Genomic DNA, 121,896 nt, shown 5'->3' with positions numbered 1-121,896 from the left:
GCAGTTGTGGCCATTTGGAGAGTAAACCGGCAGATAGAAGATCTGTCTCTCTCTCTCTCTCTCTCTCTCTCTCTCTCTCTCTCTCTCTCTCTCTCATTCTCCCTCTCTCTGTGTAACTTCCTTTTAAGTAAATAAATATTTATTTACTTGAAAGAGTTTCAGAGACAGGAGGAGAGACAGAGAGATCTTCCATCCACTGGTTCACTCCCCAAATGACCGCAACAGCCAGGCTGGGCCAGACTGAAGCCAGGAACCAGGAGTTTCTTCTGGATGGGTGCAGGGGCCCAAACATTTGGGCCATCCTCCACTGCCTTCCCAGGAGCATCAGCAGGAAGCTCAACTGGAAGTGGAGCTTGAACAGGCGCCCATATGTGATGCTATTATTTCAGGCTATGGCTTTATTCACTGCACAACACTGGCTCAATGAATCTTTTTTTTTTTTTTTTAAGGTTTGCTGATTAAATTGATTCTTGAAAAAAATGAGAAGCAAAAAATAAAAATATGTAACAGGAATAGAGAGATCTGTCTTCTTTGGTAAAAGGGAGCAAAAGAATTAGATTTCTGACTACCACAAGGTCTGCAGAGAGAAAGCCTGGATCAGCCGTCCCAGGAATTCAACCGATTCAGTAATATCTCTGGGTCAGCAGTTCCTCTCTTGCCATTTACTCTCCTAGTATGATTGAATTAATAAGATTTAGTGCCATGTCTGGTTCAAAAGAAACTGAGAAAATTGTATTTTTAAAGCCCATTTGGTTGTGATATAATAAATATTACCTTTTCTATGTATCTCTGGGTTTGTTATTTTTGGTAGTTTTTCCTGTAAAGGATTTTGGTATCTATGTTCATGAAAAACATTGTTCTCTAGTTTTCTATTCTTGGAATATCCTTGACTTCATCAGATTAATAATATCTCAAAATTAACTGGGAAGTAGTTGCACCTTTATTTTCTGAAAGAGTTTGTGTGGGGTTGAAATCATTTTAGACCTGAACATTGTTAACATTCGCCAATGAAACCATTGAGGCCTTGAGGTTTCTTTGTAGAACGATTCTTCATTGTAACTTTAATTTTGTGAATAAATACAAAGCTATTTAGGCTTTTTATTTTGGAAATTTTTCTTTTAGGAAAATTGACCATTTCACCTAAGTTGTAAGTTGACATATATTGATGATTTTTGTTTATTTCTTTTCATTTTATTTGGAAGGGAGAGAGAAAGAGAAACACAGGCAGAGAAAGAGATCTTCCATTTGGTTGTTCAATTGCCAAATGTCCACAACAGCTGGAGCTGGGCCAGGCCAAATCCAGGAGACCAGAATTCAGTCCAGGTCTTCTATGTGGTTGGAAGGGACCCAAGTACTTGAGCCACCACCTGCTACATCCTGGGGTGCACATTAGTAGGGAGCTGGAATCGGGAGCATTCCAAAACAGCATTTTTAAAAAATATTTACTTTTTATTTATTTGAAAGCAGAGCTATAGAGAGGAAGGGGGGGTGGAGAAAGACAGAGAAGAGAGAGTGTGTATGAGAGGCAGAGAGAGAGATCTTCAGCCAGGGTTGGGCCAGGCTGAAGCCAGAAGCCATAAACTCCACCTAGGTCTGCTATGTGGATGTGAGGAACACAGATACTTGAAGCATCACCTGCTGTCTCCCAGAGGGTGCATGAGGAGGAAGCTACACAGGAAGTGGATGTGGGACTAAATCCCAGGCACTCTGATCCGGGATGTGGTGTCCCACGTGGAAGCTTAACCCACTGCATCATGTCCCCTGCCCTGGGTACCTGTTTTCTATTGGATTTATTTCCATTTCTTTACTGACTTCTCCTTCTATACGTATTCAATTTGCTTCACTTTTCCAAGATGCTTAATTTTCATCCCATTTAAAATATTTTCTTTTATCTGTCATTTTTTTCTTGGAGACTTTTCAATAGTTCTTTCTCCTCCAGTCTCACTGTATCTCATGCAACAAGCTTTTTCTTCTGTTCATTCATTTGTTTAACAAATATTTGTTGATCACCTACTACAAGATGTGAAGGACTGTACTAGTAACTTGTGTAACATGAGTGAGTAATAATATCCATGCCCACACACAGTGTATATTCTAGTGGAAGTTATAATTTTATACTCTGACTTTAATTTATCCTTAACAAGTCCTTTTTTTAAAAAAGATTTATTATTTGAAAGGCAGAGTTACAGAGACAGTGAGAGGCAGAGAGGATCTTCCATCCACTAGTTTACTCTCAAAATGGCCAAAATGGCCAGGGCTGGACCAGGCCCAAACCAGGAGCCAGGAGCTTCCTCCAGGTCTCCCACATAGGTGACAGGGGCCCAAGCACTTGGGCCATCTTCCATTGCTTTTCCCAGGCCATTAGCAAGGAGGGAGCTGGATGCAAAGGGTACAGCTGGGATGCAAACTGGCACCCATATGGAATGCTGGCATCACAGGCAGCAGCTTTTCCTGCTGTACCACAATGCTGGACTCCACTCTAAATTTTAAATAATGCATTTAAAAGCAAACAAAAAATGAGTACCTGATAAGAGATTAATGTCTGGAATATATTAAGAACTGCAACTGAGTAACATTAATATGTTTCCTGAATGAGCAATTTAAAATGTATGGGATTGGCATGCACATTGTGGCACAGTGGGCTAAGTCACTGCTTGGGAGGCCCTCATCACACATTGGAGTGACAGTCTGAGTCCCAGCTCCTCTTCCTTTGATACAGCCTCCTACTGATGCACATGGGAGGCAGCCAACAAGGGTCCAAGTACTGGATTCTTGCCATCCACATGTGAAAACTAGATGGAGTTTCCATTCTTGCTCCTGGCTTTGGTCTGATCCAATCTTGGCTGTTTTGAGCATCTGGGGAATGAACCAGCAGATGGAAGATTCTCTCTCTCTCTCTCACTCAATCTGTCTCTGTTTCCACCTTCTCTCTGTCAATCTGCCTTTCAAATAAATAAATAAACTTTAAAAATATGTATAAGTTTGTGCAAATAGAATTAATTGATGCTACATTGTTATTATTTTTTAAAGATTTATTTATTTCAAAGGCAGAGTTATAGAGAGACAGACGGACAGAGACAGAGAAGAGATCTTCCATTTACTAATTTACTCCCCAAGTGGTCTCAAAGGCCAGGGCAGGGCCAGGCCAGAGCCAGGAGCTTCACTTAGGTCTCTACATGGGTGCAAGGGTCCTTGGGCCATTGCTTTCCCAGGCCATAAGCAGGGAACTGGACCAGAAGTGGAGCAGCCAGGATTCCAACAGGTGCCTATATGGAATGTGGATGTCTCAAGGGATGGCTTAACCCACTATGCCACAATGCTGCCTCCTGATGCTACATTATTATCAGCACTGAATTAATACAACTTTTCCAGACATTTTATTCAGTAGTTTTTTTTCCCCTTTCTTTGATCCCTGTACTTTACCCTCATTATGCTTCAGTCTGATGACCCTATAGCTACTCCAGGAGATCTTCTGAGTGCTTTCTGTTAAATTCATGGTGTGTCCGTTACTCTCACAGCAATTCAAGGAATATATTACTATTTCTATGTTATTAGGTGAGGAAACTCAGGCTCAGAGAAATTGAATTACTTGCTCACTGTCAGTCACTGCTGAAATAGAAATTTAAATTGAGGGCAGGCTGTCTCAGGAGTCTCTTCAACTCCACTGGCAAGCTCCACCTTATGTTGTTTATCAGTCTCTTCCTGAAATCTCAACTCTCAGATGAAACAGGAAGAGAAGATGTAAAATTCACATCACTGGGCCGGTGCCATGGCTCACTAAGCTAATCCTTTGCCTGCAGCACCAGCACCCCGGGTTCTAGTCCCCGTTGCTCCTCTTCCACTCCAGCTCTCTGCTGTGGCCTGGGAAGGTAGTCGAGGATGGCCCAAGTGCTTGGGCCCTGCACCCCATGGGAGACCAGGAGAAGCACCTGGCTCCTGGCTTCGGATCAGAGCAGCGCGCCGGCCATAGTGGCCATTTTGGGGGTGAACCAATGGAAGGAAGACCTTTCTCTCTCTCTCTGTCTCTCTCTCACTGTCTAACTCTGCCTGTCAAAAAAAAATTTTTTTTTTCCCACATCACTGAAGAGCTACCCTAAGCAAGGGAGGAGAAGAAATTATGCACACAGAGCTTCATGTTAATTAAGAATCTTTCTTTTTTTTAAAGATTTATTTTATTTATTTGAAAGAGGGTGAGAGAGAGAGAGAGAGAGAGAGAGAGAGAGAGAGAGAGAGAGGGAGAGAGAGAGAGAGAGATCAGTCTTCCATCCACTGGTTTACTCCCCAAATGTCCACAACGATCGGAGCTGAAGCCAGGAGCCAGGAGCTTCTTCCAAGTCTCCCATGTGGGTGCAGGGGCCTAATGACCTAGACCACCCTCAGCTGTTTTCCCAGGTGCATTAGCAGGGAGCTGGATTGGAAGTGAAGCAGCCAAAACTCGAACCGCTACCTGTATGGGATGCCAGTACTGTAGGCCACAACTTTAACCCACTATGCCACAGCGCTGGCCCCAATTAAGAATCTTAAAATCTTTCTCTTTTTATAGAAGAGCTGGGTTCAAGTCCTAGCTCTGCTTCTGATTCCAGCTTCCTGCTAATGTGCACCCTGGGAGGCAGCAGGTGAGGGCTCAGTGCCTGGGTCCCTGGCACCCGTGCCAGAGATCCAAACTGAGTTCCAGGCTCTTGGGTTCAGACTGGTTCAGCCCTGCTTGTAGGTTTTTGGAGAGTAAATCAGCAGGTGGAAGCTATTCCTCTGCCTATCTGTCTGTGACTCTGTGTGTCTGTGTCTGTGCTTTTCAAATGAAATGAAAATAAATAAGTACAGTTTTACAAAAAAATCTTTCTCTGATTTGGCCATTGTTTTTACATACAATATTTCCTATTGTCCTTTGTTTCTGAGTTTACATCATATCTTGAACAGTTCAATAGTTTATTTCAATTAATGCTTTCTTGTTTCTCGTCTGTAGTTTCACTTTTTGCTTTATTCTGATAGGATGAATGCTTTGCTTTTTCGTCACGCTCAGACAGAATTCTGCTTGCTTTGGGAACTCCCCACTGTCTTTCATGCACTGCCTACCCGGGGCCCGAGTCAAGTAACTATTCATGCTGGTTCCCAGAATACAACCCAACTTTGTTCTGAGCCGATAAACTGACTGCAATCAGCACTTTGGCATTACTCTATCCTTACTACTTCCTGCTTTGTAGGTGCACTGTTGTGGCACATGCCCCAGACAGGATCAAATGCCTGACATAGAAGAAAATGTGGAGCACTCTCTCCATACCAGACCTAGAGTCCTGGATCTGTATTAGTTGTCCATGTATCAGGAAAAGAGGGACCCAGCCTTCTTATTCCAGAATTTTCAAGGAATGCAAGACAGATGGTGGCTTATGAAGCTATCTTCAAGGAGTCCACAATATAGTCTGATAGTGGGTGGAAAACATCACTTTGACCTTTCTTCACCCTTGTTAATTCAACAAAATTCATTTGCTAATTTTGATCACCTCTGTTCTTCCATGTGAACCTTTTAGTACAGTGGGACAGGCAGACAAAGTTATGAGAAAATACAGTCACAATGGGAGAATATGGGAGGTGTCTTTAATCTAGTTTGGGGTAGGAATGAGTAGGGGAAGGTGATGCCTGAGTTGAGGCTTGGAGGCCAAATAAGAGTAATCAGGTGAAGAAAGGCTAAAGGTATCCTAAAAAGAGCAGATTCCCAAAATAATTCAGAAGGAAGCAAGAGGTGACACAATAGCCAGAGAGCAGTAACAAGGACTTGAAGGATGTTAGGGAGAGGAGGTGAGGAGCCCTTTGGTTACAGGGCGGTAGGTGAGTTGGAAGTGTGTGAGAACAGACTCAGGAAGACCAGTTAGGAGGCTGTTGAATAATCCAACCTGTGAAAGGAAGCCCTTCCACAGGACTCACCTGCTGCTGATGAGTGGGGGGTCTTCAGGGAGAAATCTAGGGCAAATTGGCCTCTATCAGAAACCGTGAGTATTCCAAGGCCAGTGGTTCCACACTTGCAGCCCGTAGCCACTCACTGACTAGGAGTTCAAAACGTGACTGTGGTGGGGCTGGCAATGTGGGGCAGGGGATAATCCATTGCCTCAGATGCCCACCTCCCATGTCAGAGTGCTGGGTTTAGGTCCCAGCTCCTCTGCTCTCTGATCAGCTTCCTGCTAAAGCATTTGGGAAGGAAGCAGATGATGGCCCAAGTACGTGGGTTTCTGTCTACCTGGGTGGAACTCCTGCAGGCAGCGGCTTAACCCTCTAGACCACAACCACATCCCGAAGATTCTTTGCTCTTTCTTGCAAGACTTGATAGCTCCCTGGTATGCTATATGAAGTAACCTGTTGGTGAGTTTATTAGGACAAGATTAACTCAGCTGTATTTGACATGTAACCTAGAATAAGGTAAAATCTTTGTGTTTTATACTAGTTGATGTAATAACCCTGATGTTAAAATACATCTCTATCTCTCTCTCTCTCTCTCCCTCCCTCTACCCTCTCCCTCTTTCTCTCTCTGTAACTCTGCCTTTCAAATAAATACATAAATCTTAAAAAAAAAGCAAAACACCTCAAAATTTAGAAATAACCAAAGCCCAGGACCAAAGTGACTGCTGTGAAAGCTTACAATCCAGGCCTTAACTCCTGAACGTGAGAGCGAGAACAAACAAACAAGAACATGTAACCATCAAAACTCGTACTGAGGTCATTAACCACAGACTGTCGTAGAAACATAGCGTAAGTGAGGACAGAGTGCAGATAGAGAGGAAAAAGAAAACAAAAGGCTCTCTGGTTTAGCTTCTCCAGGGTGTCAATCAATCTCCATCACTTGACCAGGAGGCATCGGCTGTAAGCCACAGGATCACTCGCTCTTTTCGATCCTCTGCAACAGCTGCATCTCCTTGGCCTTCTCCTGGTCCTTCTTGAACTTTCTGGCCACTCTGCCCTCGACTGTCTCGTTGAGGCTCTGAGGTGTTGGGGGCACTCTCCACCATGGCCTCCACCTGCATTTTTATCTGGATGAGCATTCTGTCCACATCCCACAGATTGCCCCTCTTCTGCCGGTACACGTGCCAGTGCTCGTGGATCAGCTACTTGATGTCTGAGCAGGACTAGGATCTGCTTGAAACCTACCCCAGGCTCCAACACCTCCAGTTCCTCTGGTTCCGCCAGCTCTGTGACGTCCAGGGGCCACATCTTTTCCTGCAGCTTTGGAACCGTGGAATTGAAGTGAGCAGAGAAACAGCAAACAAATGGAATCCCGGCTGTCAACCAGCTCTCTGCCAATATGTGCAATCATTATGTATCAACAATGAAAAAGATGGGCCCATTCCTCATTGCAACATTGATATCCCATGAGTGCCACTTGGAGTCCTGGCTTCTCTGCTTCCAATCCAGCTAATCATCTGGGAAAGCAGTGGAGGATGGCCCAGGAACTTGGGCCTTTGCTCCTGTCTGAGAGATTGAGATGGAGTTCCAGCCTCCTGGTTTTGGCCTGCTCCAGTCCTAGATATTACATCCATTTGGGGAGTGAACCAGTAGTTGGAAGATCTCTATCTCTCCAACTCTGCCTTTCAAATAAATAAAATATGTCTTTTTCTTAAAGAAAGAGAGAGAGAGAGAGAGAGAGAGAGAGAGGAAGGGAGGAAGGAAGGAAGGAAGGAAGGAAAGAAGAGAAAAAGAAAGAGAAGGCATGAATTCCTAAGCCAGCAAAGTTGTTGCAATTTTGTGAATACCTCACCTTGGGGCTTTTCACTGCTCTGTTTCCCTTCTCCCTACCTCCATACCTGTTCATGACCGTGTAGAATCCCATAATCTATCCATCAAATGCAACTTGCTTCATGTAATTGACCAAACTTTCATTTCCATGATTCTCAGCATGAAGTCTCTTAAAGATTTCAAATAACTTTGTGTGTAGAGTTGACATTCAATTAATTTGGCACAAGAGTAAATTTACAGTCCTACCTGTTACTCTAGACTAATCACAAATCATTTAATTGTTGAGCACTTCCAGCTCTGCAGCGCACTCTAGAAACTTGCTTAAGTCCTAATTAACTATATTTCCACTTATTTTGCCTTAGAAATAGTTTATTTAATAAAAACACTCATGGAGGGGAGGCATTTGGTACAGCAGTTGAGGTGTCACCTGCATCTCTCTCTCTCTTCCAAAGAAATAAGTAAAAAAAAAAATTAAAAATCACTCATATGGCACTATGTGTCAGGTATATTTTAAGGACTTTACAAATAATCCTCTGAACCATAATCTGATGTAAGTTCTAATATTACCATTCCATTTATAGAGGATAAAAATGAGGTACTTTGGAGGGTTTTACAGCTAGTAAGTGACTGGAGTAATTTGAATTCAGGAGGGCTGAATTCATTCTAAGGTATGTGCTCTTGACCACAATTGTGTATGGCCCCTCTGTCTTCCAGTAGATGGTAGAAGCACCAAGCTCTGCAAATTGTTTTACTGAATTGTAGTCGGGAGATGCAGTAGGGGCAAGAATGCAACTATGAAAAGACACAGCTGTTGCTCTCTAAGAGTCTATCAGTTATTTGTTGGGCACAACCAATCACAGCACTGTGACTGCAACCAACAGTCATTTGCTTGCTCACCATTCTGCCATCTGGTGTGGACTCAGGCATTTGCAGTCAGCTGGTGGCTTGATCAGACCTAGAGCAAGGGTGGGGAAATTTTTTCCTGCCAAGGGCCATTTGGATAGTGATAACATTCTTTCTTGACCATACAAAATTATCAACTTAAAAATTAGCCTGCTATAGATTGAATTTTCCCTGCAGTTGCCTTGGCAGGGCCAGGCCAAAGGATTTTTCAGGCCTTACACAGCTCCTGGGCCAGATATTCCCCACCCCCTGTTCTAGAGGATCTGGTACTGGATGGTCTCACTCGTGTCTGGCGTCTCAGCCGGAATGTCTGGCACAGCTGGGGACTGGTAGACCTCTCTATTCACCTTTCATCCTTAAGGCAGCTAGCTTGGGTTTCCCTTCATGGGAAAAAGAACAGAAGAAGCAGCAAGTCTTCTTAAGTCTGAGGCTTGGAACTTTCCCAACATCACTTTCACTATGTTCTTCTTGTCCAGGCAAGTCAGCAGACCAGCCCAGGTTCAAAGTGTCAGATGATTACATCATGACTTGAATTCAGGGGCCTGAATGTTGTTCACTAGGAATCTTGTTTTGTTTTGTTTTGTAATTTATTTATTTGAAAGGCAGAGTTACAGAGAGGCAGAGGCAGGGGGGGAGGGAGGGGGAGAGAGAGAGAGAGAGAGAGAGGGATCTTAACATCTACTGGTTCACTCCCCAGATGGCCACAACAGCTGGAGCTATGCTGATCCGAAGCCAGGAGTCAGGAGCCTCTTCTGGGTCTTCCATGCAGGTGCAGGGGCCCAAGCACTTGGGACATCCATATTGGATGCTGGCATTGCAGGTGGCGGCTTAACCCTCTGTGCCACAGCGCTGGCCCCAGGAACCTTTTAATAACAATCTACATTAGGAAGTTAACAGTTTCTTTTTTTAAAAAAGCTTTATTTATTTGATAGGCAGAGTGAAAGGGGAAGAAAGAGAGAGAATTAATGAAAGAAATCTTCCAACCACTGGTTTACTCCCCAAATGGCCACAACAGCCTGAGCTGGGCCAGGCTGAAGGCAGGAGCCTGGAATCTGGGTCTCCCACTTAAATGGAAGAGGCCCAACTGCTTAGCTACCATCTACTGCTTTCCTAGGTGCATTAATAGAGAGGTGAATCAGCAACAGAGCATCTGAGACTCAAACCAGCACTGTGATATGGGATACTGTAGTTGCAAGTGACAGCTTAACCCACTGCACCATAATACCAGCCCCAAGAAGCTAACAGCTGGGGCCAGAGCTGTGCTATAGTGGGTAAAGCCACCACCTGCAGTGCCGGCATCCCATATGGGCACCGGTTCGAATCCCAGCTGCTCCACTTCCAATCCAACTTCCTGCTAATGTGCATGGGAAAGCAGTGAAGATGACCCAAGTCCCTGGGCCCTGCACTCACTTGAGAGACTTGGAAGAAGCTCCTGGCTCCTGGCTTCAGCTCCAGCCATTGCAGCCATTTGGGAAGTGAACCAGCAGATGGAAGACATCTCTCTCTCTGCCTCTGCCGCTAACTCTGCCTTTCAAATAAATAAATAAATCTTAAAAAAAAAAAAGCCAACAGTTTTAGTGTCATGGCATATAGGGTCATCATAGAGGTGAGTGACAGTGCAGTAGGTAGGTAGGGGAAGAAACCTTTGACTTGGTTGAGAGGGAGCAAGGATGACATCATGCAAGCAGCATCAGCACTGGCCCTGAGACTAGGAAGACGGGTCACATTTGGAGGTTAACTTGCTGGGTAGTCAATAGGGAGTGGGGAAAGGAAGGGACATTCCAGAAGGAAAGGACAGCAGGTTCATAGTACAAGAAAGCTGTTTGTACTGGGGTCATAGCAAACAGTTCTGAATGATTAGAGTGAATGACACTTGGGGAAAGTGTGGGTGAGCAAATTGAAGGAGGAGGCTGAACCAGGGCGAGACGCGTCATGAGTGCTTGCTAAGAAGTTTCCAAATGATTCTCTTAGGTAATAGAAAGTCATTGAGAAAGTTTGATCAGGGCAAGCCTACCACCTGCTCTATGTGTTTGAAAGTCACTTCAACAGTCCTGGAGCCGGCGGATGAGACAGAAATCAGGAAGACTATTGCAGAATACCGGGTTTGGGAAGATGTCACCCAAGAAGATAAATGGCACAGGAAGCAGAGAAAGGAAAAACGGTTCCAGAAATACTCATGAGATAGAATAAACAGGATTTGACAGTTGAAGGAAAAACAATATAGGACGACTCCCAGGTTTCTGACTTTGGCTACAGGCAATAGAGAGTGGAGACCATTGGATATACAATATACACCCTTTCATGAGAGAGGATCGGACTCAAGATACAAACACAGAATTCATTAGCAAATTGGTGACAGTAAGACATCATAAAATTTACCAGAGAGGAGCTGGCGCTGTGGCGGAGCAGATAAAGTTGCAGCCTGCAGTGCCAGCATCCCATATGGGTGCCGTTTCTAGTCCGTGCTGCTCTTCTTCCGATCCAGATCTCTACTATGGCCTGAGAAAGCAGTAGAAGATGGCCCAAGTCCTTGAGTCCTTGCACCCATGTGGGAGACCCAGAAGAAGTGCCTGGCTCCTGGCTTCGGATCGGCGCAGCTCCAGCCATTGCGGCCATCTGGGGAGTGAACCAGTGGATGGAAGACCTCTCTCTTTGTCTCTACCTCTCTCTGTAACTCTGTCTTGCAAATAGATAAAATAAATCTTTAAAAAAATTTACCAGAGAAAATGCATAGTCTGAAGGGAAGGAGGCTGGCAGGGGAGATCCATTTAACGGGTGTGAAGTGGAAGAAAAATCCATGGTGGAAACTTAAAAGAAGTGCTGGCGCCCCACAAGTCACAGGAGGGAAGTCTTTTTTTTTTTTTTTTTAGGATTTATTTATTTATTTATTTGAAAGGTAGAGTTACAGACGGAGATGGGAAGAGACAGAGAGAAACGTCTTCTATCTGCTGGTTCACTCCCCAGATGGCTGCAACAGCTGGAGCTGAGCTGATCCGAAGCCAGGAATCAGCAGCTTCATCTGGGTCTCTCACATGGGTGCAAGGGCCCAAGGACTTGGGCTATCTTCTACTGCTTTCCCAGGCCACAGCAGAGAGCTGGATTGGAAGAGGAGCAGCCAGGACTTGAACTGGCACCCATATGGGATGCCAGTACCACAGGTGGAGGTTTAGCCTATTACACCACAGTGCCGACCCCATGGGAGGTGGTACTTTCTAAGACATTCACAACAGTAACTATGGAATTTGACAGTTGATCACTGGTGACCACATTGAGAGTAGGGTTTTTTTTTTTATTGTTAAAAAATATTTTTATATTTATTTGACAGAATTACAGAGAGAGGGAGAGACAGAGATTTTCTACCCAATGATTCACTCTTCACATAGTTGCAATGGCCAGCTTGGCCAGGCTGAAGCCAGGAGCTAGGAGCGTCTTCCAAGTCTTCCACAAGGGTAGCAGGTGACCAAGCACTTGGGCCATCTTCCAGGCGCATTAGCAGGGAACTGGGTCAGAAGTGAAGCAGCCAGGTCATAACCCGGAGCCCACATGGGCAGGCTCCACCTGCTAGACCACAAGGCTGGCCCCTGAGAGCAGCTTTAGAAGCAGTTAAGGTGGCAATATCCTGACTGCTTCAGAGAGGAGAATCCTGGAGGAGAATTCTTATAAGTGTCATGATGGGGGAGGGAGAGTTGCTGGGAGTTAATGAAATCGTTAACAGAAAGCAAAGTGACTTACTGAGGGGGAAATGCGTGGGCTTGAAAAGCGTGTAGGGAGGGAAGGCTTGTAATATCTACACTGAGACAGAAAAATATTTTTTTAAAGATTTATTTATTTGAAAGGCAGAGTTACAGAGAGGCAGAAGCAGAGAGAGAAAGGTCTTCCATCCGCTGGTTCATTCCCAAGATGGCTGCAATGGCCAGAGCTGCACTGATCTGAAGCCAGGAGCCAGGAGCTTCTTCCAGGTCTCCCACGCGGGTACGGGGGCCCAAGTGCTTGAGCCATCTTCTACTGCTTTCCCAGGCCATAGCAGAGAGCGGGATCGGAAGTGGAGCAGCTGGGTCTCGAACCGGCGTACATTTGGGATGCCAGCACTGCAGGCGGCAGCTTTACCCATTACGCCACTGGCCCCCAGAAAAATCTTTTAACGCCATTTCCTATCAAGTTCCTGCTCAATATTCTTCTTTCATGTTAACCTTTGTGAAAAATTTGTCTTTTCATTGTTTATCCCCTTCTCTCCTTAAAACCACTTTCATTGTAGTTTGGGATTTGTTTCTATAAAACAATGACTTTCAGAAAACCACCCTTGGGGCTGGCACTATGGCTGGCAGCACAGTGGGTTAACGCCCTGGCCTGAAGCTCCTGCATCCCATATGGGCGCTGGTTCAAGACCCGGCTGCTCTACTTCCTATCCAGCTCTCTGCTATGGCCTGGGAAAGCAGTAGAAGGTGGCCCAAGTCCTTGGGCCCCTACACCCGTGTTGAAGACCCAGAAGAAGCTCCTGGCTTCTGCTCAGCGCAGCTCCAGCCATTGCGGTCAATTGGGGAGTGAACCTTCTGATGGAAGACCTCTCTCTGCCTCTCTTCTGTCTGTGTAACTCTTTCAAATAAATAAATAAATAAATAAATAAATAAATCTTTTTAAAAAATCAGCCTGGGGCCAGCTGCTGTGGTGTAGCAGGTAAAGCCACCGCCTGCAGAGCCGGCATCCCATCTGGGTGCTGGTTCAAGCCACGGCTGCTCCACTTCCAATCCAGCTCTCTGCTATGGCCTGAGAAAACAGTAGAAGATGGTCCAAGTTCTTGGGCCCCTGCACCCACGTGGGAGACCCGGGAGAAGCTCCTGGCTCCTGGCTTCAGATCGGCACAGCTCTGGCTGTTGTGGCCAATTTGGAGTGAACCATTGATGGAAGACCTCCCTTTCTCTCTCTGCCTCTTCTCTCTCTGTGTAACTCTGATTTTCAAATAAACAAACAAAAAAATCTTTAAAAAACAAAATCACCCATGGCTTTTGTGCGTCTAAGTACCTGATATTATTTATTCAAAAGAATGAATATCTTACTAGTCACAACAACATATTCCATATGTTTGTCTAAATTATTTGCTCCTCAATTCCCACAATGAAATGTAAATGTAAACCCTGTTTCCTTCCAATCTCATGGAGGTGTTGGTGAGTGGATAATGTGACATTGTAAGGCATGGAGAACATCTCAGATATGAGTGGCTACAGCTGTACTATCTTCCCAGTATGATTGTTGCAGGAACTAAATGAGACAAAGCATGTACATAGCTAATAAGTACCTGGCATATGGTAGTTACATTTAGGTTTTAAAATTAACAAGCTAAAACTTAAGTGCGTGAACAAGCCGGGGGCAGGCACTGGGCAGCAGGTTAAGCTGTGCTTGGAACACCCAGATTCCACACTGGAATGCTCATTTGATTCCCAGTTACTCTGCTGCTGACCCCGCTGCCAGGAAGCAACAGACGGTGACTCAAGTACTTGGGTCCCTGTCACTCACATGGGAGATGTAGATGGAATTCTGGGCTCCTGGCTTTCTGCTGGCCCAGCTCTGGCTACTGCAGGCAGTTGGGGAGTGGCTTGCTCTCTTTCCCTCTGCCTTTCAAACAAATAAATCAATCTTTTTATTTATTTTTATTTATTTTTTTATTTTTTTGACAGGTAGAGTGGACAGTGAGAGAGAGAGAGTCAGAGAGAAAGGTCTTCCTTTTTGCCGTTGGTTCACCCAATGGCCACTGCGGCCAGCACGCTGCGGCCGGTGCACCGTGCTGATCCCAAGGCAGGAGCCAGGTGCTTCTCCTGGTCTCCCAGAGGGTGCAGGGCCCAAGCACTTGGGCCATCCTCCACTGCACTCCCTGGCCACAGCAGAGAGCTGGCCTGGAAGAGGGGCAACCAGGACAGAATCTGGCGCCCCGACTGGGACTAGAACCTGGTGTGCCGGCGCCGCAAGGCGGAGGATTAGCCTGTTGAGCCACAGCGCCGGCCAAATAAATCAATCTTTAAGAAAAAAGGAGTCTAGCTATTTTAGGTACTCAGGTAGAAATAAACTTGATGACTAGGGTTGGAATTTGCATCAAAACAATCTGTGTCAGGGAATTGGTCATGCTACTGAAGCTGAGTGTTCATTATCCTGATTTTGCATATGTTTAAAAATTTCATAATAAAAATTATGATTTGAGAGTAGGCATTTTGGTGTTGTAGGTTAAGCTTCAGCTTGGGACATGATCCATCCCATATTGGAGTGCTGGTTCGAATCCCAGCAGCTCTGCTTCTGCTCCAACTCCCTCACCTCATGCGCCTGGAAAGCAGCTCAAGGACACGGGCCCCAGCCACCCATGTGGGAGATAAGGATGGAGTTTCTGGCTCTTGACTTCAGCCTAGCCCAGCGCCAACTGGTGCAGGCTTTTAGGAAATGGACCAGCAGGTGGAAGAACTCCGTTGCTTGCCATGCCTTTCAGGTAGGTGAAAATAAAAAAAATTTTAAAAATAAAAATTATGGTTTAACCTCATGCCAGTATGTTGACACAATGCACTTGGTAAAATGAGAGGTTATGGAAACTTGGGGTTTTTGTTTCTTTTTATTTATTTATTTGAAAGGCAGAGTTACGGAGAGAGGGTGGGGGGGGCAGAGACAGAGATCTTCCATCCGCTGGTTTACTCCCCAAATGGGCTCTAGGGCTGGGGCTGGGCCAGACCAGAAGGAAGCCAGGAGCCAGGAGCTTCTTCCAGGTCTCCCACGTGGGTGCAAGGGTCCAGATACCTGGGCCCCATCTTCTGCTTTCCCAGGCGCATTAGCAGGGAGCTGGGTCCGAAGTGGAGCAGCCGGGACTCCAGGGGTGGATTTACAGGCTGGACCACAAGGACTTGGTTTGCAATGGGCCACGTGGCTTTTTGCGGTGTAAACAACTCTCATTCCATGCCATTCCTCAAAGTACGGAAGGAACGCAAGGAAGATTTCACTTGAAGACGGTGCTTCGAATGTTTGGCTTTGATAATAGCACGAATAGCCGTCCTTTGAGCACCTAGCCCAGCGTACTTCTCCCACTTCGCCCAACCAGGCTCGTGACTACAAGTTCCAGGATGCATTGCGCGGCCCACTGCGCAGTAAGGACCCCGCGCCTCCGAACTGGTTGCCCTCGCCTCATTTGAACAGGGCTGAGCCCAGTGAGAAATCAAGGTTTGTGATCCAGAGCAGGCGTTTGAACGTTGCTTCCGCCTGGGCCGGCCAAGCACGTCCTGCTGGGCGGCCGGCGTTGTGCCTTTCTGTTCAGGCGGCGCCTCGGGCAGCCTCTCCTTCCTTGGGGCCTTCGTGCGGCGGGAGGGCTCCGTTAGTGCGCCTCCAAGATGGCGACGCTGTTGGCGGTAAATTCAGGTGAGTGTGGCCGGGCGGCCAGGAAGCGACGGGCGGGGACGATGACCCGCTCTTCAGACAGAGGCCCGGGCCATGAGGTTCCTCGGAGTCCGAGCCTCCCCTCGTGCGCGGTGCTACTTCCTTCTGGGCTCTGGGTCCCGAGTCCCGCCCCTTCCCGGTTTGAATGGCGCGCGTCCGCACCGTGGCTCTAGCCCTCGAGTTGGGCTTTGTGAGCCGAGGCGGCGGAGCTTGGTCGCCGGAACCAGTTGTGTGGACTTCGGCAGGCCCGAAGTCCCTCCCAGCCTCTCCCCCGCTTTGTGTCCGCGGCCCGGGGTGTGCGTCGAGTCCCCACGACGAGGCCGCAGGACCCGTGGTCTCTTACGGACTGGCCTCTCGGGTTGGCACCGGGGCCTCGCAGAGGGAGGGTTCCCGCCGGCAGCGAGGGCCTTGGGTCACGACGGTGGCTGGGAAGAGCGCGCCGCCGGCTCGGCCGAGGACTCCCGGGTCTGCGGCAGTGGCCTGGCCCTGCACGCCGCCCCGCCTTGGCCGCAGGTTTGCGTAGTGGGGTAGACTCCAGAGGACAGCGAAGGAGCGCTGAAGGGCCGGGGTTGGCCCTCCCTAGGGGTGTGAGCCCGGGGCCGTACTGCCCTCCAGGGGCGTTGGAAAGAGGTGAGCGCGCTTTGATTGCTTGGCACAATTCCCTGGTGCGCCGCTGGCTCCTGGTAGGCGGCTGAGGATGTCCGAAGCCCTGCAGTGGGTGGAGCCGTCCCGAAAACTTAGTTCAGGGTGTTCACGCCTTAATGGAGACGCCCGTGACTTCGTGGGCACTTGAAGAGACGGTCCGTGCGAGCAGCGCCTGCGGAGAATCTCACTGGACTCTTTGCTGGGTGCTGTCCGTGCACTTTGCGGGTGGCGGCGAGCGCTGATGGGTTCTACCGGTACAGAAACGCTGTAAGCTCCTTTGTAATAGTGAAGGCGTCTGTGTGCTGAGCACCCGTCCTGTCCTAGCCCTGGACCTAGGGTTGTGCTGGAAGTGGCGTATTCAGCCCCTTTTATACTCTTACGGTGTAGCTGCTACTCCATTTCACACATTCGGAAATACAGACTTCAGGACTTCAGGTGGGCATATAATTTCCTCAGTTAAATAGCGAATGATTCTAAGCCAGTCCTTGGTGCCTGAAGTACTGTGTACTACTGTTTAAGAACAGCCTATTTTAGATTTTACAGATCTGAGTGTTAGGAATGAAGTCACGTGCTTAATAATCCTGTCGCTCTCAAAGGTTGTGAACTTGCATGTTACCTGTGTGGTTATGTGCTTTTTTTTTTAAAATTTTGGCAACACCTATCCCAGATTAATCCTTAAAGGTGAATCACGGAAGGGGAAGAACAAATTGGCAGTCGCCGAACAGTTTACATTGTATTAAAAACCTTGTGACTGAAATGTTTCACTGGCAGTGTAGAAAGGAAACATTTTTAAAAGCCAAGAGCCTGGAGACTTTTTTTTTCAATTGAACCTCTTAGAGAAGCAACCTAAACATCATTGGAAGACAGATGAATGGATAAATAAAATGTGCTATGTAGATGCAGTGGAATATTGTGTAGCCTTAGAAGAAGGGAATCTTGTTACATGCTACCGTGTGGACGAGCCTTGCGGCCCATATGCTCAGTGAAATAGCTGGTCACAAAAGACAGGTGCTGTATGATTTCACTCAGGTGAGGCCTCTAAAGTAGCCAGACTCATAGAACAGCAAGTCCCTGGCAATAACCAGTGGGAAATGGGGAGTTGTTTGGTGCAGGTAAATTTCGGTTTTGCAGGATGAAAAAGGTCTTGTGATCTGTTGCGCAATAGGAATATACTTAGCACCACTGAAGTATACCCTTAAAAATGGTTAAGAAGCTACTCTGTGTGTGTGTGTTTTAAACCATATTTTAATTTTACCAAAATCCCACAGTTGTAGAAGGATGCAAAGAGTTGTGGCGTGTTCTAGGAGTGTGCACTTGGATTTCAGCTCCTAACTTACTAGTTGTGACCTGTTGTCATCTGCCTGGGCTTCTGAGTGGTAACCATGGACACTGCTTGACAGCCCATCCGTGCTGGCGTGTCACCCCTGGTCACAGCAGTCACTGTCTCCGGCCTCTGCCTCACTCCGCAAACCCCTCACCTCCCACTGACCCCTCAGGCTGCTGTCACAGAGAAGACGGAAGCCCACAGGCACGGACTCTCTTTTTCACCCTCAAACCTACGAGCCTAAATGTCTGCACCCTTTGAATCAGTGTCCCAGGTCTTCTCCCTTCCCCGTCCTGTGTTCACGTCTCTTGCTTTGTTGTCCACTCACCATCTTTAGCTTGCTCAAGCTTCACACCAGTTATCCTCTTGCATCTCTTCACGGATGTTCGAGAAGGCTGGTTGGTATTCACTCACTCCATCTCCATACCTCCTATTCTTCCCCCGATTTTCGTCTGCTCCCATCCTCTTCCTACTAAGATTAGCATGTTTTTCTATTTTACTGAGACCAGCAAATTTTTTTTTAAAAGATTTATTTATTTGAAAGGCAGAATACAGAGAGGCAGAGACAGAGAGAGAGAGGTTTTTCATCCGCTGGTTCACTCCCCAATTGGCCACAACAGCTGGAGCTGCGCCGATCGGAAGTCAGGAGCCAGGAGCTTCTTCCAGGTCCCCCATGCAAGTGCAGGGGCCCAAGGATTTGGGCCATCTTCTGCTGCTTCCCCAGGCCATAGCGGGGAGCTGGCTTGGAAGTGAACATCTGGGACTGGAACCGGTGCCCATATGGGAGGCCGGCACTGCAGGCAACGGCTTTACTGCTACGCCACAGTGCTGGCCCCCAGAAATGTTTTAAATCTTCATTTTATTTGCTCTTTTAGGGTGAAGAGCAAAATTGTAACATGGGCAAGAATAGTCTGCTTGGCTTGGTGGTTGCCTGCCTTGCTGACTGGTGTCTGCACTGCAGCTCTCTGGCTGTGTAGTTCTGTGACAGTGTGGTGTTCCCTGTCGCCCTGGGGACCCATTCCTAGAATGCATGTGCTCACCTCCCACCCTCAGTTCTCTCCCACTTAGATCCTTCAGATTCCAGCCTAACCATCCTTCAGGGATTCTTTCCCTCCCCTGCCCTCTGCTGCGTGAGATTCCCCTGGTATGTGATCGCTTGCCCTGGGCACCTCTCCTGTGTAAATAGTGCATCACACAATTGGTTACTACCTTTGAGCGTGCTGTATGATTAATGTATTTCCTCAGTGTACTGTAAGTGTTCCAGTACCTCATACATGATGAATGAGTGAATAAATGTGACTTGCTGAAGGGATCCCCAAACATGAAGGAGAACGTTATTTCTTAAGGGAATAAATCATGTGTTACTTACTTAGTAACTTGGAAAATGGGTAGCCTTTCATTGTTAAAAAAAAAAAAAAGTGGTTACTAACACTTGTCATTGAAGGCAAACCGAAGTTAAATTTTTGTTGCAGTTCTTTTTGCTTTGTGTGTTGACATTAATGATGGAATAACTAGATCAGTAATGTGGATTTGCTGTGTGTATTGATTTTGTCCTGTTATTGGATGCCTCCCCAGGAAGAGGGATAGAACTTTTCTCTGTAATTGAGTTTATTACACTAAGTGTGAACACTACGGGAAAACCTGTTCCTCAGAGAGTCTGTTATATGTTAAGTATTACATTTTTTTAAAGCTTTGATTACTTTTTAAAAAAGATGTATTTATTTGAAAGGCAGAATGACCAGGGTGGGGGAGAGACAGAAAGAGAGAGGGAGATATCTTCCATCCACTTGCCCACTGGTTCACTACCCAGATGGCCACAATGGTGCGGGCTGGCCCAGACTGAAGCCAGGAGCCTGGAACTCCATCCAGATCTCCCGCAGGAGTGGCAGGGGTCCAAGTTCCTTTTTTTGCTACCTTCCCAGGAGCATTAGCAGGGAGCTGGATCTGAGCAGGACAGCTGAGTCTTGAACCAGTACTCTTTTATGGGGCTCCAGTATGGGAAGCAGCAGCTTAACGTGCTGTGCCACAAAGCCAGCCTGTTAGGTATTACTTTTAAGGACAGATACTTAACTTTTATGAGTACCTTATCTGATTTCTGAAGTATTTGTGGTAAAGCAAATTTCTAGTTTGCTTGGGAGTGATTTTTATACCCTTTCTTTATACCATATATATATACCAGTTCCCAATTCTAACTACTTTCTATTATTAATAGGCCTTTTCTTCCTACTTTACTGTCTTCTAATTTTAAGTTCCATCATCTTGTGAGTGGCTTATGTACCTGTTAGTTTCCTAATACTTCTTGATCTAGTCCAGCCACGCTTGAACACCATTTTCCTGCAATGCCAATTTCATTTTGTCATCTACTACAGATTGAATGTCTCTCATTTAGCATTCTTGAATCCATAAGTGTTTCAGATTTCAGATTTTTCCAGATTTTGGAATATTGGTGTAGACTTCATTGAGTATCTTTTTTCCAAAAATCTGAAACCCAAAATGATCCAAAATCTGGAATTTCTTGTGTCTTGTTGGTCTTAACAATGTTTTGGATTTTGGTGCACTTCTGATTTTGGGTTGTAGTTGAAACTTTTCATGGATAATAGGAAAAATTTCATCTTAGCACTGGAATCCAAGGTTCAAGTTTACTCTATTCTTTGCCATTCCAGAGGGTTGAAAAAATGATCTAGAGAGAAATCATGAGGATCTAGGATTGGGTCCACATTTTCGCCATCCCAGGAAACTGGCTTTTGTCAGTTTAACTAGAGTTGATTACGCCCCATTAATTGATTTTTTTCTAGCTAAATTTAGAAAGACATAGATAAACCAATATGGCAATTTATTGGTCTTTAACCAGAAGTCTGTCTGCATTGGTACTCATGATTTGTCAGCATGTTCTTCATTCTGCAAGTTTATATATCACAAAATTGGCAAAAGTGAAGAAGGGAGTTGGATTATGTGTCTGTATAGGGATGTCTGCATATGCTGATTCCCGTTCTCCTAGATCCCCACCCCACAGGCCTGATTGTCACTTCTTGCCCTGTCGTTCAGATAGGTTCTCGTTTGTATAATGTTCTATAGCATTTATATAAATGGATATCCATTCTGTCTCCAGGCTTGATTTTGAGCTTTTAAAAGACCAGAATTTTTTCTCTCTTCCTCTATGATACCTTACTGTTTATTCATGGAGCTTAAATATTTTCAGGTAAATGAATTTGGCGGAGCTCAGACAGATTAGCCTGGACTTGTCTAGGTGTGCCTTAATTTCTTCACTTACCGGACTATTTCCCAGATTACTTGTGACTTACTTAAATTTATACTCTCAAACATTTTTACTTTTCAAATATTGTGTGCAAAAAGGCAATCTAACCTAGTGTGTAAGGCACACTCTGATGCCAGACTGCCTGGATTCAAAACCTGTTTATCTGTTGTGACTCTTGAGTGTTTCAACCTCTGTGCTTCAAGCTCCATATTTATAAAATAGAGGGAAGACAGTGCTGACTTCAGATAGTGTTAAGAAATACAGTAAGTGTAAGAAATTCAGCAACACATAGCAAAAGGTCAGTAACTATTAACGGGGCCAGTTGTGCAGCAGGTTAAGCCAGTCATCTGCAATGCCAGCATCTCACGTGGGCACTGATTTGGGTTCTGACTGCTCCACTTCCTACCAGCTCCCTGCTGATTTGTGCCTAGGAAAGCAGAAGATGGCCTAAAGTACTTGGACTTCTGCCACCTATGTGGGAGACCAGGAAGGAATTCTAGGCTCCCGCCTTCAGCCTGCCTCAGCCGTTGAGACCATTTGGGGAGTGAACCAGCAGATGAAAGATCTCTCTTGCTGTCTCCTCTTTTCTATCTGTAACTGCCTTTCAAATAAATTAATCTTAAAAACCTATTAACTATTAGTGATACTATGTTTACATAAGCTTGCAAAAGTATCCCATTTTCCTAGTTTTTTTTTTGTTTTGTTTTGTATTTTATTTGAAAGGGAGAGAGGGAAGATTGAGAGACATCTTTCATCTGCTGGTTCACTCCCCAGATGGCTGCAATGGCCAGAGCTAAGCTGATTCGAAGCTAGGAGCTTCTGGGTCTTCCACCTGGGTGCAGGGGACCAAGGACTTGGGCCATCTTCTGCTTTCCCAGGCCATAGCAGGGAGCTGGCTTGGAAGTGAACATCTGGGACTCAAACTATAGCCTGTATGGGATGCCGGCGTTGCAGGCGGCGACTTTACCTGCTGCGCCACAGCTGGCCCTTGACTCAGAACCTTCTGAAACAAATGGTGTTTCTCTGTTATATGTAAGGAAACCAAAGCTTAAAGAACTCTGTCCAGCTGACGCAGCTAATAAAGTGGTAAAAGCAAGTCCAGCTGACATAGCAGTTAAGGTCAGGATTTATTTGATTTTATATTGTTAGAAAAAATTATATTATTGCCTATATAATAATCTATGCTTTTATTTTAATGTTTGATTTGTGTTTGTAATTTGTGTTGAAAAGTAGCCATGAGTGTAACTAAAATGTACAGACGATAACCTCACTTTGCTTTCTCAATGTATGTTTTATTGATGCTGGCTTTATTTATTTTTTCTTTAAGCTGCTAGTCTATGGGGTCCTTACAAAGACATTTGGCAAACAGTGGGAAATGCGCTTTGGAGAAGACAACCTGAAGCTGTCCACCTCCTTGATATGATTTTGAAGAAACACAAACCGGACTTCATCTCATTATTCAGAAACCCAGTAGGAAATTTTGTTTTCTGCTTATGCGTTTGCTTTTAAATGTTTTTTGTTTTTTGTTTTTTTAGTTTGAAGGAGCAAATCAACTCTTAGTGCATGTAAACAAAATATGTTACTTTTTCTCTAGTGATTCAAGTTTTCTTTTGAAATTTAATTTTTCCTAAGAGCAATAGCCTTCTTTTAGATCTTCATATAAATTAATATTATATTTATCACTAACCATGAGATAAACTTAATAACACTTGAAGATGATTTAGGGTATATCCCAGTGATACTAGCCCTTAGAATTTCTTACCTATAGTTAATAACACATCTATCTTTGGTAAGATTATTATTTTCTGTATTTCCAGGTACACTTCAGCATTTTAAGTCTTCATAGTTTGCTGAACTAACCAATTATTGTATATCAGTAATCATTGCATCTGGAAATCCTTTGCAGTTAGAAATAGAGTACCTCAATGGAGAGGATTCAAATTTGGAAACTCTTCCTTGTTGTTTGACAGTTTTCTTTATGAAGAGGTAATTCAGAAAATTTATGAAGGGCTGGTGTTGTGGCATAGCATGTAAAACCACGTCCTACAACACCAGCATCCCGATATGGGTGCTGGTTCCTGTCCCGGCTTCTCCACTTTCAATTCAGTTCCCTGCTAATAGCCTGGGGAAACCAGCAGAAGATAGCCCAAGTGTTTGGGTCCCTGGCACCCACGTGGGAGACTTGGATGAGGCTCCTGGCTCCTGGCTTCTGTCAGGCCCAGTGCTGGCTATTGTGGCCATTTGGGGAGTGACCAGCATATGGAAAATTCTCTCTCTGTGCCTCTGCCTCTCTCTAACTCTGTCCTTCAAATAAATAAATCTTTTTTTTAAATGTTCATTTAGAAATTATATTAAAATATAAGTTTATTTTGGTATCAAAAATTTTTGAAATCCATGCAGTTTTTTCATAGTATGCACTTTCCATGAACTTCTTGAAGACCTCTTGTGTGAATGGATTTCAAAACATTTTTGTGTGAAAATAACTTACCTTTTAATTCCATTTTTCCTTGAACTTTTTAAATACCCTCATGTACCAGCAAGGCTATCTAAAAACTATTTATGGGATTGTATTATAAGAAATAGCTTTTTCCTTTTCAACATTTTTTAACTTTCCTTAGTAGAAGGAGCCCTAGCCAAAGAGTTAGTTGAACTGAGTTCCAGTCTTGGCTCTGCCTTTCAGAAGTTGTATGGGGACTGGAGTGTGGCACAGCAGGTTAAGTCTCTGCCTGCAACACTGGCATCTTATATGGATGCAAGTTCGAGTCCAGGCTGCTCTGCTGTCTGCTCATGCTCCTGGGAAAGCAGCAGATGATGTCCCAACTACTTACGCCACTGCCACCTGTGTTGGAGACCTAGATGAAGTTCCAGGCTCCTGACTGCCTTGGCCTAGCTCTTGGCCATTGCCTCCATCTGGGCAGTGAAATAGTGGACAGGAGATCACTCACTCTGTCTCTCTCTGTAACTCTGCCTTTCAAATAATAAATAAGTCTTAAAAAAAAAGTTACCTAAATGGGTTTTAGTTTTCCTGTGTATAACAGAAGATCTGGATTAAATGACCTGTGTAGCTTTTGTTAAGATGTAAGTTTTAAGATTTTTTGATCTATCGGGTAGTTCTTTAAAATATGTCATTTGTTAAATATTTGAACTTAAATTATCTTAAATTTTTTTAAAAAATTTATTTGAAAGAGAGAGAGAAATTTCTTTGGATCACTCCCTAAATGACCACAACAGCTAGATCTAGGCCAGGCTGAAGCCAGAAGCCAGGAACTCCATCCAGTGTCCCACATGTGTGATAGGGACCCAAATACTTGTACCATCTTCTGCTGTCTTCCCAGGCACATTAGCAGGGAGCTGGATCTGAAGCAGAGCAGCCTGGCCTTGAACCAGTGCTCTTACATGCGATGCCAATATAGCAAGCAGTAGCTTAACCCACTGTGCCACAACACCCAGCCCATACCAAATTACCTTTTATTTTATAGAGTAAATTAATAAACTGTTTTTCATTGGACTATGTGATTCTCAAGTCATATATCCATTTGTTATTTCCCATTTGTTGATCATATTGTTCTTTATTTATTAGATATATAATTAGAAAAGTGCCTTAGAAACTTGAAAAATGATTTGCTAATGGTATTTTTTCCAAATTTTGAGTTTAGAGTTTAGCCTAAAGAACTTACTGAGAAGGTAGTATTAGGATAAAAAATTGAAAATGTTGCAAAATGCTACTTCATGAAAGTCCAGTTCTAAAATATCTGATAAGAAATACTTCTGTTTGCCATGTTTCCAATCTGTACTGTCATCAATAAGCTTCTGTAGGGGGGACCAAGTCTCCAATGTACCATTTTTATTACTTTATTACAATTTATTATTGTAGCCGAAAAATGTTCAACAGCATGAGAAGGTTCAGAAAGCCAGTACAGAGGGAGTCGCCATCCAGGGTCAACAGGGAACCCGACTTCTTCCGGAGCAGCTCATTAAGGAAGCCTTTATTCTCAGTGACCTTTTTGATATTGGGGAATTGGCAGCTGTTGAACTTCTCCTTGCTGGTAGGTTGACATTTTACTGAACCTCTGGTAAGGTGGTACAGAATCATATAGCTATTCACCATAGTTTGAAATATTTTCTTATTCAAATTCCAGAGTAGTTTCTGATGATGTAATTTATTTGATAAAACCATATTCAAAATATTTCTTTTTGTTTTTGACAAGAAGGCTTCAATATATGATCAGAGTTGTTAAAGGTAATTGAATGGATTGAAGGTAGGCTTTTATGTGGTAATTTACTAGCAAAGTAATTTCCCACATCTTAGAAGTTTTATAGCATAAAGCACTTACTGTGATTTCGTGAGTAGGGATGTAAAATCGCTGCTTTTTTGGAGTTTGTTTTTGAGGGGGTAATTCACATAATGAATAGATTGAAAATAAGGTAATTTTAATAATGCTGACTATCGGGAAGATGAAGCAAAGCGGTGGAATATGGAGAGGTGGAGGCTCGTTGGGGTAATTCTAAATGGGATACTTAGAGGTGGCCTCTCTGGGCTGGCGACCTCTGACCTGAGACCTGAATGATGGGTGGCTGCTTCTCTCAGACCTGTGGAGAGAAGTACTTCCAGACGGAGGGAGCAGCAGGAGTTTGAGGAGGAAACAAAGGCATGTGTAGGAATAAGAAGACCACTATGGCTGAGCATCAGGAGTGGGGGAGGCACAGATAGAGCAGGAGTTTGCAGATCATAAAAGTTAATTTGGATTTTATTTTAATTATGGTGCAGGGTTATTGACGGAGGCTTAAATGGAGACTTTAACTCAGAATAACTGAATTTCTTTTTCTGGCTGCTATAAGAGAAATGATTGAAAGTTTCATAAAATAAGCTATTCATTTTAGTTATAATAAGAGCCATGTAAAGACAATATGGGTTGTTTTAGTGGAACAAAAATTTATTTAAGATTTATTTATTTGAAAGGTAGAGTGACAGGGAAAGACAGAGAAAGACAATGACAGCAACAGCTAGAGCTGGGCCAGGCTAAAGCCAGGAGCCTGGAACCCAATCCCGATTTCCAGTGTGAGTGACAGGAGCCCGGTAACTGGGGCTGTCTTCTGCTTTCCGAGGTGCATTAGCAGGGAGCTGAATGGAAAGTAGAGCAGTCAGGACCCAAACTGGCACTCCTGTATGGCATGTGACGTAGCAGTTTAACCTGTTGTGTCACAACACTGGCCCCAAATCAACACAAACAGTTTTTTGTTTGTTTGTTTTTTTAAGCAAAGCACAAGTTTTATTGAAAGCAAGGAGCTTCTTATTGTGGTAGTCAGGAGGGAGGTCCTCCAAGGCAGAAGTTGCCATGTCTAAAGAAATAGTGTGGGTATCAAAATTATTTTTTTAAAAGATTTATTTATTTATTTGAAAGAGTTACACAGAGAGAGGAGAGACAGAGAGAGAGAGAGAGGTCTTCCATCCGATGGTTCACTCCCCAGATGGTCGCAACAGCTGGAGCTGCGCTGATCAGAAGCCAGGAGCTTCTTCTGGATCTCCCACATGGGTGCAGGGGCCCAAGCACTTGGATCATATTCTACTGCTTTCCCAGGCCATAGCAGAGAGCTACATTGGAAGAGGAGCAGCCGGGACTAGAACTGGCGCCCATATGGGATGGTTGCGCTTCAGGCTAGGGCATTAATCTACTGCGCCACAGCGCCGGCCCCTCAAAATTCTTTTTAAAGTCTGTTTATTTTCAGTTAATGTGAAAGGCAGAGAGACAGATCTAAGGCTGCGTTTAAAGAAGTAGAATATTGAGAATGAGGGAGGTGGTTTTCCCATTCTGTGACAAGGGCCTATTAACTGGACATGTTTGAACTTTGAGTTTAACTCAGAACTGTCATTTAACACACATTCTGTCCCTGCTTTGTGCCAGGCACTGTGTTACAATCTTGGCAGTATGAAGATGAATAAAACCTCAACTAGTGTAATAAAGGAGCTCATAGACTAATAATTGAGAAAGATATGGAGACAGAAAATTTTGACACAAGTCCAGTAATGGCTAATTTGTGCAAGAGTTAGCTGCAGTCCAGAGGCAAGGGGTTCATTTGGCCTTGGATCATACAGAGAAGTTTCACAAAAATAGTGAGGCATGGGGTAGGTGTTATAGAAGGAGTAGGCAGGTGGGTACTGAGGAGCATGATGGGCATCCAGGTCAGGAGAGTAAAGCCAGGTGTTGAATTTGGGAAACTGAAGACAGTAGAGTGGAGGAATGATGGAGTAAAGAGAGAAGACAACTGTAGGAGATAAAACTGGAACTATAGGCAGGATACTCTAAACACGATGAGCTAGAATTTACCCAAAGGAGAGCAAATAAAAGGATGAATGGGGGGCTGGTAATGTGGCATAGCAGGTTAAGCCTCTTCCTGGAACGCTGGCATCCCATATGGGCTCCAGTTCAAGACCTGGCTGTTCCACTTATAATCGAGTTCCCTGCTAATGGCCTGAGAAAGCAGCAGAAGATGGCCAAGTGCTTAGGGCCCTGCACCCTGTGGGAGACTTGGAAGAAGCTCCTGGCTCCTGGCTGCGGCCTGGCCCAGTCCCAGCCCTGACCATTGTGGCCATTTGGGGAGTGGACCAGCTAGTGGAAGATCTCCCTCACCCTGTCTCTCCTTTTGTAACTCTGCCTTTCAAATAAATAAAAAATAAATCTTTAAGAAAAAAAAAAAGTGAGTGAAATTGAAATGTACAAAAAGTTAATTTTCAGAGAAGACTCATGCAAGAAACTTCCAAATATTTGAAACAAAGATTTCATTTGAAAGAGTAAAATGGGCATTGAATAAAATTAGATTCAGTGGACAATAGCGATTCCCACAGATTTTCACCCAGAACATGGAAATCATAGATGAAAGTGACAGTGAGGGTTTGGAAAATGGTAAATTCCATGTTGCTGTTGTTTGGACATAGATTGGATGGCCCCTTGAGTTTGTTGTGTAAGGAGTAAAACAGTGGCTGGATGTTTGAAGTGGAGAATGCTCACAGCCTTTTAAACCCTAACATTCAGTGATGCTTCAACTGAACATTAGTATAGTGATTTTTCTTGCATCCTTTAATAAAGATATATGAAGTTTCTTGCTAAACTATTTCTCAACTTCTTTTTCTAGGAGAGCACCAACAGCCACATTTTCCCGGCCTCACCAGAGGATTAGTAGCTGTTCTTTTATACTGGGATGGGAAGCGGTGCATTGCAAATTCCCTGAAAGCTTTGATACAGTCTAGACGAGGAAAGACATGGACTCTAGAACTCAGGTCTTGTAGCTTCTTCAAACTTCAGGATTTATAACAAAAATTTCCCCATAGTATGTGTGATTTAAGTAGACTATGTAAAAAAGCAGAGTAAGGTACTCCCTGTTTTGTCAAGAATGTTGCAATAGTTTAAACCTGTTTTATTTTGGTTACAATTAAACAGTTCAGTTATTTATGGCTAGATGTTTATTGAAACCCAGTGATGTAGTAAGGATCAAAAGAGCTGGTTTATAAGTCACCCTGATTGTTTCCAGTTATATAACATTATTGTCAAATAGCATTTCCTTCTGTTGTTATAAGGACGTGTAAATATTGATCAATATAGGTTGTTTATTGATTTCTTTTCATTACAGTCCAGAGCTGGTTTCCATGACAACACGCTTTACAGATGAGCTAATGGAGCAAGGATTGACTTATAAAGTTCTTAGTCTGGTGTCACAGATTGATGTGAATAATGAGTTTGAGAAACTACAGCGAGAGAGAGGTTTGGGCAGTGAAAAACATCGCAAAGAGGCAAGGATTCAATCAGATAAGTTAATGGTTGTCTATGTGGAATCTCAGTGGCAGAAAAATTGGTATAGTTAGAGTGTTCTTCTCGTATAGGTATAGGAAAATTAGTATTGCATATTAAAGTGTGTAGTCAGCTGTGTTTGAAATGGACATACAGTTTCAGCTTCTGTCTTGTCATTTGTGTGCCGTTCTATCTTGTTTCCTGGAGTGAATTCTTTAAGAAATAGGTCATCCCAATTCCTTAAGTAACTTAAGAATGACAGTTATACAGCAGTTTTTGCAGAATTCCAGAAATCAGAGTTGAGGATCACTTGTGATTTCAGATAGGTTTATTTTATTAACTTTTGTAAAAGACAGTATGTTTGAGTTTTGGAGTAAGGCCAGGCTTCTCTGATTTATTTATACTGATAATCATGTTTATATTTCTAGGTCTCAGATCTCATCAAAGAATGCAGACAGTCTTTGGCAGAAAGCCTTTTTGCCTGGGCTTGCCAGTCACCCTTAAGCAAAGATGACACCCTTCTTCTTATTGGCCATTTGGAGAGAGTGACAGTTGAGGCAAATGGCTCACTGGATGCGGTGAACCTGGCTCTTCTTATGGCGCTTCTGTACTGCTTTGACATCAGTTTTATAGAGCAGAGCACGGAGGACCGAGATGGTACGAATTTTTTATCTTTCCATATACTTAATTTTTAAAGTCTGTATTGTGGATAACTTAAGAAGGGCAATGTTTTAACTACTGTAATACAAAATTATATGCTTTGTTGCTGTATGTGCAGTATGCACGTATTTGAATGTTAGAAGATCACATGAAAAATGATTGCAGCTCTGTTGGTTGTTTCTGTGGGGATGGTTTCTTTTGAGATTTGGAATGGGAAGCGTTAAAGGATACATAGTGCTATTTATAGATCATCTTTATGAGTTACAAATGCCTGACTTGTCTAATTGCTTGCTTCTCTACTATTTATTCATGTTTTCAGAACCTTTATGAAAATACTCTAAGGGATGATGACTTATTTCAGTAATATATCATCTTTGACATACATTTAAATGAAGTTTTTTGATACTTAAACAGCATTGACTTATGTGCAAAAAAATGAGTGACTCCAAGTGAAAACAATAAAATTAAAATCTAGGATTATTGTCTATTTCCCTTTTCATTTTTATCATGTATATTGTCCTTAACAGTAATGTACTTCTTGGTATGTTAAATATTAATGCTAATTACTTAAAATTCTTTTGTGAGAATGCTCAGATTTTCTGACTTTAGGCATTATTCCTATGTGTCACAAGTTAGAATTTGTGTAGTTTTGGTTAAGTGGTCTATTTTTGTGTTTTCAGATGTGATTCATCAGCTTCCACTGCTGACAGAGAGACAGTACATTGCAACGATCCACTCTCGTCTGCAAGACTCACAACCCTGGAAGCTGCCTGGGTTGCAAGCCACTGTTAGGCTTGCCTGGGCATTGGCATTAAGGGGAATATCCCAGCTACCTGATGTGACAGGTAAATCGATTATAAGTAATTTTATTAGGAGAGGCAGCATTTAATGAAACTTTGGCAGGAGTATTATCTTTACATCCATAAGCATGAGTATAGGAAGATAGCTAAAGTTGTTTTAAGTGACATTTTGTAGAGTAGTAGTGAAATACAGACCTGTTTCTACTTGACTATGAAAACAAATAAATGAAATATTATTTTCCTTCTTTGGAACCAGTGACAGTTCCCTTTCACACCTTCACAATGCCCTTTTAGCGTCCAAGGAAGAGGTTAAGAGTGTGAAATTAGGAAATGACAATATCACATTAAATGTTCTTTTTTTTTTTTTTTTTTTTGGACAGGCAGAGTTAGACAGTGAGAGAGAAAGAGAGGAAGGTCTTCCTTTTCTGTTGGTTCACCCCGCAAATGGCCGCTATAGCCAGCGCGCTTTGCCGATCCGAAGCCAGGAGCCAGGAGGCAGGTGCTTCCTCCTGGTCTCCCATGCGGGTGCAGGGCTCAAGCACTTGGGCCATCCTCCACTGCCTTCCCGGGCCATAGCAGAGAGCTGGACTGGAAGAGGAGCAACCGGGACTAGAACCTGGGGTGCCAGTGCCTCAGGCGGAGGATTAGCCAAGTGAGCCGTAGCACCGGCCTTTTTTTTTTTTTAAGATTTATTTATTTTATTTGAAAGGCAGGGTTAGAGAGGGAGCTCTTCCATCCGCTGGTTCATTCCCCAGATGGCAGCAATGACTTCAGCTGAGCCAATCTGAAGCCATAAGCCAGCCTCCACTGCTTTCCCAGGCATAATAGCAGGGAGCTGGATCAGAAGTGGAGCAGCTGGGGCTTGAATAAGTGCCATATGGGATGCTGGTACTGAAGGCAGTGGCTCTACCTACTACACCACAGTGCTGACCCCTAAATGTTCTTTAGAAGTATAATTTACTATTTTTTTTTTTAAAGATTCTCTTTATTTGAAAGGCAGAGAGACAGAGAGGTCTTCCATCTGCTGGTTCACCCCCCAAATGGCTGCAGTGACCAGGGCTGGCCCAGGACGAAGCCAGGAACCAAGAGCTTCTTCTGGATCTCCCATGTGGGTGCAGGGGCCCAGGCACTTGTGCCATCCTCTGCTGTTTACCCAGATGCATTAGCAGGGAGCTGTATCATAAGTTGGGCAGCCAGAACTTGAACCCGCCACCCATATTGGATGCCAGCATTGCAGGCAGAGGCTTAACCCATTACGCCACAATGCGGGCCGGTACTGTTTTATTTTTACATATTTTCCTTCTTGGTTTGTTCATAGACAAGCTAAATTCTCAAATTTTGTCAAACTCATTTTTTACAGAGTATTTATTGGGGATAGGCGTGTGGTACAGTGATTAAGATGCAGCTTAGAATGCCTGCATCCCATGTCAACATGCCAGCGTTCAAGGCCTGTCTGCTTCCTATTCCACCTTCCTGCTAATGCACACCCTAAGGGAAGGAGATGGTGGCTTAAGTATGTGGGTCTCTGCTACTCACTGGGGAGACAAGATTGAGTTTCTGGCTCCTGGTTTCCTATTGGTCATTTTGGGAGTGAACCAGTGGTTAGGAGATAACTCTTTCTGTCTTTATTTATTTAATGAAAATAAATAAATTTTATTTATTTTATTGAGGCAAATTAAATGAAGTAAAAGGCAAATTGGATGAAAATAAATAAAAATTAATTTTTGTTTATCTTCATTTGAGAGAAAAAAGAAAAATCACCTGTGACTGAGGCACTTGTAAGATGCCTGCAGTAACCAGGGCTGGGCCTGACCGAAGCTGGTACTTACTAGCAGGAGGCTGGAATTAGGAGCAGAGCTGCTATTCAAGCCTAGGCATTCCGGTCTGGAATGCAGGCATCCCAGTCAGGATCTTTGCTGCATCAAATGCCTGCCCCTGAAATTCTTACTATTATTTTTAAGATTTATTTATTTATTTAAAAGATTGTCATAGGGAGTGGTAGAGACAGAAAGGGGGAGAGAGAGAGAGCATGATCTTCATCCTTTGGTTCATTGTCCAAAATGCCTGCAATAGGCAGAGTTGGGCCATGCTGAATCCAGGAGCCAGGAACTCCATCTGGGGCTCTCACATGGGTGGCAGGGGCCTACATTCTTGGGCCATCATACAAGACAGGAAGCTGGATTGGAAGTGGGATAGCCGAGGGACTCCTACTGGCACTCCAATATGGAATGCCAGTATTGGCGTAACCTGCTGTGCCACACACTGGTGCCTTGGAATTCTGACTTTTAACAATGTTTCTCATTATAACATAAGCTGTTATGCAACTTACATTCATGTAATTATCATATTAATAGTTGTTCACCCTAACAGGATAGAAACTGTGCTTTTCCTGTATTTTTTTGAGATATAGACAGATACAGACAGAGTCCCATCTGCTGATTGACTCCCCAAATGCCTTCAGCAGCCAGTGCTGAGCCAAGCCAAAACCAGGAGCCAGGAACTGAACCCCTGGCTCCAGTAGGTGGCAGAGACCCAAGAGTCATGACCTACTACCTCCCCAGGTATACATTAGCAAGAAGCTGGATTTAGAAATGGAGCTGGGATTTCAACCCATGTATTCCAACATGGGATGCAGGTATCTCATGTGGCATGGTAACATCCAGGTCAAATGCCCAAGTATTGTCACTTCCATAGGTTTTTCTGGTAAATCTGGGAAGGCTTTATTCAAGTTTACAATTCATGTCAGTATTTTCTTTTTTAAAGATTTATTTATTTATTTGAAAGAGTTACACAGAGAGAGGAGAGGCAGAGAGAGAGAGAGAGAGAGAAAGGTCCTTCATCTGGTTCACTCCCCAATTGGCCGCAACAGCTGTAGTTGCGCCGATCCGAAGCCAGGATCCAGGAGCTTCCTCCAGGTCTCCCACCTGGGTGCGGGGGCCCAAAGACTTGGGCCATCTTATATATACTGCTTTCCTAGGCCATAGCAGAGAGCTGGATCGGAAGTGGAGCAGCTGGAACTAGAACCAGCGCCCATATGGGATGCCAGTGCTTCAGGCCAGGGCATTAACCCGCTGCGCCACAGCACCGGCCCCATGTCAGTATTTTCTAATCCTATAGTGTCAACAGATTGTAATGTCCTATCAGTTGTATAATTCTTTTGTTTGCAAAAAGGTTTTTTGTGGTTGGAATCATTCTTTGTCTACTTTAAAAAATATATTAAAAAGGATAGATAGCTAATTGGACTTTAACATTCATGCACAGATTCTGTTTCTCAACCCTATTTGTTTATTAGTCTTATTACTTCTCTGGCATAAAGTTACTCTTTAAATTCTTAAGAGGCTTTGTGATAGTTAATCAAATTCTTGCATTATAATTTCTGGTACTCTTGCCTTAATGTTAAGAGGCACAGTAGAATTTGCTCTACTTTGTTACAGAATAATAGATGACAATAGAGTAGAAATCACAGCCCTACTTCCAATTCTCAAATCTTTGGCTACTTTATCTCTTTGGTTTTGTGTGCTTATATTCTTTTATAAGCTTTAATAATTAGAGGTATTATAATTTAAGTTTTAAACTACAAAAATTAATATTTAACACTAATTGGTAGTAATCATTGTTATTAGTAATAATAAAGAAGAAAACATTTTGTTGTCAGGGAGTTTATGCCAGGAGTAGATGTGCAGCCCTTACTTCAAAGTACAAAATAAAACAAACCAAAGAAACCCATAACTCTTCCTCTGGTTGAGACCATCCTGGCTTACTTTATTTCCTGACCCTTTCCAACGAAATGAAAATGTATCTTCAGTAGTGAGCTATGTATTTGGTCTCTGTACCAGTCAAGCAGAATAAACTAGGTAGCAGTTCTTTTTCTAAAGGTAGATTGCCAAAAACATACTTAGTAACTTTATATTTAAAATTTATTTTAAAATTGTATTTATTTAATTTCTTCAAAAGGCAAAAAAAGGAAGAGACAGGTGGGTAGATACTGAACTTTCATCTGCTGCTTCCCTCCACAAATGCCTGTGATAGGTTGATCCAGGGCAGGGTGAAGCCAGAAGCTGGGAAGTCCAGATGTCCTCTGTGGCTGGCAGGGCCCTGACTGCTTGAGTCATGACTTCTGCCTGCCAAGGTGCTTATTAGTAGATAGCTGGGCTTGGGCACAGAACTGAGACTTGAACTCTGGTATTCCACTGTGAAATGTGGTTGTCCCAAGCAGTGGCATAACCACTGTGCCAAAGGCTTGGCCCTATATTTAAAATTTACAAGATTAAACAATGTGTTTCCTGATGACAAACTTCTTTCAAAAATTTGAAGTCAGGTCAAGCCTTTCTGGGTCAGATTGCTAATTTTTTGTTTTAACCTTCTGGGATGTAATGCCAGACCATGTTGTGGACTTAACTTCTTCAGCCAACTAAGGGCTAATAGAAAATAAAAAAGATGTGTGGGGATCCTACAGATATGTCATATATTTTTTAAAAAAGATTTATTTATTTGAATGAGTTACAGAGAGGGGGGGGGGGTCTTCCATCCACTGGTTCACTCCCCAGATGGCTGCAATGGCCAGAGCTGCACCAATCTGAAGCCAGGAGCCAGGAGCTTCTTCTGGGTCTCCCACAATGGTGCAGGGATCCCAGGACTTGGGCCATCTTCCACTGCCTTCCCAGGCCATAGCAGAGAGTAGCAGAGAGCTGGATCTGGAGTGGAGCAGCCAGGACTTGAACCGGCGCCCACATGGGATGCTGGCACTGCAGGTGGCAGCTTTACCCACTATGCCACAGCACCAGCCCCTGTCATATAGTTGCACTCTGCCTTTCAGATAAATAAATCTTTAAAAGCATTTTTTTTTTTTTTAACTAAAAAGTTTCTTAGAGCTCAAGCACAAGTAAGAGAAAGTGATCTCCCATCTGCTAGTTCATGCCCAAGTGTCCACACTGGCCAGAAGCAGGCCAGAGGCTGAAGCCTGGAGCTGGGAACTCAGTCTAGGTCTCCCATGGAGGTGGCAGGAACCCAGTTCCTTGAGGCATCACCACTGCTTTCCAGGGTCTGCGTTAGCAGGAAGCTGGAGTGAGGAACTAGAGTTGAGTGTTGAACCCAGTGACTCTCATATGGGACTTGGGTATTAAAGACTAGGTTATCCTTCTATCTCAGTAGCCATTGAAAAGCAACAACCATGGCTCAATGCTACCCCATTTCTGTGAGCTTCAATAGAGGCTACAAGGTGACTAACCCAACAGTATGGGCATCTCACCAAGCAAACCAAGTGTGTGTTGGCCACGATCAGGAAGGCATTTGACTTGTCCCTCTGGACAGTGGACCATGGAGCTGCTTTAGGCCTCCAAGGACAGCTGGGCCACACATTTATGCCAGGAGGAAGCAGTGGAAGCTTAGCAGTGACCTGAGTGCAATGAGGGAAGCAGCCTGCAAGAAGGACTGAGTCCCACTCACAGGGTAAATCCCCAAGGCTCTCATCCTAGCCCATATTCTGCTGTCCCAGCAGTGAGGGAGAGACATGGACACAGAGGCAGGCACCAGCCAACACTGGAAATGGCTTTTAATCATAATTAAGTAACTCACTCATGCCAGGGTTGGAGTTGCTGGGAAACTAGGCCAAAGACCCACCCCCTAGGCCAGTTTAAGTTAGAATTAGTTTTTCAATTTTTTTTTTTTTTTTTTTTTTGAGGAGTTGAGCTCTTTACTGAACAAGGAAATGCTCAGTCAAAAAGCCCGAAGCCCATGTCGTCATCAGACTCCTCAGATTCTTCTTTCTTGGCTTCCACCTTCTTCTCCTCAGTTGGGGCGGTGGCAGCCGCAGGCGCGGGGCCTCCTGCCGGGTCGGCGCCAGCGGCTGGAGCAGGGCCCCCGGCCCCTACACTGCAGATGAGGCGCCCAGTGTTGACATTGGCCAGCGCCTTCGTGAACAAGCCAGGCCAGAAGGGCTCCACGTTGACGCCAGCTGCTTTAATGAGGGCATTGGTCTTGTCCTCCGTGACGGTCACCTCGTCGTGTGCAAGATCAGGGCAGAGTAGATGCAGGCGAGCTTGGAGACGGAGGCCATGGTGCGGGGCTGGCGGGCTGGTGCTGCCGGGCGCGGTGCTAGTCGCCGGATGAAGTGAGGGGCCCCACCCCAACACAGCCTTAGCTTCCTCGGAAGAACCGAGCACCTTGGCGGCAGCTGAGGGAAAGCTCAATTTTAGCTACTTGTTTACCAAATTGTTCAAATTTTTTTCTTCACTCATTGACTGTGAAGAATTTTTTAGAATAACCCATAAGACTTTATTGATATTAAAGCCTTAGTATTGTTTTAATGTTTGGTAAATAGTTCCCTGACTGTTCTGTACATCACACACCTCTAATTTTTACTTATCAAAGAATATGTTTTTCTAGTGTACTTTTTTAGGAGTTCATTGGGATTTATGAGTCAATTACAGTTAAACAGTTTTGTGTGTCACACATGCTAGAAGGTGGGGAACATGTCTTAATTCTTTTCCATGTTGATGTATTCTATCACATTTGTTGATTTGTGTATATTGAACCATCGTTACATCCTGAGATGTGTCCCACTTGATCATGGCAAACAATTTTTTACTGTGTTACTGAATTCAGTTTGTTAGTATTTTGTTGAGCATCTTTACAGCTATGTTCATCAAGGATTATTTGCCTTCTAGCTTTTTTTTTTAAGGATATATGAATTTTGAGCCACCAGCAGAGTATTATGCATTACTAACATTTTGGTTAATGACCTTTCCTCCATGTATTGTTTCCCTAAATATCTTTCCAGCCCTGGCTGAATTCACAGAAGCAGATGAAGCAATGGCAGAGCTTGCAGTTGCTGACAGTGTTTTCCTGTTCCTCACTGAGTCCGTAGTAGTGTCAGAAAACTTCTATCAGGAGGAATTTTACATTCGTAGAATCCATAATCTCATCACAGACTTTCTTGCACTTATGCCAATGAAGGTGAGTATAATAATATATGATGAGGGGCCAGCACTGTAGCGTAGTGGGTAAGGCCGCCGCCTGCAGTGTGGACATCCTATATGGGTGCCGGTTCGAGTCCTGGCTGCTCTGCTTCCCATCCAGCTCTCTGCTGTGGGCATTGGAGGATGTTCCAAATTCTTGGGCCTGTGCACCTGTGTGGGAAACCCAGAAGAAACTCCTGGTTCCTGGCTTTGGAGTGGCGCAGTTCTGGCTGTTGCAGCCAGTTGGGGAGTCAACCAGTGGATGGAAGACCTCTCTCTCTCTCTCTCTCTCTCTCTTTCTTTTTCTCTGTGCTTCTGCCTGTCTGCAACTTTGCCTTTCAAATAAATAAACAAAAATCTTTTTTTAAAAAAATTTCTGTTGACATTGAGTTCACACAAATGCTATAAGGCAGAGATTCTGAACCCAAGCTGTAATGTTCTTCAGAGCAGTTTTTGGAAATGAGTTGGTCAGTTTTGCTTGTAATATTATTGGTAGTTAGTAGTCAGGTTCAGGGATATTGAATGTCCTGCCTGTTTAGGATGATCCAGCCCAGAGAAGAAATTTCAGCCTACGATGTCAGTAATGTCCTCTTTGAGAACTACTGTGGTTGAACCCAGCTTCTCTGTCGGGGAGAATGCACTGACGTTTTAAGGTACTATAAATTATGGCTGTAATACTGAAATAAAGTTCCTAGTGTATTTTTTCACATCCCTAAAGCGGGATGGATATTTAAGTAACATTTTCCATGTAGGTGGTCACTTTAAGATAGTTGCCTAACTTCTGTTGTCATCTTTATTAACCTACATGTGATACATTGACATTTAAAATGGGGTCAAATTTAATAGGTGAAACAGCTGAGGAATCGGGCCGACGAGGATGCGAGAATGATTCACGTGAGCGTGCAGATGGGTAGCGAGCCCCCCATTCCACTTCGGAGGGATCTGGAACACTTAATGCTCCTGGTAAGCCATCGCCTTCCATCACTTGCCGTCTTTGCTTCCTTCCATTGTTTTTCCTCACTTTGGAAAATTTCAGGCCTACTGCTATAAATCTGCATGTACTTTTTAATTTAGTTTCTGAGTTACAGACTCCCCACAATTTCTGCTTCCTCTTTGCAGATTGGTGAGCTGTATAAAAAGAACCCTTTTCATTTGGAACTTGCTCTAGAGTACTGGTGTCCCTCGGAGCCTCTTCAGACCCCCAGTATCATGGGTTCTTATCTGGGGGTGGCTCATCAGCGGCCTCCTCAGCGCCAGGTGAGTCTTTAGTTTTCTTACTGTTATGCTCATATCGCGTCATTTGGTGTCTTGAGACATGAAAGTTAATACTTCCTGAGGTTTCTGTTAACATGGATGACCACTAGTAAAACTTTTAGAAGACATCCTTTTCCCTTTTTCTTCTTGTTAGGGAAATTTGAAACCCTGAACTTTAAGTTCTGATGATTTTGGAGTTTATGTAGTCAAGTCTGTATTGATGCTAGGTGTGTGTCAGATCGTTGGACCAGGAAGCCATCTGGGTTCTTGATGCCTTGCTCATTAATGTTTTAGCAGTATTTTAGCCTGTACTGCATTAGCATGGTAATAACCAGTGTATATACTTCCTACCACGTTGAGAAGATGGGAGATACAGGTGCTAGAGAGGCTTAGAAGTTGTAATGGATGACAAAATGCATATGAATCTATAGATTAACATTTACTTTTATCATTTGTGAGGGTTAAATCAGAGCACTTAATATAGTTTTGGTTTGGCCTGTGCCTCGGCCCACTAGGCTAATCCTCCGCCTGCAGCACCGGAACCCCAGGTTCTAGTCCCGGTTGGGTTGCCGGATTCTGCCCAGTTCTCCTCTTCCATTCCAGCTCTCTGCTGTGGCCCAGGAGTGCAGTGGAGGATGGCCCAAGTGCTTGGGCCCTGCACCCGCATGGGAGACCGGGAGAACCGCCTGGCTCCTCCTGGCTTCGGATTGGCGCAACGCGCCAGCCATGGCAACCATTTGGGGGTGAACCAATGGAAGGAAGACCTTTCTCTCTCTCTCTTTCTCTCTCTCTCACTGTCTAACTCTGCCTGTCAAATATATATATATATATATATATATATATATGTGTGTATATATATATAAATAAGGACTATATATATATATAGTTTTGGTTTACATGTAGTCCTTGTTAATTGACTCATGTTGCCTTAAACTCAAGAAACACTTTACATATAATCTCTTTTTTTTTTTTTATATTTCAGGTCGTTTTGTCTAAGTTTGTTAGGCAAATGGGTGACCTGTTGCCTCCAACTATTTATATCCCTTATTTGAAAATGCTGCGAGGATTGGCCAGCGGACCCCAGTGTGCCCACTACTGTTTCAGCCTACTCAAAGTTAATGGTAGTAGCCATGGTAAGGAAGAGCTACATGTTGTTTGATTTTCCAGTCTTTTTTTTTTCCCTCTCATTTTAAAAATACTTATTTGAAAGGCAGAGTGACAGAGAGAGAGATCTTTTAATCTGTGGTTCACTCACCAAATGTCCATAGCAGCTAGCTCTGGGTCAGGTTGAAACTAGGATCTGGGAATTCCATCCTGATCTCTCACATGAGTGGCAAGAACCCAAGCACTTGGGCCATCATCCTCTGTCTTCACAGATAGGTTGGTGGGAAAGTGAATCAGAAGAGTGAAACAGCTGGAACTTGAACCAGCACTCTGGTACGGAATGCTGCAAGGGGTGTTGCTGCTAGGGATGGCTTTCTGTGGTATGCCACACTCTGTTCACTCTGGGTTTTTTTTTTGTTTGTTTTTTTAAGATTTATTTATTTGCAAGGCAAAGTTACAGAGAGGCAGAGAGAGAGAGAGAGGGAGGGAGGGAGAGGGAGAGAGGGGTCTTCCATCTGCTGGTTCACTCCCCAGATGGCTGCACAGCCAGAGCTATGCTGATCCAAAGCCAGGAGATTCTTCTGGGTCTCCCACCTGAGTACAGGGGCCCAAGGACTTGGGCCATCTTCCACTGCTTTCCTAGGCCATAGCAGAGAGCTGGATTGGTAGTGGAATAGCCAGGACTCGAACCGGCATCCATGTGGGATAGCGGCAGCTTTACCCTCTGTGCCACAGCGCTGGCCCCTGTTCTTCACTCTTGAGTTCAGTACCCCAATTACCTTTTAAAGAATATTGGTGATTTTTTGTGAGGTTCTTTCAGGCCATGTGTATAAGGTGTATATGAAATATCATTGGATGTTGTGTTTAGATTGGACCCTATTCCTCAGTTATCTCATTGTATATATACAGATATTCCAGAATTTTAAAAATCCAAAATCTGAAGTATTTCTGGTCTTAAGCATCTTGAGTAAAGGATGCTCAACGGGTATATACATTTTCAAGAATAAATCTAGTGTACAAAGTATGTGTACTTGTGACCTATCTTTGATTTCTTTATCTTTTAGGTGTTTATTGTCTTTTTCTTTGTTAGTATTTAAGAGTCTTTTCATGACCAGTTTTTCCTCATTTGCTTTTCAGACTTAAGTCTGATTAAGCCAAAAATGCTGCAAAAGAGGAACAATACCTGCTTTGCTAGGTGGATATTATTTTCATTTTTACATGTGAAGAAGTAGAGGTTTAGAGAAGTTGAGTAATTATTCTAGGGCACAGGTATTTAAGGAGCAACAAGTGGAACTGAGCTTTCTTTGCCTCCAAAGTCAGTGTGCTGACACTCTGTGAAGACCCGGCTTGTGTGCTATGGTTTTGCTCCCAGCTTGGTATGTAATGGAGTGTAGAATTCACAAACCTAGGCTGTAGTTACCTCTTTTTTGGGGGAGGGGAATTCAAGCTCATCATTTGTGAATTATTCTGTGGAAAAATAGCCCTGTTTAGTTACAGAGAACTCCCCTGAATATGAAGCAGGTAATGGGCTTGCCCAGCAATTTACCTTTACATATATGTGTCCCTATTCTTAGCTCTGAGCAGAAATTCAAGTGCTAGGTCACAGAGAAATTCTAGCCTATGTAGTACAAAGATTGCCTTGATGCTAAGACACAGATAAACAAAATTTATACTTTTATATAAATCCTCCATTTCCAAGCAGATGTGTAGGGATTCTTGAGAGAATTCTGTGCTTTTTCTTTACAGTTGAAAATATTCAGGGAGCAGGCGGCAGCCCTGTTTCTTGGGAACATTTCTTTCACTCCTTAATGCTTTACCATGAGCACCTCCGGAAGGACCTCCCCAGTGCAGATAGCGTCCAGTACCGTCACCTTCCTTCTCGTGGCATCACCCAGAAGGAGCAAGATGGATTGATTGCTTTCTTACAGCTCACGTCCACCATCATTACTTGGGTAGGTAGCCCGTCCATGGCAGCACTCTATTTGTATTCTAGCTCAGTGGCATGTTAAAGGGCCAACATCTTTTACTGCTTAAAGTTTATAAGTGATACATTTAGCATATCATTAGCATTCTGTCTTTAAGTTCTTTATTTATTTGACCTCGAAAGGGAATAAATTATCGTAGCTTTACTTAGGATGAAAGTAATAACCTGAGCCTGACAGAAAAAAGGGCAAATAAGAATTGGCTATTGCATGCACCTTCTTCCAGGAAGTTTGCTAGCTTGGTTGTGGGCATGTACGTGTGGGATAGGCGTATGAATATTTATATAAAGAAAACTTTTAATTAAAAAGCTATGTACTGAAATTAATTTTTTCTCTCACACCTAACCACTTTAGCTACTTCTATCAAATTAACCTTTGTAAAAAACATTATGTTGATTCCATAATTTTCCCACTCAGAAATCTCATATTTATTTTTATTGTTTGCTAAAACAAACTTGTATTGCTTAACTTGACATTCTCTCTGAAGGATAAGCATAGTGTCTTCTCACTTATTAATTTTTCTAATGATGCTTAATAGTGTTTAGTAGTCATTTCTCATTGAATTAAAAGGGCCTGATACTAAAAAGTAGAAACGACAGAGTAGTTATTCATTTGTACATTATAGTATAGTATAATATATATTTTATAATATCCTAGAAAGCATTGAAAGTGCCTAGGTTAGATTTATGACATTGGCAGGCCATTTATCTTTTTTTTTTTTTTTTTTGGGACAGGCAGAGTTAGAGAGAGAGAGAGAGAGAGAAAGGTCTTCCTTCCATTGGTTCACCCCCAAATGGCCACTACGGCTGGCGCGCTGCGCCAATCCGAAGCCAGGAGGAACCAGGTGCTTCTCCTGGTCTCCCTTGCGGGTGCAGGGCCCAAGCACTTGGGCCATCCTCCACTGCCTTCCTGGGCCACAGCAGAGAGCTGGAGTGGAAGAGGAGAACCGGGACAGAATCCGGCGCCCCAACCGGGACTAGAACCTGGGGTTCCGGTGCTGCAGGCAGAGGATTAGCCAAGTGAGCCACGGCGCCAGCCAGGCCATTTATCTTTATTTGTATTATTTTCTGTAATTGGAGCTGCAGGAGTAATTCTAAGGCAGTTTCTCTTCCAGTCTCACCTGTGATCTGATTGGATCCACAGGTAGACTTAAAGTGTAAGTGATAGGCTTGTTTTTGTTTTAGTATGTATTAAACCCATGAGCGCCCAGGGTAAGTGCTTGCAGTTTTGAGGATTGTTGGTCATTTTTCTGGCTTTAAAGATAGAAAATCTGTCTCACTCTTTGTTCCATTCTCAGAGTGAAAATGCCCGCTTGGCACTCTGTGAGCATCCTCAGTGGACCCCCGTTGTGGTGATTCTGGGGCTTCTGCAGTGCAGTATTCCGCCTGTTCTGAAGGCCGAGCTGCTGAAGACGCTCTCCGCTTTCGGAAAATCTCCTGAAATCGCTGCTTCCCTCTGGCAGTCATTGGAATACACTCAGGTAACATTATGAACTCCTGATTCCAGTAACTTAAGTTTGGAGAGGAAATCTGATAATACCGTAGAAGCAGGAGCATCCGGTCGAGACTTGGCTGATACCATGAAGTTCCCAGCTAGAAAGTTACAGTTTGGAGACTGAGCATAGCCACAGAATTTTAGAGGCTTGGGTTTGTCTCTCTTGGATCAGCTGATAAGTTCACTGCATTGCTGGAGGCTTAGTCTTCATATGTCTCTGTAGAATTTACGTTACGTCTGTAATGTAGTACTAGATGGACAGAATTCTTCAACTGTTTTTGAGACAAGGCTGACATAAGCCTTCATGAGTCATCTTACTCGGTAGATGTGAGAACATCGGTTTTGGTTTTGGTTCCTTCCTACTGCGCGCCCTTGCTGCATACCAGAGATTGAAGCCCCTGAGTAGCTGTATGTGCTCAGCAGAGGGCAGCTTCCACCGTCTGCTGAGTTTGCACAGACTTTTAATGTTAGCCAGATGACCTCCCTGGTGGTGGTAAGAGATTACTGGCAGGATCATAATCTTAACTCTGGCCAAAAGTGGGAATGTAACGGGGATTTTTGACTTCTGCGTAATTAGAGAGTGCACCTATGCTGACATCGGTAGGCAGTTATACTTGTTTGGGTGATACAATTTTTTCTTTTTTATTTATTTGAAAGAGAAAGAGGGAGAGAGATATCTTCCATCACTAGTTCACTCCTCAAATGGCCACAATGGCTGGAGCTCAGTCGATCTGAAGCCAGGAGCCAGAAGCTTCTGGGTCTCCCATGTGGGTACAGGGCGCAAGGACTTGGGCCATTCTCTACTGCTTTCCCATGCAGGCCAGCTGGATTGGAAATGGAGCAGCTGGGACTCGAACCAGCACCCATATGGGATGGTGGCGCTGCAGGCCGGGGCTTATAACCCACTGCACCACAGTGCTGGCCCTGGGTGCTACAGTGTTTGAAGTCTCAATGAATTACTAACTTTTCTTGGTATGATTTTAACCTCTAACAAGTATGTCTGATGGAGCTTGCTTTTTTTGGAATTTTTCTATCAAGTATGCTCAATCTATATGTGATAAAGTTAAAAAGGAAACAAATATCTTTAGGAAAGTGAGAAGGTGGTATATGTTTGTCTTAGCAGTAATACAGCATAAAGGAAGCATGTGGTTCTCATTCATGGACGCATCATTGTGAAGCAGTGAAATAGATATTTGCTAACATAGGTATCTTGAGGATGTTCATGAGTCTTTATCAAAGTAAGACTGTGGAGTTGGTGTGTGCTGGGTGACTGAGTTAATTGGACTTACTATTGATGAATGCAGCAGTACATGCCAGTGTCCTACATGATTAGGGCTTTTATTCAGCTGAAATGAAACATGGTTAGGTTAAATGTTTCTGTCCTTAAAACAACATTGGTGTTCTTTTTTTTTTTGTTTGTTTTTTGTTTTTTTTTGACAGGCAGAGTGGACAGAGAGAGAGAGACAGAGAGAAAGGTCTTCCTTTTGCCGCTGGTTCACCCTCCAATGGCCGCCGCGGTAGCGCGCTGCGGCTGGCGCACCACGCTGTTCCGATGGCAGGAGCCAGGTGCTTCTCCTGGTCTCCCATGGGGTGCAGGGCCCAAGGACTTGGGCCATCCTCCACTGCACTCCCTGGGCACAGCAGAGAGCTGGCCTGGAAGAGGGGCAACCGGGACAGGATCAGTGCCCCGACCGGGACTAGAACCCGGTGTGCCAGTGCCGCAAGGCGGAAGATTAGCCTGTTGAGCCACGGCGCCGGCCAACATTGGTGTTCTTAAAGGCTTCTACCTAATAGTGCTCTCCTGACTTGCAAGAGATTAAAGTGTCTTGATGATGGGGCTGGTGCTGTGACATAGCGGGTAAAGCCGCTGCCTGCAGTGCTGGCATCCCGTATGGACGCATTTGAATAGTGTCTGCTCCACTTCTGATTCCTGCTCCCTGCTAATGTGCCTGGCAAAGCAGTGGAAGATGGCCCAAGTCCTTGGGCCTCTGCACCCACATGGGAGACCTGGAAGAAGCTGCAGGCTTTTGGCTTTGGGTCAGCCCGGCTCCAGCCATTGTGGCCAGTTGGGGAGTAAACCAGCACATGGAAGACACCTCTCTCTCTGCCTGTGCCTTTTTGTAACTACCATTCAAATAAATAAATAAATCTTTAAAAAAAAGTGACTTGACAGAAATTGAAATTGATTGTACTATATAATAATTAGGCCTAGCAAGGTCAGGACCGAACATTTTTTTTTTTTTTTTTTGACAGGCAGAGTGGACAGTGAGAGAGAGACAGAGAGAAAGGTCTTCCTTTTTGCCGTTGGTTCACCCTCCAATGGCCACCGTGGTAGGCGCGCTGCGGCCGGCGCACCGCGCTGTTCCGATGGCAGGAGCCAGGTGCTTCTCCTGGTCTCCCATGGGGTGCAGGGCCCAAGGACTTGGGCCATCCTCCACTGCACTCCCTGGCCACAGCAGAGAGCTGGCCTGGAAGAGGGGCAACCGGGACAGGATCGGTGCCCCGACCGGGACTAGAACCCGGTGTGCCGGCGCCGCAAGGCAGAGGATTAGCCTAGTGAGTCGCGGCGCCGGCCACGACCGAACATTTTAACTCAACTTCTGCCTCTTTAAGAAATCGTCTTTGGTTGGAGTAGGACTGGTTGTGACTAGATCACATCTTGAACGTTGTTGAGATTTTACCCCATAGATCCTTTATGAGATTAATTCCCAGAATATCTGAGAAGTTTGCTTAAAAACATCTTGTGTGCTCTTAGAAATTGCCAGTTTTCTGAATCACAGACAGTCAAAAGTTCTGTCTAATGCTGCCAGAATTGCTAATGGAAATCCTGCAGGAATGTCATTTCTGATGGGCATTGTGAGATGTGGGTGGCTGTTACATTGCATAGGCATACTGTTCACTGGTGAATGAGCAGTGTTCTTGACATCTCCTTCTTGTTATTTTAAGATACTGCAGACCGTCAGGGTTCCAAGCCAGAGGCAAGCTATTGGTATTGAGGTAAAGCTTTCTTTTTCGCTTAAATATTATTTTCATTCATATATGTAATAATAGTTCCTATAATTTTCAAATTTATTGTGTTTGCATTTGAAGGGTTTTCTAATCAGTGTTGAAATGGAGGTGGAACTCTTAAAAAAAGGAGCTGAATATTTAATGTTTCAGACTTGGAAACACATGCAACATGGTAGCCATCCAAACAGTGTTTTTGATATGAACTGTTTAATTAGGTTACTTGAGTTAACCTGAAGTGGGAATTTAACTTTTATTTTTTCTCTACTCTCTTGTTTTGAGACAATTTAAGATTACTATTTTAAATTCAGAATTGGAGCTGATATGTGAGAATTTGAAACTTCCTTCTGATTCATCTATATTCATGTAATGGTTTTGTGTCTTCTAAATGAAAATGATAATATCTGTTACATATCTTTTGGTGTGATATAGCTCTAATAATGAATTAGCGTCTGCAAGATGCTCTGCACTTGATGGTTGACTGTTTACCAAATTTTCTTTGTTGTTCTTTGCAAGGTTGAACTAAGTGAAATAGAATCCCGGTGTGAAGAGTACCCGCTGACCCGAGCCTTTTGCCAGCTTATTAGTACTCTGGTGGAGAGTTCCTTTCCTTCCAATTTGGGTGCTGGCCTGCGGCCCCCTGGCTTTGACCCTTATCTGCAGTTCCTTAGAGATTCTGTGTTTCTTCGATTCCGTACAAGAGCTTACCGGAGAGCGGCTGAGAAGGTTATGTTCAGAAAAAACTTTTCTCTCCTTACCCATTTACTGTTGCTTTTTCTTTTATCAAAGGTGCTAGGTGCTTGAACTCATTATAGCATCTGAAAATTAGTGCAACTCATAGTTTTAATTCTGAAATCTGTGGTCTGATTTCATTTATCTGTGTTTAAAAATTGGAAATTGGAATAATAATTCTTTTAAAAAAAATTGGGAACATGGGTGGGTGTTGGCACAGCAGTTAAGATGCTACCTGGCACACCTTTATCCCTGTTCTGCCTGGATTTCAATCCTGGTTGCACTTCCAGTTCCAGCTTCCTTTTTATGTGCAGCCTGCAAGGCAGCGGGTGATAGCTCAAGTCCTTGTTTCTCTGCTGCCCACTTTGGAGAACTAGATGGAGTTCTGGGCTCCTGGGTTAGGCCTGGCTCAACCCCAGCTGTCGTGAGCGTTTGGCAGAGTAAACCAGTGGATGGAAGAGTTCTCTGTCTTCTCTCTTGATCTCTCTAGCTTTCAAATAAAAATAAATAAAGTAAACAAGTAAAAGTGGGGAACTTAACCTAAAACACCTACATATTAGTGATCATTAATTTAAATGGAATGGGTTCATAGTCATTCAGTTCCTTAATTGAACAAATTTTAACTAACCTTGAACCAAGAATGTCACACCTTTGTGAGAAACACACTGCTACTCCTTATTGGAATGAGTTAGGTTAGGAATTGAAATAAGCTTAAATTTGCACACCCATGTCTATCTACTAGTAGCACTTCTTAGTTGCGGAATGTTGGCTTAGTGGAAATGAGATCCATCAGGCATGTCTGCCGTGGATCAAAGCTGAGGGAGCACTGGTATTTATTGGCTCTGGTTACAAGACACTTAACCACTGAGCTGACCGTATATATCATCTTATGTAATTCTGATATTACCTTGAGGCAGGTACTATTAACATTCCCATTTTACAGATGGAGGCTTAGCAAAGTTAAGGAACTTGCCTAAGGTCCAGGACCAGGACTTGAACCTAGGACTCTGATTCCAGATCCAAGCTCATAACCACTAAGCTATGTAAGAGACCTTTCTAGGTTCTGATGTAATTCACTTTAGTCTTATTATGCGATTTATTACCTCACAGAATTCCCTTCAGTATATTTTGTAGCAACATTTCTGCTTTATTTTGAAGTTGTGAGGTTTTAAAAATTGTTTTACTAATAATTATAAAGCTGATTTTTTCATGCTTATTTGGAGTCATTAGAAAAATATAGAGACATAAGAAATTATATCACCCTTAATCCATTTGCCAGAGGAAGGATAGTTCTTGTGTTCTTCTGTGCACATGTGCCTAAGTAATGGGGGAGATGGCTGTTACTGTGCATGTGCCGAAGTAACGGGGGAGATGGCCGTGTTACTGTGCATTCCCTCACTGCAGCCTCCCATCATGAGAGCTTTTCATGTCAGTAATGATTCTTTGAAAAGTCTTTTTAATGACTGTGTAGTGTCCATTAGTTGTGTCTGGCATAATTTTAATTTCATTATCCTGTTATTGGACAAATCTGTTTAATATTTAGTCATATTCATTTTTTGTAAATTGCTTTGTAATTTTTGCTGTTCTTGTATAAAAGCAAATACTGAGTGCGTTTTATATTAAGATCTAGATCGACTTTGTTCACCTGTTTTCTGATGTGAAATAATAACAGCAGCCATGCCTCATTAATAAAAGTCACTTCAGATCAGTAATAGATGCTAAGAATTGTGAATGTGGCAAGGATGTTCTGGCACTTGTTTGCACTTGTTTTTAAATGCCTTATCTGCCTTTTCTTAAACAGGTTATTGTGACCCAAATGTTTAGAGTGTGTCAGCCCCATTCTTTCCAGATTTATCTTTTGCCCATGCATAACTTCAAATGCTCCTACTTTCCATAGCTGCCATTGATTTCAGCCCCATGCCAGCATAGTCACCCTGAACAGTTTTCCCTCAGTTTTGTGAATTTATTTTACTGGAAAATCTTCTTAATTTTTAGGACACTGACCTCAAAACAAAAGACAAAAAACAGTGCTTTGGATTGAGATGAATACAGTGCTCTAGGCAGTATGTTTGTTTATCAGTCCTAAAGTTCCTTACTTAATGATACACCTTTTTTAAAAAAAAAAAATTCTTGTAATTTTTGGCAAATACAAGAAAGTGATTAATTTTAAGAAACAATAAGTTACCCAATAGTGCTCTTTTGTGTGCAACAGAAATAATGGTTTTAGAAGTAATAGTTTAGAAAAACTGTCATTTTATAATGATGACCAAATCCAGTCTTGCTAAAATTCAGTGCAATAGATTTTTTAAATAAAGTTTTAATTTTATTACCTGTATATTTTTGTTTTCCCATGTTGATGCCTATCTCTTAACTAGATTTTTTAACAAGCAGGTGAGAATGGGGTCTTTCAGGGCTAGCCTGCAGAGATTGTGTCTTATCTTCTCTGACTGTAGAGTAGGGCACCCTGAAGATCTGGGCTGAGCTTCCATTCTGTTTGCTGCCAGACTTTATGATTCTGGGGGATTTGTACATCGCTCTGAGCTTCACTTGCTTCGCGTATAAAGTAACAATGCTTAGATAAGATGATTTGTCACATCCTTTCCAGCTGAGATTCTTAGAGAAAATGTGAACTACTTGACTCTTGGAGAAGTATCCAGCTCTGATGTTGTTTGGCTATAAATCAAATGGCTAATTACTAAAAGCCTTAGATTTTTAAATGAAGCCTAAACCTCTACTATAGAAATGTTTCCTTAAGAGTATTGTTTTAAAAAATATTTTACCTTGAAAATGAGCCAGTCCAGTATTCTTTAGCAAAATCAACATGAATTGGGGTTTCTGTATTGTTTAGCATGAATTAATAAAATAGGTAAGGGACTTTACTAATTTTCTGGACAAACAATGGGAGGAATGAAAAGCCTGGGAAGGCTACCCCTTTCGACTGTTTGATTGTTAATGAAGTATTTGTGTCTTTCCGTAGTGGGAAGTTGCCGAGGTTGTTTTGGAGGTGTTTTATAAATTGCTCAGAGATTATGAGCCGCAGCTTGAAGATTTTGTAGACCAGTTTGTGGAACTGCAGGGTAATTTAATTATTTCATGTTCAAACCAGGTGTCAGCTGTTTGTAAAGCTACTTCACTATATAAATTATGTATGTTATATGCAAATTAAAAATCATACTTAGAAGTTGGTAGAATTTAATCTTTTGTTTCATTGTTTTGATGATTTTAATTGTTCTTTTCAAGAGAAAGTTAAGTTTTATTAAATGGAGGAAGATCAAGAGCTCTAAAATTTTCCTTTCGAATGTGTTTCATATAGTAAGTGAGTGAGTGCTGTGTGCATTAGGTCTTGTGGGAATTACTGTTGGAGAGGGTATTGTTACTGCTTTTTAAATTGGTGCTTGCCTTCATGTATTTAGATGCTGTTGAATTTCATAGATTTCACTTAAGTCAAGGATGTGACAAAAGTGCTAATTCACTCTCTCTTGGACTATGCTATGTCCTGTTTAGGAGAAGAAATCATAGCCTATAAGCCGCCTGGATTTAGCCTGATGTATCATCTTCTGAATGAATCACCAATGCTGGAGCTTTCTCTTAGTTTACTGGAAGAAGGAGTTAAGCAGCTTGATACCTATGCTCCTTTTCCTGGTATGTTCCTGGAAGTCATTGTCTTGAGAACACTTTGGATGTATATCTTTGGTGAAGTGGGAGCTTGAAATAATCTCTGAAGTTCTTTCTCACTGTAAGATTCTCTGTAAATACAGTGGTGTTTTCAATGAGTCATTTAAATGGCTGTGTATTCTAGTGAAAATGCACTGACGTGCAGAGATGCAGTGTTACTGTGTCTCTGCAGGGTTCTTTGTAGCTAATTAGAATGATTATTTTATCACTCTAACATGTTTAGGGTGCCTAAGTTTAAATCTGAGGTACTTTTTGTTTTGCTTCCCTCATAATATTTGTAAAAAGCACTTAATAATAGTACTTGGCACAGTGTTTAGTAAATTTTGCTATTATTACCGTTAATTAACTATTACCTGTTCACTATGCCTTGATTTTTTTAAAAAACATGGTAAATGAATGGTAAGATTATAGGTGGCCCTTATTTTATGTTTTCTGCTACTTTATTTTCCATAATGGATCTGTCTTTCTCTATGTCAAAGTTTCTCAGCATTGACATCATATACAGTTTGGGATGAATAATTCTTTATTGTGGATGCTGTCCACCAGACCCTTGTAGGACTTCCCCAGTTAGGACAACTGCAAGTTTCTCCAGATATTGTCAGCATCTGAGTTCCGATCAACCTGGTCTGAGAACCATTGCTCAAAATAAGCAGGCAAAAGATGAAGGAGAAGCCATTCCATAAACATACTCTGTCGCAAACAAACCATTATTTGCGTAGGTGAAGTTTGTCAACTTGGAGCTGAAAGGTTGAAATGACGAGGCTCTTTTGACTCCAGAACTTTGTCCTTTGTTTTCCTGAGGATTGATGAGTGGTTGTGAGATTCATTTAGAACTTTCTAACTTCATTTTTGTTTGTAGGGAAGAAACACCTGGAGAAAGCTGTACAGCATTGCCTTGCGCTTCTCAATCTTACTCTACAAAAAGAAAATCTCTTTATGGATCTTCTAAGAGAAAGTCAGCTGTCTCTAATAGTCTCTCCTTTAGAACAGCTGTTACAAGGAATTAATCCCAGAACTAAGAAGGCAGATAATGTAGTAAACATTGCCAGGTACATTGCATTTGTTGGTAGAAATATAGAGATGCTACCTTTGATTTCTACATCTGGTTGTATGTCTGTAAAGTATCGCTTTTTTTTTTTTTTTTTTTTGCCTCATTTTAATTTTGCCTTCTATAGCTCATCTGTTATTAGTTGCTCTAAACCTTGCAATTTCTCCTTTTCTTCTAAATTATTCTATATTTAAAAATTTGTAAGTCTAAAATGACATGCTGTTGTTTGTCTCCTATAGGGCTGGATAGGGAGCAAACATCTCCCTCATGGTTTGGTGTTCCATGGTTTGCAGAAATAACACCCTAGTCTCTGTTTTTAGCTTTACAGGGCAAACACTCTGTATGTATCTATGTCCTAATTCCCCCTTTTTATAAGGATACCAGTCATATTATATTAGGGCCATAATGTCCTTGTTTTGACTTGACTGACTACACAAACTGTTTCTAAGTAATGTGAAGGTGATTGTAGATTAGGGTGCCAGTGTAATGAGTTTTGGGGCAACTTAATCCAGCCTATAACTGGCTAGAAGGGGACACTCTCCTCTCGCTAACTCAGAGGTGCTATATGATATAAAAGGTCTTGACATTACATTTTCTTTGTTGAGAATAGGTCAGGAGCAGAGCTCTATCACATTGTTTCTCAAATGTTTTCTTACTCTAAAGGTACCTGTACCATGGCAATACTAATCCGGAATTAGCTTTTGAAAGTGCCAAAATCCTGTGCTGTATTTCCTGCAACTCCAACATTCAGATTAAACTGGTTGGAGATTTCACACATGACCAGGTAACTGATTTTGTTTTTATTATTGGTGCATTCTGGGTATACATGAAAGTCACAGAGGTTGTGGAAGAATTATATTCTTATTTGTAGAACAATTCAAAGTATGTTTATCTGGGGATGGGTGAAAACCTCCCCATGTACTTGCCTGTGATTGGACTTTGGTCACAATGATACATACTACGTGTATGGGACTGTATGACATGTACTGTAGTATGTGATTGTATAGCTTAATAAGAGCTGCTGCACTAAGCACATTCAAATGATTAGGTATATAGCTACAATTTCTGTTGGTTTTCTGCTCCCGGTCTCTGCCAGGTACCTCCGTTCTAAGTGAGCTGCTGCCATGCTAAAGGTGTTCACTGTGGAGTTTTCTATCTTGATGGTGTTCCAGTGGGCTACATCTGTGTCACCTGTCTGAATAAAAACGCTGTAGAGTTTTTAAGTGTTCCTCTTTTTATTCAACTTAAAATAATTCTGTTTCTCTGCATTGTGTAGCTACAAGTGGGAAATTGCTTTCTTTTTTTTCTTTGTAGACATTTTTTCCATTTGTCTCTATGTTGAAAATGCTTTAGCTAGTTGGATTTTTATTGTGTGCTCCTTTGCAGTGTGTAGAAAGAGGGATCCTTCTGCCATTTAGGTGGGACAGATCTTCACTCACACTGCAAGACCGTTAGCATCCCTGGGTCGCCTGCCACTGTCAGTGATAGAACCTCTAATTGTGACAACTCAGAATGACTCCACAGCTTTCTCAGTGTCCCTCAGGTGGCAAACCACTGTTTATAATAAACATCTGTGGCAATCTGTGGCTTTTGGATGAGGTTCATGAAGCAATGTGATAATCTGGGATGTTGAAGATTTTTGGTTTGATGACATTCATTTTGATTACTGATTTTAACGTTCTGCTAGATTTCTAAATAAATTAGCCAAGAAATATGAAACTGATGATAAGAAATATATTTCTAAAGAGAGAAGATGAAACTTTTTTATATTTTAGTTAAAATCTCATAAAGTTGAATATATAATGAAGAGGTCATGAAACAACAATTTAATGTTTTTTTAAAAAAAATTTTATTTGATTCTTTGGGAAGGAGGATTAGGGAAGTTTTAAAACCAGTACATTTGGACTGTGGCGTGGTAGGCTGGGTCTCCACCTGTGGCAGCCTCGTTCCATGTGGGCAATGGTTCGAGTCCTGGCTGCTCCAGCTCCCTGTTGATGCCCTGAGAGGGCAGTGGAGGATGACCCAAGTGCTTGGGCCCCTGCACCCATCTGGGAGACCCGGAGGAGGCTCCTGGCTTCCGGCTTCAGATCAGCTCAGCCATCTAGGGAGTGAATCAGCAGATAGAAGGCCTCTCTCTCTCTCCCTCTCTCTGTATCTCTGCCTCTCAAGTAAATAAATCAATTGTAAAAAAAAACTCAATGCATTTTAAAACTCTTTGAGAGAGTTAATTTATGGCAATTTAAGGAACTGAGTTTTCTGTTTATAATATAACCAAAACCTAAGTCATTGGGATAGATTTGCCCTTTTTCTTTACTGACAAATGTTGAGATATATATATATATATATATATATGCAAATGGTATTTATAATGATTTCTCTAAAATTTAAGTACATCATATGATTTGTTTTTCTGTCTTTACATGACTTCAGAGTGTGAGTCAGAAGCTGATGGCTGGATTTGTGGAATGTTTGGACAGTGAAGATACAGAAGATTTTGTGCGTCTGGAAGAAGGTGTGCCTGAGATTAATATGCATGGTTTTTAATTTGTATTTTTACTTAAAATAAAGAAAAAAAACCTTGAAACTGTTTAGTGGTGATAGAAACGAAATTGAGAATTTGCTAGAAAAAGTGTAAGGCTTTTAAGATTCCTCTTTCATAAATCTGAAGCCAGTGTTATGGCTGTTTAGGTAAACTGAAACTAAACAGAAAAAGGAGATTTAAAATACTTTTTTATGTTTTTTAGTTTGACTTATGTTAAATTTGTATTGTTTTGTAATTTCCACATTAAGGATCAGAACTTGAAAAGAAGTTAGCTGGAATCCGTCATGAAACTCGAATCCACATCTTGAATCTTCTCATCACCTCTCTGGAACGCAACCCACCCAATCTTGCTCTTTACCTATTGGGCTTCGAACTGAAGAAACCTGTCAGTACCACAAACCTACAAGATCCAGGTATAGCTGTAAGATAGATAAGCATTTCTTAATTTATTTTCCTATTTTGTACCGAAGTGTTCATTTATTGAATTCTGGGCTAATGGAATAATTCATTGACAAAATAAATAATGTATGAAAGATAATGTGGTCATTAGGACTTAGACCAACAGTGGCCAAATGGAGCCTTAGGGATTTGGCGTTTGTCAATTTTCTGTAGCAGTATTTCAAAGAGTGTTACCATAGAAAATGTGTTTAGAAAATACAACTTAGTTTTAAGGCAGAAATTCCGAAAGAGAAGCTGAATTTCCTTTTGATTTCATGTAGGAGTCCTGGGTTGCCCTCGAACCTGCCTACATGCCATCTTAAACATCTTGGAGAAAGGAACGGAGGGGAGAACTGGCCCGGTGGCTGTTCGAGAATCTCCTCAGCTGGCGGAGCTGTGTTACCAGGTATACAGAAGACACTTGACCAGGTGCTTGAGGACACCACAGACTGAGTTGAAATGAGTTTAATTTGACTAGCCTGTCTTTCATGGATAAAATACAGATCCCAAGATACAGAAGGTCTAAAGGTCTCATATATTGTTAACTTGAAAAAAATGAAAGAAATTACATTTTTGTGACACATTTTGATTAGATAGAGTAGAAACTCTTCAATAGTTTTTTTTTTTTTTTTAAAGTTTTATTTAATTGTAAGGTAGCGTTAGAGAGTGAGATTGATTGATTTTCCATCTCTGATTCACTCTCCAAATGGCCACAAGAGTCAGGGCCAGGCCAGGCTGAAGTCCTGAGCCTGGAACTCCACCTGGGGTGGCAGGGACTCGAGCCCTTGGACCATCTTCAGCTATTTTCACAGGTTCAGTGGCCTGGGGCAGTATTGGAAATGGAGCAGCCAGATCTCGAACCAGCGCTTATGTGGGATGTGGAGGGTGGCCAACGTCCTGGGGTTCCTTGGGTCCCTGTACTAGAACCCGGTGTGCCGGCGCCGCAAGGCAGAGGATTATCCTAGTGAGCCGTAGCGCCGGCCCTGAAGTGGGCTTTTTAAGAACCACATAAAGGTTAGCTGTTCGGTGCTATGGTTAAGACACAGGCAGGGACACCCACATCCCTTTCCTGGAGCACTCTGCCTCTGGCCCAGCTTCCTGCTAATGTATACCCTGGGAGGCAGTAGGTCATGGCTGAGGTGCTTGGGTCAGGACACCCATGAGGGAAACCTGGATTGAGGACTGGGCTCCTGTCTTCAGCCTGGCCCAGACTTGGCTGTTGAGGGCATTTAGAGTGAACCAGCAGATAGAAGATCTCTTTCTCTGCCTTTCAAATAAAATGAAAAGAAGTAATTAAGTTTTTAAAAAGGAACCAATTAAATTATGATGTCCTACAACTATGTAAGATGGTACAAAATCAGACTAATGGAAAATTTAAGCTCTGAGAACTTTAGTAGTTTTACTTACTTGTGTTTTTCTCTTTTTTATTCATTGTACAAGTGTAAGTGTTTGGGAATTAGGGTTTATAAGAAGTGACTATTTTCTCAATTTAAGTGACATCTTGATCCACATTTTTAAATTTTTTTTATTTTTTGACAGGCAGAGTGGACAGTGAGAGAGAGAGACAGAGACAGAGAGAAAGGTCTTCCTTTTGCCGTTGGTTCACCCTCCAATGGCCGCTGCGGCTGGCGCGCTGTGGCCGGCGCACCATGCTGTTCCGATGGCAGGAGCCAGGTGCTTCTCCTGGTCTCCCATGGGGTGCAGGGCCCAAGCTCTTGGGCCATCCTCCACTGTACTCCCTGGGCACAGCAGAGAGCTGGCCTGGAAGAGGGGCAACCGGGACAGAATCCGGCACCCTGACCGGGACTAGAACCCGGTGTGTCAGCGCCACAAGGCGGAGGATTAGCCTAGTGAGCCACGGCGCCGGCCTTGATCCACATTTTTTCATAAGAAAAATATCATTACCCTCTTAGTGGCATAGAGATTTTTGTTATTTGCATATTTTTCTTTTGGTAATTTTTCACTGTTTCCATTGTTCTCTGGCTGTCCAAATATCCTTTCATTGTCAGTTCTTCAGCTAGGTCTTCGTGTGAATCAAAATGAATTCCTCCATAATGAGGGAACAAATTTGATCTACCTTTCTGTTCAGTGTTACAGAATTTGATATGTATGTGGAAGCAACTTACAAGCTGGTATTGTAGGCTAAGGATTAGTGAAGTAAGTGAAGCCAGATTTTGGTCAAAAAGAAGGGTGAGGAGCTGGTGCTGTGGTGCAGCAGGTAAAGCCGCTGCCTGCAGTGCCTGCATCCCATATAGGCGCCAGTTCTAGTCCACTTGCTCCTCCTCTTCCAGTGCAGCTCTCTGCTGTGGCCTGGGAAGGCAGTGGAGGATGGCCCAAGTGCTTGGGTCCTGCACCTGCATGGGAGACCAGGAGGAAGCACCTGGCTCCTAGCTTCAGTTCAGCATAGCTCTGTCCGTGGCGGCCATTTGTGGGGTGAACCAATGGAAGGAAGACCTTTCTCTCTGTCTCTCTCTCTCACTGTCTAATTCTGCCTGTCACAAAAGAGCAGTGGGATTGTGTTTATTACTAATTTGCAGATTCCAACCCAACCTCACAGGGGGTCTGGCATCCTGTACTAATAAACTCCCAGGAGCCAATGCTGACAATGGTGTTTCTGGGACAGTCTGAGTAGCAAGGTCTCAGAGCATTATGAACCCGGTGCCCATATGGGATGCTGGTGCTGCAGGCGGAGGATTAACCAAGTGAGCCCCAGCCCCAGCCCCCCATTGCTCTTGAAATATACTTTCTTCACCTATATGCTATAATTTATCTGCTTCAGAAAAAAATTAAACCTCTAGAAAGAATTTAGTTTTAGTACATCTGATTTGTAGCAAAGGGAAATAATTTGGACTTTATTGAAACCTTCATCATCCTGCAATACAAGGACTTCTGGGTCAAGATGAGACTAAGGCCTTATCTTTGCCTTTTCTTTTTAGGAATGAAGACTTTTCTACCTGGTCTTGGGAAATAGGTTGGATATAGAACCCACCTTAGTAAAATGGCTTATGGTGCTTTAAAAAAAAAAAAAATTATTTATTTGAAAGGCAGAGTTACAGAGAGGCAGAGACAGAAAGAGAGAGAAGTCTTCCATCTACTGGCTCACTCCCCAAATGGCCACAACAGCCAGAACTGGGCCGATCTGCAGCCAGGAGCTTCTTCCAGGTTTCCTACACAGGTGCAGGGGCCCAAGGACTCAGGCATCTTCCGCTGCTTTCCCAGGCCATAGCAGAGAGCTGGATTGGAAGTGGAGCAGCTGGAACTTGAGCTAACACTGCAGGCAGCGGCTTTACCTGCTGTGCCCCGGTTCTGGCCCCTCAAGGTGCTTTTTTCTTTTTTTTCAAGATTGATTTATTTATTTGAAAGTCAGAGTTACACAGAGGGAAAGAGAGGTCTTCCATCCACTGGTTCACTCTCCAGTTGGCCGCAATGGCCGGAGTTGTGCCGCCCTGGAGCCAGGAGCCTGGAGCTTCTTCCAGGTCTCACACTTGTGTGCCAGGGCCCTAGGACTTGGTCTATCCTCACTGCTTTCCCAGGCCACAGTAAAGAGCTTTCAAATAAATAAATAAATAATAAGTAAATAAATTATCAATATATATACACACATATATATGATGCACCCTCATCCCATATGGGCACTTGTTCGAGACCCGGCTGCCTCCAACTCTGATCCAGCTCTGTGCTATGTCCTGAGAAAGCTTCCACTGCTTTCTCAGGACATAGCATATGTCCTGGAGCAGCTGGGACTGGAACCGGCGCCCATATGGGATGCGGCACTGTAGGCAGTGGACTTAGTCACTGCGCCACAGCGCCAGCCCCATAGTCCTTTCTGAACTCAAATTTCATGTCCTTCCTTTCTAACAGTATTACTTTGTCTTTGAACATGTTTGTGTGTTTTCTTTTCTTGCCCTCTGAGATATGTAACTGATTTTTGTTTTGAGAAGTTCAGTATTGTATTACTTGTTTATAGAATATAAAATCCATGTAAAGCTGTTTTAAAGAAAAACATACATCTGCAACAGAACCTGTTTACTGTGTTCCCTTTTTTGTCTTTTTCCTTGTGTATAGATACTACTTGTTTGTTTTATTAAGTAGACAAACAATTTTGTGTCCCCCCCAACATGTTATGTTGCTACAGTGTGAATTACATATAGATTATTTAGTCTCTTTATTCTGCTTTGATGAACATCTTTAGCTACCTTCTGTTGTTTTGTTTTTCTTAAGGACGTGTTTTCAGGCATGGATTTACAGTCGTTTCTCAGTGTTCACAATAGTTACATATATTTTTTAAAGATTTATTTATTCGAAAGTCAGATTTACAGAAAGAGAGGAGCGGCTGAGGGAGAGAGAGATGTCTTCCATCCAGTGGTTCACTCCCCAGTTGGCCACAACGGCTGGAGCTGTGCCTATCTGAAGCCAAAAGCCAGGAGCTTCTTCCGGGTCTCCCACGCAGGTGCAGGGTCCCAAAGACTTGGGCTATCTTCCACTGCTTTCTCAGGCCATAGCAGAGAGCTGGATTGGAAGTGGAGGCAGCCGGGTTTCAAACCAGCACCCTATGGGATGCCGGTGCTTCAGGCCAGTGCGTTAACCTGCTGTGCCAGCCCCTTTTATAAAATTGCTAGAACACTGAATTTGTAAATTCTGAATCATTGTCCTTGGGAAAAATATATATAAGATTAGGTTTCTGTGAGCCTCTGGTTCCCCACATTTTCATTAAGCATTGAATCCATGATTTTTGTTTTCTGTGTGCTTCTATTTAAAAATGCCTTATTTAATATGTATTGCTGATTCATTAGCATTGAATTCAGTGCCAGTAGAAGTACAACTCGTGCCTGAATGAGGTTTATCTAACACATGCATTTTATTTTCACTGAAAATTACATCACAGCCTTTTTGTGATTATGTACACTAAACAGTACTTCAGAAATGTGTTTGGTGGCTGTTTTAAATAGTGAAATATCTAACATAGACCACAAAAATGCAAAAATGTGCCACTAACTAGATCATGGAAAGGAAGCACCCTTGTTTTCCTTTTGAGAGCTGGAACAAAAAGGCAGAGCATTGCTGCGTGTGAATCCAAGTTCAGTGACTGCAGTTTCACTGCTGTGTCTGAATGACTTGCAGAAGCACTGCAAATGTTGATTTTGGGGTGGCAAATAAATCTTAGCATGTGGGTTAATTCACAGATACAGAGTTTGTAAATAACAGGCAGCGATTGACTGTTGAAACAAAGGGTAGGAATAGTTTTATGATTTTTAACTTTAACTTGTAAATAATTGTACTATTAACCAGGCATTAATCACGCCAATAATAATAATAGATGCACCTAAAGTACATTTAATAAATACTTTTAAAGTGAATCACTCATGAATGAAAATTTTAATGCCTTTTTGTCAAATACTGAGATTTGCTTTGTGCAATTCAAAATTTTTCTGTGGGGTGGGCATTGGCACAGTTTTTAGGTCATCACTTGGGTCACTGGCGTCCGTTTGGGGATGTCCCAGTTTGAGCGCTGGCTCAGTTTGTGGTCCAGCTTCCTGCCAATGTGCACTCTGGGAGGCGGCAAGTAATGATTTACGTACGTCGGTCTCTGCCACCCACGTGGAACACCTGGCTTGAGTTCCAGGCTCCTGGTTCTGTTCTGGCCCAGCACAGCTGTAGCAGACATTTGGGGAAGAACTAGCAGATGGAAGATCTCTTTTTCTTTGTGTTTGCTTTTCAAATGGATATTACAAAACAAAATAGAAACTTGACTGATTTATAAGATATGACATCTGCCTTGCTAGTTACCTGAATTTTTATTTTGAGAAACAGAAGCCAAATGTTTTATTTGTTCATTTTTCAAATTTTAAGTTTTTTTTTTTTTTTTAAGATTTATTTATTTGAAAGGCAGAGTTATAGAGTGAGAGGGAGAGAGAGAGAATCTTTCATCCCACTGGTTTACTCCCCAAATGGCCGTCAAGGCAAGAGGTAGGCCAGGCTGAAGCCAGGAGCCAGGAGCTTTTTCCAGGTCTCCCGTGGGGGACATCTGCTGCTTTCCCATGCTCACTAGTGGGGAGCTGGATCGAAAGTGGAGCAGCCAGGACTCGAACTGGAGTCTATGTGGTTTGCTATTGCTGTAGCTGGTGGCTTTACATATTACGCCACAGCACTGGCCCCTGAAGTATTCTTTAATGACATTCCTTGACCTGAGATCCTTTTCAGTTGCCACTATTTAACAGCCTACCAATTTATAGTGTTTTCCCTTTCTATTAGTTTTTCACAGGGTACTCATTGCCCAAGCTTCTTGTTAACAACTTTAATTAGGTTGATTGGGTATTTAGCACAGAGGATGTCCCCCAACTTGACATACATACATACATACATACACACACACACACACACACTTGTCACAACCCGGTGCAAGCACACAAAGACGGACCTGCCTTTGCCTGAGACTTTGAAGCTTCTCAGATTCCATGTGGTAGGCCAGCATGGATGACAGTTGTTTGCATTTCTTGTTAAGCAGTGTTAATGTCCATGACCCCTTCAGCAACCGTTCTTTCGCTAGCCATAGTGGTGGTTATGAGTGAAACCAAATCTTTTTGTGTGTGTGTGTGTGTGTGTGTGAACTTATTTATTTGAAAGAAAGAGAACAAGAGAGTTTCCCTCCTCTGGTTCCTTCCCCAAATGCTCTTAAGAGGTGGTGCTGGGCCGGCACCGCGGCTCACTAGGCTCATCCTCCGCCTTGCGGCGCCGGCACACCGGGTTCTAGTCCCGGTCGGGGCGGCGGATTCTGTCCCAGTTGACCCTCTTCCAGGCCAGCTCTCTGCTGTGGCCCGGGAGTGCAGTGGAGGATGGCCCAAGTCCTTGGGCCCTGCACCTGCATGGGAGACCAGGAGAAGCACCTGGCTCCTGGCTTTGGATCAGTGCGGTGTGCTGGCCGTGGCGGCCATTGGAGGGTGAACCAATGGCAAAGGAAGACCTTTCTCTCTTTCTCTCTCACTGTCCACTCTGCCTGTCAAAAATAAAAAAATAAAAATAAAAATAAAAAAAAAAGAAAGCTGACATTCAGGACACAAGCCTGGGCACTCTGATACGGTGGTTGCGTGGCCAGAGTGGCTCTGTACTGCTGTGCCCGTTCCTGTCTCCCTGTGAAGCTGAATCTTGAATGCTCCTGAGCCTCTCTGCCATTTGGCAGCATCAAAATTAACTTTATGACTGACAAACGATGGGTATTTGATTTTGTTTCCTCTCGTATAAAATATTCTTTTGTTCATTTGGATATATATTTTAAAAGATTATTTATTTATTTGAAAGTCAGAGTTACACACAGAGAGAAGGAGAGGCATAGAGAGAGAGAGAAGTCTTCCCTCCTCTGATTCATTCTCCAGTTGGTCACAGTGGCCAGAGCTGCGCCAATTCGAAGCCAGCAGCTAACTCCAAGTCTCCTACGTAGGTGCAGGGGCCCAAGGACTTGGGCCATCTTCCACTGCTATCCCAGGCCACACAAAGAGCTGCATTGAAAGTGGAGCAGCCGGGACTTGAACCGATACTCATATGGGATGCCAGTACTGCAGGCGGCGGCTTTCCCTGCTACGCCACAGCACCAGATCCCCCATTTGATCTTTATAATCAAAACATAAGAGGGGTGCATCAGTTTTTCTCTTAATATTTGATATAAAAGCTTTTTGCCCCAAATCTACTGTATGTTAAATTTCTGTTTAGAGTTTATATTTTTATAGTATAGTTGAATGTATAGATCTTTATAATTTCTACAGTTGCTTCAATTCCAGTAAAGTTATTGTCTACCTGAGGTTGAGATGAAATGACTGTAATTCTCAAAGTTTACTTTGAAGAAATTTGTTATTAATAACAGCTAAATGCTAAAACATTACTTACTTAACTTTATGTGAACATATTAATAAATATGTTACTAGTGACTTCAAGGTTGGTCCTACAGTAGTGTCCTTAACACATAGTTTTTTCCATATGTTTACCTGAGCCAGGATGCCAAGAGCTGCTTGTAACTCTGAGCTGATGATTTAGTGAATATGTTTATCCATCTTGCTTGAGTTGTTGATGGGTTTAGTTCTTCACATAGTAAATCTAAGTTTGTATCTTAAAATGTATAGCACAACAGTGACTTAGGGTTTCTTTCCTTCCTGTTCTTTAGGTGATATACCAGTTATGTGCATGCTCTGATACATCTGGCCCGACTATGAGATACTTGAGAACCAGCCAAGATTTCTTATTTTCTCAACTGCAACATTTGCCTTTTTCTAACAAAGGTAGGAAGACATGATTTTCCCTTTCTATAATATATATGGTTTTTTTTAAAGATTTATTTAAAAGACAGAGCTATAGAGAGGCAGAGGCAGAGAGAGAGTGAGAATGAGAGAGAGAGAGGTCTTTCATCCACTGGTTCACTCTCCAGATGGCTACAACGGCTGGAGCTGAGCTGATCTGAAGCCAGGAACCAGCAGCTTTTCTGGGTTTTCCACAGAGGTGCAGGGGCCCAAGAACTTGGGCCATCTTCCACTGCTTTCCCAGGCCATAGCAAAGAGCTGGATTGGAAGTGGAACAGCCAGGACTTGAACCGGCTCCCTTATGCGATGCTGGCACCGCAGGGGGGTGGCTTTTACCCACTGCGCCAGAGCGCCAGCCCCACTATAATATATTTGTAAGTCCACAGTGATTGATTTAATTTATATAGTGTTTGCTACAGAGCAGTTACAGTATTTGTGGAAGTCTACTTTCATGTTGTTACTTTCCTTTTTTTATTTGGTATTTTACAACTGAAAAAATTTTTCGCTTAGTATATTTTTTAGCGATTTATTTATTTGTTTGGAACTCTTAGCACAGAAAGGGAGAGAGAGAAAAAGAACGAGATCCATCTGCCATCTCCTGATTCACTCCCCAGATTGCCTCAAGGGCCAGGCTAAAGCCAGGAGCTTCATCCAGGTCTCCCATGTGGTTGGCAGGGGCCCAAGCACTTGGGCCATCCTCTGCTGCTTTTCCTAGGCCGTTAACAAGAAGCTGGATTGGAAGTGGAGCAGCCCAGACTTCAACTGGTGCCCATATGGAATGCCCAGATGGAATGCCATCTTAAACCTGCTGTGACACAGTGCCAGCCCCCTCTTTTAGTGTCTTAAACACATTTATGGGGTACAGTGAGATAATTCAGTACATGTATTCAGTATGTGAAGATCAAATCAATTTAGTTAGCATTTCCATTTCAAACTTTTTTTTTAAAAAAAGCTTTTGATTAGCACTTAATAATTATACTTATTTTGGGATACATTACAATGCTACCATAGATGTATCCATTGTGTACTAATCAAATCAGAGTAATTAATGTTTCCTTCTCCTTGTCATTAATTTATGTTTAGCCTTTGAGCTCTTATTACTTTGGTTTGCTTCTGTAGTTTATACTAGGAAGTCTGATATTTTAGTTGTTAATATGAAATTATTTAAATATAGTGTATCATGAATGAAATTTGATTCTTTTACTAACAAATAAAATTTAAAGGTCATGTTGGAATGATAGTGAAATGGAAGTTTAGATATTTTTGAGTGAAAGCTATTTTATAGAAATTCGTAATTTACTTTTGTTTCTTACGTGTTTATTGAAATGAATTCAGCTGTCGAAATGAAAAGTTGAAAACTAATTAAGATGGAAATCATATATAACTTAGTTTAGTGATTTGACAGTTCCAGGTTAAGTTTTATCAGGATGCAACTTTATTTTTTTATTGACCTCTCACAGTTTTTAAGAATTAAACAGTGGTGGTCTGTTGAGTTTTTTAAAAGTTTATTTTGACTCATTTCTGTTTAGGAAATTACAGCTCACACATTTCACAAGTAAATTTCCATGAGTAGCAAATGGTCAACTTCTAAATTATTTTATTTTTTAAAATTTATTTTTATTTATTTATTTTTGAAAAGGGCCTGGAACTCACCTTCCCTTTATTTATTTTTGTTTGTTTATTTGAAAGGCAGAATAGGCAGAGAGGGATCTAGAGAGGTTTTACATATGCTGGTTTTCTCCCCAAATGGCTGCAGTGGGTGGAGCTGTGCTGATCCAAACCAAGTACCAGGAGCTGCTTCTGGGTCTCCCTAATAGGTGCAGGGACCCAAGGACTTGGGCCATCTTCCACTGCTTTCCCAGGCCATAGCAGAGAGCTGCATCGGAAGTGGAGCAGCCAGGACTCGAACTGGCACCCATATGAGCAGCTGCTTTACCTGTTATGCCATGCTTCTGACCCCTCAAAATTGCTTTTTAGAGTAGTGATGTATGACCCTGGAGTGTTATCTATTGGCAAAGAGTTTTCCATTTCATTTTCATAATTATTTTTAGTTTTGAGATTTTGTTTATGTAAGAAACTTTTAGAAACCCTCATTTTATACCTAATCCAAAAGAATAGTTAATATCAAATCTATAATGATATGTGCTTTTCAAAAATTGACTTAGCTTTGCCTAAAATTATGAATACTATTAGTACTATTGTTAGTTGAAGAATTTCATGTTTATACTGTTACAATTTAGGACTCAAGTAATATCGGAGTAATTCTCACCCTTTAATATATTTGAAACATCCTTAATTATCTTGATGTCATAAAATTATGTAATTTAAGTTTACTTTAGTATGTTTCATGAAATCAAAAGCATGAACTGTGGTAGTTTTTATACAAGTTACATATTTGAAAATTACTTTTCTTCAGTTTGTAAAAGTATGAGAGACTCAGGTGAACTTTTTGAAATTATCCTTGTAATGAAATCTTTATTCTCTTTTGTTCTTCATTTGCTTTAGCTCATCATTTGAAGACATATACTAACTTGTTTCTTTTTCCCTTTCTAATTTCATGAGTGTTAATGTTGCTAAGTTTCATGAACTATTGACTTTCTTACTTGGGAAAATATCTGATGAATTTTGGAATTTAAAGCTCCTCTGTTCTTGTGCTATTATTCTGAGAAATGAAATTAATGTTTAAATTCCAGAATATGAAATATCTATGCTGAACCAAATGTCATGGCTTATGAAGACTGCCTCAATAGAACTAAGAGTGACTTCCCTCAATCGTCAACGGTCACATACCCAGAGGCTCCTGCACCTCCTGTTGGATGACATGCCGGTGAAACCATACTCAGGTGCATATGTGAATGTTGGCATTTGTTTCATTGTGCTGTTGACTGGTCTTGTGAATGAATGCAAGCACACATCTGAGTCTTGTGCTTAGGATGTGATGACAGACCAAAACAGTTTAAAAATAGATTTTAAAATCATCACATCATTGTCACTGTATTGTTTTAAGCATCCACATTAAATAATACCATAGTCATTGTATACAAAATATGCCGTGGCGTTTGTTGCATTGAGCCAGCATGACCTAAACTGTATCAGTATTATACATGGAAATTAAACATAAGCTATTTAATTATTCTCATTGGCATGATTGGATCTCACCACTTTTGTAAAGTGGATCTCTTGGGGAGAGATTTAGATGAATGTGGGTAGTTAACTGTCAGTTTTAGCTATATTTGCAAGAGATTCTTGGATCTAGAAACAATGACCTAGAAATAAAGTAGAATGTTCTAAATTTTCTAATCTTTTATTATTGATGATCCAACAGATGGTGAAGGAGGAACAGAAGATGAAAATAGGTCTGTCTCTGGGTTCCTTCACTTTGACACTTCTACTAAAGGTAAGGCTGTTTGAATTGAGAATGAATGATTATTATTATTTTTTTTTTTTTTGACAGGCAGAGTGGATAGTGAGAGAGAGAGACAGAGAGAAAGATCTTCCTTTTTGCCGTTGGTTCACCCTCCAATGGCCGCTGCAGCCGGCGCATCTTGCTGATCCGAAGCCAGGAGCCAGGTGCTTCTCCTGGTCTCCCATGGGGTGCAGGACCCAAGGACTTGGGCCATCCTCCACTGCACTCCTGGGCCACAGCAGAGAGCTGGCCTGGAAGAGGGGCAACCGGGACAGAATCCGGCGCCCCAACCGGGACTAGAACCCGGTGTGCTGGTGCCGCAAAGGCGGAGGATTAGCCTGTTAAGCCACGGCGCCGGCTGAGAATAAATGATTTTATAGACATGAATTGCTTGAAACTTCATGGGATTATTCTTGTTTCTGCAAATTCTGAACTGATATATAGAAAATTTGTGTACGGAGCTTGTGTTGTGGTATAGCGGATCCTTTGGTGCCGGCATCCCATGTGGGCACTGGTTCAAGTCCTGGCTGCCCACTTTCGATCTAGCTCCCTGTGAATGTGCCTGGGAAAGCAGCAGAAGATGGCCCACTTGTTTGGGCCCCTCACACATGTGGGAGACCTGGAGGAAGCCTCTGGCTCCTGACTTTGGTTCCATCCAGCTCCGGCTATTGTGGCCATCTGAGGAGTGAACCAATGGATGGAAGCACGCACGCTCTCTCTCTCTCTCTTCTCTCTCTGTCCCTCTCTTCTCTATAACTCTTTCTTTCAAATAAATAATCTTTTTTATTAAAAAAAAAAAAGAAGAAAAGTTGTACATATATAAAGGATTATTTGTCACACATACCCTTCCTCCCTGCATTTCTTTTTTAAATATATATTTAATTATTTGGAACAGTTACAAAGAGAGGAAGAGGGAGGGAGGGAAGGATGGAGGGGTGAGAGTGAGAGAGAGAATTCTGCCATTGCTGTCACTCCCCAAATGGCTACAACAACCAGGGCTGGGCCAGGCTAAATCCAGGAGTCAGAAACTTCATTTGGGTCTCCCATGTGAGTGCAGGGACCCAAGCACATGGTCCATCCTCCATTGTTTTCCCAGGTGCTTTAGTAGGGAGCTCGATCGGAAGTGGAACAACCAGGAGTCTAACCTGTAGGACATGGCCTAACCTGCTGCACCACAGCACCAGCCTCCTTTTTTTTCTTTCTTTTTTCTTTAATTAGTAGGACTATAGAATGGGAAAGAAAATATTTTTGTAAGTGGATATGGCAGATATAAAATCAAGTTTAGATTTCAACACTGTCTTCTTCAGCCAATGCTCTTTGTGAACATAGCACTGTGTTTGAGAGTGAGCCAAGTATGTTGATTTGCTCTTCCTAGTGTCCTAAGTAAAATTGATTTACTTTTTATTTCTAGTACGTCGAAAAATTCTAAGTATTCTTGACTCCATTGACTTCAGTCAGGAGATTCCTGAGCCATTGCAGTTGGATTTTTTTGATCGAACCCAGATCGAACAAGTTATTGCTAACTGTGAACACAAGAATTTACGAGGACAGACAGTCTGCAATGTGAAGGTAGGATTGCTTTAAAGGATCTGTGGTATTAAGTGAATCATCTGAAAAAAATATAAACTAAGCAGGGTTTTTTGGTTTTTGTTTTGTTTTATTTTCTGTTAGAGATGTTAGTTACTATCTTATTGGAGTGTTTGTCAAACAGCTGGGAAATAATATGCAGACCACATTTAAAGGTGAATGATAATTGGCCTTACCAGAAGGTGGACACTATCCAGGGCACTTGGATTAACTTACCTGCCACAGAGGCTCTGTGGTCCCACTCTCTGGAATGTGAGGGACACCTAGTATTTTTGTCTCAAAATTAGACAGTGCCATTGTTGGATTACATATGAAATCTCTTAAACTTTCTTTTCACCAGAGTTGATAGTAATTGCTAGATGTTCTTGTTCCAGTGAGTCACATGGTCCTGTTTCTCTTTTTTTTCTTAATTATATAGCTTCTTCATAGGGTTCTTGTAGCTGAAGTAAATGCTCTTCAGGGCATGGCAGCCATAGGACAGAGGCCTCTACTGATGGAGGTAAGCAATTACATATTGATTATATCTTAGTTTTAAACTTTTAACTATTGAATAGACAAAATCTTAAATTGACTTAAATTAGTTAGTAAACTACTTAAAAGACTGAACTTTATTCTTTCCCTTTTGATTTTATTTTTATAAATGGAACTGAAGTAATGTCTAATATGCTGAAGAAACATTTCTGCTATTTATTAGGGATTTGCAGCCTGACTGTATTGATAGTAGACTTCACTTGTCCTTGTCAGTGTGGGAGGGCTGCCTGTTCACACAGTGAGGAGTTTGGGTAAGCGTTCAGGTGGGAAGAACCGTATACACAAACACATAGCTGACCACATCAAAGGAAGAGGCAAAGAAATAAAATGTGTATCAAGGAAGCTTGCCATTGAACTTAGGGTTTAGACAGTTCTAGTGCTCTGGAGAAGGTATAAGTAGACAATTGCAAAGAGAAGGAGATAGGGTTAAAAAGCTTATTTCCACTTCTGTCTCCTGCCTTTCCTGTACACACACACACACACACCCCTATTGTTTTTCATAGCTCTGGCTCACAGAATAGCATGAAAAAGTATCTACTGCCTGACATGCATATAGTAGTTTCCAAATAAATGGTTTCTTAGTAACTGGCAGTGTTGAAAATAGGAACCTGTTCATAACAGATATTATTTGCTGTGTGTTAACCTTGTGATTCAATCTCTGTGGCTTTAGGAAATCAGCACTATTCTTCAGTATGTGGTAGGAAGAAACAAATTGCTGCAGTGTCTTCATGCAAAGCGCCATGCCCTGGAGTCATGGAGGCAACTGGTGGAAATTATACTGACAGCTTGTCCCCAGGACCTCATTCAGGCAGAGGACAGACAACTGATTATTCGTGACATTTTACAAGATGTGCATGACAAGGTGACACTTTCCAGACTGCCTTATACTGCTGGACAAATACAGATACCATTTAAGCAAAAAGATTGTGGCACCCTAAATTTTTTCCATTTTAGGTTAGGGGTAGAATAGGGCTGTATAATACCAGTGTTAAAACTTTCCTTGAAAAAAGAGATTAATTCTGTACAATAGTGGCTCTCAACCAGACTGTGTATCAGAATTGTCTAGGGAGTCTTGTAAAAATACACACAGCAGCTCCCACCCCAGTCCTGCTAAGTGGGACTTTTTGCAGGAGACCATTTACGTGATCTCTGAATAAATACATACACCTCACTGAGGAATTCTGATCGGCAGCCCTTCTGGTTGAGAACACTGGTCACCCTTCATCACTCAGTAGTCCCTTGTCTGCCGTTTTCTGTCCATTGTTTGATTATCTACAGTCAAGAAGAGGAAGAAGGGTGAGTACAGTACAGTAAGATTTTCAGAGAGTCCACATTCATGGAACTTTTGCTATAGTGTATTGGTAAAACTATTTTATTAGTTACTGACCTCTTACTATGCCTAGTTTATCAAACTTTATCATAGGAATGTATGTACAGAAAAAAAAAATACATGGTATATATAGGATTTGAGGCTTTGGGCATCACCTGGGAGTCTTGGAACATATCCCCCAAGGATGGGAGTGGATACTATATTTAAATTTGTCCGTGTATATTAGCTTTTTTTTCTTTTTCACAATTCTTTTTTGTTGTTTGTGAAGATTCACTTATTTGTGTGTGAAAGGCAGAGTTACAGATAAAGAGGGAGAAACGGAAAGACCTTCCATCCACTGGTTCATTTTCAAATGGCCACAGTGGCAAAGACTGGGCCAGTGTCTCTCATGTGGGTACTGGGGCCCAAGGACTTGGGCAGTCTGCTGCTGCTTTCTGAGGTGCATTAGCAGGAAGCAGGATTGGAAGTAGAGTAGCCAGGGCTTGAACTGGCACCCGTATGGGATGTCGACGTCACATGCAGCAACTTAACCTGCTGTGCCGCAACCCTGGCCCCTTAATTCTTACATTGTTACAGTGTTGAAAAGCTAAATGTATATAAAACTTTTTGTTGATCCGAGCTAAAACAGTGATCCTCACTCTCGTTTTCCTTTGGCTTTAAGATACTGGATGACGAGGCAGCGCAGGAGTTAATGCCAGTGGTTGCTGGTGCTGTCTTCACCCTGACTGCTCACCTAAGCCAAGCCGTCCGCACGGAACAGAAGCAGACGTTAGTCTCAGGAGCCGGAGAGGCCCATTATGCTTTTATGCTTGACAATTTTGCCTCACCATCTTCAGCAGAGAACCCACCAGTGGGTTTTGCTTCTATTGGAGATTCTTCGCTTCACATCATATTGAAGAAACTATTAGACTTCATTTTGAAGACAGGTTTTTTTCAGCTGAATGCTCTATACATTACAACTTGGTATTGTTTTGACTTTCACTGTAAAAAAGTGTTCACTTGACTCCATCCGTGTCTCCTCTCCCTAGGTGGAGGATTCCAGCGAGTGCGGACTCATCTGTATGGCTCTCTGCTGTATTACTTACAGATTGCCCAGAGACCAGATGAACCTGACACCTTAGAAGCAGGTAGAATAGGACTGATTCTTCATCTTGTTTTTTAGAGATGATTGCTTTAAAAAAAAAGGTCACATCTTCTGACTAAGCACATCTGTAATAAATGAGCTGATACAATCATTAAAGTGTGTCCTCTAACCTGGAGGGAGAATGTATGGTTTTTAAGGGTTATGATGACAGTGCATTGCTACTGTTAAAAAGAAAAAAATTCTAAAATAAAACTGTAAGCTTTATATACTTTTGTAACTCCCTCACTTGCCTCCAATCCTACTGATCAATATGTTGTCCATAAAGTGTACTGTATTTTTCTTCCCTTTGTACTAAACTGTAGTACATATGTAATATATTATTCCATATAGAATAATACATATGGAATAATACATCCATTTCAAATAGATATAACTTTTTTAAGACTTATTTATTTACTTAAAAGTCAGAATTACACAGAGAGAGAAGGACAGGCAGAGAGGGAGAGGTTTGCCATCCACTGGTTCACTCCTTAGATGGCCGCAATGGCTGGAGCTGCACCGATCCAAAGCCAGGAGCCAGGAACTTCTTCAGGTCTCCTATGTGGGAGCAAGGGCCCAAGGACTTGGGCCATCTTCTACTGCTTTCCCAGACCATAGCAGAGCTGTGGATCGGAAGTGGAGCAGCTGGGACTAGAACCAGCGCCCATATGGGATGCTGGCACTTTAGGCGGCGGCTTTACCTGCTGTGCCACAGCGCCAGCCCTAGATGTAACATTTAACCATTTTCCTTATTCATGAGCACTTAAATTTTGTCTAATTTTTCACTGTCATGAAAGTGCTGTATCAAGTAATTCGTTCATATGCTTGCATTTCTCAGGAAGGATGCTTTATGATCGAATTTCCACATCAAATAGAGTTTGCTCATTTTTATTTGAACAGGTTATATCAGATGGCCTTCTAAATAGGCACTACCAGTGTAAATTCTTTAACAGTATACAAAAATCTTTTTATACTGGTAGGAGATTTTCTTTGAACAAATTCCAAAGCTTAGAATTTCTTGGTCAAAAGATAGACATATTTTAAACAGTATTGATAAATGCTGGTCTCTAAAATGTAATTAGCATCTATAATGGAAAAAAAATAATCTAGGGGCCAGCGCTGTGTCATAGCATGTAAAGCCGCCACCTGCAGTACCAGCATCCCATATGGGCGCCAGTTCGAGACCCGGCTGCTCCACTTCCGATCCAGCTCTCTGCTGTGGCCTGGGAAAGTAGTAGAAGATGGCCCAAGTGCTTGGGCCCCCGCACCCATGTGGGAGACCCAGAAGAAGCTCCTGGCCGTGGCTTTGGATTGGCACAGCTCCAGCCATTGCGGCCATCTGGGGTGTGAACCAGCAGAAGGAAGACCTCTCTCTCTGCCTCTCTCTGCCTCTCCTCTCTCTGTGTAATTGTGACTTTCAAGTAAAATAAATAAATCTTTAAAAATAAAAAAAAGAAGCAATCGATCTACTTCTGAATTTAAAAAAAAAAAAAAAAGAAAAACCTGGAATCTTTGGTTCCCAGATAGGAAAAATATTTTTAACTGTTCAGCAGACTGTTGAACATTACTCTATGCCTGAGTTATTCTGCTGTTCCTTAAGAACATGCTGGAATCACCTTCTGGTAGTAGACGTTTTTGTACCCTTCTCATTTATGAGTGTTTGTCATTTTGTACAGATTCTTAACCACTACATATGTAAGGAATAGTGTATTTCATATTATCCTTGTAGTGGTTATATATTATGCCATGTAGTACCTTAGGAAGAACAGCCAAATGATAAATCTATAGAAAGTGTAGTACCCATTTAAATGATGCGTAACAATGTTTTCAATGTCAGGAAAAACAACAGAATAATTCAGAAAGACGTTTTAAACAAACATGAACTTTTTTTTTTTTTTTTTTTTTTTTTTTTTAAGATGTGTTTATTTTTTTGAAAGTCAGAGTTACACAGAGAAGGTAGGCAGAGAGAGAGAGAAGATCTTCTATCCACTGGTTGACTCTCCAGTTGGTCCCAATGGCCGGAGCTGAGCCAATCCAAAGCCAGGTGCCAGGAGCCTCCTCCGGGTCTCCCATGTGGATACAGGAGCCCACGGTCTTAGGCCATCTTCCACTGTTTTCCCAGGCTATAGCAGAGGGCTGCATCGGAAGTGGAGTAGCCGCGACTTGAACCGGTGCCCGTATGGGATGCCTGCACTATAATAAGCAGCGCTTTACCCGTTACACCACAGTGCCGGCTCCACGGGAGCCTTTTCTGAAAAGATAATGGTGTGGGCCTTTGCACAAGTGCTGCTTGCAATGTCTGCATCCCATATTCCAGTGTGTCTTTAGTCTTGGCTTTAAGTAGTTAAATCCCTGCGACCACAAGTGAGAGCTGGATTGAGTTATGGGCTCCTGGCTACAGTCTGTCCCAGTCCTGGTTGCTGTGGGCATTTCGGGATTGAGCCAGTGAATTGAAGATCTCTATTTGTCTTTCTGTCTCTGCCTTTCAACTAAAATTAAATAAATTTTAGAGATAAAAAGAGTTATAGTGGAACTTCCCCATTCCAAACATTGTCCACATTCTTCTCATTTTTTGGGGAAAATGTATTTATTTATTTGAAAGGCAGAGTTACAGATAGACAGAGACAGAGAGAAAGGTCTTCCATCCGCTGATTCACTCTCCAAATGGCCACTACAGCCGCAGCTGGGCTGGTCTGAAGCCAGGAGCCTGGAACCTCTTCTGGATCTGTCTCACGGAGTAAGGATCCAAGGACTTGGGCCATCCTCTCCTGCTTTCCTGGGCTGTGGTCGAGAGCTGGATCATCCTCTCCTGCTTCCCTGGGCTGTGGTTGAGAGCTGAATGGGAAGTGGAGCAGCCAGGACTTGAGTCTGCACCGTGCTGGCACTGCAGGTGGTGCTTTATCGACTGTGCCACAGGGCTGGCCCTTCTTTTTTTTTTTTTTTTTTTTATATTCATTTAGTTGAATTGGCATAATCACTGCTTAACCACTAAGTGAAGCTATTAAAAACATGCTGTTTATGAGAAGTTAGCAAGAGGGCAATTTGAAAACATACATGTAGGGTACAATACCTGCAACACCAGCATCCCTTATGAGTGCTGGTTCAAGTCTTGGCTGCTCCACTTCCAACACAGCACCCTGCTAATGTGCTTGGGAAAGCAGCAGAAGATGGCCCAAGTGCTTGGACGCCTGCATCCCAATGGGAGACCCAGAGGAAGCTCCTGACTCCTGCCTTCAGCCTGGCTCAGCCCATCTGTTGCAGCCATTTGGAGAATGACCCAAGGGATGGAATATCTCTCTGTCTCCCTCTCTCTCTTTCTGTAAAAGTTAATCTTTAAAAAAATAAAAACCAAAGTTCTATGTAGTAGTTAGGAAAAGAAATGAGATTGGTTTAAAATATGGGTTATTGCTTTATTTAATATATTTAGAAACTTTTCTAAGAGGTTTACATGAATCATAAAATGTGTTATCATGCCATTAATTATCATTGTATATTTAAATTACCTTTATAATGTGTGTGCTTTTTATTTTTAATAAGTATTTTGACCAAAAAAATCAGTAGTCTGATATGTTGGATAATTTTATCCACATTTTACTTGATTTGACCTGGCTAAATTCTCTAGATCTCAATAAAATCAGATTGGTCAGCAGGATAATTAGAGCATACTGTTTCTCTTAGAGTCTCATAATTCATTTTGATTTCTTTAAGAACATCTTTTCCTGATTCTGTTATTTTAGTGTCTATTCATGAAATATGTACTTTGTGTTCTTTAAAAGGTCATGTGGCTTTACTCATTGGTTAGTGGGCCTTTGTGTACATTCAGTAATGCAAGGATTTTTTTGTTGTGTATGAGGCATAATTGCTCACTTACTCATTTTTATTGGAATATGCTTTCTATTTTAACTCCTTAGCTAAAAAAACAATGTGGGAAAGGCTGACGGCCCCTGAAGATGTGTTTAGTAAATTACAGCGAGAAAATGTAGCTATCATTGAGAGCTATGGTGCTGCCCTCATGGAGGTAGTCTGTCGAGATGCTTGTGACGGTCATGAGATTGGAAGGGTAAAGTACTTCTTGTTTGCTATTATAACGGAATATGTATTTTGACTTACTAAGCTATAAACTGAATCAGCTTTTGAAATGTATTACATATTGAGCACTTTCTGTAACAGATAATTTGCTTATTTGATAGGGACTTCTGTTTTGTTTATTCATATTTTTTAAAGATTTTATTTATTTACTTGAGAAGTTAGTGTTACAGAGAGAGAGAGAGAGACAGAGACAGAGAGAAAGGTATTCCATCCACTGGTTCACCCCCCAGGCGACCAAAATGGCTACAGCTGAGCTGATCTGAAGCCAGGAGCTTCTTCTGGGTCTCCCACACAGATGCAGGGGCCCAAGCACTTGGACCATCTTCCACTGCTTTCCCAGGCTATAACAGAGAGCTGGACTGGAAGAGGAGCAGCTGGGACTTGAACTGGCGCCCATATGGGATCCCGGTGCCACAAGCGGAGGCCTAGCCCTCTACACCACGGTGCCATCCCCTGTTCATACATTTTGTTTAATTCTGTTTAGAATGTTAATTCTGAACTTCCTTTCAGAATCACCTCTTTTGAGGTTGGCTAGGGTAATAACATTGATGAAAACAATAGAGATACTGCCTAAAAATGATTTATCCAGAATGCTGGATAAATTGCCTTTACACTGAGTTTGTCTTTCTCTGCCTAAATCTTTGTGAGTGGGAACTTGCATTTATAGTTCTTTACAATATTGTGACATCCTAGAGATAACACTGAGAAGATGATTTTCTCCCAGTGGAAAATTATGTAGCAGTCAATCATGTTTTTGAAGACCACGGAAATAATGGGTTTTAGAAAGAGGATATACATGTAGTAATTTCTGTTATGTTTGAAAAATCCTTAAATTATTTTTAGACATTAAAAAAAATAAGCAAAAAACCCAAAAAACACTGGGAAGAGATAGACCAAAAAGGATGAACTGTTTTCATTAGATCTTATACTTCTCATATAGTTTTCTAGGCTTTCTGTACTGAGTACGTAAAACTGTACAATTAGAAAAAACAGCTATTTTTCAAAACTTCTTTAATAAGTGATGTCTAGATGATGGTAAAATATAGTCAGTGTCATTATCTTAATGTGTAGGTTTTGTTTTAGAAATACAATTTTACTGTGAAAATTTTCCTCTTATTAATGAATTGAGATTCTGAACCCATACATACAGTTTTCAACTTTAAAAAAAAATAACGAAATTTTGTTGCAAGCAACAATTCTCATGAGAAAAGTTCTAAATATTTGCAGATAAAGACAGTTACTGTCGTTGATCTTGTAAGTGAGCTCCACATTTTAGACTTTGTTTTGCTGTCCCTTCAGATGCTGGCCCTGGCTCTCCTGGACCGGATCGTCTCTGTGGACAAGCAGCAGCAGTGGCTTCTGTATCTTTCCAACAGTGGCTATCTGAAGGTCCTTGTGGACAGCCTGGTAGAAGATGACCGTACTTTACAGAGTTTGCTCACTCCACAACCCCCCCTTTTGAAAGCCCTCTATACTTATGAATCCAAAATGGTAAGGCCTTGTGAATGCCACTTGGTTATTTCTTCTTGGGACTGTAGATATATAAAGAGAATTTATGTGACATACGTTTTGATGATTGTCTTCTATTATACAAGCTGTTATCAGTTTTGAGGAGTTTTGCATTTGGGGATCTGTGTCCACTGAATGTGTGAAAGATGGATTGAAGTGGTCTTGGCAGGCTAGCTTGGTGATGGGGCTGCTTAGTCAGGTCACTGGTGCTCCCTGTGGAGGCAGCAGTAAAATTCGCTCTGCATTAGCTGTTTGTTGAGAATTCCAGTGTTCTGGCTTGTACTTTAAATGCAGAATTTTCAGTACAGATACATTGGCTCGGGCTCTATTTCCTTTTCTCTAAATCTGTTTTAATTTTGGTTCCTCCTGGTTGACCTTAACATGAATATCACAATAACGGAAGCACAGAAGTCTTAGATTCTTCTGTAACTCCTTTGTCTTTGTTTATTCATTGATCTGGCAAGTATTCACTGAGTACCCAGTATGTGCCATGCATGGCACTGGGGACTACAGACACAGCTGTGAGCAAAACAGAAATTTCTCTGCCCACATGATAATGACAGAAACTATTTTAGTTGATTTTTTAATTCACACAAGGCCCCATTTGCATTCAGTGTAAATATGTTGTACCTCTAATTCCTTATAAAAATTCCAGAAAGGCAGTATATTGTGCCCAGATAGTCAGCCCAGAGTTTCTTTTCAATGGTGATCAAAGATGGGAAATATACCCTGAGAGAGTCTCATTTCTGTGTGAGGTCCTCTCTGTGATTTCAGTACTGCTTTTTCTTCTGTGACTTCTTAGGCATTTCTCACAAGAGTGGCTAAGATACAGCAAGGAGCTTTAGAGCTGCTGAGATCTGGAGTGATCGTGAGACTAGCACAATGCCAAGTCTATGACATGCGCCCAGAAATGGACCCACAAGGGTAAGTGTCCATATAGGCCAGTCTGATTAAAGTCTGAGTAAAAGGTTACTAAGGAAATAACAAACATCATTTTCCCACTGGTTTATAGCTCTGTGTGGTATTCTGTCATCTTGATTTTTTTTGTTTGTGTGTTTGGTTATATTTCCCTGTCATTCCTAATAAATGGAAATTGTTTGTAATAACAAAAAGTGAATAGGGGCCTAATGCTTTCCATTTTAGATCAATAATACAAGAGAGAATGTGGGAAAGAATTTTGTTATTAAATGTGTTCCTTCCCCACATTCTTTTCTTTTTTTAAGATTTTATTATTTATTTGGAAGGCAGAGTTACAGAGAGGCATAGAGAGAGAGAGGTCTTTCATCTGCTGGTTTACTCTTTGCTCCCCAGATGCCCGCAGAGGCTTTTACCCACTATGCCACAGCCCCAGCCGCACCTTATTTTCTTATTCAATAGAACTACTTGTTTTCTGTTAAAGTGGTCTTTTGAAGTATTACAGTGAAATTATAATTTGTTACAGATTTCAAATTCTTGATGATTTGGATAAGATTTCGAGGTTTATGATTTTTTCCCCTCATTTGGACATTTTACTTCCTGGTAAATTATAAATCTTTAGATGACATTGTTTTCCAGTATTAGTAATTTCTCAGTTAAATTTTAATACAAAAGCTTTGATTTGAATATTTTTTTTCATCTGTGTGACTGCAGCAGGTACTTAGGGCACTCGTGTAGGAGATTCAGATAGAGTTCCAGGCTCCTGGCTTCAGCCTGGTCCAGCCTGTCTAGTGCAGCCGTCCTTTCAAATAAATACAGTTCTTAAATAAAAAGCCAAGAGATTTTATAGCCTCATTTTAACTTTTAATTTTCTATAATGGACAGTGTGTGTTCATTTTTGGCATAGCTATTGGAGGGGGAAATTTGGGCGAAGTAGCTTGTTTTTATCTATTTCTTACAGCCTCTATGGCCCAATGAAACATTTAGAGAAGAATCAATATGTTTGGGAAGTTTTAAACATTGGCTTTCCAATTATGCAGGCTTTTCTGTGTAAGAGTTTTCAAAATTAACACTTTTTTTTTTACTAAGATATAGATTTATATTTTTAATTTATATAAATTTATTTGAAAGAGACTAAAATCTTCCATCTGCTGGTTCATTCCCCCAGTGCCTACAACAACCAGAAGCCAGCTACTCAACTGGGTGTCCCACATTGTTGATAAGGACCCAACCACTTAAGCTGTCCCCTGCCTCCTCCATGTCCACATGAGCAGGAAGCTAGAGCCAGGAGGGAGACTGGGACTTGAATCCAGGGACGCCCATCTATGGGATGAGGGTGTCCTAAGAGACATCTTTCACTGTTGTGCCAAAAGCCTGCCTCCAAATGGATAGTTTTTTGAATCACTGATAATCCAAGCAGAGTAATCAGCAGCTTCATATTTTAGTTAGCTGGCTGTTATTCATTAGCCATGTAAAAGGTAGTTGTTAAGAATATATCTCAAGAGCAGGGATTGTGGTACAGTGGCTCAGGCTGCTGCTTGCGTTGCCCACATCCCTCATCAGAGAGCTTAGGATCAAGTCCTCCCTGCTTCTGATTCCAGCTTCTGCTAATGGACACCCTGGGAGGCAGCAGGTGCTGATGACTCAAGTCCCTGTGTCCTGCCCCCCAAGGGAGGCCCAGATGGAGTTTCCTGCTCCTGACTTCAGCCTGACCCAGTCCTGGTTGTTGTGGGCATTTGGGGAGTGAAACAGCAGATAGAAGATAAAGAATGCATGATTGCTTGCTCTTTTTCTTTGCCTTTTAAATAAATAAAAATAAATGAACTTTTTAAAAAGAAGACTATACCTTATTCCTTACTTGTTGGAATGTTGCTCTCTCCTTGCTCGTTGACATGAATCAAGGATGTTTGGCATGAGAGATCACCCAGTGTTCATCCCTACGCCGGTGGATCGCTACCGTCAGATCCTCCTTCCAGCCCTCCAGCTGTGCCAGGTCATCCTCACATCCAGTATGGCCCAGCACTTGCAGGCAGCAGGGCAGGTAAGGTGCATCCTTTGTTTAGGAATCTATACCGAGCAGAGATAGGTATAAAAAACAGGCCCCCAGGTGGGCGTTGTGGCACAGCAGCTTAAGCTGCCTGCATCCCATCTCGGAGTGGCAGTTCGAGTCCTGGCTGCTCCGCTTCTGAACCAGCTCACTGAAAGTGCACCCCGGAAGCAGCAGAAGGATGGCTGTGGTACTTGGGGCATTGCCACCAACTAGGGACACCTAGGTGGAGCTCCTGGCTCCTGGCTTTGGACTGGCACAACCCTGTCTCTTTTTCCTTCTGTCACTCTGCCTTTTGGATACCTTCATAAACAAACAAATCTTTTTTGTTTTTTAAGATTTATTTTTATTTATTTGAAAGAATTACAGAGAGAGGTAGAGACAGAGACAGAGAGTTCTTCCATCTGTTGATTCACTCCTCAAATGGCCGCAAAGGCCAGACCTGGGCCGGTCTGAAGCCAGGAGATTCTTCCAGGTCTCCCATTTGGGCACAGGCACCCAAGGATTTAGGCCATCCTCCACTGCTTTCCTAGACCATAGCAGGGAGCTGGAGGAACTGGCTTGAAAGTGGAGCAGTGGGACTTGAACTAGATCCCATATGGAAAGCCGGTGTTGCAAGCCAGGGCTTTAACCTGCCATGCTACAGTGCTGGCCCCAAATAAACAAAGTTCTTAAAAATAACTAAATAAGGAAACAGGCTCCTGTACTTTACTCTGATTTTGCTTTGGATTTTGTCTTTGATCTGTTTCTGTATTCTGGTTTGAATAAAACACTGTAATTAATTAGGAAAATCATGAAATGGAGAGCAAGTGATTGAAACTTGCTCTTTTATAAGTGAAAACAGTTATAATGAGGACAAGCTGGCTTTCAAGATGTAATTTAATCAGATTTATTCAGAGAGGTGTGTGTTGTGCTTTGCAGAAAATACTGAATATAGATGATAACGCAGTAATTTAAAGAAATGAATTTTTTAATCAAATTTTTTTCTTTAAACACCAGAGATTATTGTATTTCGATGAAACCTTCAATCAGACATATGTACTTGTTTTTATACTTTAACGAGAGAATTAGTCAAAAACTTTTGTTATTGTTTTCATGTTATTGTAGTCAGTTTCGTGGAGCAGCTCCTTAATTCAGTAGTCATTTACCTACCTACTTATTTTAAGTTCTTGTGCTAGGGGTCATATAATGGTTTTAACACAGTAGTTATAAATTATATTACCTATTAAACTCTTCTACAGCAGCCTTTAAATGCTTGATTTGTAAATTTTAATATGATCCTTATCTTTAGATTTCTTGTGGATTTTAGTGTAATTGCTTCCTGAAAAAATAAACTTACATGTAGGAAACAACCTCTGATTCTTTCTGACGCTGAATTACATGCTTCAGTATTGTTGCAATGCATTTATAATAAAATTTTCTCTTCTTCCTCCTCTGTTTCTCCTCCTTCTCCATTGCCTAGGTGTTGCAGTTTCTCATTTCGCATTCAGACACCATCCAAGCCATTCTGCGCTGTCAGGATGTTAGTGCTGGGTCTTTGCAGGAGCTGGCTCTGCTGACAGGAATTATAAGTAAAGCCGCCCTTCCTGGTGAGTTGATTGTGCTGAATGGACTGATTTATTTGAGAGGCAGAGAGAGAGAGAGAGAGAGATCTCCCATCTGCTGGTTCATTCCCCAGGTGGCCACAACAGCTGGCGCTGGGCCGATCTGAAGCCAGGAGCCAGGAGCTTCTCCCTGGTCTCCTCGAGGGTGCAGGGGCCCAAGGAGTTGGGCCATCTTCTCTGCTTCCCCAGGTCATAGCAGAGAGCTGGGTCAGAAGTGGAGCAGCGAGTCTTGACTTGGCGCCCTTATGGGATGTTGGCACTGCAAACAGCAGCTTTACCTGCTAAACCACAGCGCCGGCCCCCTGAATGGACTTTTAACAATCCTTCACTGACTGATATACTTGATAGATACATGTGCTCATTATAAAGAAGTTTAACAAAGTTATGCTACCTGGAAATTAACTAATGTTAGCATCTGATCAATATCATTTCTTTTTCTCCTTTTAAAATAAAAACAAAACAAAAAACAGGGCAGCCACTGTGGCATAGCAGGTAAGGCCACCTGTGTTGCCGTTATCCTGTGTGGGCACTGGTAAATATATCTTTCTCTCTCTCATCCCTCGCTTCTCTCTCTGTCATCTCTGCCTTTCAAATAAATAAATAAACAAACAAACAAAGTTTTTAAAACAAGATTTATTTATTTCATTTGAAAGGCAGAGTTAGAGAGAGAGAGGTCTTCCATCTACTGATTGACTCCCAAATGGGCACAGAGCCAGAGCTGGGCTGCTCCGAAGCCTGGAGCTTTCTTCGGTTCTCCCACATGGGTGCAGGGGCCCAACTACTTGGGCCGTTCTCCACTGCTTCCCCAGGTGCATTAGTAGGGAACTGGATTGGAAGTAGAGCAGTGGGGACTTGAACTGGTGCCCACATGGGATGTTGGCACCACAGTGCCTGCCCCAGTCAGTATCTTTTCAAACATTGCTCTATGTATATGGGACATAACAGATGTTACTTATGAGAGTGGAATTGCCTTTTACATGCTATTTTAGAAAATATTTAATTTTATTTGAATTTAACAGATTTGAAAAAACTTACTAATGAGAAACAGGAGGAATTACTGGATTCTAGATAACTGTTTCTTTGCTACTGAATACAGAAATATTTGCTCTTAAAAAATCACTATAATTCAGAAAAAAAGATTATGAACAATTATTGATATGATTTGATCACTTTTTTCTCCATGTAATCTCTATTATGTGTAATCTTAGAATCATTTAACTCCCTCATGTGAAAGATGAAGTGATAATTTTTTAAAATGTTTATTTTCATTTGCTTGAGAGGCAGAGTCACATACACACAAATCCAGAGAGAGACAGAGAGAGAGAGAGAGATCTTCCATCCTTAATCACTCCCCAAATTTCCACAAAAGCCAGGGCTGGGCCAGCCCAAAGCCGGAAACCTGGAACTCCAGCCAGGTCTTCCACATGGGTGGCAGGGGTCCATGTACTGTCATGTGCTGCTTCCTAGCTTGCATTAGCAGGAAGTTTACTTGAAAGTGGAGTAGCTGGGACTAGAACCAAGAACTCTGATAGCGGATGTGGGCGTCCCCAGCAGAGTGTTAACCCACAGCACTGCAACACCCACCCCCTATGATGAATTTTTTTGTTCTGCCTCTTCCACCTTCAGATTGTTTGTTTATATCATTTTTATTTTGTTAAGTTTTATAACATTTACACTCAGTCCTGCAAACACAAAGTGTCCTCAGCTGTTAGTGATAGTGGTATTTTTACATGGATTCACTGCAAAACACCACTTCTTCCTTTATTTTGATTTAGATCTTGGTATTTTTAATTTATAATATATCCCTCTGCTCAAGAAGAAAAAATACCTGGAATTCTCTAATGTAAGAATATCTAAAGGTTGCCTTGTTCTTTGGCAACGTCATGACCAATTATGATTTTTTTTTTTTTTTTGACAGGCAGAGTGGACAGTGAGAGAGAAAGAGAGAAAGGTCTTCCTTTTGCCGTTGGTTCACCCTCCAATGGCCACCGCGGTAGGTGCGCTGCGGCCGGCGCACCGCGCTGATCCGATGGCAGGAGCCAGGTACTTATCCTGGTCTCCCATGTGGGTGCAGAGCCCAAGCACTTGGGCCATCCTCCACTGCACTCCCTGACCACAGCAGAGAGCTGGCCTGGAAGAGGGGCAACCGGGACAGGATCGCTGCCCCGACCGGGACTAGAACCTGGTGTGCCGTCGCCGCAAGGCGGAGGATTAGCCTAGTGAGCTGCGGCACCGGCTCAATTATGATTTTTTTTAAAGATTTATTATTTTATTTTCAAAGAGTTAGGCAGAGAGAGAAGGAGAGGCAGAGAGAGTGGTCTTCATCCGCTGGTTCACTTCCCAGTTGGCTGTGAGGCCGGAGCTGCTGACCTCACAGGTGGCAGTTTAACCTGCTGCGCCACAACACTGGCCCCAGTGTTTGATATTTTTAAAGAGATGAAAGAGAAAGTATTTACTGTTGAATTTAGAAAGTTTTACTTTTTATCGAAATAAATTAAAGATTTTTTGAAAATTTTAAAAATGCCTTTTGAAATTAGTTTAATCTAGACTTTAGATTTCATCTAATTATACATGTGCTGATGTTACTAATTCATAAAAGGCACTTATAGTCTGTGAAATCATTTCTCAAAATAATTTCATGGAAAGATCTGTTCAGGCTCATAAAAACTAAAATATCAGATCCATGCTTCCTAGTTTTTTATGCTCTTATTATAAAGCTAAATTTAAAAGCATTCTAAATTTTATAGGTATATTAAGTGAACTTGATGTTGATGTAAATGAAGGATCGCTAATGGAGCTCCAGGGACATATTGGAAGATTCCAGGTAACTGTTTCTTACATCTTCAGATGGGCATTCTGCTTCCTAGATTAGGGCTACCTCTCTGAGCTGCTGTAATTCACTGTCTGAATAACATGCTAATATAGCTACTACTTGATTTTCCGACTTTGACTTTGCATAAAGGAGGATATGAGAATTTAGAGGTTTGTGTGTGTGTGTTTATAAGATTCATTTTATCTATTTGAAAGAGTTACAGAGAGAGTTAAGAGACAGAGAGGTCTTCATCTGTTGGTTCACTCCCCAAGTGGCTGCAACTGCTGGGGCTGAGCTGATCCGAAGCTATGAGCCAGGAGCTTCTTCTAGGTCTTCCGTATGGGTGCTGGGGCCCAAGCACCTGGACTGTCCACCACTGCTTTCCCAGGTGCATTAGCAGGGAGCTGTATCAGAAGTGGAGCAGCCATGACTGGAACCGACACCCATGTGGAATCCCAGCGCTGCTGGCCCCAAATTTAGAGGTGTTTTTGAGATTTGTTTATTTGAAAGGCAGAGTTACAGAGATGAGGAGGCAGAAAGAGAGAGATATCTTCCATCCACTGGTTCACTCCCCAAATGGCCGCAGTGTTTGGAGCTGAGCCGATCCAAAGCCAGGAGCCAGGAGCTTCTTTCGGGTCTCCCACATAGGTGCAGGGGCCCAAGCATTTGGGTCATCTTCTGCTGCTTTCCCAGTTGCATTAGCAGGGATCTTGATTGGAAGTGGAGCAGCCAGGTCTCAAACTGGCACCCATATGGGATGCTGGCACCACAGGCGGAGGATTAACCTATTGGACCACAGCGCCAGCCCCTAACATGGTACATTTTGACATCATACTGTCAGCTCTCCAGAAAGTGTTGTGCTCTTACTACAAAAACCACAAACCCTCGGTTTTTCAGTCTTCTAACTTTTTTCATTGGTTGGCTGAGTTAGTAGATGTCAGGTTACCTTACAGTGATCCCATTCTGCCGAGTTTGTTCTTTAGATTTCCTTCAAGAAAGGGACGTTGTTAATTTTAAACACATTCAGCTAGAAATCAACAAAATGTCTTTTTCTTTCTTAGCGCCAATGTTTGGGACTACTCGGTCGCTTTGGTGGCTCCGACAGACTGCGTCAGTTTAAATTTCAAGATGATAATGTGGAGGGAGATAGAGTGAGCAGGAAAGATGAGATTGAACTGGCTATGCAGCAGGTAAGGGGGTGAGAATTGGGGAGTATTCTGTAAGGTTTCTGAGGTTGGGGACAGTTTGTTAAGGGTAACAGATGTGAGTCATTTTACAAATTGATTCATAACCTTGTTCTCTTTTAAATCTAGATTTCTCTGGCTTTATGGCATTTTGGCAGCTAATATTTTTGTTACTGCTTTTCTTCCATTGCAGATTTGTGCCAATGTAATGGAATATTGCCAATCACTCATGTTACAGAGTTCTCCTACCTTCCAGCATGCTGTGTGTCTCTTCACCCCTAGCCTTTCAGAAACGGTTAACAGAGATGGATCACGGCAAGGTGAGTTCAGTCTTTTCTCAGTGGAACTAAGTTGCTGTGACTATGACACAGCTCTCTTATCTTGGCCTTAATGTGATATATTTTTTTTTCTTTACAAGTCAATAATGGAAAAATTTAAAAATGGCTTTTAAAAGAAGCTACGGGTGGGGTGGTGGCATTTGGCACAGCAGCCCAAGTTGTTGCTTGCAATACTTGCATCTTATATCAGAATTCCTGGCCTGGAGGCTCTTTCTGTTCCTGTGTGTCTCTTTCTGACTGCCTTTCAAATAAAAATGTAGGGGAAAAAGTATGAGAAGAACTATTGTCAGACCTAGGTGTAAAAAAGCTGAAAAGAATAGAGAAATTCAAGATTTCCTGAGGATAAGTGTGGAAGAGCCATGTGGGAGAGAACAGTTTTAAACACTACTTGAGATTCCAAAGAAATTCTCAGGGACTGGCGAGTAAGCTAGCTGGGTGAAAAATACAAAAATATAACAGATAGGTTTGTATGTTAAATCATGTTAAGCTGAATTCAGTGTCTAAATTAGGTTTTCTATTATAGTTCCAAATTTCTGTAGCAAAAGGGTGAAATTTAGGTCTTCAGCAAGCTAACTTAAGTATGTGATTTCCTAATGACCCAGCAGGAAGATTTGGAATACGGTTTGGTTAGAGCTGTTATCCTTGGTTGTGGTAATGGCGTGGACTGGTGGTGATTTCAGGAAGCCTCTGGTAATGTTCTAGTTAGTAGGATTAATTTTAATTGACATTATTCACATACAAAGAAATTGACCTATTTTAGGAATACAGTTTGAATAATTTTTGTAATTAAAATACAGATTTGTGAGCACTATAGCAGTCAAAATAGAGAAATAATTTCCTCTTTCTTAAAGGCTTCTCTTGCCCTGTTATATCTGATTACTTCCTTTGACTCCTGGCCCAGGCATCTACTGTTCTACCATTGGCAACAGTCGTTCTGCTTTTCCCACCAGTGTCTGTTCCTGTTGTGTTATTTGTAGGTTGTTTTCTGCTGTAGGGTGGGAAGGGGAGCAGGATTTCATCTGGTATGATCTGTTTGTCACATGTGGAAGAAGTCCTTAATTAAGCTAATAAGATAGCTTTACATAATACCTTTTATTCAGTGATTGGTTTGGAATAGTCTTAGGTGAGTATGTCTTAAAGAAATGTGGGAAATAGCTATAGATACTTATTAGAATTTGGGATAGGCATTTGGTACAGTGGTTAAGGTACTGCCTGGGGAAGCTGCCTCCCATTGCAGAGAGCCTGGATTTGAGTGTTGGCTGTGTTCCTGATTCAGCTTCTGCTACTGTGCACCCTGGGAGGTAACAATGATGGGTCAAGGACCTGGGTCCCTGCCAGCTACATGGAAGACCTGGATTGAGTTCTTGGCTCCTGCTTTGACCTGGCCCAGTCCTGTTGAGCATCTGGGACGTAAACCAGTAGATAGAGGAGTGCGTGCACTCTCTGTCTCTCTCCATTTCAAATAAATAGAAAATAAGTTTTTAAAAAAAGATTTATTGGCCGGCACCGTGGCTCACTTAGCTAATCCTCCGCCTGCAGCGCCGGCACCCCGGGTTCTAGTCCCGGTCTGGGCGCCAGATTCTATCCCGGTTGCCCCTCTTCCTGTCCAGCTCTCTGCTGTAGCCCGGGAAGGCAGTGGAGGATGGCCCAAGTGCTTGGGCCCTGCCACCTGCATGGGAGACCAGGAGGAAGCACCTGGCTCCTGGCTTCGGATCGGCGCAACACGCCAGCTGCAGCGGCCATTGGAGGGTGAACCAATGGTAAAGGAAGACCTTTCTCTCTGTCTTTCTCTCTCACTGTCTACTCTGCCTGTCAAAAATAAAAAAAATAAAAAAAGATTTATTGGCCGGCACTGCGGCTCAATAGGCTAATCCTCCGCCTGCGGCGCCGGCACACCGGGTTCTAGTCCCGGTCGGGATGCCAGATTCTGTCCTGGTTGCCCCTCTTCCAGGCCAGCTCTCTGCTGTGGCCCGGGAGTGCAGTGGAGGATGGCCCAAGTGCTTGGGCCCTGCACCCCATGGGAGACCAGGAGAAGCACCTGGCTCCTGGCTTCGGATCAGCATGGTGCGCTGGCTGCAGCGCTCAGCTACAGTGGCCATTGAGGGGGTGAACCAATGGAAAAAGGAAGACCTTTCTTTTTTTTTTTTTTTTTTTAACTTTTATTTAATGAATATAAATTTCCAGTGTACAGCTTATGGATTACAATGGCTTCCCCCTCCCATAACTTCCCTCCCACCCGCAACCCTCCCCACTCCCGCTCCCAGGAAGACCTTTCTGTCTGTCTCTCTCTCTGTCTCACTGTCCACTCTGCCTGTCAAAAAACAAAAAACCAAAAAACAACAACAAAAGATTTCTTGTTATATTCTATGTGATAAGTCATTTAGACTGGAAATAGGAAACAATTGCCAAGCCACTGTCTGCAGTATCCTCATCCTTATGGGTACCAGCTCGAGTCCCGGCTGCTCCACTTCGATCTCAGCTCCCTGCTAATGCTCCTGGGAAGGCAGTGGAAGATGGTCCAAATCCTTGGGCCTCTGCACCCACATGGTCCAGCCCTGGCCATTGCAACCATTTGGGGAGTGAACCAGCAGATGGAAGATTGATCTCTCTCTTTGTGTGTTTGTGTACGTGTCTCCCTTTCTCTAATTCTGACTTTACAATAAAAAATAAATCCCAAAAAAGGAAAGGCGAATCATTTCGCTATTCAAATGGAGTAGTTGTAGTAAAAGGCTTGTTAAAGTTTACATGCAGTTACATTTTTAAAATATTTCAGTTACTGTTCTCCCTGTTTCTTTGGAAGACTGTCTTTGAACTGGGAATTCAGTAGCCAGGAAGATACAGGCTAGAAGTGAGTCCATATGGGGTAGGTGTGTAGCACAGCAAGCTGGCCACCACTGTGATGCCTGCATTCCATATTGGGTTACCAGTTGGTTCCCAGGTACCTCCACTTCCACTCCAGCTTCCGGCTAGTGTATTCTAGGAGGCAGTGGATGGTGGCTCAAGTACGTGGGCCCCTGCCAATCACACAGGAGACCTGGGCTCCTGGGTTTGGCTCATCCCAGCCCTGATTGTTGCTGGTATTTGGGAAAATGGGAGAAAAAGAAATTCATATAGCTAAAGCTTTCCAGTGAGTCAGGTTTTTTCAGCTGGAGTCAGGAACCTCAAGTTTGCATATGTGTTTTGTATGTTTGTAAGGGGAGGAGTGGGAATGGATTTAAAGGTTTGTAACTTTCATAGAGTTCTCAAAGAGATCTTCATGCAATATAAAGTATAACCTGCCCATGTCTACTTTTAAAAGCATTGTCAAATTTCTTTGTCCTCTTAAGGTCCCCTATACCGGATCACAGTAGCTTTTAACCACTTGTTTGAACCTTTGAACTATCAGTGGTATTTAAAAGTAACCTTGGGTTGGTTTTAATGATAGTTTACTTGCCCTAAATTCCAGAGCAGCCCTTGTTTTACAGCAGGTATTTTGAAAGTCATGTAAGCTACTTGTAAGTAGAATGTTGCTTTATATTGTTAAATCTATTAGATTCCCAAGCTCCCGTGGTTCCGTATTGGCGCCTGCCTGGTTTGGGCATTATCCTCTACCTGCTGAAACAGAGTGCTAATGACTTCTTCAGCTATTATGACAGTCATCGGCGAAGTGTCAACAAACTACAGAATGTAGAGCAGCTTCCTCCAGATGAGATCAAAGAGGTATGAATCTTAATGAGCTTTGGGTACTTGGGAAATCATTGCTTTTTACCGCCGATGGGCCAGGTCTCAGACTTGGGACAAAAGATGCTGTCATTGTAGCAACAACCTCATAAGCATAGACTCTTGACCAGAAAACACACTCAGCAAAATAGAAAGGCAGCTGGCCTTTGAACCACGAGGGTTGGATAGTTGTGCTGTAAACTGCTGAGGAGCTAGGACTCCTACCACAGATATTTATTTTCGTAGAGTGTATGTCTCTGTGACTTCAGCAGCTTCACTGTCCATTTAGTGTAGTTTTTTCCCCCAATATAGAGGTCATTGTATCAGACCTGACTTCCCTGGCCTTAGCGCTAAAGCTGCCTTACCCAGCTTGCTTCCACAGCGGCTTGCCGACTTTTCTATTTGCCACAGCTGAGCTGTAACACGTCCCTTGGTCGGTTATGAAGCTTTTCTTTTTCTCAAAGAGTTATCTTATTTATTTGATAGAACTACAGAGAGAGGTGGAGACTGAGAGAGGTTTTCCACCTGCTGATTCACTCCCCAGGTGGCTACAACGGCTGGAGCTGAGCCAGTCCAAAGCTAGGAACCAGGAGCTTCTTCCAGGTCTCCCTCATGGTGCAGGGGCCCAAGGACTTGGGCCGTCTTCCATTATCTTTCCATGCCTATTAACAGGAAGCTGTATGGGCAGTGGAGCAGCTGGGACTTGAACACATGCCCATATAGGATGTCAGTGCTGCAGGGCAGGGCTTTAACCCACTGCACCACAGAGCCAGCCCCAGTTCTGAAGCTTTTTGGTGTCCCATGCCAACCTGCGTGTTGAGCCAATTTCCACTTCTGGTTCTTTCCAGATTTCCTAACAAATTCCATGTCGATCTTCTGAGTGGGCAAAGCCTACACCCTCTTGCCACTCTTCTGATAATTATGGGGGATAGGTATTGAGTGTTTATAATCCAGGCCCTGAGTTACATGTTGTGAATGTAGGAGATAAATGCTGATGCTACTTCCATTTGTCAAATGAGGAAACTAGGCACAGAATCTTGACTAGCTTGTCCAGAGGCACACGGCTGGTGGGAACAGGGTGAGGCAGGAGTGAGCGAGTGGGTGCAGGTAGCCCCTGACACTGTGTGGCTTGCATCCAGCGGTCTTTCCTCCGTCATATAGCTTACTGGCGCTATATGTCCTTGCAAGAACTGCAACCTCATCACTGCCCTGTGATTTCTCTCAGCTCAGTGTCAAGACGTTAAACTGAACCGTTGTACTTACACTGGGACGTGTGTCAGATGACAAGTTATCCTGGGAGGTTTGGGTGATGGTATTTCTGTGAGGCCCCGTAGGTGTACATTTTCTTCAGAACATGCCAGACAGCTCTCTGCATGACTTTGTCACACCTACTGTTTTGTGTTGTTTTAGTGTGACAGGAAGGTCAGGATTGGCGGGCCCATCAGCAGGTGGGAAACGCCTGTGTTTCAGGGTCAGACTTTCTGAAAGGCAGCAGTGGGAGCGGCTCATTTATGAATTTGACTGCTTCTTTGGCTCTTCTTTCTCTCTCATTTTAAAAATTTTAATTGACATATAAGGGGTCTTCAAAAAGTTAGTGGAAAATGTATGTTATGAAAAAACTGTGCATGGATTTCAGTTTTTTTGTTCCAAAGTAAACATATCTTTTTATTCTATTTTCCCACGACTTTTTTGAAGTGCCTGTTGTACGTATTCTTGGGGCACAGTGTGATATTTCATTATATATTTATATAACTGTGATGATCATACCAAGGTAGCTGACAGATCCATCACCTTAACCTTTATCATTTCTTGAGTTGGGAGCATCCAGAATTCTGTGAACTGTTCTGAAGTATACATTAAATGGCCGCCGCCGCGGCTCACTGGGCTAATCCTCTGCCTGCAGCACCAGCAACCCGGATTCTAGTCCCTGTTGAGGCGCTGGGTACTAGTCCCGGTTGCCCCTCTTCCTGTCCAGCTCTCTGCTGTGGCCCAGGAGGGCAGTGGAGGATGGCCCAAGTGCTTGGGCCCTGCACCTGCATGGGAGACCAGGAGGAAGCACCTGGCTCCTGGCTTCGGATCGGCGCAGTGCCGACCATAGCGGCCTTTAGGGGAGTGAACCAACGGAAGGAAGACCTTTCTCTCTGTCACTCTCTCACTGTCTATAACTCTCTGTCTCAAACTCTGCCTGTCAAAAAATTAAAAAATATATATATATACATTAAATATTGTCAACTACGGTTGCCCTAGTGTACTGCAGAACATTAGAAGCTATTCCTCCTGTCCAGCTGCACCTATGTTAACCATACTTTATCCAACACCACGCGTCCACTCTCCCACTGCTTGCTTGTATGAGATAGATTTCCAGATTCCACGTCTGAGTGAGAATAGGTGGTGTGTGCCTTTCTGTGCACGTTTCACTTCACACAGTGACTCATCCATGCTGTCACAATGGCAGTGTTTCTTTCGGAAAGGCTGGCTCGTGCTCCGTTGTGTGTATCTATATACATATCCCACAGTGCCTTTTTCTTGGCCGTTGTGAATCGTGCTGCGGTAAACGTAGGAGTGCAGATATCTTGGTGACATACTGATCTCCTTTCCTTTAGATAAATACCTGGTAGTAGATGGCTCTCCTTTAAAAACTGTCTTTTCAACTAGATAACAAACTTGTCTTGAGTGTTCTTCACAACACTTCACACAGCTCCCTGCTCCTGGTAGATTTTCATTACAGTTTTGGTTACATTTATGTCACTCTCACACCGCATTTCTTTCTTTCTTTCAGCTGTGTCAGTCTGTGATGCCTGCTGGTGTTGATAAAATCTCCACTGCCCAGAAGTATGTTCTAGCAAGACGGCGTCTGGTGAAGCTGATCAACAATCGCGCTAAACTGCTTTCCCTGTGTTCTTGTATCCTTTGTGAAACCAAAGATGTGGATGGAATGACCTCTCCACGTGGGAACTCTTTTCTTTTTTTTTTAAAGATTTATTTATTTATTTGAAAGGCAGAGTTACACAGAGAGGAGAGGCGGGGGGAGGGGTGGTGTTTTCTATTCACTGGTTCACTTCCCAACTGGCCACAATTGCCGGAGCTGCGCTGATCCGAAGCCAGGAGCCAGGAGCTTCTTCTGCGTCTCCCATGTGGGTGCAGGAGCCCAAGGGCCTGGGCCATCTTCTACTGCTTTCCCAGGCCATAGCAGAGAGCTGGATTGGAAGTGGAGCAGCCGGGACTCGAACCAGCATCCATATGGGATGCCGGCACTGCAGGTGGCGGCTTTACCCCCTACGCCACAGCACCGGCCCCAGGAACTATTTTCTTATTCTTAGATTATTTGTGTGCCAAAACCAGATGGAAGGGGACATAACTGTAATTTTTTTCCAAGAAGTGCTTAATAAATTTCTAAATCATATTTTTTCTTACCTTTTTAACACTTAGGATAGCTATAGATGCTTTCTGTTTGCTTAGGAAAGGAGGAACAACGTAGCAGCCTGCAGTGCCCATCTGCTTGCCCTCAGCTTGGCACATTCTGCTGCTTTCTCTGCAGGCGTTGTCACTGGAACCTTGCCCTGTTAGACTGAACATGTGGGTGTATCATAAACGAGTGTGGTCTCCTTTCTTCTCCTCCTGAGAAACTGATTTATTTAAAAAAAAAGTCATGCAATTTTCTTTTAACCTGAGTTCCCATATACAGTTATCATAGAGACCTGCCTGTTTATTCTTTGGCGCCACCTGGAGTACTACTTGTTACATTGCACACCAACAGATTCTCAAGATTCCTTATTTGCCTCCAGAACCTTATTTAAAAGCAGAAGGCTACAAGGTAAAGTTAATTCTGTATTAGTGAAACATAAATGCCTTTTTTTTTTTTAAGATTATTTATTTGAAAAGCAAAGTTACAAAGAGGCAGAGGCAGAGAGAGGCAGAGTCTTCCACCCTCTGGTTCACCCCCCAAATGGCTGCAACAGCCAGATCTGGGCTGATCCGAAGCCAGGATCCAGGAGTTTCTTCCAGGTCTCCCATGGGGTGCAGGGACCCAAGGGCTTGAGACATCTTCTACTGCTTTTTCAGGCCATAGCAAAGAGCTGGATGGGAATAGAGCAGCCGGAGCTTGAACCAGCAACAACATGGGATGCTGGCACTGCAGGTGCGGCTTTACCCGCTACACTACAGCACTGGCCCTGCCTATGGATTTTAGTACTTGAACAACTAGTTTTCTGTTACCAAAAATGAGGGGCAATTGAGAGCTACTTTGTTACTAGATAAGGCTAGTTTCTTTTTGTAGCATGCTTTCTGTTTGTGGGAAGTTGTGTTGAGGATAAGAATATTCTAGAGCCTGCTCATCAGCTGTTCCTCAGCATCTTGAAGCTAAGGGCTAATCCAGCTCCAGAATCCCCTCATCACAAATAATTTTCCAGAAGAATGGCAGTGAGTCAGACCCCATGCCATGGTTCTTAGGCCTCTGTGGCTGCTGAGCTTGCGTTAGATCCCTCCTGAGGAGCAAAGAGAAGAAAAGCGCGAGAATCCCAGGCTGCACCAGGGAAGGACTTCCATTTGCTTAAAGCGGAAAATGGAGCTCCCAGTCTTGATCTGTGGTTTGGTTGTTAGCAGGTTCTTCCCCTGGTGGGTGAAGATGAGACTATTTCAGAAAACTTATGGGAAAATGGAATTAAATGATAAGTTCATTTTGGTGCAAAAATATTTTGAAATCTATGCATAGTTTTTTCATGATACACATTTTCTGTGAAAGTTTTGAAGAAGACTCCTTGTATACTGTACTTGCAAAGCTGGTTTGACTGTGACTTTTATCTCTAGATTCCTTCTCAGAAACCAATCTAGATTTTAAAAGTGGACTGACAATAGTAAGCCAACATGATATAGACCAGGTAAGGTTTGCTTCTTATACTTCTTTTTTCTTTATTAAAGTAAAAAGGAAGGTCTGGGATAGTAATAAGATTATAGTTCTCAGGGTTGCATACAGAGACCTGATGTGAATTCTGCCTTGGACATCACACAGCTGTGTGACTTTAAACTGAGCCTTGATTTCTTCATCTTAGAAAGTGGAATGATAATTCAACGTCTGAGGGTTTTGTCAGAGTTAAGTGAGGCGCCCAGCAGAGCCCCTGGAATGTACTAGGTGTTCCTGACTGGTGGACCTTGTGATCTGGAACCCCCTTGATTAACTTTAGAGAATCTTTAGTCATGAAGTATCGTTCAGCACTCCATTTTTCAGGAAATAATTAAGTTTGAGAGTAGCCATCAAGAATTCCCCCATGGTCATAGGCTCTAGTAATATACATCATTATACTCTTAGTTACTTCTTGATCAGCAGTGGTGGAGAAAATGAAGTGCATTCCAAAGACATTAAAGATGAAAACCTCATGCTAAACTAATAGCAGAGTCATATTCCTAACGAGACGGGTATCAGGATATGTGATAGTAGGGAAACTGAATTACAGCTGATCTCTACCAGGTGTATCAATGTCCTGAGTCCTAATCTGGTAAAGCCTCTGCTGTTTCCTGCTCTCTTTTTTGCTACCTTTCCTTTTTTCAAGATTTTATTTGTCTATTTATTTGAGAGACAGAATTACAGCCAGAGAGAAACAGAGAAAGTCATCCAGAAGATGTCTAATACATATATATTGAACTTATGACTTTTTGTTTCATTTAGTCTGTTATAAGGTTCTTTGAGAATGCAGGATTAATAAATAATCTCTGTGCTGTAATTTTAACACAAAACTGAAGGCAAGAAGATCCATCTAATTTGCTGCTTAATTTTAGTGTTTTAGCATAAAAGGGTGGATCCAAAAGACTCACCTAAAACTACATATGCATTCTAGAATACATTGAATTCTAAAGCATGTATCAGGTTAAACCCCCTCTCCTGTCTTACCCAGTTGATATTTCTTGAAAACAAGCAAATGGTTTTTTTTTTTCTTTCATATTCAAGATTTTCCTGGTTGTGTTCAGAATCAGTACACAGATACTTCCACTTGTGCACAATTCTTAATATATGTACCAAAAATCTAAAAGGCCATGTATTGTGATCCTTTTTAAAAGTTATTCCAGTGACTTTCCAGCTTTGCCTTTGGAGGCAAATTTTCCTTAACAAGATACTAAGTACCAATATCTTCAAATATTGACAAGCTATTACATAAGTCCCACCAGGCCACAGTTTATCATATAAATTACCTACTCGAATTTTCAGCCTTTCACAACATATCAACAAAGTTATCAGGAAAAAATCACAACGAAACATGTTAAGGAACATGCCCTGTTCTGACAGGACAGTGTTAAGGAGTGGTTTTCTGTAGGAAACAATTGTACTGAACAACAACAGATTAAACGCACAACTGTGACTCCACATTGCCATTTAGTATGCTTTGTAATATGGGATATAAGCCCTGTCACCCATCTATGGGCGTCTGAGCTGACACCCATGGCAGTCAGAGCCTCCCGTACATCGGCAGCCAGCTGTTTTCTGGTTGGACTGAAATATAAACAACCAGCAGATGATTTCACCTTTTAAAAAAAATCATTTACACTTAAAAAAATGGGATGAGATTGGATTCCTTCTTTCTTAGTAAATGTTTCTAGAGCAACTGGAAAACTTGGATTTACAAAATAGTTGATGAAGCCATTCCCCTGGATGGTTCACGAAGGGAGACCAGGACCACTGATGAGACAGTCATCAGACTGCTCACCGGAGGCTGGGCTCTCCTTGCCTTGAGGTTCTCCATTCCTGCGGGCAGATCTCTGTGGTTTCTTGTTTAAGCCAGTGCGGCCTGTTTTCTCTTTGCTTCTCTTTTCCCTTTCGTTTGTATTTTTCTTTCTGAAGACACAATTTGCTGCTTATTTTTTTTTTTTAACTTCATTTCTACTTTTGTAGGAGCAGGTTTGGAGGACCACCCCACCTATCTTCTTGGGCTTTCATCCCTCACTCCCTCTTGGGCATCTTGGGGGTGGGAAGGGTGCATGCTGGGGGCCGGTGAAACTGGGCTGCCTGGCTGCTGCTGCCCCTCCCAAAGCAAGTGTGGTTTTGGAAATTAAAGAATGAAGGATAAAAGATTTTCTCCCCACCTACTCTTCTTTTTCTGTTTTTTTTTTTTTTTTAAGATTTATTTTATTTATTTGAAAGACAGTTACAGACAGAGGTAGAGACAGAGAGAGGTCTTCTATCCACTGGTTCACTCCCCAGATGGCTGGAGCTGCACCAATCTGAAGCCAGGAGCCAGGAGCTTCTTCCAGGTCTCCCATGTGGGTGCAGGGGCTTGAGGACTTGGGCCATCTTCTACTGCTTTCCCAGACCACAGCAGAGAGCAGGATCGGAAGTGGAGCTGCCGGCACTCTAACTGGCGCCCATATGGGATGCCGGCACCTGAGACCAGGGCTTTAACCCACTGCGCCACAGCACCGGCACACCTACTCTTTTTTTTTCAAAAGTACCTACTGTTAGCTAACTTGTTGTGTAGCCCCTTAGGAAATGTTTTTGTCTGCTTGACGATATGTCAGCATTAGCATCAAGTTGCTGTTTAAAGCACAACAAAGGAGAGAAGAGCACTAGAATCACACCAGAAATCCAGACAGAAAATGTGGTTAGTAAACTTGGTTCCATGTTACAATTCCAAGTGTTTTATGTTGGAAAGACCATATTAGAAAAATTCAGAGGTATTTTCAACTGGAAGACAGGAAAAGATAAATATTTGAGGTAGTAATTTTAATAATAAAATTTCCTCTCTCTTACCTCTAGCTTCAGGCTGATGCCAACAACGCTTTTGGAGAGTCACTACAGAAGAAACTCCTAGACATTGAAGGATTGTACTCAAAGGTTCGATCTCGCTACAGTTTCATCCAGGCTCTTGTCAGACGGATCCGCGGCCTCATGAGGATATCCAGGAACTGAGCCCTTGCTGTATTCCTCTGTGAAAGAGAGGAATTGGGGGAAACTGTCTCCTTTTTGTGGATTAGTTTGTTTCTAAATTATGACCAAAAATATTTTATTATTTCTTTCTTTATATATGGACATTTTTGTGTAAACTTCTTTGCCTGGATCCATCCTCACTAGTGAAAAATAAATACTTTTTTAAAAACAGACATGGTCCTTTGAAATTGCATCAACTTTCCACAGAAGTGGTTTTTCCCCAGATACATTGTCCTGAGTGCTAAACTTTAAGAGTAGTCTGGAAATTCTAATTTTTTCACCCTTTGGGCCTGTGGTACACTTCTACTGCATGGGGTAGAGTGGATAATTAACTGTATCCATTATCTATTAGAGTAGTTTACTCAGTCTTAAAGTTTGTGATAAAAATGTCTCAAAGTCAAGCTATGCCTTTTTTTATAAGGTTAGTTTTATTTTATTTGACAGGTAGAGTTAGAGACGAGAGAAAGGTCTTCCTTCCGTTGGTTCACCCCCCAAATGGCTGCTACGGCTGGCGCTGCGCCAATCCGAAGCCAGGAGCCAGGTGCTTCTCCTGGTCTCCCATGCTGGTGCAGGGCCCAAGCACTTGGGCCATCCTCCACTGCCCTCCCGGGCCACAGCAGAGAGCTGGTCTGGAAGAGGAGCAGCCGGGACAGAATCCGGCGCCCATATGGGATGCTGGCGCCGCAGGCGGAGGACTAACCAAATGCGCCATGGTGCTGGCCCCAAGCTATGCCTTCTCTACAGTAATTTAGCTTTTGCTCCCTTCTTCCTGTTCTGCTCATGAAAGGACAATGTAATAATTTGCATTTGTTCCTTAGAAATGATTTTGCGAAATCAATCATCTGCCCATCTTTCTTGTATAATTGACATGAGCATTAAAAATTCACCTAATCCTCCCCGTATTTCTTGCTCCAGTGTTTATGTGACCATTTTATTGGAAAGTGGGTGTTTTGCTCTCCAGCCAGCAATTATTTCAACCTAATAACTAGGAGAGACTGCTGATGGAGAGAAGAGTCGAATCTCATATCATAGCAGAAAATTAATACTTCGTTCTGTGATATTAGAGTGTTACTTTATCTTTTATCCTTACAATTATATTTCTATGGATTTTAAGAGGCGTATTCATTGATAAATTCTCTACTTGTTTTTATTCAAGAGGCAGTAAGACAGAGATGAATGGAGTTCCCATCCACTGGTGCATCACCCCAAATGCCTGCAGTGGCCAGGGCTGGCCAGGCTGAAGCCAGGGGCCTGGAACTCCATCCAGGTCTCCCATGTGCGTGGCAGGAGTGCACGTTAGGAGGAAGCTGCAGTCGGGGGCAGAGACAGGACTGGAACGCAGGTGCTGCCGTGAGAGATGGAGGCCTCCCAACCAGACAACTGGGAAGCCAGATGCCTGCCCCCGTTGATCTATTTTGAAATTAATTTGCTACCCACTCATAAATTTCAGTCTTTTGCTGCAAAGAATTCCTATTCATAAAGTGGAAGTCTTAGGAGGGTGTGAATGAATGAATAATTGGATCCAAAATATAGTCCCAATGCTTTTTGTTCCACTGGTCAGGCTTGTGGTAATCTTTATCATCAGGAAGCAGAAATAATCGGCCAAGAAGTTGAGGCATGGAATCAAAGCATTCTATAAACCTCTGACGTGTGAAGCCTCCCACAGGAAAGAGACACTTGCTAAATTTGGATTTAATTGTGGTTTAGGACTTACTAAGCCTAATTACCTTTTCTCCTCATTTCTTTGAAAGGTTGGAGAAGTGCGTGGGAGTGGCAGGAAGCACTGGGCAGCCTCGCGCTGCTGACCAGCAGTGCTGTTTGTGTGACACAGCAGCAGGGCGGGTTCCTCTGCGGCCTGACTTGGCCTTCTGTTTCCTCGGCACCTGGAGAAACGTCTTACAGTGTGCTCTCCTAAGCAAACCAAAGGTGTTAAAACTGTTTTTAGATATAATATTTAGTTTCTTTAAAAAGTTTCAGCATTTAGGGGCAGGCGTTTGGCCAAAGCAGTTGAGATGCCTGCAAGCTGTTTTGAGTGCCTCAGTTCAAGTCCAGGTGCTGCTCTTGGTTCCTGTTTCCTGATTGTGTGCACCCCGAGAGGTGGCAGGTAGAAACTGAAGCGCTTGGGTCCCGGCCACCCATGCAGGAGACCGGCATTGAGGTCCAGGCTCCTGGTCTCAGCAGTCCCAGGCCCAGCTGTTGTGGGCTTTGGGGGAATCAATCGGTGGGTTGAAGATCAACCTCTGCCTTTCAAAAAAAAGTGTTTTTAGTGTTTTAGCATTAAATAAGCCTGGGCTCATTCATTCCTCAGCTTCAATTCCTGGCTGCTCCCTGCACCTGGGAAGGCAGCAGACGGTGGATGGCCTAACTACTTGTGCCTCTGCTACCCATGTGGGAGACCTTGATGGAGCTGCAGGCTCCTGGCTTTGGCCTGGCCCCAGCGTTGGCCTTTGTGGCCATTTGGGGAGTGAACCAGCAGATGGATGATATTCTCTCTCTCTCTCTCTCTCTCTCTCTAACTCTGCCTTTAAAATAAAAAAAAAAGTAGAACTCAAAGCTATCATTTTTTACTGATTCAATCAAGCAGGGTTTAGAAATCAGAATTTTGTACCCTTGTTATTATTGTAGTTTTGACAAATTGTTAATACAGAAATTGTTTGTCTGTACTGTTCTGTGCTAGGAAAGCTAATATACAATCGTCCTTTCCTAAATATTTGGGTGTTTTCCCCAGTGAACTCATGTACCATTCACCTGGATTCAACTGTTGTCAACAGTTGGCACATTACCTTTATTTCTTTTTTTAAAATTAATTATTTGAGAGAATTACAGAGGGAGAGAGAGAGAGAAATGTCTTCCATCTGCTGGTTCACTCCCCAAAAGGCTGCAATAGCCAAGGCTGGGCCAGGCTGGAGCTAGGTGCTTTCTCAGGGTTCCCCATGTGGGTAGCAGGGGCCCAAGCGCTTGGGCCATCTTCTGCTTTCCCAGGCCGCAACAGAGAGCTGGATCGGAAGAGGGGCAGCTGGAGCAGGAAGTGTTGCCCACATGGGATGCCGGTGCCGCTGGTGGGTGCTTAGTCTACTATGACACAGTGCCGGCCCCACCTTCATTCCTTATACACACACATACATACTGATTTTCTTCCTTAAGTTGTAGACATCATGACACTTTGCTCCTAAATGTTTTTAAGGATATTTCCTAACGTGGATTTGGAATGGAGTGATGGGTGTATGTTGTGGCACTGTGAGTTATAAGCCGCTGATTAGGATATTTGCATCCCATCTAGGAGTGCTAGCTACTCTGCTTCCATCCAGCTTCCTGCTGTTGTGCCTGGGAAGGCAGATAATGATGGCTGAAGTACTTGGGTCCCTGCCACCCAGGAGGGAAACCTGGATGACTTTCCTGGCTCCTGGCTTTGGCCTAGTCCAGCCCCAGCTCTTGTGGGCATTTGAGGAGTGATTCAACAGATGGATGATCTTTCTGTCTCTCCCCCTGTGTCACCCTTCCTTTCAAAGAAATAAACCTTTTAAAATTTTAAAAAAGAACGGGGGCCAGCATTTTGGCATAGTGGGTAAAACGACCACCTGTACTACCAGCATCCCATAAGGGTACCTGTTCGAGTCCCAGCTGCTCCACTTCCAATCCAGCTCCCTGCTAAAGTGCCTGGGAGAGCAGCAGAAGATGGCCCAAGTGCTTGGGCCCTTCGCCCACATGGGAGACCCTGATGTGGCTCCTGGCTTCAGCCTGGCCCAGCCCTGGCCATTGTGGCCATTTGGGGAGTAAACCAGAGATGGAAGACTCTGACTCTCTCTCTCTCTCTCTCCCTCTCTGTGGCTCTTTCGAATTAATAAACCTTAAAAAAAAAAAAAATGACTGCAGAGGCCTAAGTCAGCTGAGATATCTGCACTGAAAAGGTGTGCAGTCACTTGCCTGAATTTTCAACAAATGCTGTGACCCAGGGACAGCTGCTGTGCCATAAAAGCTTTACCTCTTACGGCCATCGTGGGAAAAACGATTAAGGACCCCATTTGGTACAGGTGACATCAGATTGTGGGAATGTAGTGGAGCCACTTGTCAGCCAGGTCTTTAATTATTACCTAGGTATCCTTTGAGTTTTAGTGTGATTGAAACCATGACAGAAGTCTGTCTTGTTTAAACCTAAGTCAATGCACGTATCTATCCTGTAAGAAAAAAGTGTAAAACCTGCAACCAAACAAGCTTGGGCAGCAACTTGTTCAGACTGCATCTGGGTGTAAGTCATCGCGTTGACTTTCTGAATGAACAGAACTAGCTCACAGCCATACCATGGTGGCAGACGTGTAACACAAGGACTCAACGGCACTGTCATCCAGTGTGTGCTGGATGTTGTGTGCTGGTGTTCTCTCTTCTTTCTCCATCTGCGGGTAGAAGCTCAAGCTGCAGAATGTTAAGGGTCAACACTGGGGCCCTGAAACCCCACGCCCTACTCAAAACAATGGAGTGAAAAACCTCCGATGAGATTTAGGGTATGTGTTATGTGTTCTTTTGCTCATCTTAGAGCACAGATCCACTTTGAAATTATGTTAAATATCAATGAAAATAAAGTTTATTATAAATTAAAAATATATTCTAATATACATATGTTGTTCGTTATTTGAAAGGCAGAGTGTGAAAGAGAGATCGATCTTCCATTTACTGGTTTACTCTCCAAATGGCCAAAACAGCTAGCACTGGGCCAAGCTGAAGCCAGAAGCCAAGAGCTCCCACCTGGGTCTCCCAGATGGGTGGCAGGAGCCCAAGCACTTGGGCCATGTTTTGCTACCTTCCCAGGCTCATTAGCAGGAGTTTGGATCAGAAGCAGAACAGCTGGGTCTTCAACCGGCATTTTAATAGCTGGTAACAGTGTAACCTGCTGCATCACAATGTGAATCCCAAAGATATTTTTAAGATTAATTTGTTGATTTGAAAGAGTTACAGAGAGGGAGAGACACAGAGAGAAAGCGATCTATCCACTGGTTCACTCCCCAGGTGGCTACAATGCCCAGCGCTGCGCCACGCTGAAACCAAGAGCTTCTTCCAGGTCTCCCATATGGGAGGCAAACTTGGGCCATCTTCCACTGTTCTTCCCAGCCCATTAGCAGGGAGCTGGATCGGAAGTGGAGCAGCTGGGACACAAACCAGCGTTCCTATAGGATGCTGGCGTTGTAGGCAGCAGCCTTATCCAGTACACCACAAGGCCAGGATCCCCAAATATCTTTCTAAATCAACATAGAGCCCCTTTCACTCCTGTCACACAGATTTTAATATGACGGTTTTTTAATCAGTTCCTTCCTAATTTCCATTGTTTCCAGCCTTTTGCTACAATGAAACAATTTTGACCATACACAATCAGCAATCACTAGGACATTTGTTCATCTAAGCTCCTAATAGTTTGAGCCAAATTACCTCCCACGGAAGGTTTAACATTTTACTGAATAGGGGGGATCTAGGAAGTCAATAAAGAAAGGTGCAAGGAGGGGTCAAGGAAAAGCATGAATCTAAAAGGGGGTGTTTTTGTGAGGATACATAAGAAAGAATCTGGGGGCTGGCACTGTGGTATAGCAGGTAAAGCCTCCGCCTGCCGTGTCGGCATCCCATATGGGCACTGGTTTGAGACCTGGCTAATCCTCTTCCCATCCAGCTCTCTGCTGTGGCCTGGGAAAGCAGTGGAGGATGGCTCAAGTCCCTGGGCCCCTGCACCCACGTGGGAGAGCTGGAAGAAGCTCCTGGCTCCTGGCTTTGGATTGGGGCAGCTCCGGCCGTTGCGGCCATCTGGGGAGTGGAAGACCTCTCTCTTTCTCTCTCTACCTCTCTCTGTAACTCTGTCTTTCAAATAAACAAAATAAATTTAAAAAGAATCTGAAAGTGTCTCTGGAGTGCCAGCGTCCTGCCTTGTTTCTCCACTCTTGAGGTTATTGGGAGGACGAGCCTTTGACAGTCTTAAGGGAAAAGCCAGGCTTCATTTATCTGTAAGGAGGAGAAATGGTTTCATACGGGGGATTGCAGTAAACGCTTCTGTGTTCAGAGGCTATGCCCCAGCCTTGCTGGGCACTCGGGACAGAGTTGGAAACCAAACAGTGGAAGTCCTCAATCGTACATAGCTCTTAGGGTGGCATTTTGCAACTCAAAGCTTGGGCTACAGATCACCACTGGCAGTGCCACTTGGGAGCTTGGTGGAAGTGCAGAAATATTGGGCCCCACCCTGGATCTACTGAATCAGAACCTGCAGTATAACGAGATGCCCGGGGGATCTGACTGGCCATTGAAGCTTAAGTAGCACTGGCAGACGTGAGAGTCAAGTTCTGACTGGAAGGTTGGAAGGGGTGTTGTAGCCATCTCGTAGATAGCCTTTCCCTCTTGGCAACCACGTCAGCCCAGAGACCCAGCCCTCCCACCAGCTTGATCAGTGTTCCTGTCCCAGGCTGTGAAAATGCTAAGGAAAGAGCATTCCAGTCTTGTTTGCTAATGGTTGGAACACTGAAGCAATGCATTCCTGAGCTGGCACAGCGGCGTAGCAGGTTAAGCTGCTGTCTGTGATGCCGGCATCCCATATGGGCACCAGTTCAAGTCCCAGCTGCTCTACTTCCAATCCAGGTCCCTGCTAATGTGCCTGGGAAAGCAGTCTGCTTGGGGCCCGGGTGGAACATGTCATCCAAGCCCCCAGGCCGTTCAGCCGTGCACCCCCGGATGGAACCCGCTGCCTCAGCCCGTCTTCCAGGCCAGGGAGCCCTAGGCCTGGCCGTGCATCACAGCCGTTGGCGAGCGTGGCATAAAAGACTCCTGGGCCCTTGGTCCTCTCTGGCTGGAACAGGTGATGATCCCAGGCACTTCCGCCAGGGGGCGTCGGGACGCCACGAGCCGCTTCCGGGCGTTGAGGCGGTGGGCGGGGCGGGGTCGGGGCGTGACCCGGAAGTCGACGGCGGGGCCCGCCCGTCGCGCCCGAGGAGGCAGGCTCCGAGCCGCCCGCGGAGCTGCAGCCGCCGTCTGCGCCGTGCCCGCTCTTCCGGCCGACATCATGCTGCAGTTCCTGGTGAGTGGCGCAGGGCAAGTGCTGGGGGGCCGCCCTGGGCCCCTCGGGGAGCCGGCCTGGGGGTCCCGGCGTCTCCGCAGACGCCGCACCTGGCCGCGTCCTCTCGGCATGGCTGCCCGTGGCGGTGTGCAGCCTCCCTGGGCCCGGGTGTGGGCCGTGGCCCGCGCCCACCGCGTGCTCGGCGTCCGGAGGCTTGGCGCCCTCAGGACCTGGGTAGTCTTCAGCCTCGGAAGAGCGAGCGTGCCCGTCACGGCCCCGCCCCAGGAGGGCAAGGACGTGTCCCCGCGGATCAGCACTTCATTGCTCCTGGCCCCTCACTTGCATGGAAAATGAGCTTTCTGGCGAGGGGGTGGGGGGCCCGGGGAGGAGGCCCCGAGGCCCTGCCCGTGGGATTTCCCAGTGCGAGTTTCTCTGAGCCAAGTTTGCAGCCCCCAGCTCCGCTCAGCAGCGGGGACGGCAGCGCCTCTTGGCGCCGGCGGAGCTGCCTGCTCTCCGGGTGGGGTTCTCTCCGCTCTGCCCCCTTGGATGCGGTCCCCCGGAGAGGCTGCCCCTGGTGCCCAGCGCGCTGCCCGCGTGTAGGCTTCCCCCCTAGGCAGGTCAGCCAGAATCAGCCCCTCCGGCCTCCTGGGCTGCCCGAAAAGCCCGTCCGGGAGAGCGATTCCGGCATGGAAAGCCCAGGCCCTGTGGCAGAACGTGTCCTGCATGAAGGACCTCTGTGAGTGAGGCCCCAGCGGGAAGAACGGGCCATCAGAGAAGGAGGTACTTGTCTCTGAAGGGAGGAGAGAACTTCCACTTTGCTCATGGCCTTGTCTAAATACTGGTGGAGACTGTGAACTCAAAAGGCCTCCATGGCCTAGGCAGCTCATGGCTAGAGCCTCAGGTGGTCCACGTCATACATAAGAGTGTTAGTTGTTAAATGGACAACAGGAGTCACGGTGCACTAACTCCCCATGCAGGACCTCTGCTCTCAGTGAGTTGTATTGAAAGTTAATAGTAAAACTTGTTCTCAAACAGTTGTGTGTGCGTGTAAACTGTTGAAATCTTTACTTAGTATAAAGTTGGTCTGGGTGCAAAGCTAGTTGAAAATGAATCTTAATGGAGAATCGTAATGGAGAATGGCGAGGGGAGAGGGAGAAGGAAGAGGGGTGAGAGTGTGGGTGGGAGGGCGGGTATGGTGGCAAGAATCACTATAGTCCTAAAGTCAGGAAATTTGTATTTCCTAAAAAATAAATTAAAAAAATAAATTTTAAAACATAAATCAAAGCCAGGTCAGCCCCCAAGGGTAAGGTGACATACTTGAGCCTCCTGCTACACGTGTTGCTCACTGATGAACCGCGGGAAGATGCTGGCTGCATTAGATGAAGTTCTTAGCGCTTTTACAGAATGAACTTTGGCTGTGTGTAAACCGATTCTGTCTTGAGAATTTAAAGGAAGACCCTGGGGCCGTGCATCAGGTCCCAGCTCGGAAGTAACCGGAGTGCTGTCCTCTGCCCTCTGGTCCGTTCCTCTCCCATCTTCCCTGCCCCCACCTCCCCAGTTGTTGTTCCCTGTCAAGCGATCCGCTCCCTGTGAACTTGAGCCAGGCTTCCTCTTCCTCTTGTCTTCAGTCATTTCCTCTGTGAAGCAGTGGCCATCATTCCCTAGCGACTGATTGAGAGGCGACAGACTCCTGGGTTTGAGCCCTGTCTGCGGGAGCCTGGGCAGTCACTCCGGTTTCCACCCCGGTTTCCACCTCTGAAGCTGGGAGCCCGCCTCCTGGCTTGGTTATCGGAATTAAAGAGCAGTGAATAACGTTAAAGATGGCGCTGAGCGGATGCCGGCGCTCGCCTTCTCTTTAGGAAGGCAGCAGTTGCACTGAGAAGCAGAGCCTAGAGGGCAGGTGACGGAGGTTTGGAAACGACGGGACCGTCATGTGGAGCATGTGTACACACGCTTTGGAACCCTCTCCGACGTTTCCATAGTTACTGTTCCGTGGCGCGCCATGTGAAAACCCCTGCCCTGATGTGAGGCTTGAATGCGCCTCTCGCTGTCCGTCTCTCTGTAGTACAGTATGCACCCAGCATCCCTGTCTCAGCAGCTCGCTGTGAGCCTTGCCTCTCGCCTAGTTTCCTTTTATTGCAGTAGCGTCCTGAATTCCAGTATGATTGGGCTGTGGTTATTTTTTTTTTTAAGATTTATTTATTTATTTGAAAGAGTTACACAGAGAGAGAGCAGGAGAGGCAGAGGGAGAGAGGTCTTCCATCCGCTGGTTCACTCCCCAATTGGCTACACAACCAGAGCTGGGCCAATGCAAAGCCAGGAGCCAGGAGCTTCTTCCAGGTGTTCCATGCAGGTACAGGGGCCCAAAGGACTTGGGTCATCTTCCACTGCTTTCCCAGGCCATAGTGGAGAGCTAGATCGGAAGTCGAGCAGCTGGGTCTTGAACCGGTGCCCATATGGGATGCCAGCACTGCAGGCCGCAGCTTTACCTGCTACTCCACAGCGCCATGCCATCCCCCTCTCCCCCCGCATATCTTTTAATTCCATTCTTTTACAAACTGTAAAAATTTGTTTTATTTTATTTGAAATGTAAAGTCAGAGAGAGAGAGGGAGATACAGAGATTCTTCCATCAGCTGATTCACTCCCAAAATGGCCACAGCGGCTGGGGCTGGGCCAGTCGGAAGCCAGGTGCTTCATCCAGGTCTTCCATGTGGGTGCAGGGGCCATCCTTTGCTTTTTTCCCAAGCACATTAGCTGAGCGGGATCAAAAGTGGAATAGCTGGGACTCGAACCAGCGCCCATCTGGGATGCTGGCACTATAGGTGGCAGCTATGCAACAATGCTGGCCCATTTTTTCAAACTTTTTGAAGCCCCTGCTCTGATGTCGTTGTTGCAGACTTCTTGTGAACATTGCCTGTGGTTTTGTTATTGTTATTTATTTTTATCTCTTGAACTTGGCAGCATTTAGTACTCTTAAATCACCTCATTTTAAATCCCTTACCCTTGGCTTTAGGATCTCATGTCTCCGTGGTTTCTGACATTTTTTTACGTTATAGCCAGAATTGTTTTTATGGGAGAACCTGGGCAGAGCCAAGTGGCAGACTGTGCTCTTGGCCACTCTGAGGCCCTGGGGGTGGCATCAGGCGCACCAGTTGAGACACAGCCCCAGCTGATCTTTCCTGTTTTTGCTGGCTGCGTCTCCCTGCTCTGGGATGCTGTGTGTTGCTCAAGTCTCAGTCCTGCCCTCTGCTCTTCTCCCCACACCCTCTCTTACGGAGCGGGTTCCTTGTCGTGCCATCACCTTTCACCGTCTTGTGGACAGTTTACAACTCATCCTTGTGTCCTTTTCTCTGAATTCCAGTTCCCTGGTGCCAGCTGGCAACTGAATATCTCTGGTCTCACCTCTGTTTCAGACCCCGTATGTCTGGACCCATTACCTCTTCCTCCCAATCCCTACCCACACCTAACTTTGTTTTTTTGCCCCGAGTCTCTTAAATTTGGAATATTGACATAGACTTATGTCCTGGGACCAGCTCTCTGGTACAGCAGGTTAAAGCCCTGGCCTTCAGCACCAGCATCCCAAATGGGCACCGATTCGAGTCCTGGCTGCGCTACTTCCAATCCAGCTCCCTGCTATTGTGCCTGGGAAAACAGCAGAGGATGGCCCAAGTCCTTGGGCCCCTGCACCCATGTGGGAGACCCGGAAGAAGCTCCTGGCTTTGGATTGGCTCAGCTCTGGCCATTGCAGCCATTTGGGGAGTGAACCAGTGGATGGAAGACATCTCTCTGTGTGTCTACCTCTCTGTAACTCTGTCTTTCAAATAAATACAAATAAAGCTTTTAAAAAAATCTTATGTCTTTCCTTTATTCTCCCTATCATGGACCTGCTATGTAATTGTGAGCAAGTTACCTAATTGCTCTGTGCCTCAGTTTCCCAGCATAAACTGGGTAATAGTGGTGTCTGCTCTAGAGGTAGGGTTGTGAAGAACATGAGATTTGTGAAAAAAGGAGTTAGAATGCGGCCCTGCTTGTGGTAAGCCCCGGTAAAATGTTAGCTGTTAAGTCATGTTAAGCCTTCGGGTCTCTGTGTTCTCATGGTAAACTTTCCAGAGCAGGTCTTTCTCACTCTAGTCTGGGACTAGCTGTACTAGCTCATTGGTACAGAATTGTAGGTTTGGGATTGGATGTGTTGTTTTAGATTGGACATGTTGATGCTTAAGTCTCCACTACTAAGGGGTATCTAGTTTGTTTGGTAGCCTCCAGATACAACAGACTCATTACTTCTGATGGTAATTTTAAGTTTTTGGTCAGTGTCTCCTTATTTGGTTATTGATGTTAAAGAGCATTCCTTCCTTTTTTTTTTTTTTAATTTTTTTTTTTAAGATTTGTTTTTTTTATTTATTCAAAAGGCAGAGTTAGAAGAGGAGAGACAGAGAAAGAGAGATCCCAAAGCCAGGAGCTTCCTCTGCGTCTCCCACGTGGGTGCAGGGGCCTAAGCTCTTGTATCATCTTCTGCTGCCTTCCCAGGCACAGTAGCAGGGGCCTGGATCAGAAGTGGAGCAGCTGGATGCTGGCATCACAGGTGGAGGCTTAACCTGATACGCACAATGCTGGCCGCTTAAAGAGCATTTGTAATCTATGTGATAACTTTTTATATATCTGCAGAGCATTGTCTTAATACTTCTCTCTTCACTGCTTCCCCCAACTTTCCTTTTTCTATCTAAAGATTTATTTATTTGAAAGGCAGAGAGACAGAGATCTTCCATCTGCTAGTTTACTCCCCAGATGGCTGCAGCAGCCAGGTCTGGGCCAGGCTGAAACTAGAAGCCAGGAACTCCATGCTGGTCTCCCAAATGGGTGGCAGGGACCCAAGCAGTGGAGCTGTCTTCTGCCTTTTCAGGCAATCTAGCAGGAACAGGACCAGAACTGGCACTCAGGATGGGATGCTGAAGGCACAAGTGGTAGCTTCGTGCCACAGTGCTGGACCCCAGTCTTTAGGCTAAGCAGTTCTACCTCTTCCACTGTTCATGATCTCAAGTTCAGTCTGGGTATTTTACTTTTCTAGGTCCTTTTTATTTATTTATTTTAAGAATTATTTTTATTGATTTCAAAGACAGAGTTACAAAGAGAGGTAGAGCCAGAGAGAGAGAAAGAGAGAGAGAGAGAGAGAGGTCTTTGATCTGTTGGTTCACTCCTCAAATGACCACATGGCCAGAGCTGAGCTGATTCAAAGCCAGGAGCCAGGAGCTTCTTCTGGTTCTACGGGACTGCAGGGCCATCTTCTACTGCTTTCCCAGGCCATAGCAGGGAGCTGGATCAGAAGTGGGGCAACTGGGACTCCAGCTGGTTACCATATGGGATGCCAGCACTATAGGTGGCTTTATTCCTGTTTTATCAATTTAGCACTTACATTTAGGTCTTTGATCCATTTTGAGTTAATTTTTGAATACTATATGAGATGTGAAATAGAGGTCCAACTTTATTCAATTGCATGTGGATTTCCAGTCATCCCAGCACCATTCTTTTTCCCATTGAATGTCTTAGCACCCCAGTTGAAAATCACTTGAGTATAAATATGTGGGTTTTTCCCTGCCTGGACTCTTTATTCCATTGTCCTTTGTTGATATTTAAGATGAAAAACAATCTGTTCATGTTTGTTTGCTACCCCTTATTGCCACCCCACTAATCTAGGCTTCCTGTAATCTGTATGTACATGGTCCTTTCTGAGTGTAGGTACAGCTGGATGCTGTCATCACATTGCTGCCGAACAGTAGTCATGGCTCCTTGTCCTTATTGCTTGTGAATGGAACTCCTTAGCCTGTGCTTTGAGGTCATCAGCCAGCCCTCCCCAGCTTGCTGTAGTTAATGCTCTTCGTTCCTTAACTCAGGTTATTTTTTGCTATTAGACCTACTACTATTTTTTTTTAAGCTATATTTATTTATTTGAAAGGCAGAATTACCAAGAGGCAGGGTCAGAGAGAGAGAGAGAGAGATCTTTCATCTGGTGGTTCACTCCCCGAGCTGTGCCAGTCCGAAGCCAGGAGGCAGGGGCCCAAGGACTTGAGCCATCTTTCACTGCTTTCCCAGGCCATAGCAGAGAGCTGGATGGGAAGTGGAGCAGCCGGGACTTGAACTTGCGCCCACGTGGGATACTGACTGGCACTTCAGAAGGTGGCTTCACCCGCTGTGCCGTAGCACCAGTCCCAGACCTGTTACTCTTACTCCAGTCACCATATCTGTGTTCCCATCTTGAGCCTTGATTGTCCACATTCAGTTCCCTTCTCATTGCCTTTGCCAGTATAAATGTCAGTACTTTGTATATTTAAAACCTTTAAAAAAAGCTTGAGGTACATCCATCCTTGCAGATATGGTGTCTTAGAGAAATCAGCTCTGTGTCATTCATTTTGCTACTTATTGTGTGGCCTAGTTCTGGTGTTTGGAGCACCTGTACCATTCAGGTTCCTGTGCTGGGCTGTTACTGTTTTGTTCTTTAGCAGTTTTGCTTACTTGTAGCATTTCTTCTGAATATTATGTAAATTTTCCAAGGGCAGGGGACAGTTTTAATCCTTTTACAGGGCTAACTATGAAGTTGATTTTTAGTATGAGGTATCCTCAAAAATGCATGTTGTGAGAAACTGCATGGATTTCATTTTTGGTGTTTTTTTTGCACCAAAATAAACATCTCTTTTAATGGCATTTTCCCACAAACTTTTTCAGGTGTCCTGGCATAAGGATCTGCAGTCCCTTCATTGAAATCTTTGGGACCAGATATATTTGGGAAATCCAGTTACTTTTATATTTTAGAAGGGCGTGCGGCTGGTGTTGTGCAGTGCACTGAGCTGCCACTTCCGGCACTGGCATCCTGTATTGGAGTGCCTGTTTGAGTTCCAGCTGCTCTGCTTCCGATCTGGTTTCTCGAGTGCTAACGCACCTGTGAAGGCAGTGAATGATGTTCCAAGTACTTGATCCCCCTGCGAGAGATCAGGGTGGCGTTCCAGGCTCCTGGCTTCAGCCTGGCTCAGTCCTGGCTGTTGTGGCCATTGGAGAGTGCACCGGAGATAGAAGAGCAGTTTCTCTGTCTCTCTCTGTCTCTCCCTTTCTCTTTGTTGCTGTGCCTTTCAAATAAGTAAATAACTGAGTCTTTAAAAAATATTTTAGAGGATAATACACTATATATACCTCACTACTTAACCAGCCCATCAGGGTCTAGGATAGCACTTTTTTTTTTTTTTTTTTGACAGGCAGAGTGAACAGTGAGAGAGAGAGAGACAGAGAGAAAGGTCTTCCTTTTGCCGTTGGTTCACCCTCCAATGGCCGCCGCGGTAGGCGCGCTGCGGCCGGCGCACCGCGCTGATCCAATGGCAGGAGCCAGGTGCTTCTCCTGGTCTCCCATGGAGTGCAGGGCCCAAGGACTTGGGCCATCCTCCACTGCACTCCCTGGCCACAGCAGAGAGCTGGCCTGGAAGAGGGCAACCGGGACAGGATCGGTGCCCCGACTGGGACTAGAACCTGGTGTGCCGGCGCCGCAAGGCGGAGGATTAGCCTAGTGAGCCGCGGCGCCGGCCAGGATAGCACTTTTTAATCAAATGCATTAACATTTTTGCTGTTGAACATAATCTCCATTGGACCCTATATTTAAAGATTTCTATTTCTGTAGCAAACAAAGTTATTCACAGTAAAGTGGGATGAAAAAACTATAAATAGTTGCATTATCCAGGTCAGATTTTACTGCCAAATGAATAGTGATGAAAGGTAGTTTGGAGGGAATTTGGGTTTTCAGGATGGGAGTGGACTATGGAGCTTCACTGACTAAGTTATTCTGTAACCGTAGAGCTATTTGTACTGTTCTGTGCCAATCCAGACTTCCCTGCTGGGACTTCTAACTCCAGCTGCTCCTTTCCCACCATTTCTCCCTTCTATCCTTCCTTCCTTCCTTTCAATCATTCATTCATGCATTCATTTGAAAGGCAGAGTTACAGAGGGAGGGGGAGAGACAGATTTCTGTAGGCTTGTTCACACCTCAAACGGCTGCAGACAGCTGGGGCTGGGCCAGGCCAAAACCAGGACCCAGGAAAGACACCTAGGTCTGCAGCGTGGGTGGCAGAGACCCGAGCACTTGGGCCATCTTCTGCTTTCCCAGCTGCATCAGCAGGAAGTGGAGCAGCAGGGACTCAAACTGGCACTTAGGTGGGATGCTTGCATGGTGGGCTGTGGCTTAACCCACTGTATCACAACGCCGGCCCCTTTCCTACTCATTTCTGTCTCACTTTCCTCATGCCATTCCTCTATCTCCAGACTTCTAGTGTTGTACCGTTTCTTGGCCCCTAACGTGTTTGTGAGAAGCAGTTATTTTTTTGTATTCCTAATGTCTCAATGATACTGCAGAACAGGTGTGGGAGTATGGGTTTTTTTTAAAGATTTATTTATTTATTTGAAAGTCAGAGTTAGAGAAGGAGAGGCAGAGAGAGAGAGAGGTCTTCCATCTGCTGATTCATTCCCCAGATGGCCTCAGTGGCTGGAGCTGCACCGATCCAAAGCCAGGAGCCAGGAGCTTCTTCCAGGTTTCCCACGCAGGTGTAGGGGCCCAAGCACTTGGGCCATCTTCTTCTGCTTTCCAAGGCCATAGCAGAGAGCTGGATTGGAAGTGGAGCAGCCGGGACTTGAACCAGTGCCCATATGGAATGCTGGCACTGTAGGCATCGGCTTTACCCGCTACGCCACAGCGCTGGCCTCAACAGCGTGGGTTTTGTTGTGTGCTGGGGAAGAAGGTATTTTGCTCCCTTCTAGACTGCCCTGTCGTCAGGGAGTGCCACGGGGACACTGAGTGATGGGAGAGCAGGCATGGTGATGGCAGCCGGCTTAGCTCACCCGCTCCTGACACGGCCAGGTGTTGGCCTGGGGGAAGTGGGCGTTCTCGGCCTGCAGGGGTTTGGCAGCCATTCAGAACCTGAGAACTCTTCTTAGACTGTCGCTCAGGTGTCGGTTTCTTTTTTTCTGTCTGAACTTACGTGGTGAGCCGTCCCATGAGCAATGTGTTTTCTTTTCTAGCTTCATGTATTTTCCTTCACATTCCTCTTAATGAGTGACGTTCATCTTCACGTTGTGTGTTTAATTTTTACGATATCCCTCTGGTAGATCTGGTAGTAATCTGAAATTGGAATTGGATATGACTTTAGAAGCACGTGGTTTTTGTTTTGTGTTTTGCAACTACTGATGCCTGAGGAAGCTGCCCAAATGAAGCCACACTAGCTGGCCAGTATTTGAGATCAGGTGGTAAGAGTTAGGAATCCCAGGATGTTGAAGCTGGATGATTACATTGTTAGTACAGTGTTTTATAATCAGGAAGCTCAAATCAACAAAGCAACAGAGAGGTTAAGTTTCTTGTCTAAAAGCACACAGCCAGGTAGTGATAAAACTTGAATTCTGCTTTCTTGAAAAATTTTCAGTGCGTGTCCTTCCTGTTTGGTGTTCGGTTCTTTTTCTCTTAAGCAAATTTAATACTTTCCCCAGGTTTGGAAAGCCTCCTTGTACCTGGTTTCCACCCATGAGAGTAAACCTTGGTGTATAACATTGGTAACAATATGGCTTTTGCAAAATATATCTGGCCAGTCAAATGACCAGAGAATGGTATATCCTTAGAGACTACATATCTTTTATGTTTATTTTTGCCAATATGAGTTATGCTTTTGTTGTTTAAAGATGAGTAAGCGTAAAGCATAATAAGCTACCTTCTGTCTTGCGTGTGCATCTCCAACTTGAACATATGGGTAGACCATGCCACATAGGATTGATAATGTTAAACGCCACACATTGTTTTCCTGTTTTATCTTCTGCTGTGTATTGATTGAACTGTGGTAAGTAACACGAATTAGACAAAATGATGAAGCCAGACAGATGCCAGTTTTAATTTATGAGATTAGAAATTAGGCCTCCAGCTGGAGGCCTTTAATTATAAGGGGAAAACCAGGAAATTATCATTTAAATTCCAAACTGATGGGCTGTGGCCCTTTTGGTCTTAGAGAGTAGTCTAAATCTTCAGGAAATGGTGCTTGTTCAGGAAAATGGCTACTCAGTCAGATAAACATTTATGGTTCTCTGTCGCTTGTCGCTGAGCTCGAGTTATGGTCCCCAAAGGACTTTAACGTCCACCTGTGACAGTGCTGGGCTCAGTGGTTTGTCAGGGTCTCCCCTTCTTTTCCATCATCACATTCTCTGTTCTTGAGTATGTGTGTGATTAGGTGTCCTGTGCTCCTTGTTGTGACGACACTGAACAAGTCACTTCACTGTCAAGGGCCTCAAGTTCCCGTAAAGTATAGAGATTGTGCTGCAAGAATCTCCTTGGGGGCAGGCCCTGTGGTATAGTGGGTGAAGCCTCCGCCTGCGGCACCCATCCCATATGGGTGCTGTTCGAGTCCTGGCTGCTCCACTTCCCAGCTAATGTGCCTGGGAAAGCAGTAGAAGATGGTCTGAGTCCTTGGGCCCCTGTACCCACGTGGGAGACCTGGAAGAAGCTCCTGGCTCCTGGCTTCAGATTGGCCCAGCTCTGGCTGTTGCAGCCATTCGGGGAGTGAACCAGAGAAGGGAAAACCTCTTTGTCTCTCCCTCTCACTGTCTGTAACTCTGCCTCTAAATAAATAAATAAATCTTAAAAAAGAGAAAGATCTCTTTGTTCTCTATGATTCAAAAGAGAACCTTTCAATTGAATACTTTTTATTTGCTATAGAAAGGGTTAGCAATACCCATAACAGGAAAAAAAATCTGGAAACGTTGCTGCATTCAGTAACAAAAACAAGGACTTTGGCTTGGTTTTTCTGGAACCTTGTGGTCAAGTTATATGGGGGATTTAAAGGGACAGGGAGAATTTAGGGTAGATTTATCCAGTGCCACTGTTTATTCTTACTTATTTGTGCTCTTTAACTTTTTGGAAGGGTGTGTCTCTGTTTAATTTATAGAAGAAAAATGTGGATCTCTTATTCAAAGCCCTAGACCAGATGCCAAGGCCCCTCCTTCGGAAGATGCTGCCCTGTGTTTTGGTTTGATGTCGTACTGGCACAGTGTAACTCTTCCTTTTCTATTCTTCCAGCTTGGATTCACTTTCGGCAACGTGGTCGGGATGTATCTGGCTCAGAACTATGACGTAAGTGGCCATACCTGTCCTCCTTGATGCCGTTTGACGGTTTCCCAGTGACTGACCGTTTGTTAAGGTGAGGCGTGCCCTCAAGCGTGCCGGCCCAGTAGGTCTGAGGAAAACAGCCCACATTTTATAGAAAGGTTTTTCTGTTGTTCAAAAAATAATCTCCCAGTGGTGTCTGTCCTCTGTGTCACCACAAGAGGGCAAAAGCCCATCGGTTTAGGTGATCTCAAGGTGATCTAAGCACTGCTCAGTTCACCTAGAGTAACATTAAGTTGGTTCTGACAGTCTTCTGCAAAGTCATGTGAGGAGGGAATTTCAAGACTAATCGGATCATCTTTTCAGCCCCTGCCGCCTGAGGTTGAGATGTCTAGATTTTGGAGGTAGATCCATACAGCCCAGTGTGTGGAAGGAGGACCGGTTGTATATCAGCCTCTCTTTATAGAGGCAAACATGAAAAACAGGTGGCACAGTGGCATAGGAATGGGAACCCTGGGAAGCTGTTTTGAAAAGACAAGCGAGAGGAGCCAGTGCTGTGGCGTAGTGGGTAAAGTTACCGCCTGCAGTGCCAGCATCCCATGTGTGCACTGGTTTGAGTCCCAGCTGCTCCACTTCTAATCCAGCTCTCTGCTAGGGCCTGGGAAAGCAGTTTAAGATGGCCCAAGTCCTTGAGCCCCTGCATGTACCTGGGATACCTGGAAGAAGCTCCTGGCTCCTGGCTTCATATCGGCCTAGCTCCGGTCATTGTGGCCATTTAGGAAGTGAACCCGTGAATGAAACCCTCTCTCTGCCTTTGCCTCTGTAACGTTGCCTTTCAAATAAATAAATAAATCTTTAAAAAAAGACAAACAAGAACTGGTGTGTAGGTTGAACCATGGCTTGCCAAGCCAGCATCCCATATTAGAGTGCTGGTTCAAATCCTGGCTGCCCCAGTTCCAGTCCATCTCCTTGCTGTTGCCCCTGGGAAGGCAGCCGCAGATGGCTCAAGTGCTTAGGCCCCGCCACCCACGCTGGAGACCTGGATGGAGTTTCTGGCACCCGGCTTCAGGCTGGCCCAGTTCTGGCTGACGCGGCCATCAGCCACTTGAGGAATAAACCAGTGGGTGAAAGATCTCTCTGATGCTCTCTTTTCAAGTAAAGAAGTAAATCTTCAAAAAAAGAAAAAAAAAATGACAAGAAAACTTACTAACTTTTCATTAGTTTCGTGGTAAAGCTTTAGTGGGACCAGCATTATGGCACAGCAAGTTGAGCCACGGCCTGTGATGTCAGCATCCCACATGAGAGCCAGTTCAGGTCCCGGCTGCTCCACTTCCGATCTAGCTCTGCTGATGTACCTGGGAAGGCAACGAAAGATGGTCCAAGTGCTTGGGCCCCTGCACCCATGTGGGAGACACAGATGAACTTCCAGGCTCCTTGCTTCAGCCTCACCGTTGTTGGCTGTTGTGGCCATCTGGGGAGTGAACCTGCTGATGAAAGATCAGGCTCACTGCCACCCTCCAGCCCTGCCATGCCTCTCTCTCTCTCTGTAACTCTGCCTTTCAAATAAATAAATAAGACTTAAAAAAACCCTTTCAGTGTGGCAAAGGAATTTCCTTTGTTGCCTTCCTGAGCCGTGGGGTGTAGGCAGGGCTTCATTAACTGATGTCATATTTACTGTTATACATACAACTTGGCACTGGATCGAGTGGCTGGAGTAGTTAGTCTGGCTACCAGAGAGGGAGCATAGTTAATGTACAACTTGTGCTATCTTCTGTGTGCACTTATGAGCAACTCTGTTCACAGGAATATCGAAGCCCGTAGAGGCACGTATCTTTGAAGATGGGGAAGTAAAAGAATATTAGGTAGATGCAAAACTATAATAATCTTTTTTCTTTTCCAAGATTCCAAACTTGGCTAAAAAGCTTGAAGAAATTAAAAAGGACTTGGATGCCAAGAAGAAACCCCCCAGTTCGTGAGACTGACACCGGCACTGCCTGCTGGATACACTGCTTCTGTCTCTGCCGTCGGATCCCGAAGCATCTGGTCTCCTCTCCACCTCAGCAGTTGTCTTTGCCCAGACCCCGCGTGGCCTCAGGAGAATGGGGCTGCCCCGCCGTCGCCAGCCTCCTCGCCTTCTCCCGTGTCCTCCTGCCAGCTGCTTGGGAAGTCCTAAGGCTGGGATTGTGGTGCTAGACTAGTAAACATGACCTTTAATCAGTGCTCCGTCCCTTATTCTTTGGGATTTCTATTACCTTTTGTCAAGAGAAAAATTGAGAAGTTTTGTATAGCTGATAAGATAGATATACTACGCATTTTATGGTTTAGCAGTTATAATGGGTGCTTTTTAAACATTCATTACTAAATTCTGTTTTGAAGTAATTAATATTTAGAAGCCAGTTTTTTATGAATTATCCATTTGCTTTATACTGTCAAGAAGCTCCACAGTTGATAATTTAGCCAGTAAATTAATTTACTGTTCGTTAACTAGGAAACTATTCTAAGAATCCGGTCAGGAATATGCAAAATAATGGTGTTTGTCCATTTCATATGCAGGTTTTCCCTAATGATGTATTTGATCTGGCTTGTCTCTCAAAAGAATCATACCTGGGATTACAGGAGCATTGACATTACATGATGGATAAGTGACTATAAAGGAAATTTTATGCCTTTTCATATTAAAAATAGTATGTTATAACTTTATAGTAATTATCATAACAAAAATGGGGTCCAAATGTACAATAAAATCAGCCTCCCAAGAAGGATTTCTGCTTTTTACAATTGCTGCTTTATTCTGAAATCAGAAATTGCCCTTGTGATTTGTCAGATATCAAGTAATCAGTCCATATTTTTTTGATTAAAAAAATTTGAATACTTAATTTTCCCAATAGGCCAAGATACAAAAGTTGGTTTTGTGTAAAGAGTCACTCTCTCACACCCTGGTTCCTGGCTCCTGCCTCGACATCAGGAGCATTGCCATGTGCTCCTGAGCAACAGTCAGTCTAAACAAGCGATAACAGCCACACATGGAGATCTGACCCTGGCCTTTTTATTGTGTTTTTGGAGGCCTTTCCATGTCAGTGTGTAAGGGACAGGAGCCTCAGCCTTGTTGGCGGCATGATTGGATATATCGCGAGTTGTTTAACCTACTCCGGGTGAATGCTTTGGTTCTTTTGCTCCTACAGTGATAACTTTAAACTTAATGTTAGTACACCTGTCAGTGCAAGGGTAAACCTGCAAGGTAAAGTCCTATGTTTGCATTAAATTAAATACCCCTTTCCTTAGGTGTTTTTTTTTTGGGTGGCTTCTCTGATCACGCCATTTCTAAAGTAGTGACAGCTGGAAGCTATTTAGAGACCGCCGTTTTCACAGTGATGAGTTGATTCTACATGTGATGATAACATAAAGGATTCTATTTCTCTTTGAGAATGGGGATTTCTTAGACTTGGAGATAAATTTTATCCCTGTTATGGTTGTCTTGGTGTGACACATTAAGGTCACTTTATGGTTTGGTTTCTTACTTAACAGGCAAATGACTTATTCTTCCTGAAACTTATGTTATCTGCAAGATGTGGACGTAACACCTACCTACCTCATAGGGTTTTCATGAGAAATAATTGGATAACGTATATGGTTCTTGCTTTGCATATGATCCAATAAATAAGATACTCATCCAGCCATGTTGCTTTTGGCCAGAATACTTTCGCCATTTCTGCAGTTATTTTTGGAACCAGTGTATGAAGCAATATTTGTCATGTTCTGTGGTCGCTTGCTACTGATGAAGATGTACAGTATCTACTTTGATCAGACCACCTGACATATTTAATCTTGAATGACTGGACTGTAGAGTGAACTGCAGCCTCCAAGGGTAAAGGTTTAGTACCGTGAGGATACTCCAAATGCTGGGGGCTTAGAAAGCTGTTTCCAAAGAGGAATTCCTTGTTGTTGTTATGTTAGCATCGTTATGTGTGTGGTTTCCCAGAGTGGCCGCTTTGGGGCTAAAGATCACTTAGAAAGTCTCTTTGTATTACACCCTGTCACCAAGGCTCATTGGGACTTAAGGCTTCCCTCAAGAGTGACCTTAACCTTGCTGGTGGTGTCGTTTCTGCCAGTAGGAGCCAGTTAGCAGCTCCACTGTGTGGAGTGAACACAGGCGGGCTGTGTTCTGTTCAGCTGCCTTCTCCTAGTTTTTTATTTTTATTTTTATTTTTATTTTTATTTTTTTAGAGGAGGAAAGACAGACCTTCTGTCTGCTGGTTCACTCCCCAGGCCGAAGCCAGGAGCCTGGAGCCATCTTCCGCTACTTTCCCAGGCACGTTAATGGGGAGCTGGATCAGGCGTGGGGCAGCCGTGTGGGATGCCGGTGTTGCAGGCGGAGGCCTAACCTGCTCCGTCATAGCGTCGTCCCCTTAGTTCTTAGAGCACTGGAGGGGAGCTGGGAGTTCTCGGGCAGGTTAAGTCCTGTGTTGGAAGAACCCAGACCCGTCATAGATTTTAGGGAGTAGTTGCAAATTTGGAAAGCCCGTGGGGCGGAAAGCTTGTGGTAGCGGCATGGACGGCTGCTCGCTTGCTGGGTGTTTGGCAGGAGTGCTTGCCGCACAGAGCAGCGGGGCCATGGGGAGAAACACGAGACACCTTTCCTTCAAAAACCTTGAAAGCTGCTAATGTGATTTTAGAAAATTTTTTGCCACACCTGACCATAAAAGGAGGATTACTCTGCCATGGGAAGTTGAAGACTTCAGGATTGGGGATGAAAACTTCTTAACAGATTTATTTTTTAATTTACTTGAAAGGCAGAGTTACAGAGAGAGGAGGAGAGACAGGTCTTCATCTGCTGGTTTACTCCCTAAATGGCCGTATCAGCTGGGGCTGGGCCAGGGCCAGGAGCTTCTTCTGGGTCTCCCACGTGGATGCAGGGGCCCAGATACTTGGGCCATCCTCTGCTGCTTTCCCAGGTGCATTAGCAGGGAGCTGGATTGGAAGTGGAGCAGCCAGGTCTAGAACCGGCGTCCATATGGGATGCTGACCTTGCAGGCAGAGGCTTAACCTGCTGTGCCACAGCGCCAGCCCCAATGATGAGAACTTAATAAGTACATTGAACTTTTAAAGAAGTATTCTTTAACTGTCCCTCATGAAACAAAAAGGATGAGATTTTTAAAATTCCTTATTGAAAATTATCACTGGGGCAGAATTTTATGAGTTGAGGTTAGTAGTTGACATCTTTAGATTTTTCTTCTGATTTGATGTCATGGAATTAGACAGTTACCCACCTTGAGCAGTTTTTAATCCTTTTTTAAAACTCATTCAGTTTTTATTTTGTGTGTGAAAGGCTAGATGTGGTTTTCCTAGTTGTCTGCACATATGGGTTCACAGAGCGTATGTGCACATGCGTAATGTTTTCTTTTCCGCCGCGCAGTTCCCTCCCTAGATACTGTGTGGGTGTTTGTTTTGCTGCCGAGCTCGCCCAGGTTTGTCAGTGCTTTTCCTGAGTTCCTCCTCCTAAGGAACACCATATACTGTGCTGGAGCAAATGAGTCTGTCCTGAAACTTCCAGGCTTGGATTTGCACGTAGCGTTTCCATTCCTGAGGCAGATGAGTGAGTCCTTTTTTCCTTGCAGACTTACTCGGGCTCTGCCTTGTGGGAAGGAACAGGGTGGTGAAGGGAAAATATTTTGAGACCTTGCCTGGTCTTAATAGGCAGTTTGTAACACTTAGACTTTCTCATGTTCACTTGGTGCCTTTCCTAAACCTGGCAGCAACTTACTCAGTCAAGTACTGAAGACTTAACGTAGGGAGTGTTTTGTAGGGCACTGGGGAAGAAAAATAACGGAAGAGTGAGATTTGTGGAAAGTGCCCAGGGTGGAGCATTGGGAAACCTGAGTCCTGGGCCTGCTGGGGTCCCTGCCGTGGTTGTCCACGACTGGGACAGAAGTGCGGCCCATCACTGGTGCCGGCAGTTGTGCTCAGTGAGGACACTCTGTGGTCCAAGTTCCCTCTGTTGTCATGGCTCAGGCATCTTGGAATACTGAGTGTGATACTGAGTGCTTAGAGGTACTTCTCAAATGATGCGGTCCCCATATGTGACGCCAACTGTAGTTGTCTTGGTATCCCTGGCGAATTGGTTCTAGGACCCTTACAGTGTGCCGATGCTCAAGTCCCGTATGTAAAATGGCACAGTTGCAGGTAACCTGTGCGCATCCTCTCATTCTTTAAGCCATGTCTAGATTTGTTGTGATACCTGAGATACTGTAAATGCCATGTCAGTGGGTATTGTACTTTGTAATTCAGGGAACAGTGGCAAGAAAACAAGGGCTGTGCATGGTCAGCACAGTCTTTCTTTTTCCCACAAATTTCTTTGATCCACCATTGGTTGCATCTGCCAATATGGAACCTGCAGGACGGGCCAACTTGTATACTTGGTGTTCAGCTGAAGAGTCAGCGCTCTGTTCTGTCTCTGGAGGGAAAACCAGAACTTTGTTATTATTAAGCGATGGCACGTGAGTCTTTGTGAGGTGTCAATGCTAATGTAAAAGAGTACATGTTATATACTTCATGGGTGACTTAAAGAACTTCAAAGGCTATTTTGACTAAGCAGATTTGATTAGTACTGACTTGAGAGTAAGATGTTACTGTTTGGCTACCAGTTTCATCATCTGAAAAGTGAGCTAGTATA

The 121,896-nt window shown here is 43.6% G+C and overlaps 1 protein-coding gene and 1 pseudogene across 2 annotated transcripts; one reads left to right on the top strand and one right to left on the bottom strand.

Annotated features, from left to right (window-relative positions):
• The first annotated feature begins 15,898 nt into the window (after window positions 1–15,898).
• On the top strand, window positions 15,899–97,260 carry NUP205 (nucleoporin 205). Of its 2 annotated transcripts, none has more exons than XM_062195165.1 (43): window positions 15,899–16,005; window positions 22,576–22,718; window positions 25,123–25,294; window positions 28,380–28,524; window positions 28,875–29,034; window positions 29,461–29,689; window positions 30,373–30,537; window positions 37,271–37,446; window positions 38,295–38,411; window positions 38,568–38,705; window positions 39,685–39,835; window positions 41,553–41,758; window positions 43,086–43,268; window positions 46,229–46,279; window positions 46,805–47,014; window positions 49,998–50,097; window positions 50,525–50,662; window positions 51,555–51,744; window positions 52,407–52,527; window positions 54,174–54,255; window positions 54,534–54,698; window positions 55,005–55,129; window positions 62,876–62,990; window positions 65,702–65,851; window positions 66,334–66,405; window positions 67,826–67,983; window positions 68,420–68,500; window positions 69,203–69,394; window positions 70,524–70,788; window positions 70,891–70,989; window positions 74,897–75,045; window positions 76,374–76,565; window positions 77,386–77,507; window positions 79,401–79,539; window positions 81,008–81,134; window positions 83,897–83,973; window positions 85,023–85,151; window positions 85,339–85,465; window positions 89,016–89,182; window positions 91,962–92,085; window positions 92,868–92,996; window positions 93,989–94,059; window positions 96,924–97,260. In XM_062195165.1, exons 1-43 carry the CDS (start codon window positions 15,978–15,980, stop codon window positions 97,074–97,076), a joined length of 6,033 nt encoding a protein of 2,010 aa, XP_062051149.1. In that variant the 5' UTR covers window positions 15,899–15,977; the 3' UTR covers window positions 97,077–97,260. The 2 variants fall into 2 exon arrangements, with proteins under 2 accessions (XP_062051149.1, XP_062051181.1); XM_062195197.1 differs by lacking the exon at window positions 15,899–16,005 and adding an exon at window positions 16,979–17,103.
• On the bottom strand, window positions 36,140–36,602 carry LOC133764444 (large ribosomal subunit protein P1-like; annotated as a pseudogene).
• Window positions 97,261–121,896: the final 24,636 nt, after the last annotated feature.

This window comes from Lepus europaeus, chromosome 1 (assembly GCF_033115175.1).
Source record: "Lepus europaeus isolate LE1 chromosome 1, mLepTim1.pri, whole genome shotgun sequence".
Lineage (NCBI taxonomy): Eukaryota > Metazoa > Chordata > Mammalia > Lagomorpha > Leporidae > Lepus > Lepus europaeus.
This window is presented reverse-complemented; position numbering and strand designations above follow the sequence as displayed.

Bases quoted from the DNA above. Each gene is read 5' to 3' on its own strand.
- NUP205 (XM_062195165.1), top strand. From the start codon at position 15,978: ATGGCGACGCTGTTGGCGGTAAATTCAG. The intron at 52,528-54,173 runs GTAACTGATTTT...ACATGACTTCAG, and splicing joins GAGATTTCACACATGACCAG to AGTGTGAGTCAGAAGCTGAT. The intron at 65,852-66,333 runs GTGCATATGTGA...ATGATCCAACAG, and splicing joins GCCGGTGAAACCATACTCAG to ATGGTGAAGGAGGAACAGAA.